The 109,118-nt window shown below is 38.6% G+C and overlaps 2 protein-coding genes across 5 annotated transcripts; one reads left to right on the top strand and one right to left on the bottom strand.

Moving 5' to 3' along the window:
- Positions 1-17,612: 17,612 nt before the first annotated feature.
- On the bottom strand, positions 17,613-58,278 carry LOC134796681 (acid phosphatase type 7-like). Its single transcript, XM_063768831.1, has 11 exons — positions 58,153-58,278; positions 55,576-55,812; positions 54,777-54,968; positions 53,338-53,459; positions 52,661-52,845; positions 51,130-51,330; positions 50,234-50,352; positions 36,435-36,570; positions 18,740-18,801; positions 18,159-18,250; positions 17,613-18,028 (listed from the first exon to the last, which is right to left on the bottom strand). The coding sequence occupies exons 2-11, from the start codon at positions 55,790-55,792 to the stop codon at positions 17,945-17,947; spliced, it is 1,410 nt and encodes a 469-aa protein (XP_063624901.1). The 5' UTR covers positions 55,793-55,812; positions 58,153-58,278; the 3' UTR covers positions 17,613-17,944.
- A 10,184-nt stretch (positions 58,279-68,462) lies between these two features.
- Positions 68,463-106,983, top strand: LOC134796682 (acid phosphatase type 7). 4 transcript variants are annotated; one of them, XM_063768833.1, is made up of 10 exons: positions 68,463-68,775; positions 71,614-71,808; positions 73,581-73,702; positions 74,008-74,192; positions 74,580-74,780; positions 74,864-74,979; positions 79,989-80,124; positions 81,119-81,180; positions 81,482-81,570; positions 82,119-82,916. In XM_063768833.1, the coding sequence occupies exons 1-10, from the start codon at positions 68,682-68,684 to the stop codon at positions 82,197-82,199; spliced, it is 1,281 nt and encodes a 426-aa protein (XP_063624903.1). In that variant the 5' UTR covers positions 68,463-68,681; the 3' UTR covers positions 82,200-82,916. The 4 variants fall into 4 exon arrangements, with proteins under 4 accessions (XP_063624903.1, XP_063624902.1, XP_063624905.1 ...); XM_063768832.1 differs by lacking the exons at positions 81,119-81,180; positions 81,482-81,570; positions 82,119-82,916 and adding exons at positions 98,319-98,380; positions 98,657-98,748; positions 106,599-106,974 and having other exon boundaries at positions 68,464-68,775; XM_063768835.1 differs by lacking the exons at positions 68,463-68,775; positions 71,614-71,808; positions 81,119-81,180; positions 81,482-81,570; positions 82,119-82,916 and adding exons at positions 72,900-72,944; positions 98,319-98,380; positions 98,657-98,748; positions 106,599-106,980.
- Positions 106,984-109,118: the final 2,135 nt, after the last annotated feature.

Below are 109,118 nucleotides of genomic sequence, written 5' to 3'. Positions count from 1 at the left end.
TAACCTAACCTAACCTAACCTAACCTAACCTAACCTAACCTAACCTAACCTAACCTAACCTAACCTAACCTAACCTAACCTAACCTAACCTAACCTAACCTAACCTAACCTAACCTAACCTAACCTAACCTAACCTAACCTAACCTAACCTAACCTAACCTAACCTAACCTAACCTAACCTAACCTAACCTAACCTAACCTAACCTAACCTAACCTAACCTAACCTAACCTAACCTAACCTAACCTAACCTAACCTAACCTAACCTAACCTAACCTAACCTAACCTAACCTAACCTAAGCTAACCTAACCTAACCTAACCTAACCTAACCTAACCTAACCTAACCTAACCTAACCTAACCTAACCTAACCTAACCTAACCTAACCTAACCTAACCTAACCTAACCTAACCTAACCTAACCTAACCTAACCTAACCTAACCTAACCTAACCTAACCTAACCTAACCTAACCTAACCTAACCTAACCTAACCTAACCTAACCTAACCTAACCTAACCTAACCTAACCTAACCTAACCTAACCTAACCTAACCTAACCTAACCTAACCTAACCTAACCTAACCTAACCTAACCTAACCTAACCTAACCTAACCTAACCTAACCTAACCTAACCTAACCTAACCTAACCTAACCTAACCTAACCTAACCTAACCTAACCTAACCTAACCTAACCTAACCTAACCTAACCTAACCTAACCTAACCTAACCTAACCTAACCTAACCTAACCTAACCTAACCTAACCTAACCTAACCTAACCTAACCTAACCTAACCTAACCTAACCTAACCTAACCTAACCTAACCTAACCTAACCTAACCTAACCTAACCTAACCTAACCTAACCTAACCTAACCTAACCTAACCTAACCTAACCTAACCTAACCTAACCTAACCTAACCTAACCTAACCTAACCTAACCTAACCTAACCTAACCTAACCTAACCTAACCTAACCTAACCTAACCTAACCTAACCTAACCTAACCTAACCTAACCTAACCTAACCTAACCTAACCTAACCTAACCTAACCTAACCTAACCTAACCTAACCTAACCTAACCTAACCTAACCTAACCTAACCTAACCTAACCTAACCTAACCTAACCTAACCTAACCTAACCTAACCTAACCTAACCTAACCTAACCTAACCTAACCTAACCTAACCTAACCTAACCTAACCTAACCTAACCTAACCTAACCTAACCTAACCTAACCTAACCTAACCTAACAACCAGTCTCGCGCCAAGCGCCCACGCGTTAGCATCGTTTCCGCGCCGCTCCGCGGTCGAAAAATCAAAGTTGTGGGATTCTTAAACCAAATCATACCGTGTTATATATCAAATTGTGCGCGCTGACTCCGTCTATCCTCTCGTGAAAGAATTTAAAAAATCGGACTACTTGGTGAAGTGTGGTGAGCGAAAGAGTGCCAGACAACTTGAGGCGGCCAAGGAAATTGTTTGTAGTGATTATAATTTTAGTGTTAGGATTACAGGTTTTGTTTTTAAATACTCTTTAGTGATTGTGCTAACTAGTGGTAATAATAGTTTTAATCGGACACATACGACGTAAGTACATTCACTCTCTGAATTTCAAGTGCCGAATAAAACCAGACTAAAACGCGATTTATTCATAAACAAGATCTATAACATACCATAAACTATATATTGCCGTGTGTGTATTGCTGAGTTCTATAATTTGTGAAAGTTTCAAATTATTCCCATGAAGAACTATTGAGTTATTCACGAAAAACCATAACTACGCAGTTAGTGAATAACCCACTTCTCATATTGTGCGGCATCTTTTGCTACTGCTATTATATGCCTGTGTCCATTGAATCTATAAAACAATTATTGGTATTGAAATAGCTACCATATTTTAGATTTTATCTTACTTTTCTTGAAGTAACTGTCAAATTTCAGAACATAGTGAATTTTGGCCTCTAATTTCTCATGATTTTCAGTGACGACGTATAGTTTTTCATACACCTTTCGATTCGTCATTTAACGGACAATAAGTGTACTTAGTTTCAGATTTTTAAATAAGATAGTTTTTGTGTTAAGTAATTATAAAGTAAAACAAGTCCCTTAAATCGCCCGACTTCTATAATTACGTAGTTTGAAACTTCACTTTTTTCCTATGTACTTTTTTCATAATTTTTAGCTCTATTCTTGTTTATTGTTGTTGAAAACTAGTTTCTGGACAAATTTTGATATATGTAAACCATTTAGTTTTGGCACAAATAAGATTTTAATTTTTAGACAGTAAACTGAACCTTTTACTCTCAAAGCAAACTCATCACTAATTATTTGTATATAATACTGTATAACCTACCTATTTGTATATTTTCGTTCTAATTCCTAATCTGTATATTGCATAACCCAGACATAATTCGTGATTTTTTATAAACTTTGAACTTTGACCCCCATCTTCTCGTAAAATGTATTGATGTCTTATAATTTTTAGACACCGTTCGATTCGCCATTTAATGAACAATAAGTGTACTAAGTTTCAGATTTTTAGATATAATAGTTTTTGTGTTAAGTAATTATAAGTAAAACAAGTCCCTTATTTTGCCCGATTTCTATAATTACGTCGTTTGAAACTTGACTTTTTTCCCACGAGCTTTTTCAAAATTTTTTTGCTCTATTCTTCTGTATTGTTGGTAAAAAATAGTTTCTGCACAAATTTTGATATATGTTAACCTTTTAGTTTTAGCACAAATAAGATTTTCATTTTTAGACAGTAAATTTGAGTTTTTTACTTTCAAAGTCAAACTTATCACTAATTATTTGTATATAATACTGTTTAATCTACCTATTTCTATATGTTAGTTATAATTCCTAACCTGTATATATCATAATCCAGATATAATTCGTGATTTTTTGTAATTTTTGAACTTTAACCCCCATTTGCTCATAAAAGTAAGTGACGTCATATAATTTTTAGACACCGTTAGATTTGTCATCTAATGGACAACAAGTTTGCCAACTTATAGATTTTTCAGTTCAATAGTTTTTGAGTAAAGTAATATTAAGTAAAATAAGTCCCCTAATTCGCCCGATTTCTATAATTACGTCAGTTGAAACTCGACTTTTTTCCTATGTACTTTTTCTAAAATTTTTAGTTCCATTCTTGTTTATCGTTGTTAAAAACTAGTTTCTTAATAAATTTTGATATATGTAAACCATTTAGTTTTAGCACAAATAAGATTTTAATTTTTAGACAGTAAACTGAACTTTTTACTCTCAAAGTCAAACTTATCACTAATTGTTTGTATATAATACTGTATAAGCCACCCATTTCTATATTTTTGTTATAATTCCTAACCTGTATTTAGCATAACCCAGACATAATTAGTGATTTTTTGTAAACTTTGAACTTTGGTCCCCATTTGTTCGTAAAAATAAGTGACGTCATATAAGTTTTAGACACCGTTAGATTTGTCATCTAATGGACAACAAGTGTGCCAATTTATAGATTTTTTGGTTGAATAGTTTTTGAGTAAAGTAATATTAATCTTTGATTGTTGGTAAAAACTAGTCACTGTATCATTTATATTTTAATCCGCCATTTAATTTCAACAAATTTGTGATTTATTAGAAAATAATTTGTAATCGTAATTACTGGCGGGAAATCACCACAAAATGGTTCACACACCTCCTCCATCACCTCGCAAAGGACGAAACAATAAAAGCGACACTGCAACAGTCAACGTTGAGACTATCCTGTCTCATATGGATAGCTCTGGAGACATGGAGCCGCTTCGGCTGAGCCAGGAAGCAATGGCGTCCCCACCAAAAGATATGAGCTCGGCGACTGCGACACAAGAGCCGCAGCAGCTGTCACAGCCGCAGTTGCAAACGCCGGCGCCAAGACCGGCAAGTACTACTGAGCCCTCCGAAACGGACGGGCTTCTCATGAGCGGCGAATCCGTTGCCAGCCCTAGCACTCGAAGTTCTAGTGGCAGGCTTAGGACAATAATTAGACAAAAAGCTGAAAGAATATACAGCATTTTCAAACAGAACAGAAGTGTCACCAAGGGTGATAAGGCTGAAATCATCGAATGTGTTAAGGAAATGCTGGAAAGCGTGAACAGGTACAGTCAGGAGTGCGAAATAATGAGCGCAGAACGCCTTGTCGAGCCCCCTTCCTCAACTAGAACCACCACCCGGCTTTTAAATCCTGAAAACAGTAGTTCTCATAAAGTCGACAGTGCTATTGCCTGCATACAAGAAGAACTAACAAGGATAAGGCAAGAACAAACCTATATTGGAACCCTGGTTGCCTCCGTGACGGGCGGCGCAGACCGACAGCTTGACGCCGATCGCGGCTTTGACCTTTGCGGCCCTGCTCCGATAGAACCCGACGAGCGCCTAACAAGCCCCACGTATAGTGAAACAGCCAAAAAGCCAACTTTGGATGTCCCTCGAAACAACCCGGCCATGGTGGTCACGGTTGCCAACGCTCAAACCGGATTGGAAGCGCTTTCCATGTTCAGGAATGAGATTTCCTTCAAGAATACAAACTACGCCCCTCAGAAAATCAGACCGATTTCTAACAAGAAACTTCGCATAGAGTTTCACAATGAAAAACAGTTGGACGAGACAATCAGGCGAATCAATAACACCTTGAACATCAAGGCGGAACCTGCCCGACGTTTATCACCCATGATAATACTGAAAGGGATTCACAAAGATACCCCCTCACAAGAGCTCGTGGATATCATCATCACACAAAACCCTACCGTGAGAGACGCTGCAACGGGTCATGATGCGATTCAACTTGTGTATACAAAAAATAATAAAAATCCTAAGCTACTCAATGTCGTACTTAGATGCTCGCCGGGGACTTGGCGCGCGATGATGCATCTCGGCAGAATCAACATAGAGCATCAACGAGTACATGTAAGCGAACACTCACCATTCAAACAGTGCCTCAGCTGCCTCCAATTTGGACATACTAAAGTGCACTGTAGATCCACAGTCAAGCCCTGCTCGTACTGTGCTGACTGCACCCATAATTACAAAACCTGTCCGAATAAAAATCGGACCCCACAATGCTACAACTGTATTGGACACAACCACAAGTACTCAACCAATCATAATGATAACCACACAGCAATCAACCCCACCTGCCCGTTGATTAAGGCAGCGATGATTAACTTAAGACAAAAGATTGAATATGTCTAATAACAATAACAACCAAACCGCTCCACACAAACCACACATATACAGTTGTTTACAAATAAATCAGGGACACGGACGTAACGCCTATCAAGAGACGGCTGTTGCCCTCACCAACAAAGAAAATAAAATAGCATTTGCCTTCATTACCGAACCATACCTACAGGCCAAAACCAATATAATGAAATCCCCACCTGGATACACAACATTTCAGTTCCCGTCTCCTGACCATCCTGTAAGAACTGCCATTTGTGTCAAGGACTCTGGCATCTCTGCCTTGGGACAAACAAAATACTCCAGTTCAAACATGTGTGTCATACAACTGACAGATAAATCGGGAAAGAAAACGTATCTCACATGCGTGTACATTGAACCAAGACAAGACCCCCAAAATACTATATCTAAATTAGAAACCTTTCTAAGCCTTACTGCAGGATCCACACATATAATTGCCGGCGATTTCAACGGCTGGCACAGCCTATGGGGAAGCGCTGTCAACAATAGAAGAGGCAACCAAATAGCGGACATCATAATCACCAATGATTTGACAGTATGTAACACCGGCACCACTCCCACTTTCGAAACAGTCACTAATGGTAAATTACGCAGTTCTATTGTCGATCTCACTCTATATGAAGATAGAACACACCACAAACGCCTCTCCACCAAGGTAATAGAATGGAAGGTTGACCCTACTATCTGCCCATCATCAGATCACCACGCAATCACTTTTAAAATATCTACTGATACACACAAGTCTGCACAGTTTCGACACAAAACAAAGATATCAACCTATCGCTACGACACGTCCAGTATAAAATGGGAAGAGCTGACCGACGACATTAGGGAAGCCTTGGTTGACAAACTTCCCTCTGAAGATTATATCCAAACCTGCGATGAGGACCAACTAGACTCTGTTATATTTTTTCTCACATTAGACATTAAAGAAATGTGCGACGACATTCTGCCGCGTTCGAAACCTTTTCCCCAACGTCCGCCTTGGTGGAACGATGACCTCGAGTCCCAAAAAGCCGCGGTCGTCAGAAACCACCGCAGACTAAGCAAGGCTGTCCGGAGGAAACTACCTATAGAGGAAATTTTGAAGGAACGGGATGAGCTTCGCAAGAAATACTCTGGTGCCTGCTGCTCCGCCTCAACCAACGCCTTCAAGAACTTCTGTGAAAGACAGGGAAAGGAGGACGTGTGGGCTGTAACAAACCGCATTGTACGTTCACGACCTGCTCCACAACCACCTGCAACTCTCCTTCTCCCTGACGGCAGGCACACCGTAGACAGCCAGGACACTGCTGATACCCTATTAAGAATTTTCTACCCTGATGACGATGCAAGCAGTGACACAACACAGCAAGCTCTTATCAGAGAGCAAATGGCCATCCCTCCTGATCAGATCGACGAGCCCCCCTTCACATCGACAGAAATACTAGAGACCCTACAAACAATCAGTCATAAAAGGGCTCCAGGAAATGACCATCTCACTGCTGACATATGCCTACAGATAACCAAAATGTTCCCAGAAACAATCACATCTATCATGAACAGATGCCTTCAGCTAGAATACTTTCCGGACTCATGGAAAGTCACCATAACGAAGATAATTCCTAAACCAGACAAGGCGGACTACAGCAAAGCATCTTCTTACCGGCCCATTGGACTGGTTAATGTCTTTGGGAAGCTTCTAGAGAAGCTTATAGTGAACCGACTCACATATCACATGTACTGTAATGGCAAGATTGTTCACAAACAATATGGATTCCGACTACAAACCAGTACCACAGCTGCTATCCGAGACGCCCTCGGCATTGTAAGAAATGCCAAAAGCTCAGCCGAACATACCCTTGCAGTATCACTGGATATAAAAGCGGCTTTCGACAATGCCTGGTGGCCGGCAATCTTCCACAGACTGAAACATAATAACTGCCCCAAGAACATCTACTGCATCTTAAACAGCTACGTAACTGACCGAGTCGTGCGGGTTGGCTTCGCCGATCTGTTCTCAGAAAAACGAATGACTAGAGGTTGTATCCAAGGATCAGTCGTTGGACCAATTCTATGGAACCTGATAATAGACGAACTTTTAGTGACTGCCATGCCCCCCGGATGCCATATTCAAGCCTACGCAGATGACGTACTACTAATATGCCACTCTAAGACCACCAGCGAACTACAGAACATAACTAATGATGCGATAAAGCGTATAACTGACTGGGGACGCAGCGTGAAGCTAGAGTTTGGCAGCGAGAAAACTCAGGCTATAGCGTTCACTAATAAAGCCAATAAAATATCTATCACATCCGACAACACCCCCATACCCTTTGTAAGCCATATTAAATATCTAGGAGTCATCATTGATAGCAAGTTAAAGTTCATTAAACATGTAGAATACATCATTGAAAAGGCCAAAAAACTGTATAACAAACTTAAGAACCTAATTAGACCTACTTGGGGAGTCCATCCAGAAAATATAAGAACCATTTATCAACATGTCATGGAACCGGTGATCACATACTCTGCATCTATATGGGCATGTGCACTCCAGTATAAATGCGTAAATGACAAACTTTTGTCCTTACAAAGGCTCTGCGCCATCAAGATAGCGCGCGGATTCAAAACATTGAATACTGCTCTAGCTATTACGCTAGCCAGGTTAGCTCCCCTACCCGACAAAATTAAATGCGTAGCTGAACTCGAAGACACTCGGTTACAGGGGCACACCTCCACTTTACCCTCAGATCTCCACATCGAGAAACTGGCCCCCCCGTCTTCCTTGCTTCACCCCGCTGACAGGGTATCCATTCCGCACCAAGATATTAATGATCGCACCGAACACGCAATTCTAGCTTTTTCCAGGGACAACTATAAAGCATGGAGAGTTTATACTGACGGGAGCCGTCACGACGGTAAAGTCGGGGCAGCTTTCGTCATTATCAAGCCTAATGGCAACATTATAGTCAAAAAATTTAAACTGCATGATTGCTGCTCGGTTTATCAGGCTGAACTATTTGCAATACAGGAATGCCTCAAGTACAGCTATCAAATAAAACCCATTATCAACAAGTTGCTAGTTTTCTCTGATAACAAATCTGGGCTCATGGCAATATCTGATCCAAACAACTATAACCAAACAGTGGTAAACATACACAACCTTATATTTAACAGCAAAGCCCAGACAGAGACGCACTTCTTTTGGAGCAAAGCCCACTGCGGCATACCCGGCAATGAAATGGCTGACGCGGCAGCTAGGGCGGCAGTTAATATGCATAAGAGCCCGGACTACAGCCTTGTGCCTATCAGCCATGTTAAACATCACAATACATCTAGATTATCAATAGCTGCACAACTTTTATACAATAACCCAGATCACTGCAAATACACCAAAACCATCTTTCCTACGTACGATCATATCAAACAATACATTACAAAATATACACCAAACTTTCATTCAACTCAGTATCTCAGCAATCATGGGTTCCACAAAGAATATCTTTTTAGATTTAAAATTACCACAAATGATCATTGTCCTTGTGACCCAGACGCTCAAATCACCCAGTCGTTAGCTCATCTAATATATAACTGCCCTAGATTCTCTATACATTTACAGGATCACATTATCATGTGTCAAAATTTAGGCGTAGATCCACTGGACATTATAAGTGTGACTAGCAGAGAATCTTTGGCTGAAAGCTTTCACTCGCTATTGAAGTGCATCATAACAAGACTGAAGCGTTTCAATGGCACTTGAACTGACACCTCGTCAGAACTAATTGTTGTATATAATGTTGTATTTAAAAATCTTCCTGTTAATTGAAATGTGTTTTTTAATAAGAATGCTGATTATTGTTATTAATATCGTGTACTAATTATCTATCTCATGTAATTTTTTATGTCTGCTCGCCTGCGTCCGTTTGCCGGGGCACTGGACTGGACTACGGCTCTTCCGGTGTCCCGGCGAGCAGACTGCAACCACTAATCAAATTTTCAACTAAACTTTCACCTTTTCAAGCCGGTAAAATAATATCGCTCTAACTATAAAGTCCTACTACCTCAATCACCCGATCCATCATTAATCATATCCATTTTCTCCTTGCAAACAAATCTTAACTCCTCGCTCACCCATATGTTGAACACAAAGCGTACACCGTTAGCGCTGCGTGTCCAATAATAAATTTCCCTACACCCAAAGGGGGAGGTTTTAGTCCGTAGGCGACTGGCGGTGGCATTCCATCCTAGGGCGGAATGCCATCTTCAGTCGAGTCGGGCATGCCACCAGGACCGGCCTGGTGGTATCCAATGAGGATTTCCTTCACCTTCGAGAAAAAAAAAAAAAAAAAAAAAAAAAACCTAACCTAACCTAACCTAACCTAACCTAACCTAACCTAACCTAACCTAACCTAACCTAACCTAACCTAACTCAAAACCTAACCTAACTCAAAACCTAACCTAACTCAAAACCTAACCTAACTCAAAACCTAACCTAACTCAAAACCTAACCTAACTCAAAACCTAACCTAACTCAAAACCTAACCTAACTCAAAACCTAACCTAACTCAAAACCTAACCTAACTCAAAACCTAACCTAACTCAAAACCTAACCTAACTCAAAACCTAACCTAACTCAAAACCTAACCTAACTCAAAACCTAACCTAACTCAAAACCTAACCTAACTCAAAACCTAACCTAACTCAAAACCTAACCTAACTCAAAACCTAACCTAACTCAAAACCTAACCTAACTCAAAACCTAACCTAACTCAAAACCTAACCTAACTCAAAACCTAACCTAACTCAAAACCTAACCTAACTCAAAACCTAACCTAACTCAAAACCTAACCTAACTCAAAACCTAACCTAACTCAAAACCTAACCTAACTCAAAACCTAACCTAACTCAAAACCTAACCTAACTCAAAACCTAACCTAACTCAAAACCTAACCTAACTCAAAACCTAACCTAACTCAAAACCTAACCTAACTCAAAACCTAACCTAACTCAAAACCTAACCTAACTCAAAACCTAACCTAACTCCGAACCGTACCTAACCTCCATAAAATTCAAATGACGAGGTAGTTCTTAGAAAAATCTTAACAGCGAGATCTAACTTTGACACCTAGGATGGTAAGAGACATCTACCGGGCTTTTAACGTAAATTCATAAATTCCTGATGAGAATACTCCGATTTCTTTATTGCAAGTTAGTTATCATTCTAATGACGTAACTACTTCTTTATTAATTACCTACTTAACCCTTACTCTTATAATTTCGCCATGGCCGTAGTAAATATTTAGCTTCGTTTTAATGAATGAGATATCTATCACAAAGTGAAAATAAATGTAATATACTAAGAAAAAGTGACCAAGGCCTCCAGTGCCCCAGGCTGGAATCGAACCAGCGTTCTCTGCTATCACAGCAGGTGCCTGAACCACTCGGCCACCGGGCCATAGTGGCATAGGTCGAATTTTTCCAAGTATATGCACTTCTTACTGAAGGCTTATGGCGCCCCCTGGCTATCCCTAAGGTAGAACAGTATGGTTCGGACCTTCTAACTGTATCATCTCATGTGATACCGAGTTAGCGAGATATCTATCATTTAAATTGCGAGGTGGTTTTTATGCCGCTGCCCGCTTGATAAAAGTTTAAGGGATCATCTATCTTTATCTTTACGACCAAAACAGGTAACGTACTTGAATCGGTCACTATATTTGTTCATTTTCAATATTTTTAATATAGCGGAAGGTGCTGGGGTTGGGATACGGCGTTGCATGAACAAGAGATTTCCTTTGGCAGCGTTGGTCCTTAGGACCCAAGGATGGATTTAAAGGCTCCTCTTCACGTTGGGCCAACGCCGGCGCCAACGAGGGACGCATTTATGCGTTAGAGGGAGCAAGTGATATTGCTATCTCATTCTACCGCATGGCTGCGTCCCTCGTTGGCGTTGGCGTTGGCCCAACGTGAGAGGAGCCTTAAGAAGTGGAGCCACCGAGATTTTTGATGTAAATTTTTAGGGGGGGGGGGCTTTCAACTTGATCTTGATATCTATGTCATTTAAGCTACTAGGTCAAGTTTGGTATCGTTTTCGTATAAATCGGGGATGCCGAAATCATTTATGATATCATAATGACACCATTCCGAAGTAAAAACACATAAAATTTGAAAAAAATACTTTTTTTTTAAATTCCTCTTCACGTTTAAACCGCTAAACCAATTTAGTTAAAATTTGGTACAGAGATAGTTTCAATCCCAGGGAATAACATAACATACTTTTATTCTCAAAAATCATGCCTTAAGGGTGTGAAAAGGGAGGTGGAAATTTGTATGGGGATCCAATAACCGCTGAACCGATTTAGATAAAATTTGGTATAGAGATATTTCGAGTCCCGGGGAAGAACATAGGATACTTTTTATTAAAAAAAAATCTCTCAAAAGTGAAAAGGAAGGTGTAACAGATTGTATGGGAAATCAATAACGGCTGAACCGATTTAGATGAAATCTATGTCTACATCTATGATTTTGTTGAAAATGGTACTAAACTTAACATAGAACCTATATTTAAAAAAATATTAACCTCAGACGTCACCGACCCTTAAAACCCCCCCACCCCCCACCTGCAACAAAAATCTGGGTGGCTCCACTTCTTACATTTTAGGAACACAAAGATTGATTCTACCAAAGGAAATCTCTTATTCAGTGAACGCCGTATTTGACCTTTTTATGGCTTGAGCACACTCCACTAATATTTCCGATTTGAAACTAGCGCTATCTAGGCTCACTGTTTGGACTTGATTGTTGCAGTATTCGATATGGTTGTGGTTTATTACAACCTCCAGTCCATATAGTTTTGTCTTTCTCGAGATACTATCGTCATCTAGAATCATTTTAGTTCGTGTTTGTGTATTTATCACCAAATACGGACTTTAGTAGCTTGCTTCCCTTCACGTCGCTGGATGGCGTTACTATCAAACACGTTTGACGAGTGGCAGACCAATAACTTGTAACTTTACTCAGTATGATTACACCGGGTATCTCCTTAACTTACGGGAATCAAAGGAAGCAGAAAAACACACACACCAAAAACATTTTCATGTAAAATGTTGCCAAGACGAAACCATAAGGCTCGCACTGACAAAAAGTTAGCAGATCTCTTGTAGAGCTAAGCTTCTAACTCTACAAGTCCTAACTTCACAAACTCTACACGTTAGTCAAAATATGTGTCTTGACCGTTTCGCTACTGTCACATGGACGATGGACGTAAGGTGAAAAATGTATTCACTATTCATTATTTTTTATAATACTATTGTATTATTTTTTAAGAACTATTGTTCTTGGAGTAACGAAACGTCCAAGCCACATATTTTTGTTTTGACTAAGGTGGTATGTGCGACACGGACAGAGACAGAGAGTCACACTACTGCATCATAGATGGCGCTAGTTGTAATAGAGTCATGCTACTGTTGCTGGTGCCTTCGACTTATGTGCTACACACACGGAGACAGAGAATCACACTTCTGCATCATAGATGGCACTAGTTGTACTAGAGTAACACTACTGTTGCTAGTGGCTTCGACTTATGTCACTTATGTGCTACACACACGGAGACAGAGAGTCACACTTCTGCATCATAGATGGCGCTAGTTGTACTAGAGGAACACTACTGTTGCTGGTGACTTCGACTTATGTTCGACACGGGCGGAGACAGAGTCACACTACTGACTACTGCATCATAGATGGCGCTTGTTGCACTAGAGAAACAGTACTGTTGCTGGTGACTGCGACTTACGATTCGGTCAAATTGTGTTATTTGAAAAACAAATTATAGCCAGCATTTAATGAATGTAGTATGATACCTTTGCATTATATGGTGCTTTACGAACACTAATAATAATAAGGTTTAGGTTTTCAAAAAGTGTGAAACTTTTGTCCCATCCCCTCCCCCTGACGCAACCCCCCCCCCCCCCCCTTTTTTAGCAGGAAATATGTCCCGGTTGACAGTTTTGTTTATTTTTTGGGGAAAGTATACAATATACCTATAGCAGTGTTTTTCAAACTGTGGGTCGCGACCCCCAGGGGGGTCGCGGCACTTGTCCAAGGGGGTCGCGAAGCTCAGCTTTAAAAGAAACTTATGGAAAGCAGATTTAATGTTATTTAACTTACAAATAATCCAATCCTTTAAAATTTTATGGTCGTTAACGTACATATCAATAAAACAAATCGTTATTAGATAGGTAAACTGTATTTATTAAACAGTTAAATAAGTTAAGATCTGTCAGGCCAGTCAAATTAGATTTTTTCCAGGAATTAATTCCCAGCAAGCTGGAAATCGTCTTAATACCTTCATTTGGTTCTCAATTATTGTAATCCGAGTTTGCTCTATTCCAGGAGTTGTGGAAAAATGTTTGCTCTTTTTCTGTTTTTTGCTTGTAGTTCAAAAACGGTACGTCCGACAGATAATTTGCTCTAATCATGATAAAAATTGTTATCTGAGGATCCGAAAAGTACCTTAATATGAATTAGTAGTCAAATATTGTAAAAATTGGCCGCCATTTTGCATTTGTTTTTGTTTTTTTGGTAAAATCGTGTTAAAATCGGATTTTTTTTACCAGTGTCTGATCCACAACAACCTTGCTGATAGTGACATTAATTTTGATGGTGGGTTCCTTCTACATTGAGTGGTTATGTCAATCCAAGGTGAAATGCATCTCGCAAGGCTTCTAAAATTTATCCACACCTCCTGGGATGGATCAAACTCAGATTATTCTCATTTCCCTAGTAGCATTTTCGTTGGGGCCCACGGTGCCAACGGTAGGGAAAACGTTGGGATGAGGTTCGTTCCGTAGCCAACATTAAAATTTGTATTGGCCCACCATCGCATTTACCAACATTCGCTGTGGCACAGATGCCCAACAATGGGCCTTTGTGTATTTTGGTACCGTTGGCTAAACAACGATAATATTCGTTGGCCCAATGGTGACAAATACCCCATTTACCAACATTGGCTGTGGCACGGATGCCCAACAATGGGCCTTTGTGTATTTTGGTAACGTTGGCTAATCAACGATATCATCCGATGGCCCAATGATGACAAATATCGAATTTACCAACATTGGCTGTGGCACTGATGCCCAACAACGGGCCTTTGTGTATTTTGGTAACATTGGCTAAACAACGATAATATTCGTTGGCCCAATGGTGACAAATACCGCAGTTACCAACATTGGCTGTGGCACGGATGCCCAACAATGGGCCTTTGTGTATTTTGGTAACGTTGGCTAATCAACAATATCATCCGATGGCCCATTGATGACAAATATCGAATTTACCAACATTGGCTGTGGCACTGATGCCCAACAACGGGCCTTTGTGTATTTTGGTACCGTTGGCTAAACAACGATAATGTTCGTTGGCCCAATGGTGACAAATACCGCATTTACCAACACTGGCTGTGGCACGGATGCCCAACAATGGGCCTTTGTGTATTTTGGTAACGTTGGCTAATCAACGTTATCATCCGATGGCCCAATGATGACAAATATCGAATTTACCAACATTGGCTGTGGCACTGATGCCCAACAACGGGCCTTTGTGTATTTTGGTAACGTTGGCTAAACAACGATAATATTAGTTGTCCCAATGATGACATATATCGCATTTACCAACATTGGCAGTGGCAGTGATGCCCAACAATGGGCCTTTGTGTATTTTGCTACCGTTCGCTAAACAACGATAACATTCGTTGGCCCAATGGTGACAAATACCGCATTTACCAACATTGGCAGTGGCACGGAAGCCCAACAATGGGCCTTTGTGTATATTGGTAACGTTGGCTAATTAACGATATCATCCGATGGCCCAATGATGACAAATATCGCATTTACCAACATTGGCTGTGGCACTGATGCCCAACAACGGGCCTTTGTGTATTTTGGTAACGTTGGCTAATCAACGATAATATTCGTTGGCCCAATGGTGACAAATATCGCATTTACCAACATTGGCTGTAGCATTGTTGCCCAACAATGGGCCTTTGTGTATTTTGGTAACGTTGGCTAATCAACGATATCATCCGATGGCCCAATGACGACAAATGTCGCATTTAACAACATTGGCTGTGGAACTTTGCTTGTGGCGTCACTAGATGGCGTTACTGTCTCCAAACATCGAAGTTATAGTTATTTTCTCGATTATTCCGTATATAATCATAATATTTTTTAAAAGTAACTTATAAATCTAATAGCTATAACTATAAAATTTATACATTAATTTTAAAAATTGCATTTTACCAACATTTTCTCAATTTAAATCTCAAAAAACATAAATCTCGCTTACGAAGTTTTGAAGTGCGGTTAGTATATATACAAATTAGAGTGTATAGTAAGTGTACTTGCTTCGGCAGTACATATACTAAAATTGGAACGATACAGAGAATATTAACAACAACTGCTGCCTAGGACCTTCATGTGGGTATACAACCAATGCCTACCGTAGCGTAATTGTAATATTTATCAGCAAAGGCCCAACGTCGTATTACACAACCACTTACCTAACGTAGGGTAACTGTAGGACTCGTAAACAAATGCCCATTACATAATTAGACTGTAGGCCCACTATAAATTACACAACTATTTACCTATGGTAGTATTGTAAGAATCCTACTCAAGGCCCAACGTTAAAGTTACAATGTTGGCCCTTTGTGGGACAAGCTGTGTTGGGCCTCCAACCTGGTGCACGACTACCTACCGACCTACCTGACTTGCCGTTGGGTAATTGTTGAATTTGCAAACAGAAGCACAACGAAAAAATTGCCCTTTTTTTATTTTTTTGCAGTTGGCCCTACAGCAAGCCATACGGCCAAATGTAACAATTAACCAACCATCAAACAAATGTGTATAGGCCCAACCACGGCCCAACCAAAACCACAACCGTTGAATAATTGTATGATTTATTTAAATAGGCCTAACGAAAAAATTACTCTAATGGCCCTCTGTTGGGAATCTTCAGGAGGGCCTTTGTCGAGGGCCCTCCAGCAAATCGTACGGCCAAATGTAACAATTAACCAACCATCAAACAAATGTGTATAGGCCCAACCACGGCCCAACCAAAACCACCACCGTTGAATAATTGTATGATTTATTTAAATAGGTCCAACGAAACAATTACTCTTATGGCCCTCTGTTGGGAATCTTTGGGAGGGCCTTTGTCGAGGGCCCTCCAGCAAATCGTACGGCCAAATATAACGGTTGCCCAACTAATACGTAAACAAAGGCCCAACCAAATCCCTACAAGAAAATGCTATTAGGGTTAGGACCAAATGAAGGTATTAAAAAGATTTCCGGCTTGCTGGGAATTAACTTAACTTTATGTTAAATTACTTAATAATATTTGATAATATGTAAGTCGTTTATATACGGATTTTTGCTCCCGTGATAAAAAAATACCATCCTATAAAAATAAATACATATATGTAGAGTGCGTCCTAAAACGCATATGTAACTGAGTGAAGAGTGAATGATAGAAAGGTGCGTTCCAAACACTGGTCTGTGGTTCCAAATTTGTTAGAGTCTGTGCGGAAAGAGAAGAGCCGTAGAATGTATGGGATCCCATACATATCACGACTCTTCTCTTTCCGCACATGTGCAGTCTGCAGACTATTTTTACATAGATAGAAAAACGTAGAAACGGGGTTTGGGGGGTCGTGAAAAAAATTTAGTGGTCATAAAGGGCCGTGACACCATAAAGTTTGAAAAACACTGACCTATAGGAAAGTATAAATAGTGTCAATGAAAGAAATAATCCCTATTAAATTCTTTAAAAAAAACCGTCAAGCGAAATATATTTCATGCTAACAGGGACGGTTGCGGCAGTGGGAGGGGATGGGACACTAGTGTGCGTTTTAAAACACCAATACCCAATTGAAGGTATCATACTGGCTATAATTTGTTTGTTTTCCCCATACATTAAAACATAACTCGATCGAATCATGAGACAGCTTGTTTTTGACAGGTTCATTTCTAAGCCTACTATCTACTATTTTACTAAACAAATAGTACGCTGTCTAACCTTATTATTATTAATCTTCATTAATCTTAGTATAAGTACTGTTTTATTTTATTAAATTATGCATATGTATCTTATTATCCAATGCAGGATATTTATTTAAATGGGATATTTCTAATTCATAATTCATAATACTTGTTTCTTAAAATATTTCAGGTACTTTAATTAGGTAGCTAATTACTAATTATAAAAAGTATTTAAAATGTCATTCATCTTTTATTGTCGTACTGTGTGTGTTAAGGGCCCCACTGATTAACAGTCCGCCGGACGGTATCGGCCTGTCAGTTGTTCGGAACTGTCAAAATATTGTTCTAACTGACAGGCCGATACCGTCCGGCGGACTATTAATCAGTGGGCCCCTTTAGGTATCGTTCCAATCGATTGTCGATAAAAGGACTTGGTCTCTGCCGTTGCCATTTCAATCTTTTCTACGACCATTCCGCTCCTCGGTACAGAACTTGGCTAACAATATATAGAAAAGTAAATGTTTAAAAACTATCTGTGAATCTCAAACTACATGGTGTAATATAATGAGCAATTGAACACTTTTAGTCGACGCCCTATTCTAGGATTAAACTTGATCAGCCAGATGGAGTACTTTGCTTAATGATTATTACGTAGGTTAATAGGTGGAAAATGAATATTTTAAACAATTTGTGAGCATAGGTATAAAGAGGTCATTAGTGGTCGGGATCGTTGAAGGAGAGCTTGTGCTTGACGAGCCAGAAGGAGTCCACGACGTCGCCGTTTCTCTCCACAGACGTCTGGAAATAAACAATTCTATTAATACTTATTAAAGACGTATATTCTCTACTCTGGCAAATTAGCATTGCCAAATAAAACAAAGGTAAATCCAGCAGACTAGAGGAAGCGCAGTTAGATTAGTACTGGTACCTGTTCGATGTAGATGTGCGAGTGGTTGTGCACCACCATCCTCGTGTAGCCGAAGTCGTCGGTGCGGAACGCCGACCACGGCGGGTGCGTGCCTGCAAAAAAATAATAACTATTGTAATTAATTAAATATTTTTTTAGTTCATTACACAGTTTGGTCGACATAGTGAATAGTGACTAGCGCAGCGACTGCTTTAATTGTGAGTAGATTGGTGTCGTGGCCGTAAGGGCCACGTCACCACCAAGGACGAAAAGGAAAGGAAATTTACAGAAATAAGGAAAGAGAAAAGCAAGAATAGAGAAGACAAGTTAACGTGCAGCAAAACAATAACGCTAAAGAATGTTTTGAGTTGATTGCAGGAGTTACCTACTAATAAATAGTATTTAACTCCTGCAGGGTCTGTTCTTTTCCCAATGGGGGCGGCTAGAGTAGTAGGTACCCCACAGGTCTGCGCAGGTTTGTAGGATATCCATGGTGTGTACCTACTGTACAGGTAAAACCGCGCGTCTAAGATGCAACACTTTACCGTAGTTGAGAAGAATGTTGTTGGAGGCAATTCGTACACGTGCGGTGTGACACTCACCAGTAAAAGGGTCCTGACCGCCATGGTTACCCGCGGACCCCGTTACGATGTGGACAGGCGCTCTGAAATCAATTATAAGACAAAATTAAGTCAAATCAAATGAAATATTATTTATTCTCATGCAACTAAACCCAGAGACTTAAGATTAGATCCTAAGCATGTAATATTGCTATGCCCTCACAAAGTCCATGTGAAACGACCCAGACATTGTAATATCTATAGAAATACCATGGTTGATATGATATGAAGACTATATTTTGACGGTTTAAATTAAAGCCATTAAAAGCTAATACTTATCACGAGAGCCCTCGATCTCGAAAATTAGTGAAAAATAAGCTTTAGCGGCCCGCAACTTGGTCGCCGGGGTGAATCTCCATAGTGATACCAGTGCAATAAATAAGCTACCCGGCAAAATCAGCTTTTTATTAGGTCCTTACCTATGAAATTGGCGTTTTTGTTCATAGATATAAGTCTGATCCTAGTTTTTTTTTTTTTACAAAAGTACATACACAATTACAATAAAACTACAATATGATTTCGCCAAACTGCTTGACAGCAATTAATTGTTATTTTTTATTGTTAAGTGTTCAGAATTAAGCCTTGAAAATAGGTCTTTTCATGTGCTGTCGGTTCGAGTATTAAAATTACTTATATTTTTCTAATGGTACCAATTTTCAAGAAATGGAGATATTGAAAACATACCTTAAAGGTGTCAAAAATTACTAGAAAAATTTTGTTTGGTTTGAATTAGCCATCAAAAAAATATCCGCAAAATTAATTGTATGGAAATTCGTGTTTCGTTGAAATTCTCCGAACAAAACGCCAATTTCATAGGTAATGACCTAATATCTTCCATTAACTTACCAAAATGTTTTAGGTCAACATTTCGTTTCTTTTAACAAAGTCATTATTACTGAAGTAGTAGAATATAAAAAGATTTCTAATAAATATGGACAATATGGGTTATTCCCACCAGTTACCAAGTTCTTACCAGTTCGTACCAGTGGTAACTACTGGGATTTTTTTCCCACTTTCTACCACGGGTAACTGGGAAAAAATTCCCACTACGTACTCGTAGTTACCACCAACTCGGCTTACCCCGGCCACTGATAAAAGGTGGGAATTTTTTTCATAACATTGTTTTTCAAAATATTGTTAGAATTCAATACTAATAAAACAGTATAAATAGTATAGTATAAACGTAGCGTGCTGTAATAATAGTTTTTGTTTTACAAGGGGGCAAAGTTGTTGTTTAACCGCTCGTGCTAATATTGATACCGGAGCAAGCGAAAGATTTCAAAATTGAACCACGAGTGTAGCGAGCGGCTCGAAAAATCGAATCTTGAGCGTTGCGAAGGTTTCAAAGCACGAGGGTTAAACAAAATTTGCCCCCGTGTGAAACACAACATATTTCACCACACCAACCCCCAGCAAATATTAAATGTAAAATATCAAACAAAATCAAATCCAAATGAATGTTATTTAAATATTTAATCATCCAAAATCATCATTTAAAATTCAATTCTATCAGGAAATATAAAAAAAACAACTCAAAATTTGTATTTGATTACTTTGCTTCACATGTGAATATCTATCAGTTTTTGAAGTGCAAAGTAAGCCTTTCCGAGCTGGTGTGGTGAAAATAAATATGTGTCAGTTAGTGATTCAGTAAACTGCTTTAAAAGTGGTCAAAAATATTAAAACAGTTTTACCGGTATAAGTGTAAAAATAAAAACTAAAATATAGTCTCACTCTAGTTTATGTAACTTGAATGTGGCAAAAGTTTTTTGTAACCGGCCACACCTTTGTTTACATTCATTCCGTGTGTCTAAAATTTTTAATATAGGTCGTGGTCGGGGATTCTAACATCAAACCCAATTACGTACGAAATATAATTTGTGACGTCCCATGGTCAAAGGTACCTTATGGCGGGTATGGAGTTATGCATATTCCAGTAATCTACAATAAATAAGCTATCGATAACACAAAAAATCAACCTCGTAAGTTGTGTAGTTACAGATATATGATTTTTTGAAAATAATGTTGTAAAATGAGCAACTTTACGATAGAGAAGTTGAAACCACAACTAAATACTATATTTAACCTATTATGCCACTTTAAACTTACATAACAATAACGGTCTTTGCTCCATACATTTAACCCTTCGGGTGGCAGCACCTCCGGTTGAACAGTAGGAGAAATGGCGCGGCCAAATATGCCTCGGCGTGGCAAAGGCCGCGAGAAGGTTCGGTCATAACAAGCCCGTAATTGGCAGAGACCGTCTCGCGGCCTCTGTGCGACGCTGCATTTCGCGCCTAAAATAAAACCGTTAAAACTATGCCTTGCTTGCTCACTCTTGCAAGATGCATTCGTCAATAAAAAAGGATGGTATTCCCTAACAGTCGAATTCCCGCGTAAAACAAAGTTTGTTAGGAATGACGTGAAGTTCCTGCCCCACCTCGCCCATTACGCACCGACCGTCGTCGAGCCGCGAACATTCAAACGGAATACGCACTGATAAAAAGTGAAATAAACTGTGGGAATCGTGTTAAATGTATTATTTTGTCATTTATGACAAACAGACAGTCTTTAGACTGCTTTTTCTACAATCAATTGTTTTATTTCGTAATTATACGTATTTTTACATGAACGTAGAAAAAAATTGGTAATATGAGATTAGAACAAGTCTAGTATAATTCACATAAATAGAATAGAATTCATTGGTATACAATTAAATAGCCCATTTTATGCTGAATTCAGTGATATATAGTTTGTATATATCATTCATAGATTTTTTTTTGGGAAACGGTCATATTTCGAACACGTGCCAAATTAATTCGCGATGATCACCCATTAAGGCCCCGCCACTTGACGTATATTTTTCCAAAATGGCTGCGCCACTCAACCGGCTTGTTATGTCTGTCCGTCTCGCGGCCACCGCCACTTACCGTAGAGACCTCGAGGAGGACAATGCCACTCGAAGGGTTAAGAAAAGGTACCTTATGGTTATAAATTTAATAATACACCACTACAAAACATAAATTACACTGAAGTTTATCTTTTATGAATAGAAAATATTAATGTACAGTCAGCTGCAGAGATATGGGACCCCCCTGAATCGAAAACTTTAACTCGCCGCTCGGCAGGCCGAGACTCAGTATTCCAATCAATTCTTACAAAAATTGTATTTCTCCGATGTTATTCAACGTCCGCTAGTGGGAATCGATCCTTGGACCTCAGCGATATGTCTGGCCTTACTATGCCATACTTTAGACCGGCCCTCATTCCACTGGGCTACGGGAGCGCTTGCTTAAGGATGTGAAAATTTGAACCAGTAGCAGGCGGCGCCGTAGACGCAAATGATTCCAACTATTATTATATATGCGTCCCTGTTTAGCAAGCTTGTGTTACAATATAGTATTGTCTTGGTTTATCAATATTTTCCTGCCCTCATATTATTTTCGAAGGCGACTAACAACGACTTTAAGTAATTATATTTAAGATTGAAGATCTGGAGTAATTCAGTTTTGTGATTTCGTGTAGAAAAATACAATTTGAGGGCAAGTAATAATTTACGATCTAAGTGATTCCTACCGTGTGTCAAAGCAATTACATTTAGTGACCTTTGTCTTTGAATTCTTAATCAATTAATTTAATAGCCCACGCCCGATTCTAATTTCGAACAACAATATGGTGCGATTAACAGTTTTTCTTAAAGCCAAAATCGTAAATCTCTGGGAAGATAACAAAAGTATCAAGGAAATAGCACGAAAGTTGAATATTACGGTAAGTAACTATTGTGACTAATGATTTTTTTTCTGTTTGAATGTAGCATATTGTATTACCTAATAAGATAAACCAACAGATATATTGTGTGTGGGTATATAATAAAAAGAGTTTTTTGAATTGGGGCTGTTTAGAGAAATCCCAAACAAATAAAACACATCGGGAGTATTTTTTGTGAAAGTAAGTTAGTCGTAGCTAAAAATTCGGTTTACTATTTAATTGTGTTTTAACTTTATTTTAAAGAATTGTCCCATCTTCTGTATCTTATGAACCGCAACATTATAGTTAAAATCTTCGCAGTGTATTTTTCTGTTACATAAGATAATATTAATACCTATAAAATTTAAAAGGGGTCCATGTGATGTTTTATTGCATATTTAGGACGGTTTTACATGCAGTTATTTTAAACATGTAAACAACAAACTTGTAAAATTGTATAGTTACAATATATGCAAGATAGACTCAACAAATTTCAATCAAAACGGTATAAAATATATACACTAAATATTTCTCTCATATTTTTTTTATAATGAAACGTTCTCCTCTTACACAGCATTAGAAACATACTATAGATTGTTTTATACGTATTTTTATTTGCAGAGAGACACGGTTCGTAGGTGGGTAAGACGTTACCAAAAACAGGGAGACGTGGAATGTGAGAAACCAGGCCCTCGTCCTTCGGCTTACACTGAACAATCTGAGCGGCATCGTAATATAGTGCAAATTCATACTGATGCTCCGTTTACCAGCACTCGCTCCACTGCGGAAACTTTTGAAGTGTCACTTAGCACGGTTAGAAGACACCTTCATGCTGCTAACATACACCATTTTAAACCAGCCAAAAATATAAAGTTAACAGAAGGTCATCGAAACGAACGTGTAGGGTTCGCACAAAAATACGAAAATTTCGATTGGGAGAATAAAATCGTAATTTTTACGGACGAAAAATGTTTTAAGTCCGACAAAGATGGCCGAAAAATATTGTGGCGGAGAAGCGGGGAGAGATTTAACCCCAAAAATGTGCTAGACCTTAGAACAAGCGGAAGGATAACGTTAGGTAAAATATATACTTTTTTATGTTATGGGTATGAGAATAGATATTTATAGGTATAAGTAAATGATATTTATCACAAAAATTATTTTCAGCGTATTACGGATGGATGTCTTCCATGGGCCCTGGTGAGCTTGTAGAAGTAGGAGGACGAATGAACGGTGAGCGATACCTTGAGGTATTGCGTGACGTAATGATGCCATCAGTTCGCGTCGCCTACCCTGAGGGCCAAATTTATTTAGTGCAAGACAATAGTGCCGTGCATCGTTCGCGTATAGTTCAAGACTGGTTGTCTTCTCAGGCGGACATTACAGTCTTCGATTGGCCTTCTAAAAGTCCTGACCTGAACCCAATTGAGAACTTGTGGGGTCAAATGGTGCTTAACTGGGACCCTACCCAAGTCAGATCCAAAAAAAACCTAGACGACGAAGTTCACAGGACCTGGGAATTGTTGAGGAACTCGAACACTTGTTCAAACATGGTGGCGAGCATGAAAAGCCGACTCAAACAAGTCGAAGAAAGTGATGGATACCCTCTTCGCTATTGATTAATGAAAAAAATATACCTACTGTGTTTCCATTTGTGTTCTGGGTCTTTCTCCACTATTGGCGAAATAATTGTGTAAATAAGTTAAAGCAAATTAATAAGACATGTTGAAATTATATAAGGTCGAAAATAGGTCGACATATTTCGACTTTAATGACGTGGTAACTCTATGTAAGTATTCAAATAAATTAAAATAACTAAACTTATTAGAAAGTAATTACATTTTTTTTTAAATACCTACAGTTAACTTTATGGATGAGTCAGATTGTTCAAATATTAACTCATTATTTTTTCCCTAACTAACAGGCCTCGATAATAGTCTTCTAAACAAAAAAAAGAGACCCACGGTTTCAAAAACAGTTCCCTGTAATTTAAAATAACATAAGCACAATCGTATCGTCACATTTTAGACAGTAATATAATTTAGCAACTACGGTTGCAAACAGTATTTTTTTTATAAAATACATATTTTAATTTATCGGCAATTTAAAATTAACTAAACAGGGAACTGTATAGAATCTGGCCCATTTAGTGGAGAAAGCCCTTGTATTATAATTGTTTTAAAGTGCCGACGGTTACAGGAGATGAATATTGTTATCTTTGATAACACGTGGTTTCTCGCTGTAACGTCAAAGTTCGTTTAGATTATTTCAATCAGAAAGAAAAGTAACGTTGTGGTATATTGTCATATAATATGGTCCAATCTAAAATTGATTCTAATTTACGTCTACAAGTTTTCCTTTTGTCAACAAGATTGTAACTGAAAGTATTTTTTTTATACTGTACTGAAGTTATCGGATTTGTTTATATATAATAATTATTATGCGTGTTTTGCAAGACTCAATGACTCAACACATATTTACATAGGGTGTAAGAAAACATGACATTGGTATTTAAGGTGCAACCACACATTGCTTAAATACGGGACCCAAAAACGGTGACGGTCCGGAAATTCAGATGTATGAAAATCAATATACGCGTGCCGTTCGCGTCATGTCTTTTCCATACTTTTGCATGCGATCAAAAATGTGTGTGGTCGCACCTTTAGAAAGTAAACGACCAACGTGCCAACTGACAATCAATACATTATAAACAAAATTACTTTGGTAAACCACCACGTTACTTATTTAACACACCAAAAAAAATGCTGAGACATTGTTACTTTGAAGATTAAAAAGCTGAAGGTATTTACTTCTTAATTTTACATAATTCAAATTGCTTTAAAACCCCTTCAGATGTTGGCTTATCTACATATGTATTGTATAAGATATACAGTATAACAATAACACTTTTACACTGTTATTTCAAGCTTGTTTTTTGTGATGTAATCATCTGCTGGCTGGCCAGATCATATTAATAAAATAAAACTATCTCAAAATTCTAATTCACAGGAAACCAATTTACTATTGTAGATCATGCCATTGACGAAGACATGCGCCTTGGTTCCTATAATCATGTTATTAACGGTTAAATTTGACAAATCTGCGCGTCTTCGTGGATGTAGCGATCTATACCCGCGTGATACCCGCACTATTGATTTTGTAAACAATATTTTTATAAATTAATAAAAAATGATCATCATCTATAGATTTTTTATTTACATATAATAAGACATATATTTTTTAATTGTGTTATAATATAACATAATTATGCATAAAAAAAAATAAAACATCAAATAAAAAATAAACATTAAAATCCCCAGGCCAAGGTTCGAACTACTAACCTTACGATTCATAGTCAATGCTGCTAACCGTTAAGCCACACGGCCGTTTGCTTTTCTGACGAAATTATCGTTCTAGGTATGACTGGCAGGAAGGATTTTTTAAATTTCTTTCTAATACTTACCTTTATCGTCATCTTTTTTTTGTATAGAGTCTGGCTACTGAAATATTACCCAAAGTTTTGGCGGGAAATTAAAAAAATCTTGGGCTGGTCACACTGTGTGTAGTAGGAATTATAGTTTTGATACTGGAAAATATTTTTGATTTTCTGTGCACACGTTAGGTACCAAAGGAAATAAGTTAAATATACCTTGACTGCACTCAAAGTCAGCTCACATTAATTTCTACCACTATGTAAAGTAGAGTCAACGACAAACACATATGATTACGTTGCAATGTTTTATTTTATTGATATTTTCCAGAACTTCTAGTTTATCCGTTTTGTTACACACTTGTTCTGTTTATGAGATTCGGGTATTAATAAATTCACATACTTAATCAAAGTTATAGGGAAATGTTAGAAGTTTAGAACTAGTACTTAAAGTATCAAAATATTAATAGAGCACCAACCTACTAAATTGTTTCCGACTTGTAAACATTGCAGTTTTTCGTTATAAAACGCTTCACGTCGACTTCGCACATTGTCGTAATTATTTACGAGCTTAAATAATAGGTTACGGACCTCACTCGGTATAGTCATTATTAATATTATTTAAGTATTCTTTAAAATCACAGAACACCGCCTCTAGAAACCTAATATTGGCCATTTTGTTCCCGACGCAAATCACCAAACTGTGAGGTGCGGGGGGGTGCTCACGGCGTTGCGATTGGTCGTTTCAAACATGGCGCGCTGACACGTGCAAGCTAGGGATTGCAATCCGGTCCGGCGGATCCGGTAATCCGGCCGGATCCGGCACTTTTTAGGAGCTACCGGATCCGGTTAAAATCACCAGATCCGGACCGGATCCGAGAAAATAGAAAAAAAGAGCGCACACAGCACCCACTGTGCGTTTTAGGTGAGATAAAGGCGACGGATGGAAGAAAGAAGTTAAACAGAATAAAGAACGAATGAAAAAGTCAAGAGTTAGTAAAATAAGGAGTTATTTAATATGATGATGATTGAGAACAGAAGAGGATTTCCTCTTCTTTCATGTGGGTGGCACGAATCGCACGATACGACGATTACTTAAATACTTACTTATAAGTACAAATTAAAGGATGACGATATGTCATGGAAGGCATTTGTAACGACCGGTCTGGCCTAGTGGGTAGTGACACTAGTGTGACTAGTGACCATTCAGTGACTCTGCCTATGAAGCCGATGGTCCTGGGTTTGAATCCCGGTAAGGGTATTTATTTGTGTGATGAACACAGATATTTGTTCCCGAGTCATGGGTGTTTTCTATGTATACAATAAGCATGTATTTATCAATATACTATACGTGTACAAGCTTTGCTTGGTTTGGGGCTACGAGTCGGTCGATCTGTATAAGATTGTCCCCAAATATTTATTCATGAATTATATCATTATCATATGATAAAAAATTACCTGACAGAGACAATACCCCAAACCCAGATGTACCCCGACTCCCAACCGCAGATCGCCAACCGCCTGTGTTTGTACCACGCACTACGGGAGTAGAAGCGCATTCGGTGGCCTCGTACAGAGACATTGCAGAGCGCAATTCGCAACCGCCGAGGCGGCATGCGACCCGCGACCGTACTCCGAACGTCGTTTCGGTTGCTAATCGCTTGACTCCGCAATCGAGCGTTGATAAGGCAACGACCAGTAATTACACTAATTACCCACATGACAACAAAGATATGAATGATTTCGTTCTGGTAAAAAACAGGAAAAAGAAAAAACCCAAACAAAATGTTTGTGGCACGTCGCAAAAATCGAGTAGGATACAGGTTGCTGAGTCTAAAGCCGCGATTTATCTGTCACGCGCTAAAAAGTCTATCACCGAACAGGATATTATTGCACATGTTAAGGACATGAATGAAGACTGCATTAGTGTGGAGGCGCTAAAACAATATAAGGAAGTCGACTTTGCGTCGTTTAAGATTATTATTTCATCCGATAAACTGTCCAAATTTTTACAACAAGACTTTTGGCCTAAAGGATTGAAATTCAGACGTTTTAGAGATCGTTTCGTTCAAACAGAGCGCAAGCCGGAAAACACTAGTAAATAATATGGACGTACAACATAAAACGGTATCTTTCGTATCATTTAATTGTAAGTCGATTAAACGATCGGTCCAACATGTACGAGACATCTGCAAAACTGTTGATCTCATAGCGCTACAGGAAACTTGGCTATTACAACATGATTTAAACTTCATACATGAAATTCATGACGACTTCGGTTGCTATGCCATTTCGTCTGTGGACTCATCAGCCGGTGTACTTCATGGGAGGCCGTACGGCGGGCTCGCGCTAATGTGGAGGAAATCGGTTTTCAAAAACGTGTGCGTAGTGGACTGTTGTAGTGACAGAATCATTGCGGTGCGTGTTCAAATCGAGGATAACGCGTTTCTGGCTTTTAGTGTTTACATGCCGTATGACAGTAACAAAAGTGAGGACCTAATGAATTTCACGACCTGTCTGGGAATAATTAGTGCTGTTATTAATGACAGTGAAGTGGAGAACGCGTTTATCTTAGGTGATTATAATGCACACCCGAATTCACGGTTTGGTCAAGAACTCGATAATTTTTGTAGGGATGAACAATGGGAATGCGCTGACGTTAAATTCTTAGGTAGTCAACCCAATACATACACGTACTTGTGCGAGGCGAGTGGTGCGCGCCGGTGGCTCGACCACTGCGTGACTACCTCTGCGGCGTGCGAACTGATTAAATGTGTGCGTGTGGACAATGACGTGTGCTGGTCGGATCACTTTCCGCTATATATTGTACTTGACATGACTGTTATGATCACAAAACTTAACCATTGCCCTTCTAATGATCTAAGTAAAGTACTTTGGAACAACAAGAGTAAAGAGCAGTCATATAAGTATGCGGAAACGTGTTATTATCAATTTAAAAATGTAATTTCTCCTGGTCATTGTATTGCCTGTGATATTAGCATAAGTCATAATTTAAATAATTATAAGTTAATATTAGATGGTAGATATAATGAGATAGTGAGGACTTTACAGAATGCAGCCGTTCGTACCTGCCACCGCCGTTCTCAAACCGGTTCAACAAGGAGGAGTCAGGTCGCCGGGTGGAATCATCATGTCAGGGAATCTCATGAGACTGCTAAAATGCATTATAAATGTTGGGCGGTAGCTGGCAACCCTAGTTCTGGCGTTTATTACGAAAATATGCGAAACAGCCGTAAAGTGTTTAAAAATAAATTAAAATGGTGCCAGAAGAATGAGGAACAAATAAAAATGAATATTTTAACTTTAAATCGCGCGAATAATAATTTCTCAAAATTTTGGAAAGCAACAAAGGCTCTTAATAGTAAACAAGGGTTGCCAGCGTCAGTTAACAATGTGAGTGAACCCAATCAGATAGCGGATATGTTCGCCTCTCATTTCAAGGTTACGCCCTTGAACGTGGAAGGTGTGCCCCCGTCGGAGCTTTCAGTCCCGGTGATCCCTCACGACAATAAGCTCGTTTTTACAACGAGAGATATTGCCAATGTCGTAAAAAATATGAAGCGTGGGAAGTCCCCGGGGCACGATGGACTTAGCGTGGAGCACATTTTCTACGGTAGTGACGAGCTATATCGTGTCCTAGCAGATTTTTTCAATGCATGCCTAGCCCATTGTTATCTTCCTCCTGACACGATGAAAACAATAGTTGTCCCTATTGTTAAGAATAAAACCGGCGACCTGTCTAGTCTTAACAACTACAGGCCTATCTCTCTGGCTACGATAATCGGCAAAGTGCTCGAAAGGCTGTTACAGCCCGAATTTACCAGGAATCTTAAAATTGATCAGGCGCAGTTTGGTTTTCGCCCAGGACTTTCAACAGATTCTGCAATATTAGGTCTGAAGTACACAGTGAATCACTATGTCAAAAGGGAGACGTCAGTGTACGCGTGCTTTTTAGATCTCAGCCGTGCTTTTGACTTAGTCAACTATGATTTGCTGTGGAAAAAGCTTTTTACGTCTGGAACACCTCCCGAGGTTGTAGGTCTGTTGAGGTTCTGGTACGAGAACCAAACTAACAATGTAAAATGGGGTGACACACAGTCTAACGACTACAGGCTAGACTGTGGAGTGCGCCAAGGTGGGTTGACATCTCCGGACCTATTCAATCTATATGTCAATGACCTTATCGGGGAGCTGAGAGGCTCTAACGTCGGTTGCCATATTGGTAACGTATGTGTTAACAATCTGAGCTACGCAGACGATATGGTGCTTCTCAGCCCCTCGATAAACGGTCTTGTAAAGCTGCTCAAGATCTGCGAACACTATGCCAGTACGCATGGCCTAAAATATAACGTGCTTAAGACGGAAATGCTCGTTTTTAGGTCAGGGAAGGGTCCGGAGGTGATACCTACGGTGTGTATGAGTGGTGCGCCAATTCGGGTTGTAACGAGCTTCAAGTACTTGGGACATATCCTGAACGAGTACTTGAAAGATGACGCCGATATGGAGAGGGAGCGCAGGGCTCTCGCGGTTCGGTGCAACATGTTGGCTCGACGCTTTGCGCGTTGCTCGAGTGAGGTAAAGGTGACCCTGTTCAAAGCCTTTTGCCAATGTTTTTATACTTGTCAGCTTTGGAATAGGTACACCAGGCACTCCTTCAACGCGCTGAGGGTACAGTACAACAACGCCTTTCGTATTTTGTTGAAATTACCGCGTTTCTGCAGTGCGAAAGGTATGTTTGCGGACGCGAGAGTCCCTGACTTCTTCGCCATTCTGAGAGCCAGGTCGGCTGCCTTCCGGGCGAGACTGCTAGCCTCTGACAATGAAATTCTGTCACTGGTAGCTAAAGACTACAGTGACGAATTTAACAAACATTGGCGAAAACTGCACCGGTCTGAGAACGGCCATCTTTAGTGCAAAAGTTTGTAAATGTTTTATTTCATTGTTTTAGGTTGTAAGTTTTACTGTATTTTATATTTACTTTTACACATTTTATTATATTGTATTGTATTTATTTTTTTGGGTTTCTTGCCTGCCAAATAAAGAATTTATTATTATGTCTTTCCCATCACGGAACAATGGTGTTCCGGACCTTTGGGAGGCGTGCGCGGAGCCGAAGCCAACACGTAGAGGCCCTTTTGACACTTTAATGAAATGTAAGGGGTACACCGAGCGGAGGCTGCCCTTGCCCGTGTCATGGGACGCACGCAGAGGCAGCACCCGCCAGGGTGTAAGGACTATTGAGAGTTGATGGAATCTAAAATGAACTAGGTTATTGGGTGAAAGCGATGGACTAAGAACTGAGCTATGGGGTAAAAAACCGGACGCCTGCCTAATAAAACGGTATGCAATTTTATTTCCGGCAGACGGTGACTCGCCCTCACAAGATGGGCCCCCACAAAAAGCGACATCTAGGATGGCTCAAGGGCAACACCGGTGTGAGCGGCTCAGGGGTGTCGAGAGGTGTGCGCCGCTTTCTACCCAGTGGCTGTTAACAGCCACTGTGCCAACTCGCGTCTTATGCATATTTCACTTCCACCCCTGGAGCTTATAGCTCTAACGACTCCACTCTGGCCGGCCGGCTAAGGCAAGCCAGAGGCAGAGAATCCTGTCCCACCCACCCTCCTTGCGGGTAACAGAACTCTCCAGGAGCACTCGGGTACGTGAGGTCGCTAATCCCCAACAGCTCGCCACAAGCTGCCCTGCGTTGACTGATTGCACTGGTAAAACCAGCGGGCGATGGGGTCGTCACATCCCTACGCCTTATTATTATTATTATTATTATTATTATTTCTTTATTTGTGATTTAGGCTATAAAACTATTTCCACGGATAATAAATGAAAGCAAGATAATATTGGAGCGCATTTCATATAATTTTGATTAAAAGTAAAATATGTTTAGTTACTAGAATGGATGTCAGCGTTACAAATAATTCCATCCTAGAACAGTTACGAAAATTTGTCCTTTCAAAAAGTTCCAATTCCCATCCCATAATTATCCCATTAACAGGCTTTGGAATCTAATCAAATTTATAATTTTATTGTAAACGTAAATTTGAGCAGAATGCATGTGAATTTACATATAATAAAATTAATAAATGACTTAGATTTTAAATTTTATTTGAGATTGACATGATATTATGACACTTTTTTCCTCGTATAACGCATAAAACTTGAAAAATATGTAATTTAATTAACTTTCATATCCTTATACCTAACCGGATCCGGTCCGGCCGGATCCGGCCGGATTGTGGCAAAATCCGGCCGGATCCGGCCGGATTGATCAAATCAATCCGGTTTGCAATCCCTAGTGCAAGCGTAGGGATGGGACATGTTCATTACGGGTAGTGGGTACTGCTACCAGTGATACCGAAATTTATTGTGGTAAAATTGTTACCAATTTAGTATACTTAGAGTAAACTTACTTAATAATTATATTGATTAATTTAATATTTCATTAAGTAATTTAACAATGTACCTGAAATTTTTACTTAACATATTAGGGCATTTCTGCTTAAAGTACCCAGAACATGAATTTTAAAGTTTAGAATTTTTATATTATTTCCACTCAGAATCGCAATCTCTTTTGATACGAGAAAAAAGTGTCGCCGAAATCTCATACAATTATTTTCTTTTGTCCGTTTTATTAAGGTCATAGAAGGTTGTATTGAAAACATATTCAAATGGACCAATAACATATGCCTATTACAAATCAACTCCGAGTTCTCTCGCACTTATTTGAAGTTCATCATCAGGTCCATCTCGAGACATGAGACCTAACTGCTCACCTACAGGATTCTAAAAAACCCATACAACATATGTCTATCACAAACCAACACCGAGCTCCCTCGCACTTCTTTGAAGTTCATCATCAGGTCCATCTCGTGACATGAGACCTAACTGCTCACCTAGAGGATTCTAAAAAACTCATACAACATATGTCTATCACAAACCAACACCGAGTTCCCTCGCACTTCTTTTGAGTTCATCATCAGGTCCATCTCGTGACATGAGAGCTAACTGCTCACCTAGAGGATTCTAAAAAACCCATACAACATATGTCTATCACAAACCAACACCGAGTGCCCTCGCACTTCTTTGAAGTTCATCATCAGGTCCATCTCGTGACATGCGGCCTAACTGCTCCGCTGGCCTAGAGGATTCTAAAAAACTTACACAACATATTACCTATATATTATGTCTAAAATGGTACAATACGGTATGACGAAGCACGAAGTTTCCGCAACTGAAAAACCATCATCGTCACATCACTAGTCGAAAGGGAAAGGGATAGCGCATTGCATTTTCAAGTTGACGAAAAGGGACGGACATACTTCGCCTCTGCTTACTGACCAGTATAAAATGAACCCCGCGGACAAGAAACATTATTCAATGAAATAATGAATTTGACTTTCCTGTGGGATGTTATTCCATCTGTTTCGTAAGTAGATGTCTTAGATGACTTGCCACACCATTTTACGCTGCAATATCCCATGATTTCCCAATGAATTCAATAAGTTTACGATTTATTTTCTTAGACTCGTGCACACTGCTAACAGGTCGTTACGTTGGGCGCAACTGATCGGAGCGGCGCGCGAACAATCTTATATTTGACCTATACACCATACGGGCCGTGACCGCGAGTCGTCCTATAAGCTCGGTCTATAGGGGTTGGTCTGTGTTTAAAATAAACGCCTTATAAACCGCGAACAATTTGAATGAATGACATAAATTGACAACAGAGTTTTAACTTTTTTTAAAAGCATAGACAATTGGTGATGCAACAAGGAAATATCTGTCAACAAAATTTGGCTAGCCAGACTCTAGTTGTCATACAAATTTTTTAAATGTTTGTTTAAATTATGCAATTCAGTTAATAAATAAAAAGTATGGTCTTTATGAGATTTGAACCAGGAACCGTAGAAATGCCTTATTCTTGGGGGGGTCACATAACTCTGAAGCTGACTGTACATTAAACTCCCACAAATTTAATTAGTTCTTCATCATAATAATCTTAAAAAACTCCAATAATTTGTATGTAAAGAAAAGGACCTTGTGGTTAAGTTACATGATGAGGCATGATGATGATGGAACAGTTAGGATAAACTAATAATATTTTGGGGTTAAGATGGTATAAATCGTCTATTTCTTATCAATAATATATTTTGCTTGCCATTGAAGACAACCGGCTTTGAGGTTCAATGACCTCAGATATTCCATATGGCAATGCGTCGGGTATTGGCATTTTTCAGCAAACAAATGGCAGATTTATTCCATGCGACCAAACCAAATGAAGATTATTCTAGTTAAGAAAGACTTGACGAGAGTAACTTTGGTATACTTCCCGACATAGTCCCTTCTTGTCTTCCCCGACAAGAAATCGAAACAATTGAGTTCAATTCTAAAACCGTAACCAACCCGTCTGAAATTGCAAAGGTATTTAATGACTTCTTGATTGACTCGACGACTGCGACATAAATACTAAAGTACAAGGTGAAGAGCCATCATTGATGGTCTAACGACTTCGGGATAGTCTATTCTTGATGCCATGCACAGCAGACGAAATAGAGAAAATTATTAAATCACCCGCTTAAATCTGGAGTTACCATGGTTACCAGTACAATTTGACACTGAGTTAACGGTTTAACAGCTTAACTCCGGGTTAGTGAGATGGTGCAAGTGGGCCTTAGACTGCTAACCTTATATGATATGTATATATTAGAATTAGGGCGTCTTGTACGCAAACTTCCACTGTATTTCAAACTAACGTCCACTAATAGTAAATTAAGAGCAAGGGATGAATTTAAGCTACAGATGCCACTATGTAAGACCTCTTTATTTAGGAAAAACTGTTATGTGATGAGTATTCTTGTGTACAATAAGTTGCCATATGAGATAAGACAATTACCCGACAAATTATTTACTACCAGATTACACAAATGGTTAAAAGATAAATGCTTTTATTCTTTAAAATATTTTCTGGATTACTCTATTAACTAAATGTATTTTAATTATAGTGACTTTAAATTCATTGTTAAAGAAACTTATAATATATGTAATAATTAAACTCTACTTGACTGCATGTAATATTAATGATTTAGTATTGTTTGCCTAGTTTTGACATTGTAATAAAGGGTTTTTTTTTTAGCTTTAAGTTTGCATGCCGTATTTGGCTAAACATGTGATACTAAATTAATTTACTTTTGACATCTGTACGCATTTACCATTACCATTTATTTCTATAATAGCAGGCTACCTGGATTTGTATATTTGTATATTTGCTAGACGCCCCAACCAGAACTGAAATTATCAAATTAGTTTTTCAGAATGTTAATACAGTTCTCTACTAAACTTCTTTTCCCGTATTGACAAGATTTTTTGGGAATTTTCAATCACTCTTCCATAAGGTACCTTTTCTACTATACTATGAGACGACATTACTAGGCTTATAACTAACTTTTAACAAAAATAAAAACGGGTAAACAAACGTTACGCATTAAGGTTTCAGATCACACAATAAAAAAAATTGAGCATTTTTTCACCTTTTACAAAACTTTTAATATCTCCGAAACTAGAAACCCTCATACATTACCTCGTACCTTTTCCCATGTGGAACGTCACATTTGATATTTCTTAACCATTCACGCTGCAGTGAAAGAAACCGAACTATAAGACTAATCCTGATAAAGCCTAGTTTTCCGTCTCGGTCGGATGGAAGATCAGTTCGCAGTGACATTCGTACAAATGAGTGCCTACGCTAATCAGTAGCCAAGAGGAGCACAGCCTCCCAGTAGCCGTGACAGATGGCCAGGACAACGCTAAGATGGTGATGAGAGTCATCCGCATGTGCGCACCTCGGGTCGGTGTAGGGCGCGGCCAGCGAGCCGTTGTAGACGGTGTTGTTGTAGAGGGGCCACAGCCGCTCGTACGAGTGCTCGTGCGCCCAGAACACCAGGTCCACGGCGTACTGCTGCAGCAGCGGCTCGAGCCCTGTACAATACATGTGCGCACCTCGGGTCGGTGTAGGGCGCGGCCAGCGAGCCGTTGTAGACGGTGTTGTTGTAGAGGGGCCACAGCCGCTCGTACGAGTGCTCGTGCGCCCAGAACACCAGGTCCACGGCGTACTGCTGCAGCAGCGGCTCGAGCCCTGTACAATACATGTGCGCACCTCGGGTCGGTGTAGGGCGCGGCCAGCGAGCCGTTGTAGACGGTGTTGTTGTAGAGGGGCCACAGCCGCTCGTACGAGTGCTCGTGCGCCCAGAACACCAGGTCCACGGCGTACTGCTGCAGCAGCGGCTCGAGCCCTGTACAATACATGTGCGCACCTCGGGTCGGTGTAGGGCGCGGCCAGCGAGCCGTTGTAGACGGTGTTGTTGTAGAGGGGCCACAGCCGCTCGTACGAGTGCTCGTGCGCCCAGAACACCAGGTCCACGGCGTACTGCTGCAGCAGCGGCTCGAGCCCTGTACAATACATGTGCGCACCTCGGGTCGGTGTAGGGCGCGGCCAGCGAGCCGTTGTAAACGGTGTTGTTGTAGAGGGGCCACAGCCGCTCGTACGAGTGCTCGTGCGCCCAGAACACCAGGTCCACGGCGTACTGCTGCAGCAGCGGCTCGAGCCCTGTACAATACAAGCACGTAGGATAACAACAATCATAAATTGTAGTTGTAATTGTGGTGGGGCTGACTCCTAAAACAATTTATTACTTATTTTAAAGAACACGCTAAAATAAGCATATTTTGTATTGGCACTTTTGTCCTAAAATCTAAAATTGTTGACGTAATATAATACGTACATACTTTTTTCACTATGTACAGTAAAATGTAGCTATCTTTTGGTATTGTAGGTCGCTTCGATCATAAAGTTTCTTACGAAATACTGTGTTCACATTTAGGTAACATGTAGTTACATTTCTAAACTATTTCAGCCTTAGCTACAGCCTAATACATATTACCCAAACAGATCAAACGTAGACCAATAACTGAGGACCGTAAGAAAGAGCTGCCGATTTGACCCTCGTGTTACCCAACTCAAATTGTAAGGTCCACTATCATGTAACGCTAGGTCACGCTAGGGTAGGGTCGCGGGTCAATGAAACCTCAAGTTACTTAATAAATAACTATATTGTCCGTTCCTCACAGCACTGGGTAGATGAGCGCACTGAGAATAACACTGGCCTGACTAGGGTCCGGTAACGGAGGCGCCAAGTAAGAGGTTGCAGGGACCAGGTAGCACCACGTCAGCTAGGCATGGCTCCAGCGAGTTCCGTGACTGTCTGTAGTACGGCAACTCCAGCCTTACGCTGGTACTTCGGTGTCGTGTAAATGATCCTGGAATTCCCAGAGATAAGCGTTAGGGTGCAGGCCATATCGTCTGTTTGTGCCGGTCAAGGTCCAGTGTTATGTATTGAAGAGAAGCGCAATTAACTAGCTCAACTGGCAACTTTAAAAGCTTATAGCAGTATTTAATAGCACAGGTCTAATATACAATTAAGCACACAAGCTACATAATGTGAACTCACCCCAGCGGGAAAACACTCGACACTAAAATTAATAAAATAAGTATACGCGACACCACATGCAACGTGTCGAATAACGGAATTTTTAATTGCAAGTAACACGCGCTCCCCGTTCGATGGCTAGGAGCGGTGTGAAGCCAGAGAAAACCGAGTGCCGCTCGCCGGCGGCGCTCGCGCATCATCGGAGTAGCTCGTTAGCGTTAGGGATCCGCTCTCGTCCGCGTACTGCAGCGCGCGGCGATTAAAACCTTTAGCGCTTTAAGTAAATAACGTGGTTCCGTATTAAGACTAAGTTAACGCGTACTCTGAGAGTGCGACGTTACAGTACTCCGCGGCAAACGAAAGGATTTGCGACTAGCAACGGAAATCCGTCTTCCTAATCTGCATAATTTGTTAACTTCAGATCTTTGATATGCCAGCAACCGATCGACTGACCGGACTCGTCACTCAGTTCGTAGACTAAAGGCGATTTTTTACCAATGATCCTGCAGGGCACGAATTTAGGTGCTAGTTTTTTGCTGAACCTTTTGTCCTTGTCACTTTGATAAAATGTTCTCTTCCAGACTAAGTCTCCTATATTAAACTCTGCAGGTTTCCTTCGTAAGTTATACGATTGGCAGTTCCTTGAATGAGCTTGTATCAACGCCGCTTGTACCTTATCAAAAATGCTGGAAAGGACACCTAGATTTTCAGCATAAGCATCCCGAGGCTGATAGATAAGACTGTCACATTTTGCATCTATATAGTGCGAACCACACGTAACCAACTCTCGACCATGCACAAGGAATGAAGAAGAATAACGCGTAACTTCATTATAAGAGTTGTTGATAGCAAATTGGATCTGTGGTATCTGTTCATCCCAAGTACGATGATCTTTATCAACGAATGTCGAAATTGCGGTCATAATTGTTTTATTATATCTTTCAACTGTATTTACATGCGGGGAATATTTAGGAGTGAAGTGCACGTTAGGTACTTTATATTTATCAAGCATATTTTTCAATGTTGCACTTATGAACTGCTTACCATTATCGAGAATAACAGTTGCAGGAATGCCATGCACAAGGAACACGTTTTCCTCCAAAATTTTAGTAATTATCGCAGCAGTAGCGCGTCGAATAGGGAACAGAAGGCAATATTTACTGAAGCAGCAAGTAACTACGAACAGAAATGTATTTTGTTTTTTGGACACCGGTAGCGGTCCTACTAGGTCTATGCTTATAGATTGGAAGGGCCTAGCGCATACCTTCGGCCGACCCATCTCTCCCAGCGGAGGATGGTTTTGATGTTTATGAGCAATACAAGCGTCGCAAGAGTTTACGAATTTCACTGTATCGCCATGCATACCCGGCCAATAGTATCTTAATGCAAGCCGCTTATAGGTTTTGAAAATACCGAAATGGCCAGCAATTGGTTGAGAATGATTCTCTTCCAGTACAGAGTGTCGTAGTTCGCTCGGTACAACTTCCTTCCAATCAAACTCCTCACGCAAGGAACAGTTGCTTTTCATTAATCTAAAAAGCTTCTGATCCCTTACTATATAATTTGGAAAAGAAGTAGGAGAATTTTGACAGCCATTGTAGATATTTAAGTACCACTGATCAGTCGACTGAGCAGCGTCGGTACTGTCATTAATTGCAGAAACAGGGCAAGCTCGCGACAAGGCATCAGGAATTACATTTTCAGAACCCCGACGATGCTTAATTTCAAAATTAAAAGCTGAAAGTCGCACACCCCAACGTGCAAGGCGGCCAGTAGGGTTATTTAGATTCAAAAACCATTTCAGAGCAGAGTGGTCGCCACTGTAACGCTAGGTCACGCTAGGGTAGGGTCGCGGGTCAATGAAACCTCAAGTTACTTAATAAATAACTATATTGTCCGTTCCTCACAGCACTGGGTAGATGAGCGCACTGAGAATAACACTGGCCTGACTAGGGTCCGGTAACGGAGGCGCCAAGTAAGAGGTTGCAGGGACCAGGTAGCACCACGTCAGCTAGGCATGGCTCCAGCGAGTTCCGTGACTGTCTGTAGTACGGCAACTCCAGCCTTACGCTGGTACTTCGGTGTCGTGTAAATGATCCTGGAATTCCCAGAGATAAGCGTTAGGGTGCAGGCCATATCGTCTGTTTGTGCCGGTCAAGGTCCAGTGTTATGTATTGAAGAGAAGCGCAATTAACTAGCTCAACTGGCAACTTTAAAAGCTTATAGCAGTATTTAATAGCACAGGTCTAATATACAATTAAGCACACAAGCTACATAATGTGAACTCACCCCAGCGGGAAAACACTCGACACTAAAATTAATAAAATAAGTATACGCGACACCACATGCAACGTGTCGAATAACGGAATTTTTAATTGCAAGTAACACGCGCTCCCCGTTCGATGGCTAGGAGCGGTGTGAAGCCAGAGAAAACCGAGTGCCGCTCGCCGGCGGCGCTCGCGCATCATCGGAGTAGCTCGTTAGCGTTAGGGATCCGCTCTCGTCCGCGTACTGCAGCGCGCGGCGATTAAAACCTTTAGCGCTTTAAGTAAATAACGTGGTTCCGTATTAAGACTAAGTTAACGCGTACTCTGAGAGTGCGACGTTACAATCACTGACCTTGATATTTTTTCCTACTGTACGCAACACTGTGTAATTGGGTATTTATTTGGCTACCAAAGTTAAAGAAGATTTATTTAAAACTTTTTTTTATTCGTCACACATTATAATTAATTGCAAATGTATGGAATAACTCATTTGTTATCGTTACCTATTATAGGTAACGATAAACGTTTGTTTTTGAGGTGCCGCTATTCGGCTTAGGAGGGCAGTATACCTCGTTATTTCAGCATTAGAAAAATGTTAAACAAACTTGACAATATGTCTTTTTATTATGGCTGCTATTTAACTGATCACCAGATTTAGTAAAATTTTATACCAAAAAAATCTATTTTACCACCCTAAGATAATGAATGATCACCAAAATTATAACACCATTTTAATGTGATATGATTACCAATTTCATTACATTTTACTATCCTTTTAAAGGAAATGACACCAAACGAATCATTATTAATCCAAAAATAGTAAATGATTACAAAATTTCAAACCCCATTTTAATGTGAAATGATAACCAAATTTTTACATCTTGCTATCCTATTAAAGAAAATGACACCAAAATAATCATTGTAAACCCAAAAATAGTAAATGACCACCAAAATTAGAACTCCATTTTAATGTAAAATTATAACCAAATTTTTAAATCTTGATATCATATTAAAGCAAATGACTACAAAATAATCATTGTAAACCCAAAAATAGTAAATGACCACCAAAATTGTAACCACATTTTAATTAAAAATGTGCAAATATTTAATATAATTATCGTTATCCTATTAAATTAATTAATCCACTTCGTCACCTTTTTCTAGTAGCATTTTATTTCTGTAACAGTCGCAGTTCTAACCTAACCTAACCCACTTTTCTAGTAGCATTTCGTTTCTGTAAGGGTCGCACTTCAAACCTAACCTAACCTAACCCACTTTTCTAGTAGCATTTCTTTTCTGCAAGGTTCGCAGTTCAAACCTAACCTAACCCACTTTTCTAGTACCATTTCGTTTCAGTATGGGTCGCAGTTCAAACCTAACCTAACCCACTTTTCTAGTAGCATTTTTTTTTTGTAAGGGCCGCAGTTCAAACCTAACCTAACCCACTTTCCTAGTAGCATTTCTTTTCTGTAAGGGTCGCAGTTCAAACCTAACCTAACCCACTTTTCTAGTAGCATTTCTTTTCTGCAAGGGTCGCAGTTCAAACCTAACCTAGCCCACTTTTCTAGTAGCATTTCTTTTCTGTAAGGGTCGCAGTTCAAACCAAACCTATCCCACTTTTCTAGTGGCATTTCTTTTCTGTAAAGGTCGCAGTTCAAACCTAACCTAACCCACTTTTCTAGTAGCATTTCTTTTCTGTAAGGGTCGCAGTTCAAACCTAACCTAACCCATTTTTCTAGTAGCATTTGGTTTCTGTAAGGGTCGCAGTTCAAACCTAACCTAACCCACTTTTCTGATAGCAGTTTGGTCCTATATGGGGCGCAGTTCAAACCTAACCTAACCCACTTTTCTAGTAGCATTTCGTTTCTAGAAGAATGATTATTTTGGAGTCATTTGCTTTAATAGGATAGCAAACCTAACCCACTTTTCTAGTAGCATTTCTTTTCTGTAAGGGTCGCAGTTCAAACCTAACCTAACCCACTTTTCTAGTAGCATTTCTTTTCTGCAAGGGTCGCAGTTCAAACCTAACCTAGCCCACTTTTCTAGTAACATTTGTTTTCTGTAAGGATCGCAGTTCAAACCAAACCTATCCCACTTTTCTAGTGGCATTTCTTTTCTGTAAAGGTCGCAGTTCAAACCTAACCTAACCCACTTTTCTAGTAGCATTTCTTTTCTGTAAGGGTCGCAGTTCAAACCTAACCTAACCCATTTTTCTAGTAGCATTTGGTTTCTGTAAGGGTCGCAGTTCAAACCTAACCTAACCCACTTTTCTGATAGCAGTTTGGTCCTGTATGAGGCGCAGTTCAAACCTAACCTAACCCACTTTTCTAGTAGCATTTCGTTTCTAGAAGAATGATTATTTTGGAGTCATTTGCTTTAATAGGATAGCAAACCTAACCCACTTTTCTAGTAGCATTTCGTTTCTGTATGGGTCGCAGTTCAAACCTAACCTAACCCACTTTTCTAGTAGCATTTCGTATCTGTATGGGTAACAGTTGAAACTTAACCTAGCCCACTTTTTTAGTAGCATTTCGGTTCTGTGAGGATCGCAGTTCTAACCTAACCTAACCCACTTTTATAGTAGCATTTCGTTTCTGTAAAGGTCGCAGTTCAAACCTAACCTAACCTACTTTTCTAGTACCATTTCGTTTCTGTATGGGTCGCAGTGCTAACCTAACCCACTTAACTGATGGCAGTTTGACTTACTTGTCTAGTAGCATAACGAAATGCTACTAGAAAAGTAGATTAGGTAAGGTAGGTATGCGGTGCGGGGTACGGGAGGTTGAGCGGGAGGGGCTAGTAATTTTGGCATCAGTTTACTTTATTTGGTAATATGTATACATTTTTTGGTTATCATAGTGGTTTATTTAGGTGAAAATATCGCATTAATTTGGTCTTCAAGATTTGGTGATCATTAATGATTTTTGGTGATCATTCAATATATTTGGTATTTGAATACAATTTGAAGTGCAGTCGTAATTAAAATGGTGGTACTTTTGCATTTTTTTGGTGTTCAGTAATTTTTTTTGGTAAGCATGATTTTTTTATTTAGGGTACCAAAGTATTTTTTGGTGGTCATTATATTTGTAGCCTGGCTGCTATTTAACTGATCACCAGATGTAGTAAAATTTAATACCAAAAAATCTATTTTACCACCCTAAAATAATGAATGATTACCAAAATTATAACACCATTTTAATGTGAAATGATTACCAATTTATTACATTTTACTATCCTTTTAAAGGAAATGACACCAAACTAATCATTTATTAACCCAAAAATAGTAAATGATTACCAAATTTCAAACCCCATTTTAATGTGAAATGATAACCAAATTTTTACATCTTGCTATCCTATTAAAGCAAATGACTCCAAAATAATCATTGTAAACCCAAAAATAGTAAATGACCACCAAAATTGTAACCACATTTTAATTAAAAATGTGCAAATATTTAATATATCGTTATCCTATTAAATAAATTAATCCACTTCGTCACCTTTTTCTAGTAGAATTTTATTTCTGTAAGGGTCGCAGTTCAAACCTAACCTAACCCACTTTTCTAGTAGCATTTCTTTTCTGCAAGGGTCGCAGTTCAAACCTAACCTAACCCACGTTTCTAGTAGCATTTTGTTTCTGGAAGAATGATTATTTTGGAGTCATTTGCTTTAATAGGATAGCAAACTTTACCCACTTTTCTAGTAGCATTTCGTTTCTGTATGGGTCGCAGTTGAAACCTAACCTTACCCACTTTTCTAGTAGCATTTCGGTTCTGTGAGGATTGCAGTTCTAACCTAACCTAACCCACTTTTATAGTAGCATTTCGTTTCTGTAAAGGTCTCAGTTCAAACCAAACCTAACCTACTTTTTTAGTACCATTTCGTTTCTGTAACGGTCGCAGTGCTAACCTAACCTAACCCACTTAATTTTCATGGTCATTATATTTGTAGCCTTTTATTATATACCACTTGACGAAATAGTAGGTAACTATTACTTTATGAAACCAAAATAATGGAAATGATCGTAATTGTTACATATATTATATTATGTATTTGCTGTGACTTAGTTTTCATGATTTTTTCAATAAAAAGATACGTCAACATTGTTTGCCTTAAACGAGATATACCTATTTGTTAGTTCGTTATTAACATGTGTTTCAAACGTGTAACTAGATAAAACATATCAGTTACATACTTTACCTACATGTGCATTGTGCACATTCCATAAAGTAGTTTAAATGATGTTTCACAGTTTAAACATGCTTATTTTATTGAGTCATTGATGGACATGCAGTATAGCTAGCACGTGTATTCATTAATGTCAAATTAAACATGATTTATACAAAAAGTCGTAACTAGGTTGGTTATAATTGTTATAGATAATATATCGGTGATTCCGTCATGAAGTTGCCTAGTAACTCTCACATTTACATACCTAATACATATAGGTGTGCATTATGGAAATGTGAGTCAGAGATATATCACATGGCTTACTTTTATTTCTTTAATTACATAATAATAAGCATTCACTTGTTGCACGGGAAACACAAGAGCGGTATTGTACCTACACTCTGATTGCTCTATACAGTACAGGCCATTACGATTAAATAAATACCTAAACCTATTTGTCAAGGTTTTGATATTTATAATCGCTCGCGCTGCTAGGTGTCCCTGAAATACACTACGAGTTCTATCAAGGTCATATCATAACATAAATCACATTAATAAGAAAAAAAAATCAGAACAGAATACCGCTCTTGTAAAACAAAGGAAGCGTTTACAGTGGCAATCTATCGTTTTCGATGGCCTCGCCGTATCCTAATTGCTAAAATATCTAATGTTGTGTCTGTATATATTTGGAGTATACCGATCCCCTTCTTTTAAAAATACAGATAAATTCTTAACTTCCTTGGAATCTCATTTACTCCAGGCTACAGCTAATGAGCAAATTATAATCGCTGGTGACATTAACATAGATATTATGGCATGCAATGAAAACCAGGAATACTTATGTCTGGCGGCCGAGTTTGGGTTTTTACCAGCCATCACTTTGCCCACTAGAGAGAGAGCATGTCTGGATCATATATTTATTAGATCTAAGAGCCACTGTGTAGATTTGGTCTGTAAAACTGACATGACAGATCATGACATTACAATGGCTGGCATAAATCTTATGCAAAAACGATGCAACCATCCTGAACGATTTATTTTAAAAAGGGACATCGAGGCCATCAATGCTGAATTGAAATCGACTACTTGGCCAGACATATCGCACAAACACGTTGACGAAGCAGCATCGGATTTTATGAAACACCTTGACAATGTTATTAGCAAACACACTCGAAATGTCAAACTGAGTCGTTCAAATTTTAACATAAAACCTTGGATAACCCCAGGACTTCTGCGCTGTATAAGACACCGTGACCGTCTACATTTGGCAGCTAGAGCTGAGCCACAAAACGAAGTCTTACATATAACATATAAAAGGTACAGAAATTTTTGCAACTCTTTATTGCGCAAAATAAAACAAGAAAATGACAGAAAAGAAATTCAGGAAAGCAAGGGCAACCCAAGGAGGTTGTGGAAAACAATAAAAAATGTTTTTCATATTTCTTCTTCCAATAATGAGCCATCTGAATTACTGTCCTTACAAGGATCCAATGGTGAAAAAGAATCTCTTGACATATGTAACCAGTATTTTTCTACCATTGGACAGTCTCTGGCAAACGATATTCTGACTAAAATTAACACTAGTGAAGAAAGCCTAGCCTCCTCATACACAGCACCAGATATCGGCAATCCGAGTTCCTTTTTTATGCATCCCACCAATGCTCGTGAAGTTGAGTCCATAATTTTGCGGCTCGATAAAAAAAAAGCGCCTTGTCTTGACACAATTAACAACTCTCTTCTTAAGCAGATAAAGGACGCCATAACCGATCCACTGGCGAACATTTTTAATTTGAGTTTTTATACTGGCATTTTCCCAGATATTTGGAAACTTGCATCTGTGTGTCCGATATTCAAAGGCGGTACCAGAGGTGATCCAGGAAATTATCGGCCTATCTCACTCCTTAGTACCTTTTCAAAAATACTAGAAAAGCTTGTGAATAACAGACTAGTTAACTACTTAGAAAGTCACAATCTACTGTCGCACCGCCAACTAGGCTTCAGAAAGGGTAAGTGTACGGAGGAGGCTGTACAAATTTTAACTACATCTGTAGCCAACTGCTTGGAAAATAACGAAGCCTGCATTGGAGTGTTCTTAGACTTGGCTAAGGCCTTTGACACGGTTTCCGCTTCGATACTTATCAAAAAACTAAACGCGTGTGGTGTTAGAGGTTTACCTTTGCAATGGTTCAAAAGCTATTTATCGAAGCGTAAACAAGTTGTGAAGATTGGTCAACGTAGGAGCAGTACAATGGAAGTTCGTTTTGGAGTGCCACAAGGGAGTATACTTGGGCCAACCTTGTTTATTCTGTATATGAACGACCTCCACAGTGTACCTCTGAAGGATGCAGAAATCAACTGTTATGCTGATGACACTGCGATTATCTTTCGTGGACACAATTGGAGAGAGGCTTTTAAAAACACAGAGCAAGTTATGTCTTTAGTCGCTAAATGGCTGCAAAATAACTTGTTAACCTTAAACAGTAAAAAGACGAATTTCCTTTGTTTCCATAAAACTCTAGCATCGTCACCTCCCCCTTCCGCGCTGGGCATAAAAATTCACAATTGCACAGGTGATGGAGACGCATGTTCATGTAGTTCAATTTGTCGAGCCGAGGCGATTAAATACTTAGGCGTCATAGTAGACCACAATTTAAACTTTAAATCACACATAGCTGCACTTTCAAATCGAGTGAGACGAATAGTTTTTGTTATGTGGAACTTAAGAAACGTGGCTGACATCCAGACTCTCAAATCAGTATACTACGCATTGTGTGAATCTCTTCTGACATATTGTATAAGCTGCTGGGGCAGTGCTAGCAAAACTGTTATTATCGAGGCTGAAAGAGCACAGCGCGCAGTCCTTAAAACAATGTTCAATAAACCCTTCAGGTACTCAACATCTTTGTTATTCCAAAAGTCCCAAGTGCTAACAGTACGTCAACTATATATACTCAAAATCGTGGTTAACAAGCATAAGCAAATTCTTGGAACCGATGAATACAAAGATATGCTAAAAAGAAGAGTGTATCGAACACAAGTTCCGCCGTTTCGTACTGCCTTTGCGAAACGATTTGACCCTTATATATCTAGTTTTATATACAACACTGTCACTAGAAATGTAAATATTAAAGAAAAACCAGTATTTAAAGCAAAACAACTTATAAGGGAGTGGCTAGCCAACTTAAATTACGACGAGACGGAAAAAATAGTCCAAATTCGAAATAGTTGAAATTTTTCATATGCAAAATTAACTAATTTGTATTATTATCACACCCCGTTATCAGTGTTGCAGATTCATTGAAATCTGGTACTAGGGTTGTTACATAATATTTATGTCGAGTAAATGTGACATATTGTTTAAATTTTTGACAGAAAAATATTTTAACATAATCATCTTACCTTTTGTTAATTTATTATTTAATAATAAATACCTAATAGGTAGGTATTATCAATGCAATTATTATTGTCAATGCAACATGTGTACTATTGCTTGAAGAATGTTTTTACAGGTAAAATAAAACATTTTTTTTTACTATCACATTATATTGTTTCTTGAATAAATATCATACGCAAAACATTTGTATACTTTCATTAGTGGTAAAATGTAAATTTATTTTATTAGTCATTAAAAATACCTACATTTATTTTTTCAAAAACACAGAAAACTAAACTATTTCTTCTAATATATTATACTAGCGACCCACCCCGGTTTCGCACGGGAAAATCACGGGTTCCTCTACTGTATTATGCATTCATTATACTTAAAAACCTTCTTCTCGAATCACTCCATCTACTAAAAAAAAGCCGCATCAATTGGTTGGGTCATTTTGAAGATTTAAGCATAGGTACATAGGGGCGGACAGACAGCTACAGTGACTTTCTTATATATGTACTATGTAGTGATTCATTACTTGTCTGAATAAATTATTAAAAGTTTTTCTAGATTAGCTGGCGTTAAATTTTGTCGTCTGTTACTGTATATCCATTTTAAATATGAAAAAGATCGCTCCACAGCTACAGATGTTATTGGTAAATATTTTAGGTAATTATAATGTTCCACTGTGTTTTTGTTAATGCATTTTGTAATTTCAGCTTCCCCATTATTAAGTAAATTTAAAATAACTCTTACTGTACTGAAATCGGGATTTTTTTTTAAGACTGTGTTCAACTTCGTATATACAATTTTTCCTTTGGGGTGAAGGTTTGACATAGACAACTTTTTTTGGACACCAATAACAATGCACATAGATTCTTCTAACGTTAATTTGGAATTTTGTAATTGATCTATTGCAATTGTTAGGAAACAAAATTTATCAACTATGAAATCAATGTCGTGCTTTAAATTTGGACTGCAAAAAACTCGCTTCGCCGCTGCTATGGCAACAGCATCTCGACTGTTGAATTCATTTATTACGTCTTTGATTTCAGTAAAGTATTTTTGATAATAGGTAACTGCCTCTAGCCATGTACCCCATCTTGTGATGACCGGACGGGGAGGTTTTGGAATTGAAGGAAACATGTCTTTCAGTTTCTGAAGTCGTTTTGGCGATTTACTAAATACTTTTTTGACGCTGTCAACCAATTTGTTGACATTTGGATATATACCTCTTATCGTGTCAGCTACTCTGTTCAATGCGTGGGCTATACAAGTTACATGAGACATATTTGGAAAAATCTCTTTAAGAGTTTTTGCAGCCTTTATCATGTACGGGGCAGCATCCGTTGTTAAAATTAGTAGCTTATAAAGATTATTTTCGTAATTGCCACCCCACAGGTCTTTTAGAGTCTCGACTACTAAATCTGACACAGTGCTATGATTTGTGGTTTCTAAAATTTTACTTGCATATATTCGAGGTGTTGAGACACAGTTATCCATCTTCCCTATAATGACATTGGCGATGCTTTTTCCATGATTTTCAGTCTCATCAATGCTCAAATATATGTAGGAGTCCTTTAAATCTATTCTTATCTTTTCTTTTTTTTCTTCATATATGACTGGCAAGTAATTTAATCTTAATGTAGACTCACACGGAAGGCTGATGTCATTTCCATATTTATGCGTCAAGCAGTTTTGAATAAATTCTCTAAATTTGGGGTTATCCAATTGGCTCCAGGGTATATTACAATTAACAAAAAATTCAGTCAAATCTTTATTGAATTCCGGTTGCATATTCTTTATATTTCTGTGTTTTAATGTATCACAATGCTTTTGTACACTGAACTTGGAGAAAAATAAAGATACATTACAAGATTTACAAAAAACTCTGGAATCTTGAATTTCTAAATTTTCAGCTTCAAAATCCAGGTCAAAGCAAGATGGAGAATTGCCGGCTTTGTCATTGTGACCTCGAGTTTTAAGATGTGATTCCAAAATAAACTTTTTCGGTTTAAGTTCTATATCACATACCTTACAAAATATAGTCTGCCCATGGGTTTCAAACTCTACGTTATCCTTCAGATAATTATCCATGCTTAGTGTACAGAAATACGCTATATTTTTTAAGAATATAGTTATTTCGATTTAAGTATGACGTCCATCTAAGCACTCAAGTCAACAAAAGACAATGTTGTAAATAGATTGACATTGTGAGTAAGAACAACTGGCCAGTAATTGCTTTGATGGATAAGGTTTATCTCGAGGGCCCTTATGCGAGAAATAAAAGGATGTTGTGGATTTACAACCGCAATTTAATTAAGGATATATATACTAAACTAATTTAAATACTTTTCAATCAAATTCACTACTTCAATCCAAAAAGGTTCCATTTGTTGAGGTGATATTTTCATAAGCATTTTTCTTAATTTCGATGTCTCCCTATTGCACGTGCAGTTGAATTCCCCTTTTGTCCATCCATTTTCACATTCTGTTGTATATTTTCTGAACACTTTAACTACTTCATCCCAACAATCGTCATAGTTGTATATGTCAACATGTTTGTCATAATAATTTATTATTATTAGTTTAGTTTTAATGTTTAATTTAAATGTATAAGTACATACTTAGTTGTAGACAAAACCAACCGATTAAATATGTCAACCGACTGAAGCATACTTTAGTTATAACATAATATGTTATTGGTCGCCGCGATACAGGCTTGCCTAGTGCGGTTACCAATGTTTATCAACTTTGTAATAACTTTTTGCTGAATAAATATTTTTTCATTTTTTTTTTCATTAAAATATATTACTCAGGTAAACTAACTTTGTCTGTAGAAATCAAGTTTCAAAATTTGTATGGAAGATCGATCCTATATACGCGCCTACTTCTTTCTAATTTGCCGCCTTTTTCTAGTGACAATGTTGGCTTTATCATTGAAAGTGTGTATCCGTTGTTGGTAGTAATACGCACCGTGTCCGAAGAAGGGGTTGCCGGTGCGCGAGAACTCGTACTCGCAGTCCGGGAGGTCGTCGGCGTTGCTGCAGTACATGGGCCGGTGGCCCATCAGCACGATCCACGGCCGCACCGTCCTGGGGACACCGTTCTAATCTATACTCCGACGAGCCTGCTTTGTAAGTAGAAAAATGTAGACGAAAAGGATTGACATTGTCCCTATTAACTAGCACAATTTACAATATTCCTAACGCGCGTGTGCACTGTTTTAGGGTCGATCAACTATTTCTTTTTGTTATTCTGTCCCATCAGCCAGGAGACAATAGTAGCATAGTTTCTTAGAAGAGCTGCTGTACCATGTTCTACAAACGTGCTTAGTAGATGTCCCATTATGGAAAGGCCTTATAACTACCAAAAAATTCAAGTTTTTGGTTCATTTAAATACGAAATAACTAGTATTTTAAGAGTGACCCAGGAGACCGTAACCATGGCAACTAGTGACAAGAAAAAGTTGATTCACCCTATAAAAATGATCGGCGGCGGCGTATCCGTAAATTAGCGGTGACGGCGCGGTAACAATGCCCGTTGGTGGCGCGCCGATGCGACACAAGTCTGACACAAAGTTCCATCACATTCAATGCTTATGTTGAAAATAGTCTCGGAGGTCGAAAAAGATAAATCACCTTTAAGAAAGAAAGGAAATATTCGTCGACATAAGGGAGAAGTACCTAAGCTGCTTTGCCTTCTACAGTACATATAAGGTGTTTAAAAGACAACTTGTAGTATTTTTCTTATAGCTTGGGTACGGTGACAGATGGCTCTCGTCTATACAATTTATAGCATTAAAACACATAAGATAATAGTTGTCAACGTACCCAAGTGAAAAATACTATACTCGTAGCATAGCATCTCACCGATTCTCCCTATGACTAGCCATGGCCAGATCCTTTTCCAGCCACTGGTACTGTTCGTAGATCATCTTCACTCCATATTTGATGTAGTAATAATACTCGGTGGAGATGGCAACGAAGTGCACTGGCCCCAGGTCGAAGCTATAGAACATGCTCTCCGTGCCGCCCGGCATTGAGAAGCGCTCCCGGTAGTTGCTAAAATTACTGAAAACGCAAGGAATTCAAGTAAATTAGTAAGTAATTGATTCACGAAAGCTGGCCCGAATATAAATAAGAATTTTGACAATAACGTAAACAAGTTTCGCGTACGCTCATATAAATCAAGTTATACCACCACATCACATCTAGTGATGTACCGACTATAGATTTGGCCGACTAGCCGACTAGCCGACTAATCGGCGCTCGAATGGCCGATTAGTCGGCTAGTCGGCCAGATCATTAGTTTCGTATAATTTCAGGTGAAAAACAATAGTTTTGCTCCTTTGGTTGCGCTATTCATCATATTAGCTTGGCTAAAAGGTGTTCTCTACAGGTTCAAAGACCTATCACAAGAATGCTCGTTCAATTTCTGTCTTTAGTTCTTTTATTTTACGATCCTGAGCAGACCGTCAGTACAGCTTGTAGGAGGTATTTCCAAGGCTCTATTTCCCGTACGTAGTCGCCAGTTAAGAACCTATCCCCTGTGGTCAGCGTCTTTACGAGCAATGTGCCCTGTCTAAGTCTCTAAATTTTGCAATAACATTAATAGTTCCTCATGGCTCTACCATTAAAAAACAAAAAACTGAATAATAATTTAATAAATGAACTATCGAACTTGCACATGAAATTACACTAGAATCAGTTGAGGTCGGACCTGTAGAGGAAAACACCAGCCCACCAACATGCGATAACGATCAAACGGTCAATTATTTATATGAACAAAAGTTTTCGTATGCATCCTGAATAGGTATTTTAGTAAAATAAACATAAAACATATGGTATTCTTTCACTAATAAAGTGCCGACTAATCGGCCATTTTTGCCGACTAGTCGCCGACTAATCGCCGACTACAAATGTGGCCGGATAGTCGGCTTTCCCGAACTAGTCGGCGACTAGTCGGTACATCCCTAATCACATCACATCATTCAATTTTCATCGTCTATTGAGTGTTGTTTAACCTTATTACAATAAAAAAAAGTATAGCCAATGGTCTGTCAAGTGTGTGCGTGTTACGGCTGCTACTGCATACCTAAAATATTAATGATTAAGACCACGCGGCGGCTAATATGCGAAATAGAATGGTGTATCCCCATTTGTCCCCGCTGGGCACAGATGGTGAGATTAAATGATTCCCAGTTATCCCCGCCTCCTATATGGAAGCAGTCGCGTGGGACAAGAAGGACAAATGAGAATACTCCAATAGATGGCATAAGCATGAAATATAATTTCCGATTGTATTTTTCTGTTAATCGTGACAGGTACCGCATCCGAGCTGCAGTAACGTTTTCCAGATAACTTGATCAAATCTTCGCTTCCAGTTGGCTTTAGTACTCACTAGGCCTCTTCATGGTTGCCAACGCACGTCATGTAGGGGACCATGGTCGCGATGGGCTCGATCTGCCGCATGAACTGGTCGCCGACCCTCGCGTTGTCTGTCGCCATGTCGTAGCCCATGTCGCCCACGTGGAGAATCAGGTCGAAGTGGCCCATTTCGGATTCCTCTTGGAGGTATGGCATTGCCTGTGAATAACATTCTTGTCGCTTATTTAAGGACAGTAGTTATTTATTTATGGTTCCAGACCATTCAAGTTGCCTGTATCTTAGACATTTACGAGTATGTGTTTTAGGCGTGAACTTGGGGTAGCCGGGTAGCCAGGTAGGCTGGTCGGTCCAAATATCCTCGGAAGTTAAGAAAATATTGTAGAAGCGAATATACCGCAGTTTTATGACAATCATTGTAAGAAAGTTGCGTAAGACCAGTAAGTGTTCGTTTCGGAGGATAAGGCCATTTTTGGCTGCTGAGCTATAATAATATTAGTAATACAGATACGTAAAAACAAATATTACCTATTACTACTACATCTTCTGAAGGTTGGACCACGATATATGTACGATGTTTTACTGCCTGCAATTTCTTATGAATCGAAATGGACAATGAAAGTTAGTGCCTTAGTAGTCATGTTGTAGTTTGCCTAGTTGAAGTATATAAGATATAAACGTAGTTACACTTACTTTGGCGCCCTCAGTGCCCATGTCTCCGAATACGGCAGCGCGCACGGGCCAGTTGTTCCCTTTCGGAACCGTGCGGAAGGAGAACAGGCTCGACACGCCGTACTCTGAGCCTACGTTGTACACTGTTATAGAAAGGTGATAAAGACTGGTCAGTATGTCAGTAATCGCCAATTGCTACAAGCTAGATTGTCAACTAGTCTAACCTGAGGGCCTGCCACCAGCCACTTCATTTCTTTATTTGCCTCTATTGCTCAAATATGGTGTACATGCATTTCGGAATCTAATTAGCTGCACGTACATGTCGTACATGCTAGACGTGATTATAATCCGTATTAGAGTCGCACGTTCTTCACGTCTTGTCAAACAGCAACTCTAATGGCGGAAACAAGATAATCAACGATATAAAAACTGCTGTACGGGCAAGAAAGATATAGACGCTTCTTACATCCCTGAGAAGGAGGGTCGCCTCACTAACTTGTATCCTAATCTACAATATATTTACGTCCTTACTACAAGTGCTGTTTGCTGTGCTGCTCACCACCAACCCACCTGAAGCTACTACTACTAGTGTACCAGCTAACTGACTGCTACATATGGAAAGGCGATACAGAGACCGATAACGAAACTTCAGTTTTAGATGTTCGCGTTCGCAGTAGACGATCTGAAGTTGTAGCCAAGATAATAATAGTACAAAGATAAATCAATATCAATCGGATTGCAAAAAACCGGTCAAGTGCGAGTCGGACTCGCGTTCCAAGGGTTCCGTAAATAAGTCCGACTCACACTTGACTGCACATTTCTAATAGGTTTTCCTGTCATCTATAGGTAAAGTACTATTTTGTGTATTTTTTTCAAAATTTAGATCCGTTTTTTCCTTTTGAGGTACGGAGGTATTCGATCTGTACAAAAGTCCAATGTTATTATGGAATAATATTAACATCAATAAATTGCTCTGATAATTAGATTAAGATTAATTACGATTCATAAGAGCTTATTGCTAGGCCTACATGAATAAAGTATACTTTGAATTTGAATTTAAACAATAAAAAGCATCGAGATGCCAGATGCGAACGAAAAATTCGCGTGTATAAAGAAATTAGTAAGTACTTGTATTTCCACCCATTATTTACGTTGCGATTGGCACTTTCATTAAACGATTGTCAATTGCCTAAACAGAGGGCATATTCAAATATTCATGCGAATCAAAGTCAGCTTAACTTCAATGTAAAACTTTGTAGTACGACGTGCGGATAGGTAATTCGCAACTCGTGTCGATTTAAAACACTCCCTTATTCGGTCGTGTTTGAATGTATCACCACTTCCTTCTTTCCGCACTTGTATCGTAAATAACTATAATTATTTTGCGCTGTGTTGCTTATCATCAGCTCTGCGGGAACATTAAACTTGTGCATTATGTGGCTATAATATATTGTACTTACCATACTTAGTGTCGTACTGCAGATCCGGCAGCGTGACGCGGTGTGTGTACTGCTGGCGCCGCTCGTTCCCGCCGTCTTCGAACAACGAGCTAGCGCCGTACGCATAGTGCTGCAACTCCTCCACACCGTAGTGGACCACGCTGGGGGTATCGTTGAATGTTGACCACGTTACTACGATGTCGTTGGATTTTTCTGGAGTCATATTTATTGCCGCATTTTAGGTGTTTGTAATAGAAACTATAAGTAGATAACTCACGAGTAGGTAGTATCAGGAGATAACTCAGGAGATCTAGGAGATGCGCAAAAACTAGCACCATCGAATGTGGCGGCGTGCTAATGACTGGTACTGAAAAGGCACCGTGTAAACGACTAGTGTCGGTCGCCTGGTCACTGGTGACGAGATTCAGGCGGCTGAAAATAGTCATTGTCTAAACGGCCTGTGCCCAGCAGTGGGACGTATATAGGCTGAAATGATGATGATGATGAAACGGTCTGAAGATGTGCTGTAGATAGACACTGGTGCCGTAATTTAGGCGTCTCAAAATAGTTTCCATTTAAATCGATCATCAGTTTGCACAATTAAGCTTTTTTTTATCTTTAATTTGGAATCGTGTTCTGGTGCTGCTTGATTTAACAGAAAGTATTGAAAATCTCTAGAGGATACTCTAGTCAAAACTTATGTACGACAGTTCGATTAGCCTTATGTACTACCCAATTCTGTAGATCTTGTACTAAATCGAATTATCGAAATGTCATTTAGCATCTGTAATATAAAACAAAGCTTATGCACATATATTACCGCCAAAGGCAATGTGGACCTGTTCAGGGTTACAGTGGGAGCAGTAGTACGGCTGCTTTATCGGCGGTAGGTACTCTTCCACCGGCTCCACCGTGATGTACTCGGCCGCTGCCACCGCCGCCGAGCCCCACTCTCTCGCCGCCAGTCCGGCGTACGGCGGCTGCGCCGACGCCGAGACAAACGCCGCCAGCGTTAGAAAAAGCCCGAGTGACTTCATTGTGGCTCCTCACTGCTCAGCTAGATAAAAAAAAAGGGTTAGTGTAGAGGTAAAGCGAATTAGCGAATAATAAAATTACTATTTTACTTGTTCCATATAAAAAAATAATAATATAAATCCATATCCGGCCTCAGCCACTGTTGGTTTCAGTAGGCAAGGAAAGTAGGTATAATAATTATGTTACCTTCCGTGTTTAAGTTAAGATTTTGTTATTCTATTATTGCAAGCAGTCAGACTTAATTTTAAGTAGGTACCTACTTAACTGAAATAATATAAGTAACCTTAACGGTAGTTATTTAGTATTTGTAACCTATGTAGGTATGTGTATAATTACTACGTACGATATGTTTTAAATTACCTACTTAGTAATAGACTGACACGTGTATGCGTTTATATTTATCGGTTTTATTACAATAAGATACATAAATGTGCAAGTACCGTAAAACAAAATTTTATTACTTCTGCGAAGTTTGACTTTTTACAGGACCGTAGACTTGAGTACCTGCACGCGTTCGCGAGAGGATGGGTCTTGACAGACTGACGGACGGACGGACAGACAAAAAGATCCTGTAAGGGTTCCGTTTTTTTTTTCCTTTTAAGGTAGGAAACCCTAAAAAGGTAAGATATTATGTGTATCGACCGAACGAACGGAAATCTAAAGCTTAAGTGCTTACCAATTTAAGAACTGAGGGTCTAACCCTCCTATTTTGTAAGAATATTACCGTACCCATATTACCTTACTTCGCCGTTAGCGCCCAAGTAAAATAATAATTTAACTATGACATAGTTATCCATTGAATTCAGAATCAGAATAAAATTCCAAATCCACAATATTGATACCTATGTATTCTTGCCAACCCTTATTTTCAATAAACTGCAATATTGCTAACATGACATATGAGCCAGGCGGCTAAACGTAGGTACGCGTGGGTAGGATAACTCTCGTTATCAATAGCACACACAGCACACAGCGTCCTCCAAAACAATTTATGTCACGTAGCTACAGTATACATATGTGACGTAATATAGCCTGTACGTTAATACTAACAACTATGGACTGTAACTGTCTGAAAATAAATAATTTTTATTTTACTATATGTACTTTCCTTAATTAAATCCTACCTAATATGCGCGGCATACGGAGCGGTAGGCATACGGATTGTTGATTAGGCTCGCGATTGACTCACTACCACAACAATAACAATAGTTATTTTGGGTTATTCCCACTAGTTACCACCAAGTTGTTACCAGTGGTATCTAACTACTGGGATTTTTTACCACTGGTAACTACTGGGAAAAATAATTCCCAGTAGTTACCACTAACTCGGTTTGGTGGTAACTACTGGGAATTTTTATTTCCAGTAGTTACCACTGGTAAATGGTGGGATTCTTTTTCCAGTAGTTACCACCAAAATACCTATTGTTAGAGTTCAATACTAATAAAGACAGTTTAAATATAGAGTAAATAATTATAAGTTGATAAGTGTTTCAGGAAACTGCCTTAAGTGATCAAAAATATTTAACTGGTACAAATGCAAAAATTAAAATACAGTTTGACAAATAAAAGAGTAGAAATTAAAAAGTGGCAACACTGTAGTGTCGTCCCTTTCAAACCAATATATACAGGGTGTAATCGTTAAGTGTAGCCAGGCGATAATTCCGTAAATATAACAGATATCAGAAAACTGCAAATGCTATCGAAAGTGTGTTACCCAATGAGTAAAATTACATTAATAACTTTTTTTTAAATAAAAGCAGAAATATCCCAAACATTGACTTCAAACCCTCCCATACATTTAGTACAACAACAACTGTTTAGGATTCATTATTTGCGATAGTAAACTGTTATAAAATGTTTATGAAATTCCCAGTAGTTACCAGTGGTAAAAGGTGGGAAAAAAATTCCCATAGTTACCTGTGGTAAAAGGTGGGAAAAAATTCCCAGTAATTTAATTACCACTGGTAACAACTTGGTGGTAACTAGTGGGAATAACCCATTATTTTCCTCATAAAAAATAATGCTTCATTTTGTTGCGTTTGCATTAAAGTTTTTAACACAATATTTAATACAAAATTTATATACCTACTTATATGAAAATAGGATCCATGGATAGGTAGGTATACCGTGAAGATAATCATTTCTAAAATATTGCACCTTTTGAGCTCCTGACAATCCTACCTCCTGATTTAAACTCCGCAACAAAATGTAGCATTTTTCTGAGGAAAATAACAATAGGTAGTGAGCATAATAGGACCCGGGTTCCTTTTCCACAAAATACGTGGTCTCATTAAATTTTGTCGAGACGACTCAATATCGGCGAGGGAATAAAGATTATAAGTAACATAAGCGTTTAACTTACCAATTAAAAACCAGCACCGACCATATACAACTGAGAGATGAGCTAAAATAAATTTTAGTTAAGAAGAACTTGTATATAAACACTCCGCTCAACGCTCAATTTAACGACGACCGCCCTCGATCTACACCAAAGAGTATAATAATATAATCTACACTGAACCAACAAAACAGAGGGCCTACCGCGACCCACGTTCGAAGTGTTGCCTCCCTGTCATACTTACATACGAATTTACAAGTGCGATAGAGAGGCAACACGTCGAACGTGGTTCGCGGTAGACCCTCAGATCTATGGAACAGATTGAACTGAACCAAAGAGAATATATATAATCACTACGTTTTAAGAGACGGGACTTCCATACTAGCGATTTGATTAGTCTGTGTGTATGTTTGGTTATCCAATCATTACCAACATGTATGACAAACAACTGTCAAAGAGCAATAGTACCAACATAACAGACTTAAATAGTGTAGTATGCTACACGCTTGCGTATTTTATCGATATCGATAAATTGAGGATGGTTGAAACATGGGCCCCTGTCAACCAATTTCGTACTCGAAATCAGGTTAGAATCGAGTCCATATTTAAATCGTATGTTTTTTGCGTGGATTAATACATGGTTGGACTTAAATGTGAACACGATATTTATTTGTTAAAATAAAAATATGTAAAATGATTGTTTTAAATAATTTAATATAATTAATTTAAAATACATCCCGAAGGTTCGACGGTCCACAGGTAACAGAGGAAAATGTGTGTTCACCTGATTAAATGTTTTTTTTCTATGTATTATATTCTTGAATGTCGTGATGACATATGGAACTGAAACGTGGCCGCTTACTGTGTGCCTCATAAGAAGGCTCAAAGTCACCCAAAGGGCAATGGAGAGGGCGATGCTTGGAGGCTCTCTGCGTGATCGCATCAGAAATGAGGCCATCCGCAGCAGAACCAAAGTAACCGATATAGCCCTACGAATCGCTAAACTTAAGTGGCAGTGGGCGGGGCACATTGCCCGTAGAACCGATGGCCGTTGGGGCGGAAAGGTTCTCGAGTGGCGACCACGTACCGGAAGGCGCAACGTGGGTAGACCCCCCACAAGGTGGACTGACGACCTGGTAAAGGTCGCGGGAGTCCGCTGGATGCGGGTGGCGCAAGACCGGTCATTGTGGAACTCTTTGGGGGAGGCCTATGTCCAGCAGTGGACGTCCTCTGGCTGATATGATGATGATGGTGATGATGATATTCTTGAATAATAAAATTAAGTCTTCCTTAACAACTTATTTGACCCAATGCCTGGATCTGAAAACATTTAATGATTAAAACAGACACACATACATTTTCTTATATTTTAAGTTAAAATCTTAAATAATAAGCAATATTACGCAAAACCCTGCGTAGCGGTAGCGCCACTACCACTATCTGTCACAATCTGGGGGTCTACCGCGAAACACGAAAATCTAAATTTCGTTATACTCGTATGCATCTTCTCGGGGATCATAAGTACTAAGATCGGGGATAGTACTAAGATCTTAACAATTGATTTATCCTGATCAACCTCTTTATCACTCTTGCATATTCGAGCGATAAAGAGGCAGATAACTAAATTTCGATTTTCGCGTTTACCGGTAGGTCCTGGTTAAAAGGGTATCCAGACCGGACTGACGAAATCAGTCCATTTGTTCAGGAAAATAATTGGTCAATCTCATCTAGCGGGGTCTATATTAATTCGCATAACGTAATACTCCTAATTCAATTTGGCATAACGTATGTTACGCATAATTTCTAAATCGCATAACATTATTCCGCATAACTGAGTACGCATAATGTTAATGCGCATAACGTAAATTGTCATAACGATGACTTGGGATAAATATAATAAGCATAAAGTTACTTTGCATAATTATTAAATGGTATACATATAAAAGGCAAATAAATATAAATGAAGACAGAGCGGCTCGAATTAAGGTTCAGTATTAGGTTCAGAGAACGAAGTTTTAAGTAAATGTAGCGCTTTTTTAGATCACAAATATCACAATACGGTTGCCAAAAATTTGGGTGCCCCTTAATACGCCTAACATTAATTGTCATAATATGAATTCGCATAACAGTTTTGGCATAACATAATTGTGCATAACATTGAACAAACATAATATTAAACAAGCATAACACTTATTGCGCATAATAATGAATCCGCATAATTTAAATATGCATAACATTATTAACTATAACTTTATTTGGCATAAAATGAATTAGGATAATTTAATAAAGCAAGAGAATTAGATGGATCAGGGCAAAACCAACTCGGTTAGGTCAGGTTCACAAGGTTAGCCTCGAGTTAGCAGGATCGAGCGAAACAAGGCGAAGCTTTTGCAACAAATAATAATATTTTTGCTGTAAAACATTATTAAGGCGTAGTAACTGTAGTAAGTTCGTGTTCTTCTTTTTTTATTATTAATATTTGTTTTTAATAGGTTTTAGTAATAATTTTCATATTTTGATTTTTTGTGCAAATTTTTTTAAAAGGTGCATTTTAGACCTATTTTAGTGATTTTTTATATCGAGCAACAGTCAAAAATTCAGGATTTGAATCGCTGAAGTCCCTAGAGAAAGGCCGCAAGATTGCTAACTAAATTTTTGGCAACCGTATTGTGATATTTTTGATCTAAAAAAGCGCTACATATACTTAAAACTTCGTTCTCTGAACCTACTGAACCTTAATTCAAGCCGCTCTGTCTACATTTTTATTTATTTGCCTTTTATATTTATACCATTTAATAATTATACAAAGTAACTTTATGCTTACTATATTTATCCCAAGTCATCGTTATGACAATTTACGTTATGCGCATTAACATTATGCGTACTCATTTATGCGGAATAATGTTATGCGATTTAGAAATTATGCGTAACATACGTTATGCCAAATTGAATTAGGAGAATTACGTTATGCGAATTAATATAGACCCCAAAAATTTAATTAGCAATCTTGCGGCCTTTCTCTAGGGACTTCAGCGATTCAAATCCTGAGTTTTTGACTTTTATCGATAAAAAAAATCACTTAAATAGGTCTAAAATGCACTTTAAAAAAAATTTGCATAAAAAATCAAAATTATTTCTAAAGCCTAAAAAAAACAAAAAATATTAAAAAAAAAGAAGAACACGACAGACAGACGAACTTACTACAGTTACTACGCCTTAATAATGTTTTACAGCAAAAAGATTATTATTTGTTACAAAAGCTTCGCTTTGTTTCGCTCGATCCTGCCTTAGCCTTGTGAACCTGACCTAACCGAGTTGGTTTTGCCCTGATCCATCTAATTCTCTTGCTTTATTAAATTATGCTATTTCATTTTGTGCCAAATAAAGTTATAGTTAATAATGTTATGCATATTTAAATTATGCGGATTCATTATTATGCGCAATAAGTGTTATGCTTTTTTAATATTATGCCTGTTTAATGTTATGCACAATTATGTTATGCCAAAACTGTTATGCGAATTCATATTATGACAATTAATATTAGGCATATTAAGGGGCACCCCATCTAGCGTCCACACGTACACAAATTAAATCACCAATTTGCATTCTACTATGAAAATTGGCATTTTTGTGTCCGCACCTGCTGATGTGATCGAGGAATCAAATTGGTATTTGCGTCCGCACGGCCCTGTTCGATCGAAGAATTTCATCAGACTGGCGAAAAATTGTCTCGTCTGGATACAACTTTACAAACCGCCTTGATGCATCAATGTCATTTAAGGCAGAATATGTATAAGTTAGTCTATGAATTTACTAGAGTCGGTAGTGCTGCACTCCGGCGGCAGAACATAGCAGTAATATCCCCTATTACTAGATTCCAAAAATATATAATATAATGTCCATTCCATTAATGCACAGATGATAGATAATTTTCCACTAAAAATATTCGGAGAAATAATTATAGTCATGTTGTATGCAAGTTACCAGGAAATTCACTCATTTTATTTTATTTACTATTTACATTGATAAAAAATTAGGCTGCAGTCGATATCGATACTTCGTATCTTATACTTGTGGTACATCCCTAGTTCATACTGAAAGTGGATATGAAATATCTAATTTTCGATGTGTTTATAGCCTGCTACACCAAAATAAGGCTAAAAGTATCTAAAGCAATACTTACCGGTCTTCATCTAATGGAAATTTCGCCATAAACTTCCTTTTTTGCGATTTTCGCGAGCGTATCAATTGCCACATATTTCGCACTGAAACAACTTAGTTTTCGGTGGCATTTAAACAAAATCTATTGACTCACTTTATGTTCGTATCACATTTGACTGTTTTGGACAGGGCTCGGATACCGGTTAAATTTCCAAACCGTTATGATGTACTCAGCGCAAAACCTTTTCGTTTCGATTTTGTTCGTAATACCGTTATTTTTAAACCGGTTTTTAGGGGAACGCTTTAATAAAGTTCATGTCACATTAAACGGTTAAGAACTATTAAAACCGGTTTATTCCAACGCACGTAAACAAGCTCTGTTTTCTTTAATTCTGCATTTGTAACAAACTGCTTCGGGAAAGACGTTAATTTCATTCAGTGCATTAATAAAATTAGTTCCAAGTGAAAAATATAGGTATATGATGGATAAGTATAAGTACATATTTATATTTAAATGTTTTGTTCCAATCAAATGCCTACAATGTATTCTACTCAATAACGGCTATAATTCGTCAACGATTTAACTGCGTCTATTGTCGTTACTAAAGCTAGTATATATGACTAATTTTCGTAACAAAAAAAAATAATATATTAAATTGTGGACGAATTAAAGACCTTATTAAATACAAAAAAAATATTTTGCATAATTTGTGATTTTTTGGCATACTACATATATCCGTCACGGGTGCGTTTTAAAAAAAAACATTAATTGTTTCTATGGAAAAGCACAAAAACCAAAGTCAACATTTTAAGGTATTTTTGATTGAAATGGGTTTTGCCCAGTATGTTTATGCTAAGTTACAAGTTTCAGACGTTTTGAGTTGAAAATAGTAGAGCTATGATTTAAAAAAAAATGTATGGAGCCGGAAAAAAAAATCAAAATATCTCAAGAACCGCAACAAATACAGTAATATCCTTGCAGATGGTTATTCTTCGAATTATTTGTGATTTTTTAGCATACTACATATTATCTCCTATACGGATATATTATATCCGTCACGGGTGCGTTTTTTTTAAACGCATTGTTTCTATGGAAAAGCACAAAAACCAAAGTCAACATTTTAAGGTTTTTTTTTTTATTGAAATGGGTTTTGCCCAGTATGTTTATGCTAAGCTATAAGTTTCAGGCGTTTTGAGTTGAAAATAGTAGAGATATGATTAAAAAATATATATATGGAGCCCGAACGTAAATCAAAATATCTCAAGAACCGCAACAAATACGGTAATATCCTCGCAGACGGTTATTCTACGAATTATATGTGATTTTTTGGCATACTAGGTACATATATCCGTCACGGGTGCGTTTTTTTCTTAAATCATTAATTGTTTCTATGGAAAAGCACAAAAACCACAGTCAACATTTTAAGGTTTTTTTTTATTGAAATGGGTTTTGCCCAGTATGTTTATGCTAAGATATAAGTTTCAGAAATTTTGAGTTGAAAATAGTAGACTTATGATTTTTTTCAAAAATTTTTTTGGAGCCCGAACGTAAATCAAAATATCTCAAGAACCACAACAAATACGGTAATATTCTCGCAGACGGTTATTCTACGAATTATTTGTGATTATTTGGCATACTACATATATCCGTCACGGGTGCGTTTTTTTTTAATCATTAATTGTTTCTATGGAAAAGCACAAAAACCAAAGTCAACATTTTAAGGTTTTTTTATTGAAATGGGTTTTTCCCAGTATGTTTATGCTAAGAAGTTTTGAGTTGAAAATAGTAGTTATGATAAAAAAAATATGGAGCCCGAACGTAAATCAAAATATCTCAAAAACCGCAACAAATACGGTAATATCCTCGCAGACGGTTATTCTCAGAATTATTTGTGATTTTTTGGCATACTATATATATCCGTCACGGGTGCGTTTTTTTCTTAAATCATTAATTGTTTCTATGAAAAAAGCACAAAAACCAAAGTCAACATTTTAAGGTTTTTTTATTGACATGGGTTTTGCCCAGTATGTTTATGCTAAGTTATAAGTTTCAGACGTTTTGAGTTGAAAATAGTAGAGTTATGATTATTTTCAAAAAAAAATTATGAAGCCGGAACTAAAAATCCAAATATATCAAGAACCGCAATAAATACGGTAATATCCTCGCAGACGGTTATTCTACGAATTATTTGTGATTTTTTGGCATACTACATATATCCGTCACGGGTGCGTTTTTTTTTAAATCATTAATTGTTTCCATGGAAAAGCACAAAAACCAAAGTCAACATTTTAAGGTATTTTTGATTGAAATGGGTTTTGCCCAGTATGTTTATGCTAAGTTACAAGTTTCAGACGTTTTGAGTTGAAAATAGTAGAGCTATGATTTAAAAAAAAATGTATGGAGCCGGAAAAAAAAATCAAAATATCTCAAGAACCGCAACAAATACGGTAATATCCTCGCAGACGGTTATTCTCAGAATTATTTGTGATTTTTTGGCATACTATATATATCCGTCACGGGTGCGTTTTTTTCTTAAATCATTAATTGTTTCTATGAAAAAGCACAAAAACCAAAGTCAACATTTTAAGGTTTTTTTATTGACATGGGTTTTGCCTAGTATATTTATGCTAAGTTATAAGTTTCAGACGTTTTGAGTTGAAAATAGTAGAGTTATGATTATTTTCAAAAAAAAAATTATGAAGCCGGAACTAAAAATCCAAATATCTCAAGAACCGCAATAAATACGGTAATATCCTCGCAGACGGTTATTCTACGAATTAGTTGTGATTTTTTGGCATACTACATATATATCCGTTACGGGTGCGTTTTTTTCTTAAATCATTAATTGTTTCTATGGAAAAGCACAAAAACCAAAGTCAACATTTTAAGGTTTCTTTTATTGAAATGGGTTTTACCCAGTATGTTTATGCTAAGATATAAGTTTCAGAAGTTTTGAGTTGAAAATGGAAATGATTATTTTCAAAAAAAAAAGAATTATGGTTCCCGAACGTAAATCGAAAATCTCAAGAACCGCAACAAATACGGTAATATCCTCGCAGACGGTTATTTTACGAATTATTTGTGATTTTTTGGCATACTACATATATCCGTCACGGGTGCCTTTTTTTTCTTAAATCATTAATTGTTTTTATGGAAAAGCACAAAAACCAAAGTCAATATTTTAAGGTTTTTTTTTATTGACCTGGGTTTTGCCCAGTATGTTTATACTAAGATATACGTTTCAGAAGTTTTGAGTTGAAAATAGTAGAGTTATGATTTATTTAAAAAAAAAATTATGGAGCCCGAACAATAAAATCAAAATTGTATCTCAAGAACTGCAACAAATACGGTAATATCCTCACAGATGGTTATACTACAAATGATTTGTGATTTTTTGGCACCCTACACATTCCGTCACGGGTGCGGTTTTTTTAAATCTTTTATTGTTAAATATTTTATTTTTATTGCTACGATTTTTTTTATATTTGATTACAACTAATCTGAAATTCATAAGTTAGCAAAAGAATGCTGAGCAAGCCCCAATTCAATCAAAACAACCTTAAATGTCAAGGTCGATTTCCGTGTCTTTTCCAAAGAAACAATAAAATATTTAAAAAAAACCGCACCTGTGACGGAAATGTGTAGAGTGCCAAATAATCACAAATAATTCGTATTGTCACCATCTGCCAGGATATTACTGTATTTGTTGCGGTTCTTGAGATATTTTGATGTTTTGTTCCGGCTCCATAATTTTTTTTTTTTTTAAATAATCATAACTCTACTATTTTCAACTCAAAACGTCTGAAACTTATAACTTAGCATAAACATACTGGGCAAAACCAATTTCAATCAAAAATACCTTAAAATGTTGACTTTGGTTTTTGTGCTTTTCCCGTGACGGATATATATATGTAGTATATCAAAAATCACAAATAATTCGTAGTATCACCACCTGCGAGGATATTACCGTTTGTTTTGTGGTTCTTGAGTAAAAATGATTTCTTGTTCCTGCTCCATACATTTTTTTTAAATTTGTAACTCGACAATTTTCATTCCAAATCGTTTAAAATTCATAGGTTACCATAACAATGCTGGGCAAAACCTATTTCAATGAAAAAAATAACAACTTCGGTTTCTATGTCAATGAGAGCCGAATTTCATTTCATTTCATTTCAAGCCCATAGTGCGGCGCACGCGTCTTTCTAAACTAAACTCAAAAGTCTCAAAACAAAACAAGTAGTTGTTTGTGCCGTGACGCCCGTGACCTTGTGCGTGCCGGCCCGGCCCTCGTTGCTCGCTCGTCGAATAAACCGGTTTATTTAGGTTAAAATAAAGTTATTTAAACGTTCGCGTTCTTATGAAAGTTCGGAGTAAAACCGAAATAAACCGGTATTAACCGCTATTTTTAAAACCGGTTCTGAGCCTTGGTTTTGGAAAATAACAAAGGCTATTAAAAAAGAAATTGCAAGAAATACGTAAGTAAAACCTACGAACAACCATGACAAGCAACAAAGCAATGTGGCTGACAGTTGACATGACAGATGAATAGCACTGACGTTTTATTTTGTTTTTTTGGCTATGGCTAGGTTACTAAAGTCCATACAAAACCTTTTTTTGTTCCTAGTTGCGTCAGCCTGAACTGAACCACCAACCAAATCCCGTCATCTCATAACAAATCGTGCATCATTTAAATACTATTCCAGAACTCTAATTTTTCCTACAATAAACTTAAAGTTTCAAAATAAATACCAAAATTAATATGTATGTCGAACCCTGACACCAGAAAGACGTATTGAAGCATTATAGTTCATTATTTTAGACGCCTGTATAAAATCGATTAGCAATGTTGAGCTACATATTATTTGGTTGTAACAAAATAAATAAAGTTGTGTAGAGAGTAACTCTAACTCCGTCTATTGGCGCACTGTTGAAATAAAGTTGCGTAGAGAGTAACGCCATCTATTGGCGTGTTGTTGTACTGAGATGACAGGTAGAAGGCTTTGGAACGTCGAGAGGTTTCTCTCGAGTGAGCGTAGGCACGAGTTGGCGTTTTTGTCGGTATGTTGGTAGACTGGTCGAGCTGGTTTGCCAACTTGACTGAGGCGGGAGCGGAGAGGCTCCGCCGCTGGTAGTTCTTCTTGATCGGACCGCGCTAGAGATCGGACATACTCGTTAGCCAACCTCGTGCCTAACTCGCTACGTTCCTGAAGGTTTATACCTGAAGGATTATTCTGATAGCTTATAGAATCCCGCGTTCTTTAACCATTTAGCTAAGTGTTTTATTTCAAGTGTTATTTTGATTTCTAATGTTTCATTAGAAGCTTACTTTTGTGAAATAAAGAAATAATGTATTATGTGTTGTTTTAACTTGTTTTGAAAAGATTTGTCCCTCTGAGTTTGTTGCCGGTCCCATATAGGGCTAAATCTTCTCATGTTAGATGCGTAGGGTTGGAGCCGGCCTAGTTTGACTTGAATAAAGATTTAAACGGTTTCTTTTTACTTTCATATCGCTCCCTTGAGTTAAAAATAGCAATTAGTTCTTTTAAACATTTAGTACTGAAGTATAGTAGGCACTAGTATGGTTAACGAGTCCTAAGGTTTATTTCATGCACTGGTAGCATGGTAGCATACTGGTTTAGCTGTGAAGTAATACATCGAGATACTACCCCACGCGCCCACCGCTTTTAGGACCATCGGTATTCGACATGTACATATTATATAATAATAAAAGTGCCATCACGCTTCACCATACTTTTAATTAATTGTTCTACATAATTATATTGATATAGTTTAGACTTACTTTACTATAGTCTTTGCACCAATACCTTAAGTCGTTCGATACAAAATGGTTTCAGAACGTGTATTAACGTCATGTTGACGCATTGTTGACGTCTTCTGAGAATTGCCATATAAAAACAATATCAGAATTTCTACGTTATAATAACTTACTTATTTTACTTAAATAAATTAACACTGAATTCCCTTAACAAAGTATAAGTGAGCGTTAGTGATAATTATTGCAAATCATATAATTTTTATGACTAGAGTTAAAATTTTGTTTCGGTGTTCAATATTTTTTTTATTGTTTCTGAAGTTTTCATATTTAAGTTCCACAATGGTTCCACAATGAGCTAGTATCCCAATCCCATTGTTCGACGGTTTGACGTTTGTTTAGCCTAGCCTTACTTATAAATATTATTGCATGTTTTGAATCGTTTAATTCGTTTATGCTATCGCGGTAATACCTACTATTGCCCTTGTTTTGCTTTAAGTAATCGGAACTTCAAGATGTACATTTTCATTTGATTCATAACAACACCAGTACGCGGCCGTTGTTATTTTATTTTTAATACAAATTTAGCTACAGCGGGTAGTGGTTGAAATTGTTGCTATGAAATTATTGTTCTTTTTCTTGTCCCTGGGCGCCGCTCGGGCGTATGATTGTCCGTACTGCCAGCCCGAACAAGTTCACATCGCATTTGGAGGTAATCCTATTTTTTACACCATTTATTTGAATATTGCATTTCTAATATATTTTTTTAATGCTTTAAAGTTTTAAGTTCGACATGCACTTGTCCGGTGTTTTCACAGGGTTTTTTTCATATTAGTAATACACAATAATCACTTTTTTTCTTTGTATCTACTTAGTTGACTTATAACTCTTATAAGCACATAGCGATGTTGTAAATAAGGAAAGTAAGAACCAGGTTATTATCTATTTAGGTAACATGAGATCATTAACATATTATTGTGTCATGTCTTTGTTCTACAATAAAGCAATATCAAGGTGTTCAATATGATCTGTACACTATTAATTTAAAACTTGGGCAAGATATAAAATAAGCTGGCTAATAAATAGGTTGGCTACTTCTTAGCCACCTTTGCTGCTGATTGTTTAAGATTCTGTTCGCCTTTGTACTAATGATATGTGTTTTTTCATCTTTTGTGTTTCTTTTTGTACAATAAAGTGTTTTACTACTACTACTACTACTAAAAGCTTGTTAAAATTTAGTAACATTTAATAAATTAATTTTATTCCTGTTCATAAAGTAATTTTCCTTATTTAGAATCCTGATATAATTGCTTTGTTTTATACCCTACATATGAGGTACAAGGAATTTATTTATTATGTGTTATTTTATTATTTTGTTTCTCATACTTGGAACAATGGTGTTCTGAGGGTTTGTACTGTGAACCATGTACAACATGTTGCCTCCCTGTTGCACTTACATACGAATTTACAAGTGCAAGAGAGAGGCAACATGTTGAATGTGGTTCACGGTAGGCCCTCTGGTCATTGCCAACTTAAATCTGGAGTCATAGCCAACGGGTCTCTATTGGTTCCCATAATTTTTTTGTTCCGATTTATTCAGTCCATAACGTTTTCCATCATAATTTTTATTAGTCATATTGTCAATAGTCATAAATTGTAACAATATAAATCGCAGTTCCGATTTTTGCAGGTCATTATTATTGTTAGTCATAAAATTTGTTACTCATAATATTCAAAGTCCAGAAGGTATACCATTACATAATGTTGAAGGCAATAAACTTGCTTACAATAATCATTGTAAGGTCTTTTATTGCAGGTTATAATGATAAGTAGGGGCTCTATTGCAATCCCTAAATTTTAAGTTCCGATTTTTTTAGACCATAACGTTTTCCATCATAATTTTTACTAGTCATATTGTCAATAGTTATAAAATTAAACAAAACAAATTGCATGCTTGTCTACCTACCTGGGGATTCTTTTTTATTTGGCTTACTGATTTCCCTTCCACTTCTTATTTTTCATGTAGTTTATTAAGCCATTTCATCCCGCCAACGAGTCGACGGAGCCCCGCTTCGCGGGGCTCCTATTTTCGCTCTGAGGGACACAAGGTTACTAACGAAGCTACATGAGGAAACAGATTTCATTTTTCTTTATATGAAGGATGTCATTAAAAATGACCCTTTGTTTGGCATAATTATTGAAAGTCATAATGTTTAATATTATAGCTCCTAAATATTAGAATATTAGAGGATATCATTTTCTGACTATCGAAATTCGGAACAGTAAGTTTATGGGAAACAAAGGGATGACATTAAAACGATATGATTAACGACCATTAGTGCGATAAAATATATGCCTTTAAATATTTCTGAATAATTATAGATATACCTTTGAATGTTATAATCAACAATTTTATAACTTTGTGATTATAGCGTTTAATATTATAGATGTTTAACATTAGAACTATGAAACGTTATACTTAACAAAAATTATGACTATTGATGTTTATGTCCATAAATTATATGGATATCAATTTCTGACTATCGAAATTCGAAACAATAAGTTTATGGGAAACAAAGGGATCCCATAGCCAACACATTGGTTTTAACAATTGTATGAAATATAAATGGTACGAGCAGTGCAGCAGCTGCCTTTGCCATGCCTGTGTTGCTGGGCACAGACAGAGGCAGCACTCGACAGGGCTAAAAATTAAGGCTGACATAATTAAAGTAGCTTATACAATATACATGCTAGTTTACCTCTGAACTTATTTTTTTATGCTTAATTTACATTTTTAAGTAAAACTGCTTACTTACATATTTCTCCTTTATCTGTCGTATCAGTTGACATAAAAATTACTTCACACTGGACTAGTAATGAAATACTGCAAAAACGTTTTAAAAATAACTTGAACAACTCATGTCCATTGCGGTATTGTTACTGATAAGGAAATAAGTCAATGATCTAGTGAACTGAGTAGTGTGAGTCTCATTGTCTGATCTAATATAATAATATCAGCATGTATTTTATGTAGCCAAATACAAGTTTATTTGTTACTTATATTTTGTTGTTATTAAATACCTATTAGAACTGGCTCCTTTCCTATATAGTGGTATGATTTGTGTTCAATTATTTATGTCAAATTAGGTATAAATAACATGGTTTAGTTTACATAATATCAGACTAGGTACATATCATTATTGACATACTCACATGTTTATGATTGCCTGTTGGTCTGTGACATGACTTCATTACTTATTGTTTGTGCAACAATCATGTAATTCATCATGTTATAAGGTATCATGCTTAATAAGCATAATATGTTATGTTCTAACAGTTATTTTCTGAAATGACTATAGAGAGTATACTTTATGCCTTTGCAATAAATAAATATATATTATGGGACAGTCTTACACAAATTTTTGGGATTTGATCCTGGGACCTCCTGCTTAGACATGTGCGCTGATGGCAAAATCATCGGCAGCGGGGTCTGATTGTTTTTTTGACTGGCGGTGGCGGCGTGATTTGTACTATATCTACTTGATTACAGAGAAACCCAACGACATCGTGCTGACATGGACCACGTTCAACGACACCCAGGGCTCGTACGCCACCTTCGGGAAAGAACAGCTGACAGACCAGGTCTCCGGGTACAGCACTCTCTTCCGGGACGGCGGCCAACAGCGCCGTGAGCTGTACATACACCGCGTCACGCTGCCCGGCCTCGACTATGACACCACATACGGTATGAGACACACATGGGGTGAGACAGATGAAGGACCCGGTCTCCGGGTACAGCACTCTCTTCCGGGACGGCGGCCAACAGCGCCGTGAGCTGTATATACACCGCGTCACGCTGCCCGGCCTCGACTATGACACCACATACGGTATGAGACACACATGGGGTGAGACAGATGAAGGACCCGGTCTCCGGGTACAGCACTCTCTTCCGGGACGGCGGCCAACAGCGCCGTGAGCTGTATATACACCGCGTCACGCTGCCCGGCCTCGACTATGACGCCACATACGGTATGAGACACACATGGGGTGAGACTGATGAAGGACCCGGTCTCCGGGTACAGCACTCTCTTCCGGGACGGCGGCGAATAGCGCCGTGAGCTGTATATACACCGCGTCACGCTGCCCGGCCTCGACTATGACACCACATACGGTATGAGACACACATGGGGTGAGACAGATGAAGGACCCGGTCTCCGGGTACAGCACTCTCTTCCGGGACGGCGGCGAATAGCGCCGTGAGCTGTATAAACACCGCGTCACGCTGCCCGGCCTCGACTATGACACCACATACGGTATGAGACACACATGGGGTGAGACAGATGAAGGACCCGGTCTCCGGGTACAGCACTCTCTTCCGGGACGGCGGCGAATAGCGCCGTGAGCTGTATATACACCGCGTCACGCTGCCCGGCCTCGACTATGACACCACATACGGTATGAGACACACATGGGGTGAGACAGATGAAGGACCCGGTCTCCGGGTACAGCACTCTCTTCCGGGACGGCGGCGAATAGCGCCGTGAGCTGTATATACACCGCGTCACGCTGCCCGGCCTCGACTATGACACCACATACGGTATGAGACACACATGGGGTGAGACAGATGAAGGACCCGGTCTCCGGGTACAGCACTCTCTTCCGGGACGGCGGCGAATAGCGCCGTGAGCTGTATATACACCGCGTCACGCTGCCCGGCCTCGACTATGACACCACATACGGTATGAGACACACATGGGGTGAGACAGATGAAGGACCCGGTCTCCGGGTACAGCACTCTCTTCCGGGACGGCGGCGAATAGCGCCGTGAGCTGTATATACACCGCGTCACGCTGCCCGGCCTCGACTATGACACCACATACGGTATGAGACACACATGGGGTGAGACAGATGAAGGACCCGGTCTCCGGGTACAGCACTCTCTTCCGGGACGGCGGCGAACAGCGCCGTGAGCTGTACATACACTGCGTCACGCTGCCCGGCCTCGACTATGACGCCACATACGGTATGAGACACACATGGGGTGAGACAGATGAAGGACCCGGTTTCGGGAAGTCGGTTAAGAGTGACAGTTCGATTTGCCCACTATGTCAAATCGATACGTCTTTTTTAGTAAGTACATCATAGGTACCATCAGCCGTAAAAAGGCCGGGCGAATTAACAATGAGTTCATTAATTAATTCTCCATGCAATTTCGCAGCTCACTACACAAAAGCAGGATGATAGGGTAGGTTTAATCTATTCTCTAGGCCGGCGGTCGGCACCCTGCGGCCCGCGGGCCGCATGCGGCTCGTGAAAGTGTCACTTGCGGCCTGCGAGCCTCTCTGGCTATGTAATATTGAGAAACGACAATGTCTGATAAAGTCATAAACATTAACAAAGTGCGGCCCGCGTCAACTTACTCATCGTTAACTACGCTACTAAAACTACGAAAAAAAAGGTTGCCGACCGCTGCTCTAGGCTATGAAAACAACGATTATAACAGTAATTCATTTACAGTATACAACGTGGGTTCCGAGTTCGGCATGTCGGAGCGGTTCTCCTTCCACGTGCCCCCCAAAGGCAACGACATCAAAGTGCGCGCCGCCATCTACGGCGACATGGGCAACAAGAATGCACACGTGAGTATAGCTACCATCACCATCCTTTCAATCCACCCACCATCCATCCTACCACCCCATCACCAGCACATCCATCACACAATCCTCCCATCCATCCATCCGGCCATCCGTCCTACCACCATTACCATCCATACATATACATACACAAGTTCCACAACTTCCACAGGGGTCTATCGGTGGACCTGTGCTTTTATTCCCACGGAACGCGCATATATATTGCGCTCGACTAAATGTATGAACCGTCTTGCTTTGTCCTGCTTGCGTCCAGTCCGCCGCCTTACCTATAAGTCGCCTCATGCTTGCAGTCCCTCTCGTATCTGCAAGAAGAGGCGGAGCGCGGGAGCTTCGATCTGGTCCTCCACGTGGGCGACTTCGCTTACGATATGCACGACGACGACGCCAGGGTCGGAGACCAGTTCATGCGCCAGATCCAGCCCATAGCCTCCCTGGTGCCCTACATGACGTGCCCCGGCAACCACGAGGAAAAATAGTAAATCATTTCCAGTTTCTTCTTATTTCCAATAAGGATAAGCGCTCTAAACTGCAATCGTTTAAAAATAAAAAATGTTTTAAGATATGCCAAATAAAATAAAACATAAACCACTAATCGAGTTACAAGGGACAGAACATATTACGCAATGACACTTGAATTTTTTTGAGGATTTGATTGAGGAAAACAAGACGCCAACCGCTTTGACATGGCATTTTGACTTTTTAGAAGTATACGTTGGCAATGACATGCATGTCTATGTTTTATTCTCAGTCATAGGACTTAAATAATGGAACAAATGTCGAATATCTTGGTCTTTCTTTCAATCACTTGTCTTACGGCTGATTTTTTTAGGTATAAGTACTAATTTGTGTAATATTTCCGCAGTAACTTTAGCAACTACCGCGCCCGCTTCTCCATGCCGGGCGGCACCGAGAGCATGTTCTACAGCTTCGACCTCGGCCCCGTGCACTTCGTGTCCATCTCCACCGAGTACTACTACTTCTTCCAATGGGGCGCGCGTATGTTGTTCGAGCAGTTCGCTTGGTTGCAAGAAGACTTAACTAACGCTAATCAACCTAAAAACAGGTATGCACTATTAGCTGCTTCAACATTACCACCCTAAAAAAGAGCTTTCGAACATTCGCCGAGATAAATGTTGTCCGTTCCAGAGCCGAGCGTCCGTGGATCGTGCTGATGGGCCACCGGCCGATGTACTGCAGCAACTCCGACGACATCGACTGCAGCTTCGAGTACACCCGCCGAGGGATCCCCTTCATCGGCCTGAGTGAGTCTAAAGCCCCGTCTCCATATCGCGCGGCAAACTATCGAACATTGGCCGACTCGATCATGGCGCGCGAGCCACGTGCCGCGCATAGAACCATTCATTGTCGGTTTTTGGACGCGCGGCAAAGGAGTGTTCGCGTGCAGTTGGGACGGATGTGTAGGTATATATTTCAGTTGGCTCGCGCGGCCGCATATCTGGTTGCTGCTGTTTGGAGCTGGGGTTTGGAGAGCCCTGTTCTGAGTTCTGAGCGCTATTTATAAATAAATAAATATTATAGGCAGGGTCAACAAAATTCGGGACAAAAACGGGACCAGTAAAAATACGGGACGTATGGCAACCCTATTCATCGGCCTGAGTGAGAAAACTGATAATATTATCAAACTTAATAGCCAACAGGCATATACATAAGGTCCAACTCTTACGACATCGACTGCGGCTTTATTTTCTATATTTTGCGTACCCCATTAAAAAAATTAAAAGTTAACGCTATTTTGAATTTCTGCATGTATATAGTTTGTCAAAGGACTGTCTCATTTCAATCATAGACAGAGAGAATCATACTATCTTTGTCTTACACTAGTACTAGCATCCAAAAGAAAAGGATGAGTATAGTTTTCCTGGTTCTTACTGATACTGACAAATTGGCCGGGTGACACTTTTTATATGGCAGTTACAAACCGTCTGTCATTTTAGTATAAAAGCAGGATGATTGGGTATTTAATTGTCCAATCGTATGTACCTACTGTCATGTCACTACTCATTATATGTAGGTCACCCGATAAGTTTTGAGATACAGAAAACTATTCAAGATATTAGCACTATTTTTCAAAATACTCTCTATCATTCTCTAAAGTCTAAACAACACACAAATGTTTTTATACAATGTTCCATTCGTCAAAACCAACCTTGAAAACATTATTGCCAGTGTTGACCCTACCCGATAGTGCAGAAATGGCAACTTCATCAGTTTGTTAGAGCAACGCGGGATCTATCGACAACAGAGCTTCCTCACTCCAAGATGTTGATCTAGCCAAACTAACCCCTAGGATCTTTTCAATGTCCGTATATGTAATTCAGGGTCTACTCTGACCAACATTTCAGTAGTAGAATGTTTTCTGCAATTACTGCTGTTTGCGGGCGAACGCTCCTTTGGTCATCTTCGACGTTAGTTTTACCCCTTTCAAATTCACTAAACTACATATCTTAAAAAAACCGGCCAATTGCGAGTCGAACTCGCACACGAAGGGTTCCGTACCATCATAATTATATATAAAATTGAAAAACCAGAACGGGATAAAAAACGAGCGAAGAAGAGAGATGGCGCCTTACAAATTTCTAAAAAAGTTTTTGACACGTATTTCGAATACACCGCACGTATGATAAGAAAAAACTGTTTAAATCTATTATCTACATATGAGAATAAAACTAGAGCATAAAAACTATCGCTCGCGATGCGTATTTAATTTACAATAAGTAAAAGAAATTTTCATAACAATCTTGATTTTACGATGATCGCCCATTTTCGGCAACTCTCGGTTGTTTTCGTTTGGCGGTGCTACAGACTAGACCAAATTATCCGTAAGTTAAAGTAACCTAAATTATGTTTGTCATGTTGGTATACAGGTATTTCTGAGTTTTTTTACACGAAGTAAAATAAAAAGTGCTGCCAACCTCAACCTTAGTCCATAGCCCATACGAGTGCCTTATGCCATTTATGACATATCCATCAAATTAATATTATCGTATGATTATCGTCTTAATAATTTCTATTTTATTGTTTTAAATTTCTTTTTGAGTTATATTATTCAGATTGACTTTCACGGCTTCGGCGAACATTGCCATTCGTCCGGGGAACGGGCTGCCGAGATGGGCCAGAGAACCCATCAGTTTAAGGGATGGTGCCCGTAATAATGTGTGTGTGATAATTATACTTTAATGACTTTACAGATATAACCAATTCGGGAACTGTTTTCTCGCGTAATACGATGCGACTCGACCAGGTAGGATTTTTTCTTCTTGCTGAACAGTCACCATCAGATATATCGGAACGGCTGAGGTATTCACAAATATCTGAACAATGTAAATTATAATGTAGTTAAAGTGCATGCTCAGATATTTTGGAGCTCAAGGGTTGCTCAAGATCTGATCAACCTCGGCCATGGCGACTGGCGAGAGCTATCGCAAGAACTATTTATGGGCGGTGGTCGTACATATTCGTCTTAAGGCGGAAATTATTCTAATGAACGTGTTTGCAATTGGGCTTATAAAAATAAATAATAATTTTGGGTTAGCATTTGAATCACGCATTATAGGGAGGGGCGGGGGGAAGGGTGGCATTTTATAGGGGTTGGTCACCCCTTTCAAATGACACCCGATTTGTGTCTAGGAGACGCGTAGTTTTTTTATACGTGTTTGAAGTTGCGTTCACAACACACCTGACTCGCTGTCAAAAACGAAATACAGTGCCAGAGTCACCGTTAGGTACGACGACGAGCGAAGCGAGGAGGAGTGTTAGGTATCTTGCGTTCACAACACACCCGACTCGCTGTCAAAAAAGAAATACAGTGGTCAAAAACATGTATACGGACAAAGTGCTCAAAAATAGGTATACAAAATTCTAAATTGGTTACCCTTTCGTACGCTTTGGTTGTATTATTGAACATAACCTCAAAAAATAAAAAAAAATATTGTCGTGGTAATAACTATTGATTTCCTAACTTTGGGGATGGGTTGGGGGGGGGGGGGGGCTTCTCGCTCCCCCCTCCCTATAATGCGTAATTCAAATGCAACCCCGTAATTTTATGTTGAAACAAATTTTAAATAAATACCTGCGTAGATGAAAAAATACAATCTTGCCTTTTATCAAATCACATAATTTTTTGAGAAATTTGCGAAGTAAGTTATCCAAATATCGGTTACAAATAAGAAGTCCCTATCACAGTTATAAACCCTGGCAGGGTTCAATACATAATAATATCGGTATTTAACTAAACATAAGACAAACTCTTTATTTAAATTACGCGAGCGGAGCTGCGGGCCCGTCTAGTTATCTATAAAAACGGTCACCCATCCAAGTACTGACCCCGCCCGACGTTGCTTAACTTCAGTCAAAAATCACGTTTGTTGTATGGGAGCCCCACTTAAATCTTTATTTTATTCTGTTTTTTTTTTGTATTTGTTGTTATAGCGGCAGCAGAAATACATCACCTGTGCAAAATATACAATTTCAGCTGTCTAGCTATCACAGATCACGAGATACAGCCTGGTGACAGACGGACGGACGAACGGACGGACAGCGGAGTCTTAGTAATATAGGGTCCCGTTTTACCCTTTGGGTACGGAACCCTAAAAAGGATTAGTCCCCTAATGCTGATTGTAATCGTTGAAAACGTAGTTGTTCGGTTAAACCAAATTTAATAGAACATTGTGCAAGGTGGGGAGGGGTAAGTGAAATTATGGAGACGAGGGTTTTTATTACGAGGGAATTAAAGGCCCGAGTTTGCAAAATTGCGAAGATAAAACTAAATCTTAAGCGATATAATTCTTAAATACGGCGACATTTCAAACATTCGTCCGCCATTATTGTCATTTTTGACCGATTTGGGGGTGACGGGTTAGGCATCGATGACACAGATCTCTCCGGCATTCAGCCACGATTGAAAATTGTGTAGAGTTTGGCTACTGAAATTTTACACAAATGTTTGGCGGGAAATTCAAAAAATCTTGGGATGGTCGCACTTTGTCTAGTAAGAATTATAGTTTTGATACTAGACAATATTTATGATTTTCTCTGCACACGTAAGGTACCTAAGGAAATAAGTTAAATATACGTTTACGTGCACTCAAAGTCAGCTCACATAATTTCTACCACTATTTTAAGTACAGCTAGTCAACGAGAAACACATATGTTTACGTTCCAATGTTTAGATTTTATAGATATTTACCAGAACTTTTAGTTTATCGGTTTCTTTATTCACTTGTCCTGTTTATGAGATTCAGGCATTAATTAATAAATTCACGTACTTAATCAAAGTAATAGGCAAATGTTAGTACTAGTACTTAAAGTATCAAAATATTAATAGAGTAACAACCTACTAAATTGTTTACGACTTGTAAATATTACAGTTTTTCATTTATACAGCGCTTCACGTCGACTTCGCACATTGTCGTATTATTTAGGAGCTTAAATAATAGTTGGCGGACCTCACTCGGTACAGTCATTATTAATATTATTTAAAATAAACGCCTTATAAACCGCAAACAATTTGAATGGATGACATAAATTGACAACAGACTTAACTTTTTTTAAAATCATAGACAATTGGTGATACAACAAGGAAATATTTGTCAACAAAATTTGGCTAGCCAGACTCGAACCGCTCGTGCTTTGTAACCCTCGCAACGCTTAAGATTCCATTATTCGAATTCCAATTTTGGAATCTTTCCCTTGCTCGGGTATGAATATTAGCACGAGCGGTTAAACAACAACTTTGCCCCCTTGTAAAACAAATAAATATTTCGAGCTAGTGTGATGCAAACCATAAAATAAAGTAATAGCACGCAAATGTTCCCGCTTCAGTTCCATCGTTTTAAAGAAAACCCCGCGGCAACGGTCATAGTAAAATGACTGCAACACGATTATTTTTTTAAGTTAGCTAATTGGCCACTTGTGTTATATTTTTGAATAAATTTGCTTTTTGTAGACAAAGAATACAGGTGCGGTCCATTTTTAATTTTCGAGCATCTCAAAACTTATCGAGTGACCTATTTTAATTTAAATACGATTGCGTCTAGCAAGATAAATATAAACTTACTGATTCTGTATCGCACACAATAAGTACATGATAGTACGAAATGATGAACTTCACGCCTTAACGCATTTTCTACCATCAGTCAACCAATGGACTGGACCAGAAAGATTAAGTACTTAGGTGCAGAGTATTTTATAGTAAATGAAATTGTGACTTGTAACCAAGGCTATACATAGATAAATAAACAAACACTTCCAGGCCTGGAACCGCTGCTGAAGCAATACGGAGTGGACGTGGTGATCTGGGCGCACGAACATTCGTACGAGCGCTCGTGGCCGCTCTACGACGGCAAGGTCTACAACGGGTCTCTGGACCACCCCTACACTAATCCTGGGTAAGTTTGAAGCAGGGGTCAATGCTTTGAAGAACCCATAACAAATACATTGTAAAAATGTGAATTGTATATTTACAAAAACTACTGTATGGTAAAACAGTGTGGAGTAGAGGATGGTATTACGGTCACCAATAACATTTGTCTTGATAATTAATAATTATTATTTGTCAGTTATATACTGGTTATTATTTACAGTGGTTGAGTTAGATTGGATTGTATTGTCTACCTGAGGATTTTTATGTTTAACTTTTTTTTATCAACATTTAAAATCAATATGTATACTTTTTGCGGATTTCAAACTAATAACAGAAATTTCTTCAAAAATACTTACTTCAACAATTTCTTACTTTTTTGACATTTTATAAGCATACATTAATTCACAAGACTAATAAATAATGTAACGGGTATACAAAGTAGGTAAGGTACACATGTGCAAAGTGAAAGTTGAAGAAGTTTTCGGTAGTAAATCCACGAGGAGAGTTTCATAATGTTGGATACTTTGCGACACTAAAACAATGATTGTACCGAATTACAATATATTTTCGGTATTACCGTGGCGTGGGTTTTAGCGCGGTGTACGTGGATGCTGGTAATGATAAACATATATAGGCAAGTCACTTTTTATAAATATACTTGAATCATTGGCGCCTTTACTTCTTGCTGTAGTGATTATTGTTATAATTTCGTTTACTTTATTGTATTGTCCTTTGACTTATTGTCATTATCACTTTTAATGCTTGCTGCTGTATATTATGTTGGTCTAATTTACGATCCATCACTTCACGTGCCAGCAGAAGTAGCTAAACGGGCAAGGTGTTCAAAATTATGGTGTAAACATAAACACGCATACCTATATCGTTTAGAAAATAAAAGCGAGTGCGAATCATTTGAACACCTCGTCCGTTTAGCATTTTATGTGTTCTTGTCTAACGGTTAGTTGCGCTTGCGTTGTTCATGTCCCAACGTAATGTCACCTCGGTCGGTCGCATTGCAGCGCTCCCGTGCACATCGTGACGGGCTCGGCCGGCTGCCAGGAGAACCACAGCCTATTTAATGGTGAATATTTTATATTATTTATTGTTGTTATATCTCGTTGTCTATATTGAACTAGAAAACAAATTAATTATTTTTTTCTGTAGAAATACAATAATATGCTATATTATTAAATTTAGTAACCTCTCCCATCTCTCTCTCTCGTAATTAGAATTCCTTTTTAATACCTAGAAGTACTACTTTAAAATGTCATTCGCTGTCCAATTAATGCAGTTCTTAAGAAAAACTAAATTTGCTTCGTTCCTCTAAACCTTCTATCTAAATATGTAGGTATAAGTATTGATGGTAAGTATTTGTGTTGCAGCGACGCGGCCGGGGTGGTCCGCGTTCCGCACGGAGGCCTACGGCTACACGCGGCTGCAGGCCGAACGCGCACAACTCTACTTCGAGCAGGTATCTACTTACCTTTATATCAGAAAACCAGCGTTCAAAAAGCTTCCGCAAAGAACTTTATTGTAAAGTGATAGGGTTCAAATTTGCATAATTTGTGACACTTTAATGCCCATCAAAGTGTTAAAGATAACCACAAATCACGAAGACAACGTTGCAAAAAGTAGTTACAACTTACAGCCATCTTGAAGGTTCAACAAACCTAGCCTCTCTCTCCAAAATGAACTTTAATTCCGATTTCAAAATTATGTGATTTAGCTAATAACATTCGCGCGTGCATTTGCCTCGTATCGTACTTGTTCGTACACACTGCATACGTATTGCCTCGAGCGAGACACACGGGCGAATGATAACAAAATTACATCATTTTGATGTCGGGATATATATTCGAATTGGCGCCGCTTCTCCGTTTTTATCAACAATAGATTACAATACCTAATTGAAATTGTATAAGTCAGGGGTGTATCAAATCAAACAATGTGTATATATGTTATTCATCTACCGAAATTGAATATATAATTCTGGTGATAAATTAGTTGTTACATCGTCAGGTGGACGTGGAGCAGGGCGGCAAGGTGGTGGACCGCTTCCGACTCGTCAAGGACCGCCACGGGGCCTACCACTACGACTAAACCATGGGCCCTAATATACTAGCAATAAACCACTAAACCATGCTACAGGCCCTGCCTGCCTTGTTCTGGCCCTTATACCGCTACCACTAAACTGTGCCTCTGGCCATACCGCTAACACATGATATGGTCATAAGCATAACGCTAGTCAATATGGAGATCCATATTGACTTGGTCATGCAGGCGCCTTCGCCATATTACCATGGAAAAGACCTAAATATGCACTGAAACGCCTTGAAAATTTGTCTTGTTTAAATCAAGCGTCTTATGCTAGTTATGCTTCGTTTCAACATTTGTGGCTTTCCAGCACAGAAGGGTCCTTTATTATGCTTCAAGTACAATAAGGATACGTACCTATTCCCATCCGAAATTCCAATAGGAATTCTGATAAAAAGGTCCTTATTGCAGGTAAAGCATATGGACTCTTCTGTTCTGGAAATCCACATAATATAATCTCTTGACCATTGTACCTAAGTACATCGAAAGCATCAAAGGTCATCTCTTTCACTGGGAGACTTCGTATCAATCACTGTTCTATATCAATGGTATCAATAGATATTAGCTAGGATCAAGAGGTCAAATACCTACGTTTGTTATTAGACTTATAAAACCTTTGTGAATGCTACTTATATTTTCTTATGAACAGTGCATGTTTTTTAAGATTTTTTTTTGCTCTGCAACAAATTTAATAAAAATGTAACGGCATCTCAAAATTGTATACCTATATGTATATTAGATATAAGTTTAGCGTTATTCGCTGTACTAAATGTAGTGCCAATCATGTAATTGTATTTGCTAATAAATTTTACAAATAATATTGATTTCATTTTACTCTCCTTGATACGTAACTACACTTCTTTTATTGTATTTATTGTAATGCCACGCAACAGCCGTAACCGCAAACATACCGTACATACCTACCTATTGTCAAGCAATAAAGTCCAAATACATTTTATTTTAGTTAAAAATAATAAAGTTAATGGTATATACAAACTTAAAAATACAACCACACAACCTACTCACCCATTTGGATTGATCACCCTGTATATTAAATATATTGAAGTATTTTTAAGTTTGTATATACCATTAACTTTATTATTTTTAACTAAAATAAAATGTATTTGGACTTTATTGCTTGACAATAGGTAGGTATGTACGGTATGTTTGCGGTTACGGCTGTTGCGTGGCATTACAATAGGTTGTACGTTGTTTCATATACTACATTTTCGTAGAATTGTGCTTCATAGAAAATGTTTCTCATATTATCATTTCATAGAATGATCAACTTCCAGTGCACTTACATTGTAGAAGCTGTACTTGTAGATTTTTTATAGTTCAGAAAATTAATGTTTCTAAATTCATGTCATAAAATTTCAGGTCATATATTATTATTCCTTATAATATTAAGTTTATATAAAACTTGTTTCCAAGCCTGCATATTCATAGAATTTTGTTTAAAATTTTATTAAACTTAATATTTTCATATCATAGAAGGCTCAGTAACTCAATACTTACTTTGTCAAAAATTAAATCATAGATCTTCTCAGTCAGGTCAGCCAGGTCGCAGTTCTAACCTAACCTAACCTACTTTCCTAGCAACAGTTTGTTTCTGCGGGGGTCGCAGTTCTAACCTAACCTAACCTACTTTCCTAGCAACAGTTAGTTTCTGCGGTGGTCGCAGTTCTAACCTAACTTACTTTTCTAGCAACAGTTTGTTTCTGCGGGGGTCGCAGGTCTAACCTAACCTAACCTAACCTTCTTTTGTAGCAACAGTTTGTTTCTGCGGGGGTCGCAGTTCTAACCTAACCTACTTTTCTAGCAACAGTTTTTTCCGCAGTGGTCGCAGTTCTAACCTAACCTAACCTACTTTTCTGGCAACAGTTTTTTTCTGCGGGGGTCGCAGGTCTAACCTAACCTAACCTACTTTTGTAGCAACAGTTTGTTTCTGCGGGAATCGCAGTTCTAACCTAACCTACTTTTCTAGCAACAGTTTTTTCCGCAGGGGTCGCAGTTCTAACCTAACCTAACCTACTTTTCTAGCAACAGTTTGTTTCTGCGGGGGTCGCAGTTCTAACCTAATCTAACCTACTTTTCTGGCAACAGTTTTTTTCTGCGGGGGTCGCAGGTCTAACCTAACCTAACCTACTTTTGTAGCAACAGTTTGTTTCCGCAGGGGTCGCAGTTCTAACCCTACCTAACCTACTTTTCTGGCAACCGTTTTTTTCTGCGGGGGTCGCAGTTCTAACCTCACCTACTTTTCTGGCAACAGTTTGTTTCTGTGGGGGTCGCAGTTCTAACATAACTTACTTTTCTGGCAACAGTTTGTTTCCGCAGGGGTCGCAGTTCTAACCTAACCTAACCTACTTTTCTGGCAACCGTTTTTTTCTGCGGGGGTCGCAGTTCTAACCTCACCTACTTTCTGGCAACAGTTTGTTTCTGCGGGGGTCGCAGTTCTAATATTACAATTCTTTGCATTGAGTTTCTTTTCAATAAATTTAAATGAAGTGCATAAGTTCTGAAATAATAATATGTGAAAAGAAAATACTCGAACTAAATATTATTTTAAACAGTTCCTATGAAACAACAATCTATGGAATCTGTGTCTACGAAACAAGAATACACGAAACATAATTCTACTGTTTGAGAAGTTTCTAAATTTAAAAAGTTTGATAGTAATATACATTCAACTTAATTTCTGTGAAATATGTTTCAACCAAGTAAATAGTCTATGAAACAATAATATTGGAACTGAAAGTATATGAACCAAATAATATATGAAATAATTTCTGAGAAACGACATTCTATGAAATTTCTGTCTGTGAAATAGGGTGACACCGGGTCAGTATGGAGAAGTCAGAAACTATGAGAGTTAGCGAAATCTGTTCTTAGGAACCATGGCTTCGATTTTAGATTTAATAATAATGACATTCAATTATTTTTATATCTATCATACATAACCGGGATTCGAACCTGGACAATATTCTTTATGTAATCGCGAGTAGTATTTGTTTGTATGGCAACTTTTAAACGATGCGTGATAGGTGGGGGGGTTCACGGCCAAATATCATAGAGGGCCCCGAGACAAAACAAACTACATTAAAAAAAATCAAAATGGCCGACTTTTTTTTTTAATACATATTTTTAAGTTGGACCGAGCGCGATGAGATTTGGCATGCGGCGAGCCGGGGGGCCCAAAATTACCATGTCAAAAAAAAATTTTGGAATAATCCAAAATGGCGGCGGACACGGGCAAAGTCAAATTTCCAAGTAGGTTAAGCGAGCCCAAAGGGCGACCTTCAGGCCGGGAGGCCGAATCCGACCCTGGCGGAAGGCCGAAGGCCCGGAGCCCCCACTCCGACTCCCAAAACGCAAGGCCGAAGGCCGAGCTGCGTGAATGCGGTGCTTCCAAGCGTTCTACCAAGTCAACTGTCTTGATGAGCGAAGCGTCGAGGCTTGCGAAGGCCGAAGGGGGACACGGAGGGGGAAGTTGGAGCTTAAACACGACCCAACACTTTTCCTATTGGGAGTCGGGGTGGAGGCTCCGGGCCTTCGGCCCTCCGCCGGGGTCGGCCTTCGGCCTCCCGGCTTGAAGCTCGCCCTTCGGGCTCGCTTGACCTACTTGGAAATTTGACTTTGCCCGTGTCCGCCGCCATTTTGGATATTTCCAAATTTTGTTTTTGACATGGTAATCTTGGGCCCCCAGGCTCACCGCATGCCAAATCTCAGCGCGCTCGGACCAACTTGAAAAAATAAAAATAAAAGTCGTCCATTTTGAATTTTTTTGAATGTAGTTTGTTTTGTTTCGGGGCCCTCTATGATATTTGGTCGAGCACCCCCCAAGTAACATTTTAGTCCTATAATTTTAGTTTTTATCGCTAAAAGCTTGTATAGACGTCGTATTAAGGTTTCAGAGGTGACCTGTCGTATAAAAGCGCTTGGCAACACCTTTTTGCTCTATAGGCTTATAGAGCTAATATATTGTATAAGCAATTGGCTTATAGAGCTAATATATTGTATAAGCAATTGAAGCGCTGGTGGCCTAGCGGTAAGAGCGTGCGACTTTCAATCCGGAGGTCGCGGGTTCAAACCCCGGCTCGTACCAATGAGTTTTTCGGAACTTATGTACGAAATATCATTTGATATTTGCCAGTCGCTTTTCGGTGAAGGAAAACATCGTGAGGAAACCGGACTAATTCCCAATAAGGCCTAGTTTCCCCTCTGGGTTGGAAGGTCAGATGGCAGTCGCTTTCGTAAAAACTAGTGCCTACGTCAAATCATGGGATTAGTTGTCAAGCGGACCCCAGGCTCCCATGAGCCGTGGCAAAAATGCCGGGATAACGCGAGGAAGAAGAAGAAGAAGAAGATATTGTATAAGCAATTGATGTAAAGGTTTATTTCATCATTTTATAGAGCCGTTATAGGCGTGTACTATAACAGGTTCAAATATAACCACTATAGAGCAATATTACTGTATCACTTTTGCTATAACAATACATGGTATATTCTTAGAGAGTCTAACTATCGTCAAGTATAATGAACTTGTAATATAACAACTTCTAATCTAACATTAACAGCGTATAACGTATATGTGATATAATTATGTTCGATATAACGCTCAGTTGGCATAATGTAGTACTGGTATAATTTGTAATATTTACTACTATTATAACAACCTACGTATTCGAATTTAAGGCAGGTCTCAGTTAGGTACGACGACGAGCGAAGCGAGGAGGAGTGTTAGGTAGAACTGCGACCCTACAGCGCGCGATAGACCAATAGTGGGACCGGATTTTTGCACTAAAAGTTTTGATAATTCTAAAGATGAAAAAGTGATACTTATCTGACATGGGACATATTTTTAAGCATATTTGTAAAATATGACGAAAAGTTAGAACGAGCGTTAGATATAAATTAGGTATTTATATATTTTTAGTAATGATTTTTTAATATTGAATTAAAGTGCAATGTTTAAGTTCCATCGTTTATAATATGTATGACGCTTTATAATGTAAAATTATTAGAAATTTTTTTAACGTGCTTCTTAGTCAAACTACAAATTAGCTTATTATTTTGTCGATATTGAATTAAAGTTTAATAAATCCACAACAACATATCTAAATTCTTAAGTTAATAGGCAAGCTAAAAATTTAGAAGAATAAGATATATGCTTTAGAATTAATATGCGTTTTTTGTCCTATAATATCTAATATTGAATTAGAGTCTGTAAAAATAAGTCTATTACTATAAAATAATATACGCAGCCATATTATGGAAAATAAGAAATTTCGGTGTGTAGCTTGCATTGTAATAGTAAAATATATTTAAAAAGGCGCGAAATTCATACATACGCCGCGCTGGTCCGTCAGTGTCGCCGGCGCGGCGCCCGAGACCCTATCATAGCCTACGTATACCTCGCCCCTCGCCTCGCCCCACCTGCCGCTCACAGCACTGTCTGTCTTTTCTTATCATTCATTTGTTTGTTTACTGTGGACATATATAAATTAGATGCGGACATTACGTGAAATTAAAGGGGTCCCTTTGTTTCCCATAAAGTTTTAAGTCATAATGTATTGTTTGTCATATAAGAACCTTCGGGCTCTCGAATTAAGGTTTATTTTTGAATGGCCTTAGTAGCAGTTTGATAGCGTTGACTCGGCTCGGAGAGTTGGCGAATTGTCGATTCATTCGCCGAGTTAGCGGATCGGATACCAAGTTATCAGTTAGTTTAGTGGCCGAGTTGATTAGGAAGAACATTTGAATTTCGAAATTGTAATAAAAATGTACATGATATTCACAACTATTTTTTACCATAGTTTGTCAAAGGACTGTCTCATTTCAAACATAGAGAGAATCATCATACTATCTTTGACTTACACTAGTACTAGCACCCAAAAGAAAAGGATGAATATAGTTTTTTGTTTTTATTTACTGACAAATTGGTTTGACCGACTATACCTATTTCTGGTTCCTATTGTCATGTCCTGTCCTATTCAACGTCAATATCATATTATGTATATTATAAACCAACTGCTCAATATTACACGTATACATATTGAATATACAATAAGGTAAGTGACCTCACCTTATTGTATATTCCGTGTCAGCCGTATATGCCTATATACGGCCCACCTTAAATTAAAATGTTTTTTTTTTAATAAACAGGATATTAAGTATGAAAAACTCACTCAAATAGGTATCTTATTTATTGAAGTTTCTTCATTATACCAAAATAGTTATAAAAATATTACGATACTCTTGGAAAATATACCTATTATAAAAGTCCTATTGTGGGCCTTATTGAACACTAGCAGGGTATTACTTAATCCCGCAAAAAATAATAATTTTGACAGTAGACAATAACAGATTTTATTGTTTTTAACTTCAGAGTTATACATATACAAATAACAATATTTGGTACTTCACAACAAGAGGATATTTATAATAAGTTAAAAATAATTCTTTTGGGCCTTATTAACTAAAGATATAAAAATTGTCTAGTTTACGCGAAAATAGTAGGTAACTAAAGTCACTAAACATAAAGCTTTATTATTATTATGTTTTAACATCTGGGGGCACGGCAGTGCCCCCGCCAAGACGAGCAAAGCGCAAGGGCACTATCTACCTTTTCTCGAAGCGCTTCGTCGTTTTTTGGAACCCTCATAACTTGGGGCTGGATTATACTAGATAAACAAAGATCTCGGACTTATTAAGCATATCAATTGCATAGCTCTTATACTTTAGATTTTATTCATATCTAAAAACTTCGATTTCGTCACTGACTCACTCACTTGATGATTATCAATACCTTTAGGGTACTTCCTGAAGTCCTCTAAGAAGCTGAAATTTGATATGTAAGATAGTTTTAGTACACAAACAACAAATAAATTCAAAAACTTGAATTTTTTAATCCTTAAGGGGATGATGAGGGGGTTTAATCTTGTATGGGGAATCAATAATCGCTGAACCGATTTAGTTGAAATTTGGTATGTAGATAGGTATTGTTATGGGGAAGGATATAGAATAGATTTCAATCTCAAAGTTTACCCTTACGGGCTGAAGGCAGATTTCAACCCCAAAGTTTACCCTTACGGGGTGAAGGGTTTATATGGGGAATCAGTAAGAAATACATTGTGTAACAGATGCCCCCAGATACTTATTTCAGGATTTTTAATAGTAAATCACCCCCAACCCTTTAAATTAGGGGATGGAAGATTGTCATAAGCAACTTACAAAAAGAAGTGAAATCCCACCAAAAACATTTTGATGTAAAATGTTGCCCAGACGAAACCATAAGGCTCGCACTGTCAAAAAGTTATCAGATCTCTTGCCAAGCTTCTAACTCTACAAGCCCTAACTTCACTAGCTCTACACCTTAGTCAAAGTATGTAGCTCGGCCGTTTCGTTTCTACAAGAACTATTGTATGTATAATAAAAAAACCGCCCAAGTGCAAGTCGGACTCGCGTTCCAAGGGTTCCGTACATTACACAATTTTTAACAATATGTTTTTTTAGTGAAAAGTGAGTAAAATGTCTTTTGAAAACCCGTAGGGATCGGATCAAAAACTAAGTACTTAAGTCCGACTCACGCCACAGATTATACAATAGTTCTTACGAACTGATACTTATCTCTCAAACAAAACGCAAGTACCTACCGTTTTGATACCTACACAAAAATACAATGGAGTGACCTTCAACGCGCCGCTCCCCGCACCGCGCGCACCGGCACAACGCTAGGGTTGCTGACGCTTAGAAATGATAAATAAATACCCACTTAAACAGAGGAGTGAAATAAAAGGAAAGCTAAATCTTAAATTATACCTAATATTCCGATTATGCTTTAGTGTTTGCGAAATAGTCATTTTAAAAGGTCATATGTCCCTGCAGTAACCGCAGTGTTTACGCCGTTTTATAAACCGCGCAATAATCCCAGCAAGAATTAGTTTTAAAACTTCGTGTAATTTAAAACCAGATAGAGATTAATGTTACATAGTAAAGAAAAATAATAGAAACCCCATGAATAAAGGTAATTAATTATAAGTTAACCAGAGCAAAAATGAGTAGGCACTTTCCGGTGTAAACTTACTGTCGTTAAAATAAACATTTACCAAAATAAATTAAAAATTTACTACCTATTTCAAATAGATAGATATCTAAATCTATACATTTGTCACACATATTAAACATTACATGTTTAATTAAAGAAATTCAATAGTAGGTAGGTACCTACTACCCGCGCGATTAGAACTTTAAGATATCGCGCCGTTAGACTTCACTAGATATGAAATAGTAAAGATATGTGACGTTCCACGGCAAAAGGTACCTTATGGCGGCTGGCGCTTACGCTTATTATTATCGCCAGCGCCACTCCAATATTCAGTCGGGGCAATGGTACCTTTTGCCGTGGAACGTCACATATCTTTACTATTTCTTATCTAGTGCATCTCTAATTCATTTCCCGAATCCCGCCGTCCGTGTAACTATCGTAAAAATTGACAGTGCGGCGCGCGGTGACGTGCGTACGTGAGCGCGTGTGGTAACCAACTGGCTTGCTTTTCTACCGTGAACGGGAGCAGATTCGTAGGTATTAATCCGAGCTCGCGCAGAGAGTTCCATAGGCCTGCTCACGCTTAGCTCCACATTTCTAATAGGTTTTCCTGCATCTATAGGTAAAGAGCTAATATGTGTATTTTTTTCATAATAAAAAGACCCAGTAGTTTCGGAGATAAGGGTAATGTTAATTTTTTGCCTGTTTTCTTAAATAACTTCTAAACTATTTATTTTAAAATTATGAAAAAAAATATATTTGAGATTCTAATTCTAAAATGAGCCCCTTCATTTGATATATAACTAAGATATAGTTTTTTTTCTTCTATTTATCATTCATCTCAAAAGTGACCCCTTTATTTAAATTTATATTACATATTTACTTTACATGTATGTCTTTGGGTTATAGACAAGTTTCAACTTATTAGTCCAGTAGTTTCGGAGCAAATAGGCTGTGACAGACGGACAGCCAGACACACGAGTGATCCTATAAGGGTTCAGTTTTATTCCTTTTGAGGTACGGAACCCTAAAAATAATGATTATAATAAGTTTTTCACCTTATGCCCATGTGGCGGTAGCAAAACAGCCAAGCCACATATTTTGACTAAGGTGTAGAGTTAGTGAAGGGGCTTGTAGAGTTTGAAGCTTGGCTCGACAAGAGATCTGATAACTTTTTAACAGTGCGAGTCTTAGGCTTATGGTTTCGTCTTAGCAACATTTTACATGAAAATGTTTTTGGTGGGATAATTTTTTACAGTATAAATATTTCTTCGTAACAGTTAGTATTATCTTTTAACATGATTTTTACTGTACATCTGGGCCCTATTTCACCAACGTGACAGGTGCGACATTTGTCGACATCACTGTTACCGTAGGGCTACCGCCAATACCGAAAATCGTCAATTGCGGGCATTTTTCTCTGTCACTCTAATTACGCCTTCATTGGAGTAAAAGAGTAAGATCCCCGCAATTTGCGAATTTCGGTTTTCGCGGTAGCCCCTCTGACGTCACAGGCCTTTATAGGCTACGGTAACCGCTTACCATCAGACGAGCGGTGTGGTTGTTTGCCACCAACCAGTGTTGGGCGTAATTAATTACTCGTGTAATTTAATTACATGTAATTAATTACTCGTGTAATTTAATTACATGTAATTAAAATGTTTGTAATTTAATAACATAAAATTTAATTACATGTATTTAATTTTTCTGTGTAAATTGCAATTGTGATTACATTAATTAGTAATTAAATTACTCAATTACTTTTCATTTACCTTTTTAATAATATGCAAATATGAACAAATTTACTTGTAGTAATTATAAAGAAAAACTTTTATGAATTCCATTATACGCTGGATAACGTTATAACATATTTTTTATCCCTGGAATCATACCTTTACAGGGTACTATGTGACAAACCACGTTGAATATGGCGGTCGGCGCTTACGTCGCGTAGCACCGCATTAGTTTGCACGATGCACATCCCTGGTGCGCCGGGTGCGGGCCAGCCCCAACCCTATCCTGTGTGTGATAGCGGACAGACTTGACTGCCCGTATATGAGACACTGCTGCGAAATGCATGTTTCCAGCAGTGTATATATATTGTAATAGTTAACTAGTGGCTCTGTGAGCTGTAGACCTCGCGAGCAGAGCTTTAAATAACATGGTGCTAAGAGCTTTAAATATAGTAAATTAAAAAAAAAACAATACGAAATTTATGTGTAAAAAAATACAAAAAGATATAATATCCCAGCATACAATTACTGGGGATCGAACCCAGACCCTCTGTGCAAACAGAAAAAGCGAACGTTTACAAACTGAGCCAAATAGTTCTTAGATGGGTTGACGAAATTTAGCTACTCCTTCTCAAATTAAAATTAGTTAAAATTAAATATCTCAATACCTCCGAAACCAGCGAAATAAATTTTCTGAATTTTTGGCCATTTAATCTATAAACATATCACAAAAAGAAAACACTCGTATGGTACCGATACCACTATTTGGTTAGGCGCCAGGCATCACGACTCCGCCATTTTAAAAAAATCCAAAAACCGGATTGACAAAAAAATTTTATTTAGTCATAAAATTCGATCACAAAATTTCACGAGAATCGGTTAAGAATTGCGACCTGTAGAGGAGAACATCCGGACATACGAAAGCAAAATGCCCGAGTCAAAACGTAGACCTTCGCTTCGCTTCGGTCAATTAGGTACTAACATTAGGAACGTAAGTCTACTAACAAATCTGTATGAGTCCATAGTTGCTCGAAATAAATATTTTTCATTTCATTTTCATTTCATTAGTTAATAGGGCGCCGGTAATAATGACGTAAGCGCCGACCTAAGGTGCCTTTCGGGTTGGACTGTAGCAAAGGGGGGGCTGGGACTTGGACAATTGTCACAAGAAATACGACAGGTGTCACGAAATTCCGACACAGAACTCATTTACTGCCATGAATTACCGAAAGTTCTTTGAAATCTTGTGTCAATTGTCATCATTATCATCATAAACAAGAAAGATACCTGTTTTTTGCCGATATAATAAAGTTTTTTTTTAATAATACAATGATAGTGACAAACAGGAATAAGGCCCGTCCGATGGTAAGCTATAACCGTAGCCCATGGATGCCTGTGACGTCAGCAACAATGTCACGTTGGTGAAATAGGGCCCTGGTGCTACATTACGACACTGGTGCTATAATAAGCACATTAAAACACTCCCTTTGGCCGTGTTTTAAAATTCGTCATTCGTTGCAAAATTTCAATTTTTCGCACTTCTATCGTAAATAACTACCTATGTATTAATAAAAAAAGTTACCTATATAAGTAAGTAGTTACTGCCTTTAAAAAGTATAAGTGTCTAAATGTTATTAGACTTTTTGATTCTTTAAAACGTCTTTAGGTCAATAAAGCAAGTGAAAAATTATTAGAGTTAGACCAAGAAAAGTCTGCAGCGATTTGGACAGCCCACGCAGTGAAGGTGTTATTTATAAGTCATAATTTCATAGAAGTTTCTTCAAATCGGCCTTATTAATGAGAGATTAAAAATATTCAAAATTATCTAAAAATATTTTAATCTGATATTTCATCTCATACGTTCAATAAGGCCCGGGACTGGACCTTTTTACCTGCACTGACAGTGGATCTTCTTAGCAACAAGTACAAATTCAGAATAATAGGGAGCAACTGCTATTTCTGAATGCTGGGCCTTGTTACCCGCCGGGCCTCATATGCCTGCACCTCACCTACCTTATTTATTTGTTTTACAAGGGGAAAATTTGTTGATTAATCATGCTAATATTGATACCCAAACAAGCGAAACATTCTAAAATTGAACCACAAGCGTAGCGAGTGGTTCGTAAAGTTGAACCTCGAGCGTAGTGAAGGTTTCAAGGGACGAGGGTTAAATAAAATTTTCACTACATCAGCTTGTAAAGGCCCTCTTGATTGTTCGAAACGGATAAGAAGAGTGGCATTTAATTTGATGCAAATTTTGAGTTGTTTCCGTAGGTATACTCGTAAAGCTCAGTTGGTTGGTAAAATTGACTTTAAAATGATAAATATTGAATAACGTTAGTTTGAAATTGATTTAAATGATAAAGTAAATATTATCGGAGATATATATATCGGATATCGCTCTTAAACAAAAAATATATGTCGCTAGTCATTTATAACCTAAAAGCGCCAAATTACGCAAAATTATATTGAAATGACACCTGTCTATTGAATTTGAAGAATACTTTAACAAGGGTGGTTATCTGTATGACAATGCACCTAAAATAATTTTCAAATGTATCTATTATTTCTACACTTAACACGATAACGAATTCTACGTAAACCAAACCGCGGGCAATCCCTAGTACATATAGAAATAAATAAGTGTAGGTAAGTTTCCATTAGTGTACCTACTATTAACAATATAACTATTTACCATTGATAATAATTTTATAAACGTTTTGCGTATTTTTTACGGGCACCGCGCTAATCGCTAGCCCGCCACCGTCGATCGCTGCCTCCTGCCACGGCGCACAGCGCGGCGCGCGAAAACGCCGCGCGTTTGAAATGTAACTCAATATAAGCGCGGAATGCATACTTACGTATCAGTATTTAGTGTCGCCGTGATTTTATGTTTCTAATATTTTGTGTGGGAACTAAGATCTTTATTATGACCGTGTAATATTAACTCTACAAACTTTAATTCAATATTGGCTATACTGCTTAACCAGAAATCAATATCTAGACAAGCACATTGTCTACATTTCTAATTTTTTACAAGTATACTAAGTTGATAGATAATATCGTAATTCTACAATATCAGCTACTTTAATTCTTTATTGACAAAGTAATTCGTGTTTTTACGTTCACCAGAAAGCAGCTGTTCCAGATTTCTAAAAACCGAATATTGTGAATAAATTAAAGTGTTATTGAACATGTTACAGTTTTTTGTAACTTTAATTTTATATTTACATAGTTATTTAGCAAAATTGAAATATTTAAATATGGCCGAACGCTCCACCTATAATTTTCTAATATTTTACATAAATGTTATTTAACATGCATGCAATAACATATCAAAAAAGAAGAAACTTTAATGTTATCAAAACCCATTTTTGTTCCACCGCTGGTCTACGAGCCGAGCGAGCATAGCGAGCGTACCGCGGTAGCGGCCGGCGAAGCGCCGGAACCGATTTTTTTATTATAACCTCAACTTATTTTTATACATTTGAATACATTATACCATAAATACTTATAACAAATATTCATTATATCCAGTAAACGTTATATCGAATAGCTTTATATCGATTAAACATTATACCCCATGAAAATAGTTATTTTGTTGTTATATCAAAAGTTCATTATACCGCTTATTTTCAAAAGATATAACAACTTTTGATATAATTAATCACTATAATCACTTAAGCGGTATAATGAACTTTTGATATAACAACAAAATAACTATTTTCATGGGGTATAATGTTTAATCGATATAAAGCTATTCGATATAACGTTTACTGGATATAATGAATATTTGTTATAAGTATTTATGGTATAATGTATTCAAATGTATAAAAATAAGTTGAGGTTATAATAAAAAAAATCGGTTCCGGCTATCACGATAGTTGCTTTTAAACGACATGGTTTGCTTTGGCACGTGCTGAAGACTTTTATTTAAAATATGAAAAAAAAAAACCGGGCAAGTGCGAGTCGGACTCGCGCACGAAGGGTTCCGTACCATAATGAAAAAAAAAATAAAAAAAAAAACGGTCACCCATCCAAGTACTGACCACGCCCGACGTTAAGTTAAGTTAAGCAACTTTGGTCAAAAATCACGTTTATTGTATGGGAGCCCTATTTAAATCTTTATTTTATTCTGTTTTTATTATGATTTTATGATTATTATATAAAGCCGCAACCCGAAGATTAATTGACATGATTGTTCTCCCAGAAGGAGGTTCGTGGGGTATTTGACTTTGATACTGTCGTATAGAGGGCCGCTTGGTGACCTCCAGAAAAATCCGACTTTTGGTCTACCGCTTCCGGTCAGAAAAATGTTGGACGGCCTGACTAAACGGTGGGAGGTAGGTGGGGGGGTGCTCGACCAAATGTCATAGAGGGACCCTGGCAGTTTTTGACGCCGCTATTTTTTTTTCAAAATGGCCAACTTTTATTTTTTATTTTTTTTTCAAGTTTGTCCTAACGCGCTGAAATTTTGGTCACGGAATCTAGGAGTCCCCTAGATTCCTACGAAAAAATTTTTTTTGGAAAAATGCTTCAATTGTTGGAAAACTGGCCACTTTTATTTTGTATGGCAACTTTTAAACGGTGCGAGATAGGTGGGGGGTGCTTGACCAAATGTCATAGAGGGCCCCGAGACAAAACAAAGTGCATTTAAAAATTTTCAAAATGGCCGACTTTTTTTTTTTTCAAGTTGATCCGAGCGCGCTGAGATTTGGCATGGCGGAAGATAGAGGCCTCTAGATTCCTATGAAAAAAAATTTTTTTGGAAAAAATCCAAGATGGCGGAAATAAAGGTCATTTTAATTTTGTATGGCAACTTTTAAACGGTGCGAGATGGGTGGGCGGCGCTCGACCAAATATCATAGAGGGCCCCGAGACAAAACAAACTGCATTTAAAATTTTTCATAATAGCCGACTTTTTTTTTTTAATTTTTTCATGTTGGTCCGAGCGCGCTGAGATTTGGCATGCGGCGATCTTGGGGGCCCAAGATTACCATGTGAAAAAATTTTTTTGGAAAAATCCAAAATGGCGGCGGACACGGGCAAAATTCAAATTTCCAAGTAGGTTTAGCGAGCCCGAAGGGCGAGCTTCAGGCCGGGAGGCCGAAGGCCGACCCCGCGGAGGGCCGTCAGGCCCGAAGCTTCACCCCAAATGTCCAAGCGTGCCCCACCCCCAGTAATTTTGGGCGAGGCCGAAGGCCGAGCTGCGGGAATGACGAACAAAGCAAAATCCTATACAAAAAGTGTGTTAAGCGAGCCCGAAGGGCGAGCTTCAGGCAGGGAGGCCGAAGGCCGAGCTGCGTGAATGCAGTTCCCCCAAGCGTTCTACAAAGTCAACTGTCTTGATAAGCGAAGCCGGCGGGCCGAAGGCCCGACGCTGAGCTTCGGAACCCAGCGAAGGCCGAAGGCCGAGCTCCGCGTAGGGCCGAAGGCCCGGAGCGTCCCTTTAGATTTCCCATGCAAGCGAGGCCGAAGGCCGAGCTGCGGGAATGAAGTGCTCGCACGCGGATCTTTTCGTCCTAGCAAAAGTAGAAATTAATTTCTCTTTCCCTTTGGAAAACAAAACTACAGCACCAACAACAGCACAAACAACAGCACCAACAACAACAACACATAAACAACAACACCAACAACAGCACAAACAACAACACGCGCACCGCGGGGCCCCGCGCACAGGGCAAAATCTAGTTTGTTGTTATAGCGGCAACAGAAATACATCATCTGTGAAAATTTCAACTAACTAGCTATCACGGTTCGTGAGATACAGCAGACGGACGGACGGACGGACAGCCAAGTCTTAGTAATAGGGTCCCGTTTTACCTTTTGGGTACGGAACCCTAAAAATCGTGAAACATAAGGCTTAATAAATATACTTTCAATGAAAACCACAGATATAATATAAATATTCATATATGTGATGAAAACTATAGCGAACATGATCAGTCCAGTAGGTACCTACTTAGTTTTTAAGTTATAGCAAAAAATCTTCTTTTCTTAGTAAAAAGGCGTACGAAGCGCTGCAAATTAAGGTACTCCTTTATGCTTGTATATGTACATGATACTTACTTACTAATAGCCCCCGTCTGGCCCCGGGACATTTTTTATGCTAAAAGGGGGGGTTGCGTCAGGGTGAGGGGATGGGACACTAGTGTGCGTACCTAAAGCACCATACCCGTTATACCGAAAGGTCTACATTCATTTCAACCTGGCTTCAAACACACAATTTGACCGAACCAACAATGATTATGAACTTTATTTCAAAGTGGTAGGGTTCATTGTTGCATAATGTCTGGCATGAGTGGTAAGGCCTTTAGTGATCTGTGAATGGATGATGTGTTGCAGGGCGCCCGTGCACGTGGTGACGGGCTCCGCGGGCTGCCAGGAGGGCCGCGACCGCTTCTACCGTGAGTAGGCAGCTATAATATACCCGCACCCGACCCTGATACCTACGCCATGTTTGTATCAAATAGTTTGGTGCGAGGCGAGGCTCAGTTACGTACGACAACAAAGTTGATGTGTGGCATGACATACATTGATATTGCGGGCACTGATGGGAATAGCTGTTTTCATACAAATCATTTGTTCCCGCCTCATGTCATGTATGGCGGGGGCAAATGTGAATAAAGTGCCCATTAACGGCATTAACAATAAATAAGTAGCCTAAAATAAAAAAATTGCAGATAACCCGTACTCGTGGTCGGCGTTCCGGTCGCAGGACTACGGCTACACGCGGTTCGAAGCGCACAACCGGACGCACCTCTACATGGAGCAGGTGAGCTTGAAGCCCCCGCGGAGGCCTAAAGGGTGGCGAACAGAGCTACTACCAGTGGGGACACACTCCTGACTTCGGGCAAACTCGGCTCCGTTCGGCTCAGCATTGCTCCGAGCAATTATTAGGGTTGGCACCACAGATAAGATAATGACTTGACTTTTGACAACCCTAAATAGCCGAAAGGGATAGTGCAATACATTATAAAGGGACAGCATGATTCGACCCTGAATCGTCAAACTTCGGTTTTGTAGAAAGTGTCCTTTCTGTACGGTAGCACTATTATTTATTCTGTGCTACTACCGCGAATATCGGTATACCGTTATCGGATAGCACACGCAGTGCAAGTGTTATTTTAAACGGCAAACTTCTATGAAATTATGACGTATTAAATAACACTTGCACTGCGTATGCTATCAAAATCGCTGCAAACTTTTCTTGGTCTAACTCTACCTACTTAGCGTAAAAGACGGGCGTCGTATTAGCCGCCCGGAACCCGGAACCGCGTTGTGTGTTTACCCGGCCTTTGACCGCCTAAGGCCTACTTGCACCATCCCACTAACACGGAGTTATGCGGGTAAACCGTTAACTCAGTGTCAAATTGTACTGGTAACCATGGTAACTCCAGGTTTAACCGGTTAACCCCGGGCTAGTGGAATGGTGCAAGTGGGCCTAAGACGTCTATACTACCCAAGTAGCACAGATAGCTCTATAACTACTCACTTTTAGTTCTATCTAACGCTCTGTGCGTATTAAGACACTTATAAGAGCACACTCGTGGTCCTACAGCTGTATAATAGATCTCAGTGATATTTATATAGCTTAGGGCTGATTAAAAGCTGCATTACGGCTCTGAAAACTACCATTAATACGCAAAGAGTGATATAAATGTATATTTGCTACGACCCTATACAGCTTTAAGGGTTATCAAATGCTTTAATCGTTATAAGGTCTGTTTAGTGGATCAAATTACGCCATGTGCTGTATAAGGAGGTAATTGTGGACTTTTATTACGTTGACTTATTAAGGGAGCACAAGTGAACTATTATGAAGCTAATAGACGTATAATGGAACACATGTGGCACATAATACAGCTTGTCGCTTAACATGTTTACCGCTAAGCAGCTTTTATTACACTGACTTTTAAGGGAGCACGAGTGAACTAATATGAAGCCAATAGACGTATAATGGAACACACGTGGCGCATAATACAGCTTATCGCTGAACGTGTTTACCGCTAAGCAGCTTTTATTACGCTGACTTTTTAAGGAAGCACGACTGAACGATTATGAAGGCAATAGACGTATAATGGAACACACGTGGCGCATAATACAGTTTATCGCTGAACATGTTTACCGCTAAGGGGCTATTCATAAATTACGTCATTTCAAATTAGGGGGGGGGGTCTGGACATCGGATGACGGTAGCATGAAGTAGGAAGAAATGGGGTCATTTGATGCATGATTTTTGGATGATTATAGGGGGGGGGGTCCAAAATCGTCAAAAATCGATGACGTAATTTATGGACAGCCCCTAAGCAGCTTTTATTACGCTGACTTTTAAGGGAGTACGAGTGAACTAATATGAAGCCAATAGACGTATATATGGAACACATGGGGCGCATAATACAGCTTATAGCTGAACACGTTTACCGCTAAGCAGCTTTTATTATTCTGACTTTTTGAGGAAGCACGAATGAACTATTATGAAGTCAATAGACGTATAATGGAACACATGGGGCGCATAATACAGCTTATCGCTGAACATGTTTACCGCTAAAGCAGCTTTTATTTCGCTGACTTATTATAAGGGAGAACGAGTGAACTATTATGAAACCAATAGACGTATAATCGAACACATGTGGCGCATAATACGGCTTAGCGCTGAACATGTTTACCGCTAAGCAGCCTATTATACTACCATTGGGACTGTCTGCATAGCGGCTGTTAAAACGTTCACAAGATGCCTTTTAACTGTTTAGAGGTTCACTAGTGTATCGAAATAACGACTTGGACTTTATAGTGGTTCACTTAAGTATCTTTATCAGATATATAACAGTCGTATGCTGCATATAAGAATTTTAACGGTTCACGTTGCTTTTTAACATTGACCGCCATTTTATTGTATATAACCTACAAAATTGAAATTGCTTTTCCAACTTTTAAGGGTAACAATAAGGTTTTGTGCCTGAGTTCTTAACCTAAATCATTAGTTTAGTACTTCCTATAACGTATTATTAACTTTTTATCTCATAATTCTGTCCAAACCACTGAAATAGTTTTTACACATAGCTTATTTATATCATTCATTTAAATAAATACTGATTATTTTCGTGGCGCACTGAAATTTTCTTAGATAATGTATATATATATTGTCAATAAACTTGCATTCCCAAACATCTTTCTCGCATTAATATATAAAAGATCATGTACAAACATTTAACTAAACACTTTAACAAAATGACTTATGGTGTCGTTGCGCTTAACGTTTTTGCTTCAATATAAATATGTTCACCTCTGCGTTCGTCGTCACTATATTAAATATAATAGCTGATTTTTAAACCAGAGGTGTAAAAGTATGTTATTAATTATCTTTTATTCAGCCCAACGTCAATCTTTCCCGGTATTAGGGCGCACATGTGACATATTAGCTGAATATAGAGTAACTGGTGGTCTCTTACCCAGTCAATATACACCTCTTATAATTCCTGTTACCCCTTATAATTCCGTTAAATTGCTGCTACAACGCTCTTAAGTAGCTATGTGAACTTAAGGCTGCCTAATTTGTGCCCATTTAAGAGTTATAAAAGCTGAAAAGACGCTTATACAGCTCTTATGCAGCTTTTATATTCCAGCTTCAAGCGTATTCGTTCTTCATTATGCGGCTGCTATACAGCTAATCTGTGCTACTTGGGTATACACGCGTGCGCGCGCGCGCACGGTTACAATTTAATAATTACCTTCAGATAAGAAACCTTATCGAAATGCCAATAAGTTTCATGGAGTGTTATGTAAAATCGTATATATTTAGTTATGTTATAGGTAGATATATTTCGAGGATCTCGGAAACGGCTCTAACGATTTCGATGAAATTAGCTATATGGGGGTTTCCGGGGGCGCAAAATCGATCTAGCTAGGTTTTATCTATTGGAAATAGTTATTTGTACAACAAGAGATCAAAGTTTGATATTTCTTCGAGTGCTTATTTTGAGTCCCGTGCAAGCGAAAGATTCTATAATAGATTCACGAGCGTAGCGAGTGAATCTAATTTAGAATCTTGAGCGTAGTAAGGGATTCAAAAGCGCACGAGATGTAAATAACTTTGATCTCGTGTAGTACACAAAATTTTTCACCCTAAGCAGTGAGAACATACCTAGAGGGACAGAGATAATAGAACCCAAGTATATCGAACTTGTATATAATTAAAACATTTATTTACATACAAAATATATACAGTGGTATTACTAAACGAAATTAATAACTAGCTTAAATCTAAAATAGGCCCTTGAGGCATTGTACCAAGGATGCTGGCGGCATTTCCTCGCTGTATCGCAATGCTGATACGTTGTGCGAGGTAGCCGCCAGCTCTTCGGTCACCAGTTACGTCAACCAGACGCTTCGCGATTTCTGCGAACAACTTATGCGCGCTGGGACCCCATGGACCTAGAGTTTCAACACCAAATGGTACAAAATGGTACTCTCTACCGAGGCTCTTATATTTGTTACGTTTTAGAATTTCGGCGCTTTCCGCCGCTCCGCCCGCTTTTACAGTAGTCCGTTGGACTAGACTTGTATTAGACCCCGCATGTTGAAATGACATTTGACTATAAAGGTCACTTGAATGTCATTTTGTCTCACTCAGTAAGCAAAATCGCATTTTGCTCACTGTTTTTAAGAAGCAAAGTACCCTTGTTCGAGCTGCTGAGGTGAAAACGCGCATTTTTGAGTTGTTATATGTTTTCCGAGCAAAGCTCGGTCTCCCAGATATTAAGTAAAGAAAGAGGGAGTAACTCCATACATCAGTTTTCATTCCCAAAACGAGAGTTATATTTTGTAGTCGACATCTAACGTCAAGTAGTGGAACTGTAAGTACCCCTACTAGTCACAAGTGTCGCTACTGACGAAAAATGTACTCCTACTAAAACAATTTACAACTAATATTATAAGCAAGAGTTGCAAATAGACTTCCAGTTAATCCGGTTATTCGCTAGGTACACGACTGTCACGCAACCTAGCGTCTGCAAATCTAGGGGAAAACGAACTCCAAAACTACTGAACGGATTTTCACACAATTTTCATCTATCAATAGAGGGATTCGTGAGGAATGTTTAGGTATATAATTTGTTAAGGTTTTTTTTTCTAATACGATAATGACGTTTATTTATTTAAAAAACACATATTGACAATACATTAAACTTAAAATCGATAAAAAATTAAATTAAAAATTAAAATTAATAACATAAAACTTACAAATAATAATCTAAACTATATATTATTACAACTAAAATTAAATACAAAAATACTTAATAATTAACTTAACTACTTAATTAAGTTACCTCTCTGTACCGCTAGGGCGATACGCTGAGAGAGGTACGCGCCAGCCCTACGGTTCCCGTGGACTCGACCAGCCGCGCCGACAAAGTCCCCACAAATGCCTTCATATCGGCTGACCAGGGACCCAAAGTCTCTACTGCGAGCGCCGCAAACTCGTAGTCATTAACTAAGTTGGAGTATTTGCGGCGCTTGAGAATCTGGGCCTGGTCAGCCGCAGCGCCGGCCTGGATGCGGGTCGCCCCAATGTGGGACTGTGCACCAGGGCCCTTCCCAGTTTCCACGGCACCAACGTGGCCCCGTCGGGGCGCTTGCCGTCACCTCTGTCCATGCCCACTGGCTCTAAAACCGCAGGCACATAGACGCCGGTAGCAAGCGCGCGACGCACGTTTAGGTTTTGTTTAAATTATGACGATGTTGTCGGAAAAAATCACGCTGTCTAGGAGCTTTAATCGAAAACGCCGCTTAATCCGTTTGAGTTATAACAACACACATGTACGGTGGGGTTGTCTGTCTTTTATCGGTCTACAAGAAAGTTCGCGACGGTGTGTATGTCTATCTTTTAAGGATAAAACTTAATATATCCATTTTTATCTTCTACAATAAGATTTCATAATATGTGGATTTTGTAAATCTATTTACACGGATACTGTATTAATAATTATCAAATTAAATACGTTAGTTAGATTATATAGATTACAATGGTCACTTACACCATACATATTAAATGAATATCTCAGGAATAATCGTAAATTAAAGTTCCTTTTCGAGCCATATATCTTGTATGAAATGTTAAAGACGCTATCCTTTGTTAGTTCCAATTTTCACCACCTCATGCGCTGCGATCGCTTTACTTACCCCCACCATGTACTTCGCACATAGCCAATAATATGAGCTGAAAATTGTTGAGCATTAGTTTTCGTTCGCCGCGACATCTATTGTCAACTAGCAATACTGATAAATTCCGCTACTTGACGCTAGATGTCGACTACGAAATAACGCGCGTACTTATGGAGTTACCACTCTTTCTTTACTTACATTACCTACTCATCTATGGCAAAGACATATGTAACTTCGTATAAGACGAATAAAGTCTAAAGCCCCTGCTACACGGCAGCCGACAAGCCTACTAACCGTCTGACCTAGGTCTGTCCTTGGTGTGTGGGTCCGTCTGAGTTGTCTGGCTAGACGGTGGCAAACCACAGTGTGTTCAGAACTCGCGGACAGACAACACGTATTGCAAGCGCACAAAATGGCCCCTAACCTTTCAGAAAGTTGGCGTGGCATTAGTACCTACTCAGTGGCGTATGGCCCTAAGGGCTGCGTATGCCACCCCTGGCGGATTGCATTTTGTTTTTCGTCCTTCACTTCTGGGGCGGCAAAACTTATTGGCCGGGGCGCCAAATTTCATAACCTACCTACTCATACTAGTGCAATTACTAAAAAATAAGTTTTTGGCAAAAAAATAATATTTGGTACAAGCTTTTATCGCTGACTGTACTTTTCTTTCCAGAGGCATCTAATACTCGTCGAGACAATTCTAAAAACCCCAAACACAATTAGGTCGCGTTGTTCTATCACAGGGTTCCTATGGCCACCTCCTGTCTCCATCATCAGATCAGCTCTATGGTACCATAATAATGCATTGTCACCCGACTTAGATATGTATGCAAATTTTCAGCTCCATCGGAAACTAGAAAGTGGGTCTAATTTAACTTGCAAGATTTGACCCATAATAACATATTTACATACGTACATTAGGTATATTGCAAGTTAATAAAAAGTTTGTAAAAAAAGAAAAGGGTATATGAATGAAACGCTGGCTCAAAAAACGGCATTTGTTGAATCATTTCAACTTAATGAATTCGCTGGACTACGCTACGGGGACATACATAACTTTCTGAGAATGAAGAGGAAAGTATTTGATGAATTATTAGAAATGCTACTGAGTACCCATGGCATGGCTATTAACCACACGAGCGCACACGGCGCGTCCTTCAAGCGAAATGGCCTAGTGCGGTCGGCGTCGGGCGGCTACACGGTTCCGGACCGACTGCTCAGACCGCGGTCGCTGGCGCGCGCTCGCATGCCAAGGGCGTCCGGAGGTCAAACGAAATTTTGTTGGTAACAACTGTCTACACGGTCCGGGACAGACCAAGGCCACGCGGTTTGGGGGCTTGTCGGCTGCCGTGTAGCAGGGGCTTAAGGAAAAAACGTGCCTCGGAATTCAAGTAAAAGTCATTCTCGAATAGATGGCGCACACACCTTTAGCCTATCCTCGGCTAGATGGCGTGACGACACCGTTTCATATTTAACAATTTTAACACATAGATATCAGCTTCGAGCAACACCGGCTTCCGACACATCGGAAGGGAGGGGCCCAAGCGATATCTCACCGTACAAATCTTTCTGCCATTTTTCGCGGGGGGAAAGGTGCACACAGTCGCACTTCTCACACACTTACATACAAAATCCAATTTGCAATGACGACACAAATACATAGAAAATGACACACGTCAAAGACAAATCTTGCAAACCTCGATCTCTTTTTGTGTACGGACGAGTGACAAGTGTCACATCACGCACACTAACACATTTTCGTTGAAGTATGTTATTGTATTCTGAGAGATGAGAAGTCGGATTTGTCGCTCGACCGATCCGCAATTTGTACTGAGCGAGCAAAATCGATAAATCCAACAATTACATGAGACTAAAATATAATAATTGTGTTTGAATGTAATTAAACGAATGATATGTAAAAAAAATATTACATGTGAAATGTAACACTTTCTTTTTGTAAATTTGATGTCCCCGACCTCTTTTTATAACAAAAAACCGAGCAAACAGGCATTTTTGTGCAGCAGTGTTCACGCGCGCGTCTGGACTCGGTCTAGTGAAAAATCCAAGTGCAACTAGTTTTATTACCCGCGCTATATTAGATTGACGCGCTAATCTTGTACCTCGGCAGAGGGGAAATAGTGCGAATGCCGCCTCCCTTCCGTGTTGCTCGAAGGATATCAGTGAATGAACATGGATCAAAATGATATAAAAATAATAAAATAATTTATCCATATATATACATTTTTTGATAACTTTATACGTTTTCATTTTGAGTTTTAGTCGTGTGTCGGTAGATGGCAGTAAATTTACAGTGACTACACAATTTACAATGACAGGACCCCTCTATACTATCTATTCTTTTTGTCTATGGTAAAAATACCTACATACCTCAGGCGTTCAAAGGGGTTAAATCAGTTATGTTATTGGTACATAATTAGTTAATTACATAATGTTCTGTTCTAGGTGTCCGCGGATCTCAAAGGCCAGGTGATCGACTCCTTCTGGCTCCGCAAGACCAAGCTCTCCTTCAACATGCCTTCAATTCTAATGAATACGTAATTTATAATAACTGCCATGATGAAGTTTGAACCGTCTTGGCTAGTCAGTAAGGGATCATTTGTAAAAAACATTATTGCTTGTTTTAATTTGGACAAATTTAGGTAAAGAAAAACATTCGAAGAAATAAAGTGCGAAATTCGTAATGAGTGGCGAATTTTAAAACACTACTGAAGAGTGTTTTTAAACGGCACTAGTTGCGAATTACCTATTCGCACGTGTATTGTAACAACGTTTTACAGTACATATAGCTCTGTAAATTTTTGTCGTAATGTGTTTATGTCAGTAATGGAGCACCATCAGATGTACCTACATACTGTAAAACTAACTAAGACCAATCGATATGAAGAGGTTAAATCTCGTTGTGTATTTCTTAACAAGTATTATTTTCTGTGGAAACAAATAAATAATATGCTTTTATAGAAAACGCTTTATTATTATTTAATATTCTCGTACATTCTCCATCAATGGAGTAGGTATCCTAGAAGCCACATTTTAAAGAAAATGTAATTGAGCTTTATCTACTTATAAAATAGACATAATTTCAAGAATCACAGCATATCCTTCACATTGATAATTTTTATTTAAAATCAACTTTTAAAAATCTCATTGTCAATGCTTAAAAGACATTTAGGTACTACATTGACAACAGTACAATTTTGTAGTACTTAAAACATATCAGTACTTCAGTAGCACATACTCATCAGACTGTTGAAATCCGCATTTACTCAAATAGGTATACTGGTACAAAATTACATTAATTACTCATTCTTAACATTAGTTCAATTACTAGTAAAACTATAGTTAGTCTATCCAAATGAATCTGTCTATTGTTATGATTTTTATTACTATACTAGACGGGCCCGCAGCTCCGCTCGCGTAAATGAAATAGTGTGTCAACCCTGCCGGGGTTCATAACGGTGATAGGGATTTCTTATTTGTACCCGTTATTTGGATAACTTAATACGCAAAATATCTGAAAAAAATTATGTGATTTGATAAAAGGCAAAATTATACTTTTTCATCTACGTAGTTATTTATTTAAAACTCGTTTCAACATAAAATTATTATTTATTTTTATAAGCCTAATTGCAAAAACGTTCATTAGATTAATATCCGCCTTAAGACGAATATGGACGACCACCGCCCATAAATCGCTTTTTGGTACAAACGTACGTACTCCCCATTTCCCTTTCTGAATACTAACATTACTTACTACGGTTATGTGAATCCTGGCCTCCGAGAAAAGACAAAACAAAACACACCATGTTTCTCGGTCTTGCGATAGCTCTCGCCAGTCCCCATGGCCGAGGATAAGCAGATCTCGAGCAACTACGTCGTTCCAGCGTACCTATAACTTTATAACTTTATTTAGCTAAATGATAGCTCACAACTGCTTACAAGTAATTAATGATACCTATGACGTCCGATTGGGCGTCTCCCATTTCGTTGTCCCAAGTACGCTCTCGTCACGGCACGATCCTCTCCCATTCTCTCTAAATGTCCGAGCCAATGTAAGCTTAGCCACTTTTGTCTCTCAGTATTCCGCCAGTACATCGGAACACATCCTTATTTCTATAGCAACAGTTATATTACGATATTTGGCCGACTGCTGACTGTACGTTTGCTTATTTTCACCAGGTCGTTTCGCTCAAAAATATCTGAACATGCACTTAAATTTTATCTACCTACATTATAACTTGCTATAAACTTTGTATTTTTGGCCCATCTCGGCAGCCCGGTCCCCGGACGAATTTGTTTGCCGAAGCTGTGAAAGTAAATCTGAATAACATAACTCAAAAAGAAATTTAAAACAACAAAATACAAATTACTATTGATATTGATAAGTCATTAAATGGCATGTCACTCGTATGGGCATTAACTAAGGTAAAAGGTTGAGGTTGACAGCACTTTTTATTTTACTTCGAGTAAAAAAGGCCGAAATCACTGCATACCAACTAGATATGAGCGCCGCGCCGGCGCGCCGCCGCCGCCGACGAAATTTTCGCGCCGCCGCCGCCGACGCTGCGCTATCGGCGTGGCATCGGCGTGACCTTGTTAGATACTACTACTTTCAGAATCAGACAATATACATTTTAACTAGTTTAGATCATTAACGGCGCCACTCCGAATAGCTTATAGACATTCAAAAGGTATTTTAGGCCCATATAATTCAAAAATATCGAAGATAAATTCAAACTTTTCTGTCTAGTAACCGCGCTACTAGTTTTAGGACAACGAAATTACAAATTTTGCCAGCTGGTTAGCTCATCCGACATTTACCGTGAAATTAACCATTGCAAGCATGGTTGAACGTTTTTAAAAGGTGTAAAAAGGGGTAAATTTCAGATTGGTATTAAGCGTTTTCACGTCGTAAGGTCCGGCCGTTGGGTTCGCACGAAAGGGCGTCGGAAACAAACGGGTCTC

This window comes from Cydia splendana, chromosome 14 (assembly GCF_910591565.1).
Source record: "Cydia splendana chromosome 14, ilCydSple1.2, whole genome shotgun sequence".
Lineage (NCBI taxonomy): Eukaryota > Metazoa > Arthropoda > Insecta > Lepidoptera > Tortricidae > Cydia > Cydia splendana.
This window is presented reverse-complemented; position numbering and strand designations above follow the sequence as displayed.

Coding starts and splice junctions, on each gene's coding strand:
- LOC134796681 (XM_063768831.1), bottom strand. CDS start 55,792: ATGAAGTCACTCGGGCTTTTTCTAACGCTGGCGGCGTTTGTCTCGGCG. Junction 54,969..55,575: donor GGTCCACATTGCCTTTGGCG/GTAATATATGTG, acceptor ATATGACTCCAG/AAAAATCCAACGACATCGTA. Junction 18,251..18,739: donor CGGTCAGGACCCTTTTACTG/GTGAGTGTCACA, acceptor ATTTTTTTGCAG/GCACGCACCCGCCGTGGTCG.
- LOC134796682 (XM_063768832.1), top strand. CDS start 68,682: ATGAAATTATTGTTCTTTTTCTTGTCCCTGGGCGCCGCTCGGGCGTAT. Junction 80,125..98,318: donor CACCCCTACACTAATCCTGG/GTAAGTTTGAAG, acceptor GATGTGTTGCAG/GGCGCCCGTGCACGTGGTGA. Junction 98,749..106,598: donor CGCACCTCTACATGGAGCAG/GTGAGCTTGAAG, acceptor GTTCTGTTCTAG/GTGTCCGCGGATCTCAAAGG.